The 144,179-nt window shown below is 28.1% G+C and overlaps 12 protein-coding genes across 20 annotated transcripts in view; 5 read left to right on the top strand and 7 right to left on the bottom strand.

The window, feature by feature from the left end:
• LOC126894720 (protein angel homolog 2) overlaps nt 1-44 on the top strand; it is a 4,655-nt gene extending 4,611 nt beyond the window's left edge. For both annotated transcript variants that reach the window (XM_050665928.1, XM_050665929.1), the window contains exon 9: nt 1-44. This exon is cut by the window's left edge and continues 219 nt beyond it. The gene's annotated coding sequence lies outside the window, so the exon portion shown is untranslated.
• Nucleotides 45-1,118: 1,074 nt separating this feature from the next.
• On the top strand, nt 1,119-3,114 carry LOC126894724 (eukaryotic translation initiation factor 5A). The gene is made up of 5 exons (XM_050665934.1): nt 1,119-1,286; nt 1,494-1,614; nt 2,277-2,444; nt 2,530-2,664; nt 2,732-3,114. Exons 2-5 carry the CDS (start codon nt 1,507-1,509, stop codon nt 2,801-2,803), a joined length of 483 nt encoding a protein of 160 aa, XP_050521891.1. The 5' UTR covers nt 1,119-1,286; nt 1,494-1,506; the 3' UTR covers nt 2,804-3,114.
• Nucleotides 3,115-4,955: 1,841 nt separating this feature from the next.
• Nucleotides 4,956-7,813, bottom strand: LOC126894714 (heat shock 70 kDa protein 4). Its single transcript, XM_050665916.1, has one exon. The coding sequence runs from the start codon at nt 7,582-7,584 to the stop codon at nt 5,212-5,214; it is 2,373 nt and encodes a 790-aa protein (XP_050521873.1). The 5' UTR covers nt 7,585-7,813; the 3' UTR covers nt 4,956-5,211.
• Nucleotides 7,814-7,984: 171 nt separating this feature from the next.
• On the top strand, nt 7,985-17,745 carry LOC126894721 (polyglutamine-binding protein 1). The gene is made up of 6 exons (XM_050665931.1): nt 7,985-8,248; nt 8,503-8,648; nt 8,715-8,890; nt 9,481-9,634; nt 11,848-12,029; nt 17,467-17,745. Exons 1-6 carry the CDS (start codon nt 8,185-8,187, stop codon nt 17,606-17,608), a joined length of 864 nt encoding a protein of 287 aa, XP_050521888.1. The 5' UTR covers nt 7,985-8,184; the 3' UTR covers nt 17,609-17,745.
• A 722-nt stretch (nt 17,746-18,467) lies between these two features.
• LOC126894723 (60S ribosome subunit biogenesis protein NIP7 homolog) lies at nt 18,468-20,751 on the bottom strand. Its single transcript, XM_050665933.1, has 4 exons — nt 20,553-20,751; nt 19,482-19,707; nt 19,275-19,415; nt 18,468-18,673 (listed from the first exon to the last, which is right to left on the bottom strand). Exons 1-4 carry the CDS (start codon nt 20,606-20,608, stop codon nt 18,554-18,556), a joined length of 543 nt encoding a protein of 180 aa, XP_050521890.1. The 5' UTR covers nt 20,609-20,751; the 3' UTR covers nt 18,468-18,553.
• A 6,354-nt stretch (nt 20,752-27,105) lies between these two features.
• Nucleotides 27,106-32,174, top strand: LOC126894717 (arginyl-tRNA--protein transferase 1). Of its 3 annotated transcripts, none has more exons than XM_050665924.1 (11): nt 27,106-27,617; nt 27,693-27,819; nt 27,964-28,109; nt 28,358-28,486; nt 28,589-28,672; nt 28,745-28,926; nt 29,830-29,985; nt 30,127-30,308; nt 30,392-30,632; nt 31,668-31,850; nt 32,028-32,174. In XM_050665924.1, exons 1-11 carry the CDS (start codon nt 27,521-27,523, stop codon nt 32,172-32,174), a joined length of 1,674 nt encoding a protein of 557 aa, XP_050521881.1. In that variant the 5' UTR covers nt 27,106-27,520. The 3 variants fall into 3 exon arrangements, with proteins under 3 accessions (XP_050521881.1, XP_050521882.1, XP_050521883.1); XM_050665925.1 differs by lacking the exon at nt 29,830-29,985 and adding an exon at nt 29,636-29,785; XM_050665926.1 differs by lacking the exon at nt 31,668-31,850 and having other exon boundaries at nt 27,134-27,617.
• An 18-nt stretch (nt 32,175-32,192) lies between these two features.
• Nucleotides 32,193-34,645, bottom strand: LOC126894722 (NADH dehydrogenase [ubiquinone] 1 beta subcomplex subunit 5, mitochondrial). The gene is made up of 4 exons (XM_050665932.1): nt 34,435-34,645; nt 33,992-34,209; nt 33,827-33,933; nt 32,193-32,446 (listed from the first exon to the last, which is right to left on the bottom strand). Exons 1-4 carry the CDS (start codon nt 34,517-34,519, stop codon nt 32,305-32,307), a joined length of 552 nt encoding a protein of 183 aa, XP_050521889.1. The 5' UTR covers nt 34,520-34,645; the 3' UTR covers nt 32,193-32,304.
• A 169-nt stretch (nt 34,646-34,814) lies between these two features.
• On the top strand, nt 34,815-47,094 carry LOC126894716 (fizzy-related protein homolog). 2 transcript variants are annotated; one of them, XM_050665922.1, is made up of 13 exons: nt 34,815-35,070; nt 41,645-41,828; nt 41,905-42,048; nt 42,501-42,622; nt 43,186-43,291; nt 43,585-43,932; nt 44,534-44,719; nt 44,858-44,986; nt 45,056-45,147; nt 45,877-46,048; nt 46,112-46,269; nt 46,503-46,661; nt 46,901-47,094. In XM_050665922.1, the coding sequence occupies exons 2-13, from the start codon at nt 41,661-41,663 to the stop codon at nt 46,962-46,964; spliced, it is 1,848 nt and encodes a 615-aa protein (XP_050521879.1). In that variant the 5' UTR covers nt 34,815-35,070; nt 41,645-41,660; the 3' UTR covers nt 46,965-47,094. The 2 variants fall into 2 exon arrangements, with proteins under 2 accessions (XP_050521879.1, XP_050521880.1); XM_050665923.1 differs by lacking the exons at nt 41,645-41,828; nt 41,905-42,048; nt 42,501-42,622; ... (7 more) ...; nt 46,503-46,661; nt 46,901-47,094 and adding an exon at nt 36,245-38,117 and having other exon boundaries at nt 34,816-35,070.
• A 14,740-nt stretch (nt 47,095-61,834) lies between these two features.
• On the bottom strand, nt 61,835-73,825 carry LOC126894719 (protein bowel-like). The gene is made up of 3 exons (XM_050665927.1): nt 73,452-73,825; nt 70,796-71,488; nt 61,835-62,856 (listed from the first exon to the last, which is right to left on the bottom strand). Exons 2-3 carry the CDS (start codon nt 71,473-71,475, stop codon nt 62,046-62,048), a joined length of 1,491 nt encoding a protein of 496 aa, XP_050521884.1. The 5' UTR covers nt 71,476-71,488; nt 73,452-73,825; the 3' UTR covers nt 61,835-62,045.
• A 5,441-nt stretch (nt 73,826-79,266) lies between these two features.
• LOC126894007 (cadherin-86C) lies at nt 79,267-96,085 on the bottom strand. 5 transcript variants are annotated; one of them, XM_050664629.1, is made up of 19 exons: nt 95,790-96,085; nt 92,309-92,481; nt 89,688-89,963; nt 88,506-88,750; nt 88,362-88,445; nt 87,357-87,623; nt 85,462-85,585; nt 85,194-85,389; nt 85,041-85,131; nt 84,762-84,914; nt 84,346-84,664; nt 83,963-84,138; nt 83,635-83,731; nt 83,191-83,292; nt 82,894-83,095; nt 82,734-82,836; nt 82,441-82,568; nt 81,166-81,741; nt 79,267-80,058 (listed from the first exon to the last, which is right to left on the bottom strand). In XM_050664629.1, exons 3-19 carry the CDS (start codon nt 89,893-89,895, stop codon nt 79,494-79,496), a joined length of 3,636 nt encoding a protein of 1,211 aa, XP_050520586.1. In that variant the 5' UTR covers nt 89,896-89,963; nt 92,309-92,481; nt 95,790-96,085; the 3' UTR covers nt 79,267-79,493. The 5 variants fall into 5 exon arrangements, with proteins under 5 accessions (XP_050520586.1, XP_050520583.1, XP_050520582.1 ...); XM_050664626.1 differs by lacking the exon at nt 95,790-96,085 and adding an exon at nt 95,305-95,465; XM_050664625.1 differs by lacking the exon at nt 95,790-96,085 and adding an exon at nt 94,602-94,672.
• Nucleotides 96,086-96,863: 778 nt separating this feature from the next.
• On the bottom strand, nt 96,864-102,031 carry LOC126894284 (uncharacterized). The gene is made up of 7 exons (XM_050665195.1): nt 101,687-102,031; nt 101,051-101,211; nt 99,408-99,620; nt 99,183-99,260; nt 98,240-98,357; nt 97,589-97,716; nt 96,864-97,074 (listed from the first exon to the last, which is right to left on the bottom strand). The coding sequence occupies exons 1-7, from the start codon at nt 101,807-101,809 to the stop codon at nt 96,975-96,977; spliced, it is 921 nt and encodes a 306-aa protein (XP_050521152.1). The 5' UTR covers nt 101,810-102,031; the 3' UTR covers nt 96,864-96,974.
• Nucleotides 102,032-124,877: 22,846 nt separating this feature from the next.
• LOC126899744 (uncharacterized) lies at nt 124,878-141,392 on the bottom strand. Its single transcript, XM_050674901.1, has 3 exons — nt 141,330-141,392; nt 141,210-141,264; nt 124,878-128,355 (listed from the first exon to the last, which is right to left on the bottom strand). The coding sequence occupies exons 1-3, from the start codon at nt 141,333-141,335 to the stop codon at nt 125,720-125,722; spliced, it is 2,697 nt and encodes an 898-aa protein (XP_050530858.1). The 5' UTR covers nt 141,336-141,392; the 3' UTR covers nt 124,878-125,719.
• Between the last annotated feature and the right edge of the window lie 2,787 nt (nt 141,393-144,179).

The raw sequence follows: 144,179 nt of genomic DNA, 5'->3' as shown, positions 1-144,179 counted from the left end.
AAATTTTGTGTTCTATATTAATTTAATAATAGTTTTTAATATTACTTTCTATTTGTTCTAATTTTAGTTTGAAAATATAAATATGTACATCAAATAAAAATCCCTTGTTGGTTTTAATATCATAAATATACATTATTCTAATCTCTTTAAAAGCAATCAAATATCATAAGGAGTAAATAGAATACTACAATGATCATCAGTGTATTAAAACAATTTTTGCAGGTCGCACACAAAGAGCTCAGTAGAGGGAGAGGCAATTTAGCCCCTTACCCATATTTATTTCTTACCTTCTACTAACAAAAAATATTTTTATATTAAATATTTTTTTTTAAATGGGACTAAATATGTCCTATTCACTGCCACCCATTTTTCTGTATATTTTAATAGTGTCTACATCATACTCGAGCTAAATATTTAAATTTTTCAAATTTTGCAGGTAATGCCCAATAATTACTTTTTAAAAATAATATTTTCCATTTAAAATTATGGACATATAGTCGAAGTTTATAGATAGAGTTCTTCAATAATTAATATATCTGTTGTGCCTTTAATTTTTTAGAAAAAAAGATGTCTAAAAGTTAACCCGCTTACTAATTTTATAACTTCCACGAAGGTGAAATCAAGCGTTATATATATAGTGATTAATGTAAAAAATGTCTTAATATAATTTTTCATACAGCAAATTAGATAAACACAATAATATATAGCCTACTGGAGAATCATGTCCTTCCCGATTCACGCTTGTTTCAAAAAAAGTTAACCAATTATTTGTTAATGGATGAGGTAAATATGAATTTCCAATTTTAGTATTTATATTAGCAAAACAGATTTTAATTATGAATATTGAAAAATAATTTTATAAATATTTGAAATTCAATACATTGAATTATGTTGAAAATAGTATTTTTTTTTAGAACCGTCAAATAAACATAAGTTATTCATAAGCAAGATTGACATATCTCAGATAAAATAATTTTTTATGTAATGGATTTCATATTCAAAATAACATTATAGGAAAAAAAATAAAACTCATATTTTTTACTGGGAACTTAACTTCTTTCTTCCATGAATAAAAGTCGCTTAGACCAGTACTAGGTGGTGGTAATCACACCAAAATAGCGCCGACTTATCGTCCATCTCTTTTTGTGCTGTTGTGTCGCCCTTAGACTAAAATTTCAACTCAATTAAATTTTTTGATATATTAAGAAATTTAACTTTCTTTCATTCTTTAGATTTTAAAACTTAATAATTTAAGTAGTTTGTTTTGTTATTTTTCTATTAACAAAGTAAGTAAATCTTTTTTTTCTTTATATTACACGTCAATGGCCAACACGTTGATATAAAAGCGAACTGTTGATATCCAATTTACTTAATACTCACGAGGTTTTCTAGGTTACTTTCTGTTAACGGGATTTCAGAATATTTATTCTCTATTTAAATTCTCTTTGAAAAATTTAATACCCTTGTTAATTTAATTTTCTGTTTAATTTCAGTTATTTTTTGAAAATGGGCGATATGGAAGATACTCATTTTGATGCTGTCGACTCTGGTGCTTCAACTACGTTCCCCATGCAATGTTCAGCCCTAAGAAAGAACGGTTTTGTGATGATCAAAGTATTATTATTTGTTTATTCTAATTTATAATTAATTATTGAACGAACACTTTTGGCTGTTTGATATTTATTTTTAATGTTAAATATTACTAGTTGGTTGAAACATTAATCCTTTTAATTTTGTTCTGAGTCAAGATTATAAAAAATTATACCTATTTACTTATCAAATGCTAAAATCATTGTGCTTATTGGGAATTTACATTTCATTAATCAAATTCTTAGAAATATCAATTTTCAATTATAAGTTTCTTGTTTTGACTCATAAGTCAATAAATATATAACTATATAAAAAAAAAGATAATTTCATAATTATATCAAGATATTTCTGGTTTGAAAAATTATTTAAGAGCTTTAGTAGTTTCCAATAGTATAATCATTAAAAAATGGTTTTTAATAGTTTTTATTTATATATTTGAAAAAATTGCAAAATATATAACATTATGTACCTATTTATACTTTGAATCAAAACAATCCATAATATTTTAGTCAAGTTTACTAACTAACATAGACAGGACTTACATTTTATAATATATTTGAATTTTAAGTTATATTCAATTACCTAATAATATGATTACGGACAAATTTTGTTAAGAGTAAAAGTACTATTTCATAAACTTATTTATACATTCTCTAATTGTCAACATTATTTTACATTTTTAATAGAGTCGACCATGTAAAATTGTGGATATGTCAACATCTAAAACTGGCAAACACGGGCATGCTAAGGTTCATTTAGTAGGTTTAGATATATTTTCTGGTAAGAAGTATGAAGATATTTGTCCATCAACTCATAATATGGATGTTCCATTTGTTAAACGTGAAGATTATCAGGTAATTACATTTGCAAATAATTAGTAAATCTTTTTTTTTCTTTAATAAATGTTATATAACAATAAAATTTAACTAAAATTTTTAGTTGACTGACATATCAGATGACAACTACTTATCATTGATGACAGACAATGGTGATTTACGTGAAGACCTAAAGCTTCCTGAAGGTGATCTTGGGGTACAATTAAAAACTGAATTTGATAGCGGAAAAGATATAATTGTAAATATAGATTTATAAATAATAAGTTTCAGAATTAAAAACATTCATTTTTTTTTTTTTTTTTTAGTGTACTGTATTGAAGTCATGTGGTGAAGAATGTGTTATTGCCATTAAAACAAACACAGCTTTGGACAAATAATACTCGATAACTTTACAAGTTATCAAGCTACAATTTTTTTTTTTTTTTTTTTACATACTAAGTGGCTAAATATTTTTTTAACAATTTCTGTTTAATTTCATCTAAATTTAGAAAGTGATAAATAACTTATAACTGTTAGTAACTTAAAATGATAACCATTGTTTTTTAAGTATTCTATATTATTATGATAATGATACTTATATTAAGAAATAAAATGCTGTTTAACTCTCTAGAATTATTCAAGTTGTAAGTGAAGCGCTATGGGTTCACCTAATTTTTAAAATATATGCAGCCAAAGTCACAAAGTTTAAGTTTTGGAGTTCATTTAATAAAATATTCCTTTTCCTTTCTTTAAAATATTAAATTTTACCAAAAAAATTAATTATTAAAATATAATGTTTACAGTTTAAATTCTTTTACTTAATTTATGTTTAGATTGTGTAAAAAATTTTAACATTTAACATAAATTTTGTTGATTTTGTATATAATAAATAACATAATTTTCGTGTTTCCTAGTAATTAAACTTAAGTACTTTTTTTTGGTTACTATTTAGAAATCTTCCTAAATATCCACCTTTTTCTATTTTATGATTCATTTATTTTCCTCAGTGTATTTATCCAAATAAGTATGTTTTATTTGCTAAAATTTTACCCTAAATATTTATTTAATTCTTGAATTTACAAAACTAAAGTAAATTAAATAAATTACATGTTTATAAAAAAAAAAACTATTATTTACCTAAAAGAAGATTTTTAAACATTGATTTTACTTACTTGTGTCATAGTATAATAACTTTATGATTGAAATTATAAATTATTTGCTTTAAAGTAGTATATACATTGCTGTTTTAATATTATCACTTGAAATTAAGTGGTAGCAACATACAATTTTACATAGTTTTGTTGGACAGAAAAAATTATACAATTTTCTATTTTATTTAAGTATACTTAATTTTTATCCCTAACAATCTTAAAGTTGACTTTAAATTCCCTTACTACAAAATTTTAAATACTAATTACTGGTTTTTAATAATTTAAAAATATTAATTATTTAATTAAAAACTTCCAAATTTCGAAACTATCAATATCTATAATTTCTACTTTAAAAAAGTTGAAATTTCTATTTAAATAACAATTGTTAATCTTATAACTCAGAGGTCCTTACATCCTATCATATTATTCACAAATCTTCATTCAAAAGTAAATATATAAATAGAGTAATTTAGAATCCTGTCTACAGTTTAAATAAAATGATGTCAAAATTTAATAACTTATTTTACTAAACGAATATAATTATTTTCAGAAGAGGTTTTGATTCCAAAATTAGTTTTATTGATAAAATAAAATATAATTTTTATACTTATGAAATGGTATTAACAACAAATAAACATCATTAAAAAGCTTGACGACTTATCTAATTAACAATGTAAAATGAAAACCAAGGATTTATTTAGTTAGGAAAGCAATTAATACCACATTTACTATACACACTAAATTATTTTTTCATAAATTATATTTTAAAATATGTAACTATTGAATGACAAAAAGACTTTATTAAAAAAAAGTTCAAGTATGATGACTAAACTTATTTGAGACTTTTAGTTAAATTTTGAATTCTTGTCAAATTTTAACTTTATTTGAATAGAATTTTAAAGGGCTCTACCACTTATATTTATTTGCATAGCTGAATTATTTTCGCAGAGGATTACTTCCCTATGAAATTGATCCGTCTATATTTACGGGATTAATAATTCAGTGTATTTTTTCGAACTAGATGCCATGTTTGTTAAATAATAATATAGTAAGAATACATATTTATTTTTAATAATATTCTTGTGGCTTTTAGTGTTAAGTATTTTTAATATTTTTTGATCCTAATTTGTATTTTTTAATTTTTAGATATTAACCAGTTGATTATTAAACTTTATTACGTTAAATATAATTAATTTAATATATAAATGAGTCATAAATAAAAAATCCAAAACTTGTTTTAATTGTTACATTATATTACTATGTAATAAAATTACAATTATAAATAATAGTTAACTGTTTTTCAAGTATAAAAAATAATTTATATTATTGTATTATTTTGAGCTAAATAAATTATTATTTTAATTACCATCGATGAAAATATGAAATAAACACATTTAAATAAAGATATTAATATTAAGAACAATTTGTTTTATTTATGATAGTTAGTTTATTAATAGTTAACAAAAATAGCAAGAAATTATAAAGAAGTTTATATCTTACTATTACATTGGTAAATTTGTGTTTGACTATTGAATTAGTTTTAAATTTGAAATACAAATTTTGCATAACAATTACTTTTGTGATACACAGTACACACAATATAAATACAAAGTGACAGATATACAAAACAAAAATATAAAGGAAAAAGTAAGCTCTTAAGCATCATTTCCATTTGGTACAGGTTGTTCAGTTTCCATAGGTTCAGGATCTTTTTTTGCTTCTTCTTCTTTGGGAGGTTCTACTTTAGGTACTGGTTTTGGTTTATATAAAACTTTAAATACGTTAGTTTCTAGACTATGTTTTTCCTTCATTACCTCATCTAATTTAACTGGAATGTCTTTGTATAATGGAGTTGCAGAAATTAGAGATGACTTTTCTTCTAACCATTTCTTAGCACTGATAAGATTTTCGCTCAACTTATCAACTTCAGCACTATCTAAATGATTAAATTGTTCACTTCCTTTATGATAAGCTTCAATATCACTTTCAGCTTTTGTAAATAATTGTACAACTTGATCTCTTACTGAAGGAAAAGTGGTATACTCAACTTTACGTCTTTTAATTGGTTCACCAACACACTTTAACATATCTAGTTTTTCAGTATAAACATTTCTTGCACAATCTTCTCCCTCTTCATATAACCATATTTCTAAATCTTCTAATTGTTTGGAAATACTTTCTCTATCACTGTCGACAATATAGGGTGCTAAATCTTCTTCACTTGAAATGCGACTCCGCATGTCATAAATATACTCTTCTAAACAATTTCGTACATCAATTCTTTCTTTTTCTTGTCTGTCAGCTGCAACCATTTTCCCTTCTTGTTCAATGTAATTGTTTAAATCCATGGTAGAGTAACCATGTGTAATTGCTTCAATTCGTAAGTCAATTGTTTTAGTTACTGATTTTTTTTTATCTTCCTTTTTGTCTTCAGTTTTTTCTTCATTTTCAGCTGGTTGTTGTTCTTTTTCTGATGTTTCCATAGGTTCTGGGGGTGGATTTGCAGGTTCCTCTTGGATTTCAGATTTTTCTAAAAGTGTTGCACTACTGATATTAAATATACCATGTAAATTAACTCGTGCTTTAACCTTGACTTTTTGGCAAGCTCCTTCAGAGGTAGGTTTAACATCTCTTACTGTAAACTGTCCTATATAATTATTAGCATATGGAATAGGACCTGTATAATGTGCTTTAACAGTAAACGGAGCTAGACGATAGAATGATAGCATTTTAGAGAATGGTACAGGATGATTTTTTGGGAAAACTTCAGCACGCCCATCATCAGAGTTATCAGCAGGTTCCCATTCAAGTTCAATAGGAAAATTCTGAATATCAGTCACACTAAAGTCTCGAACTCTAACAGCTGGTGATAACATAGCACATTGTAAAGCACAACCTCTTGATACAGCTTCATCTTGATTTAATGTTGTACTAGGTGATTTGCCAAAGATTTTTTCAATTAGACCTTTAATGTATGGAATACGACTAGATCCACCAACAATTTCTACGGAATATATGTCGTCTTTATTCAATTTAGATTCTTTAAGGCATTGATCCAATGTATTTTCAACTCTATTGAATAAGTGCATAGATAATTCTTCAAATTCTGATCTGTTGATACCAGCATGAACATCTTTATCATCCATGAAACATTCTATATTCATGGGTAACTTGGTAGAATTAGCAGACATTTGTTTTTTTATTTTTTCAACTTCAGCCAATAATCTCAAAAAAGCTCTTGAATTGGTTCTTGGATCAATATTATACCTAGATTTGAAATCTTTGCTAAAATGGTCAGCTAAAATATAATCAAATTCTCTACCACCTAACTGGGCATCAAAAGAACTTGCCAACATTTTAAGTTTACCTTTGTTGAATGCACAGGCAAAAACTTGTAGAGATGTATGTCCACAATCAACAAAAACTACATTACGAGGTTTCTCTTCAGGATTAGGTAAATCTTGTTTATAAATACCATAAGAGAGTGCTGTTGCTGTTGTTTCATTAAATAAGCGTAATACATTAAGACCAGCTATCGATGCTGAATCTAACAATGCTTTCCGTTCAGCATTTGTGAAAAATGATGGTACTGATATAACACAATCATTAACCTTAGTCTTAAGAGATATTTCTGAAATTTCTTTCAATTTAGTCAAAAGCATACCTGTAATTTGTTCGACACTAAATGTATGTTGTTCATTGAGATAGTTTACATTTATACCAATTTTGTTGTTTTCACATTTCACAACATTAAATGGTAAGTATTTAAGTTCTGCTTGGACAAACGGGTCGTCAATAGATCGTCCCAACAATCTCTTAAAGCCGTGAATTGTGTTTTTCATATTTGTGACCATTTGATTTTTTGCAGCTACACCTATAATACGATTCCTTGGGCTGAAGGCTACACATGACGGGGTTGCTCGCAAACTATAATCATTTGCGATAGTTTCTATACCACCAGCACGAGCCACAGCTACATAACACGATTCATTACCAAAATCTATTCCTATTACGGACATTGATGCCATTTTATTTATAAAACACAAATCAAAAACACGTGGATTTATATAAGCGAAACGAATTACTAGCAACTTTAGGTCAAAAAATAAGTAGACGAAAAATCACTAATCACTCGTGTAAATCATGCATTCAATACAGTTAACCAACTACCGGCAAAGTCGAAATTCATAAATGCATATCGATTTGAGGGAATTTTCTAGAATGTTCTACCATGTAGTGACTGGTGGATGACAAACAGTTTTACGCCTGTGGAAGGGAGAACCACTGACAGGGGGGCAAACACTAACTGTTGGTTCTTATAGTTAAAATCAAATAATCTCTTTATGATATAAAACTAAAAAAATCTTAGTAGTGCGATCAAAAATTTATATTAAAAAAAAATTATCTTGAATAATTAAATATTTATACTTTAATTAATAAGAAATAATTTTAAATTCCTTGATTTTAAGACCGGCATATCAATTTACCTTAAAAAAAAATTAAGATAACTCAAAACACATTATCTAAATGTGATAATATTATTTAAAAAACAAAATCTCCAAAATTAAGGGCCGAAAATTGAAACAATCACATTTATTATTAATTGTTAGAATAATAAATATTATATAATGCCTTTACCTCCAGCATTAGCTAAAAGATTAGCAAACCGAGGAATACTCTCAGAAAATGATGGTAATTTAATTTAAAAAGTATCACTTACAGGCTTCTGTTATTTGTCAAAAATAAAAGTTTTTGTCATTACGACACAAAATATTTAATATTACATATGTACATTGAATCATTTTTAGCTAATAATTTATATAATATATATATATAATTATATATCTAATAAGTTCTTGAATTTTAAAAACATGTATTGTCTTTTATTTAAACTGCATAACATAATTTTTTTTTAGTTAATTAATTTATTAAAACTATAATTATAGTTAAAAATAATATCAAAGAAGTAGAAGAAGAAGTAATTGCAGAATGCTATGATGATGTAGATGACAACCAAAATTCTGGTACAGATTCTGAAGATAGTGATGAAGAAAATGATAAACCTGATCCAAAAATATTGGATAAATTTAAAGTAAGTTATTTACATTTTATTTATTTAAAGGTCACATATGTTAAAATTATTAAATTTCACATTAAGGGTCATCATGGTTGTCCTAATAAGTCAAATGTATATCATGAATGTACAAAATATTGTGAACAACGATGGAAAAATGGTAAAAAAAGACCTAAAAATAGCTACCTTAAAGCCAGAAATTCATTGTTAGAAAAATATCCATTACCTAATAATTGGCATGAAGTATATGATCCAGGAACGTGAGTAAAATCCAAAACTTCGATTCAATTTCATTTGATAAAAAAAATATATCCATAAATGTTAAATGTAAATAGTAAAATGTTTTATTTTTTTTCTTATATAATTCATAATAAATGTTTTATTTATTATTTTTTTCTTCTCATTATTAAATGTATAATATCTCATTCAAAGAGTGTATATTTAATTTATCCCTTTTTCAAAAGTTTATTAAGACAAATTAAAATATTCAATTTGCAAAGAAAAATAGTGTTTTTACAAAACATTTAATATGAAAAATGGTACAATACATTCTTTCCTTAAGAAATATTGTTATACTTAATTAATATTAATTCTTAGCTTTAAATTGTTTACAATTTTGGTTACTCATATTTAATGATATATATCTGGATAACAAATGGAAAATTAAAACATTTTTCATTGAATGAATATCACTACATTATACTACTGCTAATTGACTATCAAAACAAACTATAAAATAAAAAAAAACACCAACCATTTTTTCCCCCATTACGTTTAAATCTAAAAACACATAATGTATGCGTTAAAGATAAAATAATAAAATATGATTTATTTTTATTTTTATTTGAAGTGGCCGTTTTTATTATTGGGATGTTGAAAATGATTCAGTCAGTTGGCTCCCTCCAAATCATCCTCGTTCAATAGTTACAGATTCAGTAGCACAATTTCGTTTTGAGCGACATGCTATTACACAAAATATGAAAGAAAAATTATCAAATTCTGAGGTACTTTTTACATATTTCTTTATTTCATTGTTTTTTCAAACATTTATCTTTATGTTTTTTAAATCAGTTATTTATTGAGCAATATTAATAATTGATCTTTAATTTTCAATGATTCACTCTATTTAATTAATACAACCTTCGATAATATATAGAATAAACTATCAAATACACTAAAAGTCATGATAGTAATCTAACTCAAACAAAACATAGGTATGTTGCTTTTACATACGGAACTACAACACTAAAAAAAAAGCATGTACATAGAATGGTTAGGTAATGTATTGCAGAGCATTGATTACTCTGTGTATTTAGGTGTCATCCTAGTTATGATTTTTACATTTAAAGATCATTGTGTTAAGACTAAAATGAAAGTACAAATAAGAAACAATTTACTTAGATAACTTAGAGATCCAATAAGGAGCACAGCCTCATACGTACATGTTTTTTAGCTGAAGAATATACTATCCAGTATGGTACCAACCTAAACATGCTCAATATGTATCTGTAGTACTGAATGATACTTGCAGGATTATAATAAGATGCTTTAGGCCAACGCCTACATACAAGTTGTAGCTGTTACTAGGCATAGCTCCATCCAAAATTATAAAATATGTAACCACTGATATTGTAAAAACAAAGCACAAGAAATATCCTATATTTGGACATGAAACCATAAGAAGAAGACTAAAATTCAAAAGAAATTTTATACATACAGAAAAATAACTACACAAATCCCTACAAATAGCCAGACTATAGAAATGGCAAGATGAGTTACAATTGGAAAAACCTATTCAGCTTACTTAACAACTTCCATTAGGTGGATACATACTATGACTACTGTGGAAAACCTCAAATAGACTGAAAACTGAAATAGCATGGATTAAATATAATCTGGTAAAATTGGGCTTAAGTGAAAAAGACCAAACCTGTGTCGTAACACAATAAAATGAAATGAGTATATGTAAAAGGTTATGTGCACGAAGATGAATATGAGGATGTGGTGCCTGCTGTCTAGGTAATCACGTGCGTGTTGTCGTACTGCAGTCACCGTGCTCGGCTGACACTCCAGGTTAGATGTGGTTGTCGAAAGGCTGTTGTTACAGGAAGGGAATCAGGGTAACACCTAGGTATGAGGTGCAGACGAAGTGCAAGACACAAGTACTTTAGTTATTAGGAGAGGATAATGAAGTACGAGGTGCAGACAAAGTGCAAGACACAAGTACTTCAAAGAGAGAACAGGGTAGCCGAGTATAAGGTGCAGACGAAGTGCAAGACACAAGTACTCTGAAATGTTGTGAAAGATAGTAGATAGATTTAAAAAGGAATAAACAAAGACTTTACTTTAAGCAGTAAGTCGAACAGCGACAACCGAGTACTGAGGCTGATGAATAATACAAGGCACTAGAGTCGACTGACCACGATGGTCAGGTCTTTTGGGTTTTTATAATAATTAGACGTTAAATTAGATAATTAGATGTTAAAGGGACGGTGTGGCCGAGTCGGTAACGCGGCAGCGCTTGACGCGTAGTGTCTCAGGTTCGAAACTCGGTCACGGGCGGCTTCATTTACCGAACGAGAGATCAGTTCGGTAATTTGGAGTCGCCATCCCACCTCCGGCGACGGACTAACCACCCGTCCCGGAGTATAAATGGTTAAGAAACCTCCTCCCTTGGGGAGGCCGCTGTGGCCCTTAATGGGCTAATAAAAGCGCGTAAAAAATAATAATTAGAACTATTTCCAAATTGGCAATAAATATTATTTGTTAATTCATCAGTCTCAGGCAGCGGATGTGCTGTCTGTATTTTATTAAAATAATTCTCACGATATTGGTAACGTGACACCATCACACCTGTGAATGTGGAAAACAACTGACCATTGAACACCTTTTGTCATGCGATATATGTCCAGCACAGTGCATCAAAGAAGACTTGATTTTTACAAATACAAATGCTTTAGTGGTAGTAACCTACTGATCACAGTACAACATTTAATATAATATATGTTATTTTACTAACTTTTCCTAATTTGTTACTTTATTATTATTTAGTATTTATTTTATTTTATTTTTATTATTAGGACTATTATTTGCATTTAAAGTCGAACTTAACAAGAAAAAAAGCTACTACTACTTATACTAAAAATATATTTATTCATAATATACATTTATTGAAACTAACTGATTTTATCTTATTTATTGTGTAAATTTTATGAAGAGTGATAATAGTGATGATGATAGACAAAAAAGAAAAAGGATACTGCCTCCACCTCCAGTCCAAGAAATTCGGGCCAAAGAGATAAGATATGATAGAGAACCTAAACGTAGAGAACCAAGAAAAGTAATAAAGTCAAATGATCTCGACCCTATGGATCCCGCAGCTTATTCTGATATTGCTAGGTAATAGTTAAATAATACATATGTACATGGTCATTATTTTAATGTTAGCCACTCAATTTCTCTTAAATAATTATTATGTTAAGAAAATTATTTTTGGTTTTTTTTAAATTTTATATATTTTTTTGATTTATTATGTATTAATTATCTTTATTAATTAATACCTTATAAAGGTGTCAAATTTATTTTTTTATATGTGTAGCGAGGTGTAATATATAGAAGTAATAAACACTTTTACGATTTAATAACAACTATACTATATTACAACGAACTAACAAATAACAGCGAGAGACGAACTGTATTACAACGAACTAATAAATAACAGCGAGAAACGAAGCGCGTGTAAGACAGAATGCGTAAGTGATTGACTGATCGACTGAGAAATACGTGTGAACAGTCCTTAAGGTCCGCAAAAACAAATGATCGTGGATTTGAGTGGCGAGATGCAGGTACTGGACGAATTTTATTCATAACACTGCGAAGACGATCTAGTAAGCTAGTAGGGTCGTTCGTACTGCTATTATCTTGCTTGTCTGTGAAGAAATCACCAGGAAGATTAAGAGGCTCACCATAAACAAGTTCCGCAGACGTGGCTTTTAAGTCTTCCTTAAACGCAGAACGTATTCCGAGAAGCACGATAGGCAGTGACTCAGTCCACGAGTCTTTTGCGTGGGCCATGATGGCTGCCTTTAGTTGTCGGTGCATTCGTTCGACGAATCCGTTTGCAGCAGGATGCCAACTGGTAGTGGGGCGAAGCGTAAAACCAAAACGTTTTGCTAAAGTTTTTAAAGTAGCTGAAACAAACTGAGTACCACGGTCAGTCGTAACGTATTGAGGTACTCCGAAGCGTGAAATCCAGCAATTGAGGAAACCCTTAGTGACATCATCTGCTGTTATACGTTCGAGTGGATACACCTCCGGCCAACGGGTGAAACGGTCGATTACCGTCAGACAGTACCTAAAGGACTGTGATGGCGGCAATGGACCGATGATGTCGATATGAACATGTTTGAATCGGCGTGAAGGTGTTTCAAAGTTTCCCAGTGGGGCTGAGACGTGTCGGCTTATTTTCGATCGCTGACAGTGGACGCAGGCACGTGCCCAGGAACGGCAATCCTTTTTCATTGCTGGCCACACAAATCGTTCTGAAACTAAGTGAGCTGTTGCGCGTGCACCGGGGTGACTAAGGTTGTGTAACTGATCAAATGCGTGACGCCGGAATCGTTGTGGCAAAAATGGTCGTGGGCGTCCCGTTGACGTGTCGCAATAAATATAGGTTGAAGATCCTGGCACTAGTACCTTCTCCAAATGAAGAGATGAATTGTTGTCAGTAAAATGTTTGAGTTCATCATCCGTGTCTTGAGATGCAGCAAGAGCTCGGTAGTCCAGCGGGAGAGACACAACTTCAATGCGTGACATTGTATCCGCGACGATATTTTCATCACCTTTAATGTGTTGAATGTCGGTGGTGAATTCGGATATGAATGTCAACTGGTTGAGTTGCGTAGGAGGTATCTTTTCTCTCCGTTGGGTGAAAGCATATACGAGTGGCTTATGATCGGTGAAAATGGTACATGGTTGTGCTTCGACAATGTGCCTGAAATACTTCACCGATTCATAGATGGCAAGCAACTCACGATAATACGCAGGCCACGCACTTTGTTTCACCGACATTTTCTTTGAAAAAAATGCTATGGGTTGCCAGATGTTATTGACTCGCTGCTGCAGACATGCGCCGATAGATTGGCTAGATGCGTCTGTGAATAGTCCAAGTCGTGCGGCTGGATGAGGATGTGCTAAAAGAGTAGCGGTCGCAAGACTTTCTTTGCATGTGGTGAACGCTTTTTCTAACTCGGGAGTCCATTCTATCGGTTGGGAACCTTTTGTCTTCGGGCCTTTGAGAATACCGTGAAGTGGTGCTTGCAGGTCGGCAGCTTTGGGAATAAACCGGCGATAAAAATTTACCATTCCCAAAAACCGGCGTAATCCTTGCATAGATTTTGGCAATGGATACTGTCGTAGGGCTTCGACGCGTTCCGGTGGCGGGCGGGTGCCTTCAGAAGATACTAGGTAACCTAGAAATTTCACCTCAGCCGAACCTAATACACATTTTTGCGGGTTAACGACAACACCGTAGTCAGAAAGTCTCCCGAAAAGAGTGCGTAAATGCTGTTTGTGGTCCTCTTCCGATTTAGAGAATACCAAAATGTCATCAATATATGCATAACAGAAGTCCAACCCATTGGTAACTTCGTCTATGAAGCGTTGAAAAGTTTGTCCAGCATTTCGCAATCCGAATGTCATAAAAGGAAATTCGTAAAGTCCGAATGGAGTGGTAATGGCTGTTTTGCATATATCGTCCGGATTAACAGGTATTTGATGGTAAGCCTTTACCAGATCGATTGTGGAAAATAGCGTGCAATTAGCCAGGTTGTGCGAGAAATCATGTATGTGTCTGACTGGATAGGAGTCTGGTATAGTTCGGGCGTTCAGCGCGCGGTAATCACCGCAAGGACGCCAGCTGTTCTCCCCTTTCGGTGCTAAATGTAATGGTGAAGACCACGGACTGCTTGAAGGTCTAGCGGTACCTGCCTTGACCATTTCCGCGAATTCCTGTTTGGCGATTTTTAGTCTACCTGGAGCTAAGCGGCGTGGGCGGCAGGCTATTGGCTGACCAGGTGTCGTAAGAATGTGGTGCACTGTTTGATGTTTTATTGTCCTGGGCAATCCGGTGGGACGTGTGATGTCCGGAAATTCTGCGAGAAGTGCAGTCCAAGGGGAAGTGTTGGCAACTGATTTTATGCTGCATTAATTTACAGAAGCTGTTGGATATTGCTGTGCCTGTAGTGCTGCAAGGCGAGCGTTTTCTTGTCGTAACTCCTCCAATTGATTGCGTAGTTCTTCGGCGTTCATACTTATCACATCGAGGTCACCAATGTAGCGAGGTGTAATATATAGAAGTAATAAACACTTTTACGATTTAATAACAACTATACTATATTACAACGAACTAACAAATAACAAATAACAGCTAACAGCGAGAGACGAACTGTATTACAACGAACTAATAAATAACAGCGAGAAACGAAGCGCGTGTAAGACAGAATGCGTAAGTGATTGACTGATCGACTGACTGACTGGAGCGACGATCTTGCCCTTAAATAGTCAGAGGAATCTTCTAGAGGCGGCGTCGGAACTCTCTAGACATTCGACCGCCACACGCTTATGTAGAGCGACGAATCTTCTAGAGGCGGCGGCGGCCGGACATTCTAGAATATTCGACCGCCACATATGTTAACATATATATATTTAACTAACTTATAGAACAAAAAATGATCTACTTAAGAAATTAACTGGTCAATAACAATTTTTGGACCAGCAACACTATTTTTATAACAAGGCAGGAGCAGAAGTGTGGCCGATAAATGTCTAATGATAAATATTGTCATACTTGTGTCTCATCTCCAGACTATATTTTGAAATAGTAATAAATACGAAAATAATTGGTTAAAAGTTGTTATTTATCAGTCATTTTCTTAATTAGATCATTTTTATTTCTTCACCTATAAACTTTAATCAGCTGTCACTTGTTAAAATTAAATTTTTTATTTCAATTGAATTAATCTCATATTAAAAGAACTGTGAGTGTCGTGTGCAACTGTCAGGATATGTGAATATATATATGAGCCTAGCAACATAAACACATTCTTTTAATACTTTTAAGAATTATATTTAAAAAATATAGATTATATTATAAAGATGATTTGCTTATCACGGGCCACTTCATTGATTGAAAAATCAATGAAATAAATAAGAGTAATACTCATTATTTTTTTATTAGTTTCTTTCAATTGTTTAATGTTACTCTTAATTTATCAATCATGAAGTTTTTTTTTTGTTTATCACTTATACCTTATAAGGGTGTCAACTTCAATTTCCCAAATGATAACATACATAATTGACTAGCTTATATTATATAAAATGATCTAAGTAAGAAAATGACTATATAAGGGATGAGCATAAAAAATACTTTATGATTGGTAAATTGAAAGATGTTTCTTTCTTTTTATTCAACTGAACCATAAGAAACTAATGAAAAAGTCATGAATATTTTTCTTATTTTTGATAATCATAATTATATGAATTAAATTATATTTATAGGGTAGTATAATTATTATTATTATAACATAATTGTATTATATATACTTATATGAATAGTAATTTTTGGGGTTGGCACAATATCAATTGATAAAAATAAAAAATTAAAACCTGTAATAAAATTTTTTAATTTTATCATACAAAATAGTTATTTTACGCATTTAGTCGTTATTTTCTGAAAGTTTTATTTTATTTTTTCCAAAGCTATACCTCACACATTAAAAAATTGAAAGTTAAGTTAGTTTAATATATTAATTTAACCGGATACCTTTGAAAAGAACTTTAGTTTTATTTTTTAATAAGTTAAATTTGTGTTCAGTAGTTGTGGTTTATGGACTATTTAGTACTGAAATTTTCCTAAGAAATAATAAAATATTGAAAAAAAAAATATGAATTGTACTGTGAGTGAAGTTATTATACTGTCTGTCATGAACAGTAATAACAGAAATATGTTGTATGCAAGTTTTTTAGTAATATTATGAAATATTAAAAATAGATTCCTTGTTGGAATTTATTCTTCCTTTCAAATAAAAAAAATTACTTTTTATATGATCACCAAAATTTTTTATTAGCTAACTTAACTCATTATTAATTTTTAAAACTCATTAACTCATAAATCATAACTCAGCCCTATTCTTTTAAATCTAACTTAACACAAGTTGGAAATAAACTTGTCTAGCCTTAATTTTCATTAAAAGAAGACTCACTGTTTGATCAATAATTAAGTTTTTGACAAAGTTTGACTCGTCAAAATCTAGTTAATTGACCATAAATATTTTTGACTAGTCAAAACCTAGTATTTTTAACAATTTTATGAGAAAACCGAACCGGTAGTAAATAGTGTTAAAATAATTTTTAATAATTAAAAATGTAAAATTAATATAATAAATTGCCTTACACAGATGTTAAATTTAGTAAGTTCTGTTACAATGGTGATGAAAACCTATTGGATTATATCAGTGTTACACAAAAAAAGATAACGCTCACATAAGATGTTTTCACATAAAAAATTTGATGTTGTTGTTTGAAAATTTATATTAATACAAGTTTTGGGTATTATGGGTAGAAACAAAAAAAATACATTTTTCGTTTAAGGCAGCTCAATAAAGAAATATTATTGTTAAGAAAATAAATTAATGATTAGCTCAAATATTTTCAAAAGTAAATCATTAAGGAACCATCCCATATAATGTTTTAAAATCCTCACTAGGTTTTATACCTCAATATATTGTAATGGATCATAAATTTATTTAAAGTTTTTAATTTATATTTTATTTATTAGGGGTTCTTGGAATGATGGATTAGCTGTTGAAACAAAAACAGGTGTAGATACTACAGCCTCGGGGCCTTTATTTCAAATGCGTCCTTATCCAAGTCCAGGAGCTGTTTTGCGTGCCACATCTAACCAAAGCAAACGTAAATAGAAAATTTTGGCCATGAAATTATAACCAGAATGTAATACTATTAAGCTATTGTATTATAATCTCATTGCTTTTGTAATTTTGATTTAATGACATTCAATTTATAAATATAATTTTTCTTAAAACTACAAGTTAACAAATTGGATCACTTAATTTTGAATTATTTACCAGTCATAGTCATGATGAATTACATTATCATGATTATTTTTTATTTTAAGAATTTTACACATTATGTAATGCGTAAAATAGTAAAACAAAACATATTAATATGCACTCTTCATTAGTAAATTTTAAATACTGATAACTAATGTTTGAGACTATGTATTTATAAAATTTGTTTGGATTTCTTCCGAGACACCATACTCTATGAATTTATTATAGGTATATAAAATAACACGGGGACTTTTTGATCTAAAAAGAGTATTTCCCCCTGCACCAAAATTGAAATCTTCATTAATATACATTGATTAGGATTTAGAAAAATAATTGATATTTTATTGATAACCTACCAATACAAAAAATAACATAATATTTCAGGGACTTTCTTGATGTACTTACGTTATCTAGTTTTTGATAATTTTTAAGTAGAATATAGATATAATTTAAGTTTTAATTAATTAAATAATTGAAATGATAAAAAAAAAAAAAAAAACATTAAATTAAATTAAAAAAATTTTAATTATAAAAAAATTTTAATTATAAAAAAATTTTGAATATACAAGTTCACAAATTACTATTTATAAATATTATTTTTAAGTAAGTACATCAAGTATATGTTATCATTATTATCAACAAAATTAATGAAATGGTACTTAAAAATACAGCTGATATATAGTAAAAATAATTCCAGATCCATTTGGAATATTTTCTTTATACAAAACATTTATTATTAATAGAAGTATCATTCAATAATTAAAATAATTAAAAAAAATATTAATTTAGTATTTTTTAAATTAAATCATCTTCACATCGAATAAATTCTCCAATATCCGCTTGATTAAAACATACAACTGACAAAGGATCTGTATGCTTACATTCTGTAGTACTTTTGGCAGCAACACCAAAACCCTGAAAAAAATTATATTTATAAGTAAAACAATTTTAAGGTAATCTTTTAGTAAATAACCCTATTGTAAAGTATTAATTGTTGCAAAATACATTATGTTACTATTATTTACTATTTTCTTTTAATATTTTAAAAAATAATAAAAGCAATTAATATTAAAATCCAGTAACCAAGTATTGCTAATATACTTCTTATAATAAGTATATTAATTAGATATGCTAGCCTAAATGATATTATATTACTCAAAGAACTAAGGGACTTAGCTTTTCCCTAAAAGTTTTAAAAATATATTAATGGTTGTATGATAATTTTTGTGTAGAGGAAAATAAACTTAGCATTCCTATAAATGTTATTCTTTTAGTATCTAAGAAACCAATTTATAATCTAATTTGTTTAGTAGTGAACTAAAACAGAATCTCTTAAACTATTTTTAAGACGTTAAATATTATAAAAATTAACTATTTTATTTCATTTAGATAGTGAATACTATTAAGTAGGGGAAAAAATTATTATAAAATTAAAAAGAATTAAAATTTTTATTTTATCAAAAGAATTATTAATTATCATTTAAGGCATCATAATAACTCATTCATAAATACTTACTAAAGGAACATCACTCATGGAAAAAACAATAACACCTTGGTATTGAGTTGTACTTTCAGTTATTCGCCCTAAACCAGATTTTAAAACATTATGTCCATATAAATACTGTTGTTCAGCTGCTGGTTTTATCCACATTTTGTGCTATACAGTACCATTAAATAAATTAAAATATTAATCTTTAAAATAGTTATGTATACAAATATATACCTGAGCATACGGGGCTAAATAATCTAAAGAAGTAATGTGAAGTCTAAATTTACCAGATTTGGTAAACTTTCCAAAACATGTGCCTATACTTATAACGTTATCAGGTTTCATCATAGATCCCATATTCAACACTCTCTCTGATACATAATACACACGATCTTTTTTTTCACGAAAACAATACTTACCATCTGAACGATCTATAAGTAACTTAATGTTTGCTCCAATGCTAAAAATAATATAACTTGATATTACATAAATAAATTTAAACTATTATACAAATTACTTTTGGTTTTCTAGATAGTAAATTTATGTATAAACCAATTGTCATGTACTAGTACATGACAATTGGTTTATACATAAACAATTGGACATGGACATTTGCAAACCAAATATCATTAAATTTGTATTACCAAACAAATGCATAATGGTATTAAAATAATAACACCCGAATTAAGAAAAGACTAACACCTGGGTCCATATTAAATTTCTTTAGCCTGTTAGAATAATTACTGGGTTTTTTTTTTTTTGTCACTTTTAATGGTAGCAATATTTTTAAAATGGGTGCCTATCTCAAGGTAATGTACCAGTCTAAGGTCTTAATTCCTATAAAAATAGGTTAATGAATTTTAATATTGGTAAAATAATCAAATATACCAATAATTTATTTTAATCTATATAAAAATATTATAATGTGGATTTACATAAATGCTGTTAAGAATATTTCTTTAATTTAAGCTTACTTAAATAACTATTTGTTCATATTTTATCATTATTTAAGTTTTATTATATATTAAGTTCTAAGATACTTCAGAATACATCATATATTTTTATTTAAGTAATTAAAAAATAATTGGGTAAAGTGCTATTTTCAATATTTATTAGTAAAATGCAACATTAAAATGTACATAATTGATATTTTCTTATGCAACAACGATGTATTTTATTATTACACTTAATTTATAAATTTTATAACATAAAACATTCATTAAATTTCGTTAGTTTGATAAATATTTTGGTTTTACAAATGTATCCAAGTGAAAATAAATAAACTCTGATTAAAAATTAACTTACTATTTGGATAATTTTTCAAAAAAAATTTTCATTCGATCATCAGCTAGTTGTTTCATTTTAAATAGGATTATATAAGATAATTATTAAATAGCAATGTAGCAACTAATTGTACAGAAATATCAATCAAATTAATTATTTAAATAATTTAGTAAATAAAAAACAAAAAAATTAACGAATAAAATACTTTAATGGAATACAAATATTAATTTTAAGTTATCAATTTACCACATGGGAATATAATTCAGAATAACCATAGTTTAGTTATATAACCTTAAATATTGAATTTTCTCTAAGTTTTATCACAGACCATGGTTATACGATAGAATAGATAAACCTTTTACCTATTCAATGGTTATACGAACAAATTTGATATCTGAAATGTTTTCAACATGGGGCAAAGATTAAATGAAGAGTGAATGTGTCAAACGTTCTATGTGCCTAAAACATGTTTGTTCAGAAAACACAAAAAACGATGGTAACATTGGCATGTCTCACATAACGAACACCATCTATGAATGCAATTTTGTACAAATAATAAAATTTAATTGACATTCGAAACACATACAAGATTGTGGCCTTTTTGGCACATAGAACATAAATCAGAAATAAAACAATTTTTCACTTTTTTAGCACATAGAACGTTTGACACATTCACACTTCAAATACTAAAAATTTAGACATATCAATTGGCTAATAGGCCAGTCAACGAAGGAGTAATTTTGACGAATGGCGGAAAAAATTTCCAACCAATTTTTTTTTTTTTAAAGTTGAATTAAGATATTTAGAATGACATACTAAAAGTCCTCATCGATTGGACTTGAGCTTTTTTTTTACAGCCTCGCAAAAGTTCAAAAATATGAGCTTTCTTAATTTTCTCAAAAAACATTTAACTTACAAAAAAAAGTTTCGTACAAAAGTTGTTTAAAAGACAATTTTAAACAAAAAAGCGTCGGGCGCTCAATATACGAAAAATATGACACAAAGCACCCACGCTTTTATCACAATAATACTAGTATTTTTTGTTCATAATTATTTTAAACTTATTTTAAAAATTATTTTTAACTTTTTAGTTCGATGTGCTTTAAAAGCGTGTTTTTTTAGTTTTTTTAAACTATATTTATTTTTGTTTATCGTTACCCGTACACGCGTGCGTGTCATCAATATTACATATATATAAACAAATTTTTATAAATAAATTACCTACTCTATCGGTTGTATATTAATATACACTGCACTTTTATGATACAATAAATAAATAAACTCACACATACACACATATGCATTTATAACATTGTGTCTAATGTAAGTATAACATGATAAAAAGTAACCGTAAAATGAAAAAAATGGAATATAAATTTTAGTACTCATATTAAATGTAATGTAACTCGAAAAATATTTGTTTAAATGAAAAAATATAAGATAATTTTTTTATTTATAATTGTCTTTTAAACAACTTTTGTACGAAACTTTTTTTTGTAAGTTAAATATTTTTTGAGAAAATTAAAAAAGCTCATATTTTTGAACTTTTGCGAGGCTGTAAAAAAAAAGCTCAAGTCCAATCGATGAGGACTTTTAGTATGTCATTCTAAATATCTTAATTCAACTTTAAAAAAAAAAAAATTGGTTGGAAATTTTTTCCGCCATTCGTCAAAATTACTCCTTCGTTGACTGGCCTATATAATAATTGGTAAAAACCAACTCATTGCAGGCTTCAATTAGCAAGTAAAATTATAATTTTGTAGACAGGATGAAATTTAAAGCTTCCACAGGGTAAATAAACAGGCCACTCTTCTTCCTTTTGTTTTTATTATAATTATTTTAGTGAAGGTGCTTCAAGTCAATACAAAAAGAAAAAATAGTTTTATTAATCTGTGTTTTAATATTAATAATGACGACTTTGGTTTTAATGCAGAATGACATTTTTTGCTTCGTGACATCATAAAAACGCTATCTATGGAGTTAATTGAACTCCAATTGAAAAAAGAAAAGTAACAAAATGTAGCTTGACTCGAAGGACCGTCACTAAAATAATTAATTTGTTTTGCAAAAGGAACTGTTAATTTGATGTCTTTTATAAGGTAATTTTAAAATATAAGAACTAAAACGTTATTATGTTCTATGTGATGACTAAATATATTTCAATTTTACGATGAAAAAATTAAAGGGATAATATACATAAATAATACCCACCTCAGAAGGACAACAAAACGAAAAATACCTAATATGAGATTTAAATTGTGTAAAACTATTCTCGGGAATAGGGATAAACACAAAATTTTACAAATTCATAACACTACCATAGAAGCTTCAAGATATTATTAACTGATATTTATGAAGACAGAATATTCTGACTACTAGAATAAAACAATGATTATTAAAATATTTTACAATATAATCATAGTAATTTAATTAATTAATTTTTTATTTTGAAACTAAAATAATGAATTGAATAATTATAACATATATAATAATTATATTGAATCGTAATATATTACATATACGATAATATATAAAACAATTACAAAAATGTGGTTTGAAAATAATAAATAACTATCATTAAATTATTTGATTTTGAGCAAACTGATTTTCTAGTGCTAAATTTTACATGTTAAACTTTTTTCTCAAACTTCAAATTTTTATGGTGTATTAAGCCGATATATAAATAAAAAAAAATGTTTTCCCCTCTGTTGGGTTTTAAATGAGCTCAAAAACGCCACTTTTCATAAAAAAAAGCGCCATTTTTAAATAGTCATTAAAACTTAGAATTTCACATTATTATTTTTTTTATTAAGTAAACTTCAATTTATAATAATTTTAAGTCTAAAATTTTAATTCGATTATGTCAATATTGAATAATCTATGTGTTTTTTTAACGTTCTGGCTATTTTTAACATTTTTTAAATTGAAATAGCCATAAAAGTGGGAGGGTCATAAAAAAAAATTGTTTTAATCTAATTATAGCATAAAGAATAAACTCTGAAAATTTAAGAAAAAAATGAGGTGGTCGTGCAACTACTTCTGGATGATTTGGCATGTATTGACCCTAATTAGAGATTAAACAAGATAGGTACGAGAACTGACCCTTAGGGTAACCCATCGTTTAGCCGTCTTGATTTGCTATGTGTCTCCCCCAAATGAATTGTAAACGTACTATTACTGAGCATTTCGTTCATTAATGTGTATAGTGTGAGAAAAGGAAATAGTTCCAAAAGTTTTATATATGTCGTATTCGGCTGTAAGGTCAGCTGTAGTTTTCAGAATCTTTTGGAGTCCATTTTCGATAAATGTAGTTAAAACCGCTACCTGGTGTGTGCAACTTCGATACGGTATAAATCCAGCTTGTTCATTGGGGACCATTTGATCGATAATTGGGCTAATGCGATTGTAAATCAATCTTTCGAGAAGTTTGTAACTTACGCTTAGTAATGCGATAGGTCGGTAGTTCTAAGGGAGGTCGTTAGGTTTCCCCGGTTTGCATACCGCTATTATTTTTGTGTCCTTGAATATCGCTGGAATCTTCCCATTCTCCAGTATGTTGTTGAAGAAAGCTGCGAGCCATGATCTAGTACGCACTCCGCAATGTTTAAAGAATTCGGAGAATATCCCGTCTTTATTTCCCAGTTTTTATTTTTGTTATCGCAGAATTTATTTCATCTTTGTAAAGGGGACATGTTATGGGTTGATTGGTGGATGGCTTGGTTTGGGCTCTTTAAAATTCTCATCGTTAAATCGCAGTCTTCGAAGGAGTGACCAAGCTTTTCGTCTTGAGTGGCCTTATTTTTTTTATGAAGTAAAAATTATATATTATAGTACATTACAGTCACGGTAAAATAAAATTTTTTTTTTATAAGATTAAGTCTTCAGATGTGTTTTTAATATTTGACAGTAGTATTAAAATATTATGGGTTTTTATGAATACACTTGGGATAGTTTATTTTATACCTACTTATTTTAATGATATAATTGTAAATTTAATACTAACATCAAAAAATTAAAACCACCCCAAAAACAAAATTCTAGGTACGGCCCTGTCGCGAGGGATGCACTTTTTTGCGGTATTGATGATGAGCTTTGTACAACTTTTATAGTTTTTAGAAAGCGTATGATAGAGTACCGAGAGAAGTTTTAAAGTGGGCATTAATGAGAAAAGGAGTCCCGTAAAAGGTACATTATTATAATAAAGGATATGTATGATGGCACTTGTGCCAGGGTAAAAAGTGTGGGAGGAGTATCAGAAGGTTTTCGGGTAAGAGTAGAAGCGCACCAAGATTACTTATTTTCTATAGTGATGGATGAAATTACTAGAGAAATACAAGCAGAGGTGTCGTGGTGCATGTTGTTTGCTGACGATATAGTATTAATAGGAGAAAATAGGGAGGAAATTAATCAAAGGCTAGAGGCGTGGAAATCAGCTCTTGAAGAAAAGGGTTTAAGAATAAATAGGAGTAAAATAGAGTATATAGAGTTTGAGTTTGACAAAGGAGAACACGAGGTAGGTGAAATGAGGAGATCAGTAACAATAGGCAAGGACTTGATAAGAGAGATGGAATGTTTTAAGTATTTAGGATAAGTTGTGCAAAAGAGTGGTGATATTGACGAGGATGTAAAACGAGGATGAAAATGCGGGTAGTTGAAGTGGAAAAAAGCGTTTGGTTTCTTATGCGATGAAAGATTTCCAATGATGATTAAAATTAAATTTTACAAGACTGTAGTGAGACCAGCTATGATGTATGGTTTAGAGTATTGGTCGGTTGAAAAGAAAGTAGAGCAGAGAATGGGTGTGGCAAAAATGAGGGTGCTTAGATGAATGAGTGGTGTGACTAGAGAAGTAGGATAAGGAACAAACATATAAGAGGGAGTATAGGTGTAGCGTCAATCGTAGATAAGATGAGAGAAAATAAACTTAGATGGTATGGTCATGTTATGAGGAGAGAGGAATCGGAAGCTGTGTAATAAACCAAAAATAAAATAAAAAGAAAAAGAATAGAAAAGAAAAGAAAAGAAATTAATTATGGCTAGAAATTGGTAGATTATTATTATAGTTATTATTTTTATAAGTTTTTTTGTAGATTTAATGTCTTCAATTTTATTTTAATTAATTTTTTTATTAATTATTAATGGTTTATCACGCAATAGATTGTTGGAGGTTCGAAAGCATAGGTTAAATTGTACTTGCCTTACGTCCTATGTAATAGAATAATATTTCAAGTAATCCAGTGTTGATTTCCGCGTTAAACGTACTACGCTATACGATTTAAATTATACGTCAAATAGTCTATATAATTACTTACAAAAAACAATTCAAGACTTTAAATAATATGATTTAATTACACAAAGTCTACAACTGGTCTTACTTGTGAATGATTCCAAACACTCTGTATTTTATTATAAATACAATTTTAATTTTTTTTACGTCTGTTGAATAAGTATTTTTTAGAGAGTATATTTTATTGAGAGATCGACACCAATATTTCTTAAATTTTCCTCTGGCCTGGCCAAAACAAGATTCAGAAATATCTATATCTATGTAAAAAATTTATCAAGGCGGAATTGTGGTGGCCCAATGTATCCCGGTGCTAAAATAAAGCACCTTGAAAGGATGCGGCACAATAATCACCAAGACAAAAATTAAACACTACAAATATATTCGTAAGTTTCTATGCGTTGTCTGCCGGCGCGATGTTTGTTAAAACAAAGACATTAGCAACGAGACTAGCTACCCAGTAAGTATAGAGTTGCAATACACTTAGTCAAATAAATTTAAATCTCAATTTAAATTGAGAATATTGTGACCTTTAGCTCTGTCTGCCGGCGCGATGTTTGTTAAAACAAAGACATTAGTAACGAGACTAGCTACCCAATAAGAAAAGCTCACAATAAATTTTTATTATTAAATAAAAATAATTTTAAAAAGATGTAATGTTTAAAATATTATTTGGTGTTTATTTCCACAACAAGAAAAATAAAATATTATTAATGATTGAACAAATTAAATTAAATTAAAAGATTCACCAAAACAAAATTCACTTTAAAATTTCTAAGTGTCATTTAGTTTTAAAGAAAAATATTCTAAGTCCAAATTAATTAAAAAATCGACTAAGTCCCGGAGAGTGAAATCTTGAGTAGAGTGTCGTAGATTTTGTGTATTTTAAAATCGTCAAAAGAACTGGTTTAGATGGGGAAAAATGGCTTTTTATAGTGTGAAGGGGGTAGCCCAGCGATCTCTACCGTGATCCTAGAAGCTGAGGCTTTGTATTCTAATTGGTTAATTAAAATGGGGTCCCTGCGTGTAGGCGTTACTTAATAATTTCTACAAGAGGGAGATTTTATCGTATAATTAAAGGGTTATTTTGTATTTTAAATAAGAGAACCCTGTTTTGGTGATCTTGTATAATCATGATATGTGACATACATGTACAAATGATAACATCATATTATATGTTAATATTATATGTAATAATATAATATTACAGCTGTAAGAACAGTTATAGAACAGTTCTTTAAAAGTAAAAATAATTATATTAAACACTAGATAGCGAAATATAGCCTGATCACAAATATTATATCAATAACAATTTATCAATATTCTACCTAATAGGGCGATCCTCTAGATTATGTGTTTATATATATACATATATTTATGCTATTATACCTTTATAACTTTCAATTTCCTTAAAAACGTCGATTTTGTGAATGACATCTGAAATGTTTTCGACTTAATAAGCAAAACATTGATAAGAATGAATTCGCTGACCTTATCTTGTAAGGCATAGTTCTGATAAAATATTAAAAAATACTACAATGAAAATCTATTCCATTGAAAAGTATATTGTAATATATGTTTTGATCAATACATCATGATTTAGAATAATATTTTTGATACTTATTCAGAATTTTTCAAATTAAAACCTGCTTAATCATTCATTGGAAATAACTTGAATTTTTATAACATATAAATAATAGTTATTATGTCTAATAATAATAGAAGTGTTATATTTTATAATGGTAATCGCGAGAAGTCAAATTGTGGTTACTGCAAAAAGGATAAATCAAGCTATAGTAATGGTAATACTCTAAAATTAGAATCAAATAATATTGAATTATAAAAAATATAACATTTCTGTGTATTGTGTTTTATAGGAATGTGGGCTTCTAGTTTAACAGTTCAAGCCTATCAAGAACTAGCAGACCGTGGGTGGCGCCGTAGTGGAAAATATTGTTATAAGCCTACTATGGAAAAAACTTGCTGTCCATTGTATACTATAAGGTAGTCATTTAAAATACCAATTTGATTTATTGTTCATTATATAACTAAAAGTTTTTTAAATTATAAAACTAATAAATTAAATATTTAATTTAAATTAACTGCAAATTATATATTTTAATCAATTAATTAAATATTTTATAATAGTTGTAATGCGCTTAAATTTGAACTTTCGAAATCACAAAAAAAAATTATCAAGAGAGTAACTAAATTTCTAAAAAGTGGGAAGCAAGGAAAACATAGTGAATACTTAAATGAAACAAGAGAACCTCAAATAAAATTTGATATGTTAGGTAATTTTTGTAAAAATTATTATAAAAATTAAATATTCTTAATAAAAATTATTTTATGAATATTTTTTGCTTTTCTTTTTTCATTTGACTAGTTAATTATGAAATATTCTTAGTTAATTTTTAATTAACTAAATAATATTTATACCAATATTGAAATATAATGAACTTAGTTATTGTATACTATTTTATTTTAAAATTTATAGAAATAAATGCATTTTTTTTTTATAACATATTTTCTTCAATTTTAGGTATTCATAGACTAGATGAGAAAATGGAAGTTATAAAAACTGACAGAGATAATATTGAATCAATTACATCAGCTAATGATTTAATAAATAATCAATCTGCTACAACTTCTCGCACCTTGTTAAAATCAGGTAATTTTGAAATTATTGAAATAAAAATTTACTACTCTTTAATTGATAACCATCATTGGAACTATCAATATGTTAAATAAATAAATATTTATTATATCACAGAGAATAACAAATTAAGTTCAATAAATGAATTAAATAACTCTAAAAATCTTAAAATATCTTCAGAAAACAAAATTGTTAAACCAGGTATGAATATTTAAATTAAAAATGTAATAATATAATTAGAAAACTTAAAGAAGTAGCAAATATGTATTTAAGGTGTAGGAGCTAATCCCAAATTGCCTAAATGTAAAAAAAAAAAGTTAATCCGTATGGAGAAGAAACTTGCTAAAAATCCTAATGCTGATATTAAAAAAACATTACTATCTCGTGAGAAAAATCTTGAAGATTTAATTTCTGAAAATGATGTTATAATTGATAATAGAGTACATAAATTGAAAGTGAGTTTTTATAATATAATTTGTATTTTGACTATGTTTAGAATTGATATGTTAATAGTTAAATATTTTTTACAATGTAATCTAGGCACTGGCTCAAAGCATGAACAAGCTAAGTGTCTTTTCAGGGACATCAATTTTTATTTTTTTATTTTGAGGTTATTTATAATTAATAAATAGCTTATCATTTGATGTCCGATTATAGAAAGTGTACCAGAAGTCGTATGAATATTAGTCACGATACGAGATTATAGCCTGCGACCCACGGCGTTGTGGAGACGAACCTTATCACTAGGCCACCGTGCATTTATAATTCAAATTTCGATACACTTTCATTTAGGTCGATAACGTGATGTGCCGCTAAGGGAAACATGGTGCCATGTCACATTATAAAAAGAAAAATTCCTAGGCCCACTGGAATAGGGACTTGTAATGAAAAAAAACCTAGTCTTGTATTTTGCCTAATTGATAAAGTAACTTAAAAATTATGTTATTATTATTGTTGATTTTATCTCCACAGCTTTTATTTGTAATGTAATAAAGACATCGTAAATAGTTTTTTATAATAAAACTATTCTTGGGGCCCATTAAAAAATCTAATTCTAAGGTCCCAAACAGATATAAACCAAGCCTATCAAACTGTTAAAAATATTAGAGTAAAAATTACTAATTTAATGAAAGAAAAAAATAATTTCTTAAGTATCAATTATAGGTAAATCTTTTAAGATTAACATCATCAAGTAAATCATTTGAATCTGAGTATGCTATTTACAGTCATTATCAGATTTGTATTCATGGTGATTCAGAAGATAGATGTACTAGAGAGCAATTTATTCGCTTTCTTGTTGATACCCCACTTAGTGTAAGTATTAAAAACTAATTTAATTTATATTTTTTTTATGTAAGGTGTCTTTGATTAAGACCGGCACATTGGAGTTTGCGCAAACTTTTTCAGCTGGGGCTTCCCTTTTTGCCAAATATCAAATGGCTGTACATAGTGACCAACCAAATGATTGTGATACGGAACAATATATAGAATTTCTTGTTGATTCGCCTTTACAGGTATCATTGGTCGTAATACTCTAAGACTAATTATACTTAATTTTCAAAAAAATTTGTCGGTTCTGATCTTATCACCATTTTAAAAATAGTTCACTAAAAACTTACTTTATTTATTGATTTTTAAATAAAATAATTTTTCAGTTTGAGAAAGCAGATAACCCTAATCATCCTGGTTATGGATCATTTCATCAGCAATATTGGCTTGATGATAAATTAATAGCTGTTGGTGTTTTAGATATTTTACCAAAATGCATTTCTTCTGTTTATTTATTTTACGATCCAGATTATTCACAGTTAGTTTTAGGAACCTACAGTTCCTTAAGGTAAATAATTAAAAGATAAATTATTAAACAATAATAATAAATAAATAATATCACATTGTTTTTATAATAAGTTTTATTTTTAGGGAGATAAATTTAGTAAGACAATTACACCATTTATCACCTGAATTAAAGTATTACTATATGGGCTTTTATATTCATTCATGCCCAAAAATGCGTTATAAATCTAAAATAAGACCATCTTACTTATTGTGTCCAGTTCGATATACTTGGCATAAAATTGATTCTTGTTTACCTAAACTTGATCAAGCAAAATATGTTGTATTTGATGAATCGAAAGATGAAAACTCTACCAATACAGAGGATGTAAGAAACTTTTTATCTTATTAAAATTAGTTTCATTTGTTTTTACTTAAAACTAGAAATAATCAGGCAGGAGTCCATTTCTTCCCATTGGCTAATTTAATACCTTAAAATTGACTTTATCGTTAAAACGGTCCTATTTATAGTAACCCTTTTCTTTAGTTACTGAACACCCTTTAAATACAGTTTTTTTATCTCAGGTTAAAGGATGTGCTTATGCATATTTATTGAATTTATCAAATAGCAAAAAAAAAAAACAATTTATTTTTTTAATAATCAAAGTAATTTAGAAATGTATAAAAATTTTATATGATTTTGGACTTAACTTTTAAATGGATTATTATTTTTAATATCTTACAATATCAAAATGTAAAAATATTTTTTTGAAATCTATTATCAAGTTTAATAACTGATATGAATCTTCGTTTGATATAAAGGGTGCTAATTTGATTCAAGAGCTTTAAAAACTATATTCAATATTAAAATATCTTGATTATAAAATATAGTTATTAATAAAAACGTATGTGACAATTTATTCAATGTTATTTAAATGAGATGCATGATTACATCCTTAGACTTGGGATAAAAAATTGAAACTGAAGGAATATTTCAATCAATACGTACTGACAATTAGTATTATTTAGAGAACAAACGAAAATAACACCATAATATGGTGTGTGTGTACAGCAGTTTAGTCATGATTAGTTATATTTCATGTATGTAACTTACCATAACTTATGATTCAGTAAATATTTTTTATTAATTTTATTAAGATTATAATAATATCATAACTATTTTAGATTATAAAAAAATAAAAAAAAATTTGTTTTTCAAAGAAACTATAATCTAAACGGTAACCCTACCATAATCTAATTATATATATTTTTCAAATATTTTTATCTCTCACAAAGTGGACAATTTGATGGTAAAAGTTTTTAATATCAAGTTTTTAACATATCAATGATGTATTCTGAGTAGGTTTAAGAAGAATTTTTGGTTGAAAAATCTCTTTACTACATATTGTAATTGAATTTCTAGAGTATTTTTATTACATGGTATCAAATGTTGATAGATGATAATCAGAACTATCTCGACAGATGTTTGGTTAGCATATCCTATTCAACTATATTTAATAGTTTTAATCAGCAATTTTCAATATTAGAGGATGGTATTAAAAAAAGTAATAATTTAAAAATGGTCAAAATTATTCAGTTGGCAAAAGTAATTTATTCTTTCTCTCATAATTTTAGCTTTAAAACCGCTCTGATGTTAATGAGTAAAGGATATTAGTATTCTTTTACACTAATTTTAGTTGTTGTAAGAAATTTTTTACAGCTTGAATTATATATCAAAATAACAATATTCAATTCATAACATTTTAATAATTTTATGTTACAGGTTCTAATACTATATTGTGGAAAATTAATGAAATATTCTGTTTTTAAGAGAAAATATGATACTGACATTGAAAATAATATAAAAGAATATATAAAATTGGTTGGATCAAATCTTGCAAGGTTGTTGATATATTGCGTTATAGATTAAACAAAATTCATACATAACTAAGTTTAACTAATGATCTATTTAATGTTAATATTGTATTATAGAAGTTTATAACAACTAATTTAAGCTAAAATCTACTGTTTAAAACATATTTATGTTAAAAAAATTAATTTTAATTATAACCAGCAGCTTCTTCAGAACGATCCATACTTTCTTTACTAACTCTGTGTAAATTGGCAGAAATTGGTCTATAGTAAAAAGATTTGTAGTCTGAACGTTCTTTCATTTTTTTTTCTATTTCTTTAGTTAACATTCTGAAAAAAATATAGAATTTATCTCAATGTAACATCTTAAAACTAATATTAAGAAAACTTTAAGCATTTAAGATTTGAACTAAAAAATTTTTGGCTTCTAAAAAATAAGACTACAGTATAGTTTTTAAAACTAATTTTTTGGTTTTGAAAGCAAATATTTATTTGTACATTTTTTTATTTTGCAAAAAGACCCACAATTTTTACAGACTACTAATAAGTTAGAGCAGACAACCTTATATTTTTTTATTATGCCCCTGAAATAAACCAAAAAAATTATTTTCACTATTCATTATGTATTGAATGTGTTAAATTAAAATTTTATAAAGTTATATCAATGTTTAGCGTCTTGTAATGATATTTTAAACAAATTTCATAGCTCCTCTTCAGAGCTACACTTATTGTATTTAGTTTATAATTGTACTATGTAACATACATGGTCTGATATTAACAATTGATGAAATAAGTTTAAAACTTCAGCACATGTATATAACTAAAAATATTTTCAATGTTTTATAATATATTATAATTATTTTAATGTTCTTTAGCAAATGGTTCATTTATTAATTATTTCATAATAACTGTTAAGTAAACATTGCAAAAATTAAAAAATATTGGCATTTATTGAAGTTTAATCATTTTAATTAATTCTAGGATCAACTTTTAGATTAATTTATTAGTATTGAACTACAAAAAAATGATATATATTTAAAAATATGGATTAATACCGATTTCAAAAATTGCAATAATAAATGATAGACTGTCTATCAATCACTAAAGTAGATCTTTAATATTTTTACAGAGAACCTACTATACAATTTAATCAAATGTTGTTTGTGAATGTAATCTAAAAGATATTAAAATTAAAAAAATTATGATAAAGTGATAACAAGGAAAACATTTCTCCAACAGTTGAAATAATTTACTTCAAAAATTTTAGGTTCAAGTACTTAAAATTATTTTTATATTATATTAATAGATTTCAGTTTTGTAAGAGTTAATATATTGAAGCAGTTTCAAAAAGAATTAACAGATATTATTCAATCAGTGACATCTTCTCACATTTAAAAATAACACATTAATAAAACTTTATTTTTCCCTTTTAGTATATTTTGTAAAATACATAAAATAAATTATTAATTAATGTCTATTGAACTATTTAAAATATATTGTACAAATAATTTTTTGGTAAACAATTATTATGAATTCCAATTCAAAATTCATAAATAGGATTGAAATGACTTGAAAATACTAAAACATTTTCTAGTGAATTAAACAAATTTTTATGACATAGAGTAATGTATTTTGAGTATTACCATAACTTTGAAAGCTTTTTTTAAAGATATTACTTTTAGCCCCCTTCATGTCATAAGTATTTTATACCTGATTTTGAATTTTTCATCTTCTTCATACAATGTATGTAAATATTTTTCATACTGTTGTTGTGGACTTGGATATATATATCGAGCAAACCAACGAGTAATAGGATGCTAAAAATAAAATTGAAAATCAAAAAAAAATCTTTTTTTAAAAATTATCACTTTATACTCTATGATATTCCCAATGTTTTGGCCTATATCCTTCAGGAATTGGAGCGAGTTGAGCTGGTCCAATGAATATGTTGGTGTAAGCTATGACAATGGTTAAAGGAATAACACCTACAAGAACATAAAAATGTATCAAATCTTTAAATTTAGTCCATTGCCATTTTGTTTCTTTTATTATCATCATGTGATGTCCACCCATATTACGAACAGGTACCAAATCTAGAACATTAAAACATGGGTTAATAAGAAATAACTAAAAAAGTTATTGGTTCATTTATCTAGTTATTAACATGTTAAATAATAGGTATACTTCAATATGTCGAATTCATTAAAATGAATCTAACTATCCTTAATATTTTTATAATTATACATATGACAAACTAAAAATGCACAGCGTTAAAATATTAATTATTAAAAATTATTCAAGATGTTTTTAATAGTTACCCAAAGATTTTAATACTCGTCCATATTTTAAATTTAAACATCTTTTGTAAGGTGAAATGAGCATTAATGAGCTCCAAATCGTCATTTTAAAAAATAATATTTAAAATTGATGTTATTATTTAGAAATAATAATAATTAACAAGATTTATATCATCACGCATATTAGAAATAATGGGATAAAATTTTTTATGAAATTACTGTAGTTACACACTTATCCTAATAAATTCTTATCAAAATGACCTTTTCAGCTGCTTGAAAAATCACAGCATAACTAATGATCATGACAGAGTTCAAATGTAAACGTCAATTGGTCACACTGTAAAAAACGTCTGTTTGTCAAAATGAAACGTGTGAACAGTATAAGGAATCGATAATCGCTTATGATTTCTTCCTTTTACTGTTATTGTTCCAATAATTGTTTTACCAATTTTACATTTAAAAATTTTAAATAAATTACTGTAGTTTTTTATAACATTTTGAGTGTTTGTATGTTAATAATTAAATCAATTATCTTTTCTAACTCAAAATATAAAAAAGAAAGATATTAAATGATGATACTCGAATAATTATCAACATACATTAAATTTTAACGACCGTCGAAGAAGTAAAATTGTTTTCGTATCGTCAAAAACTACAGTAAGTTTCAAAATAATGTCAAATTAGAATATTTTTATTATTGACAAATATTAAAGCATATGTATATAATAATTATTTTCAAATTTAGTTGATATTTATTCATAAAGTTGAATATTATGTTATTAATTAGGTGGGGGCATTTAATCACAATCTTATAATTTTTAATATGTTTTTTTTAAGATCAATTTATTTGTTTGTTTTATTTTAATTTCATACATTCAATTTGATGGCTAGAGTTTTTTTGTTCTAACTAAATAATATATATAATATTTACCAAATTTATTATGAGTATTAAAGTAATAACTATAGTATATAATAATAATAGTTAATTTAATTAAATTTTCAAGAACTTTAATTAATTTCACAATTTATATAAAATTAAAATTAATGAAAATATTTTTAAATTCAATAAAGATATGTGAATTTATCAATTATACTATAAAAATAGATTCTATAATTGATATTTTTACATTTTAATCTTGATTTTAATATTTTGTAAAAAAAAAATATATATGAAGATTTCCTCATATATTTATTAGATAGAAATGCATTTTAAACACTTGTTTTTTACTGGTAGCATATTTTGATAATAAATATTTGCTTTTTTACTGGATTAGTTTTTTTAATGTAATTTTAATTGATGCATTGACCCAATATTATTATTTAAATTTTAAACTTTTGAAAAGTGTAATTAATTATGATATTAGTCTAATTTATAACTAACCTAACAAACATGGAACAAGGAATGTATGCATTTCTGTTTGACGTACTTTAAAGAAATGTAAGTTCATGGAAATTTGTTGCTGGTCAACATGTTAACCTTTTACTGGTACAAAATTAAACCTTGTTTTACTTTTGTAATCTGTAAGTAAGATGTCAATTACTAGTTAATGAACATAAAAACAAACTAAAAATATATTTTGTAAATAATAAATTATCATGATATTAATTAATCTAAAATTTTTAAAAGAGTTGATTGTTTTTTAATGAAATATGAATTTAAATTTGCTAATTTCTCTCAAAATGAAATTTTTAAAATTAAATGAATAATTCTTTGAAGGATTGTCTTTGAGATAAATACCAATTAGGAAAATAGATAATAAACGAAAAATATGACTAATTTTTTTATTGTAATTAATTGGGAATTAAAATGGCATTGGAATTTATTTATTAGGCTTAAACAAAGTTACAAACATGGATGAAGGAATGGATCCAACATTTGCAATGAGACTGAGAGTGCAGCTATCTAGAAGTCCTGATTATGTTGTTTTAAAAAATCGTCAAATGCAGCAAGCTGCAGTTGACGTTAAGCCTCAAACTGTAGAAAAAGAAAATACTTTAATGGGTTTTAAAAGACTTGAAGAAATGGAAGTAGATAATGACCCTGGCGAGTCAAAATCTTATAAAAAGTTTAAAACTGGACAAGCTAATATTTCAATGCGACATGAGCAAATGGCTTTTAACAATTTTAGAGCTGATCGATTTATACCATATCGAGAAGCAAACAATCTCACTGCAAGATTTAATATCATATCTGACTTTAGAAATGGTTTAGAATATGGAAAAAAAGATTTCCAAAGTGAGTCTGCCAATAAAGATGGAGCTTACAAAGCTATTCTTCATAATGAACTTTTGGGGTCCAGTGTAGGAGAAATAGGATTATTAGATAAAAATCGAGATCGATTAGCCATAAAAAGAAATTTATTCCAATTTTATTCATCAAGCCCAGAACAAGTTGATAATATACAATCATGTGCTCCTTATTCATTATCACCCTTAGGTGCTAAAAGCCAAGAAATTTTACGATCACCTAGAAAAATTCCTCGCAAAATATCAAGAGTTCCTTATAAAGTTCTAGATGCTCCAGAGTTACAAGATGATTTTTATTTGAATTTAGTTGATTGGTCATCATCAAATTTATTAGCTGTAGGGCTTGGAAGTTGTGTGTATCTTTGGTCAGCTACAACTAGTAAAGTAACAAGAATTAGTGATTTATCTTCTGATGGAAATGTAGTAACTTCAGTTGCCTGGAATGACAAAGGTAATTATTTAGCATTTGGTACTCAAGAAGGATCTGTAGAAGTTTGGGATATTGCAGCAGAAAAACAAGTTAATAGTTTAACTGGTCATGCTGGAAGAGTTGGAGCTATTGCTTGGAATGGTGATGTTGTATCTTCTGGAAGTCGTGATCGTAATATATTTTTAAGAGATATGAGAGGTCCAAGTTTATCTACTTGTAGAAGATATGCTGGACATAGACAAGAAGTATGTGGTTTAAAATGGTCTCCAGATAACCGTTACCTAGCTTCCGGAGGTAATGACAACAGATTATATGTGTGGAATACTCATGCTTATACTCCACAATTAACCTATAATCAACATACAGCAGCAGTTAAAGCAATAGCATGGTCTCCACATCAAAGAGGTCTTTTGACTAGTGGTGGAGGTACAGCAGATAAATGTATTCGATTCTGGAATACTTTAACAGGTCAACCAATGCAGTGTATTGATACTGGGTCTCAAGTGTGTAATCTTGCTTGGTCTAGAAATACTCAAGAACTTGTCAGCACTCATGGATATTCACAAAATCAAATTGTTGTATGGAAATATCCATCAATGAGTCAAATTGCTAAACTTACAGGTCATACATTTAGGGTTTTATATTTATCAATGTCACCAGATGGAGAGTCTATTGTAACAGGAGCTGGAGATGAAACATTAAGATTTTGGAATATATTTTCTAAAGCACGATCACAGAAGGAACCTAAGAGTAAACTTAATCTTTTTACAAACATTAGATAAAAGTTGGTTATTAAAAGTGGGCTTAAAATTTTTAATATCTCTTGATCTCTCTTTCTTATGAGTTTTATATTTTGTTTGCCTTTGAACCATTTTACATTTTGTTGTCTATTGAACAAACCTAACTTTATTTTTTGTGAACCATTAGCGACATTTTATAATTAGTAAATAAACAATTAGGAGAACTTAATTTTGGTATTATAGTATTGTATTGTATTTCTTTTTTTTATTTTTTCGAAAGTATTATGTACATTTTTAATACATAGCAATTAATTGGTGAGTTATTCTTTTAAAATTAAGTAGATCAAGTACCTATTAAAAGTACTTGATCATTAATTTTATTGATGACAAAAAATATATTAATCTGTGGTTTTTTTTTTATATTTGTTTGATATAACATGCTATTAAGGATGCCAAAAAATGTTATTATATTTTTTATAGTTTATAATGATAAAATAAAGTAAATTTTTATTTATAAAAAATATGATTGTAATTATTTATAAATATTATATCCTGAATGTTGATAGTTTAAAAAATATCTACAATAACTCTAAAAGATGACAAAATTTTAAGAGCTGGAAATTAATAAACATTAAAAATAAATATACAGGCTTGATTTCAACAAAATTTATGAAGAGGCTAAGTTCCCCCAATTTGTGACTAACAAAATACATTAAAAAATAATTCATTGTTTTATTTGTACAATAATTAACAAGTAGAACAAAAAATATTTTTAATCTAAACGAGTTAGTGTAATCAATAATATATTAATGATAAAATTTTTCAAAGTGCTTTCAATAGTTTATTATACTCCCACTTCTTTTTTTTAATAAAATATTTGAAAAATATTACAATCATTGTAGATTTTTGTAATTAAAATTAGATAATATTAATATATTTATAAACATATTTTACCAATTGTTAATTTTATTGCAACATAGAAATCAACGCCTATCAAATTTCATTATAACTGTTATGTACAGTATTAACTTAGTTAAACTAGTTTTTTAACTTATAATTCAAACAAAGTTGCCAAAAATTTATTTGTAAAAGAAAATTTAAGTAAAATAATATTTATGAAACTAGTTTAATAAAAGGATATTTTTAATGTTAGTAATTTAAAATTCTTTTTAAATGGTTGTTTATTTGACAAAAATGAAAATAATTGTTTAAAGGTCAAAATAATATTACATGTTTTCATAAAATTTTGTTTATATAATAATTATTTTTTACATTTTATTATTTTTATTTAAATAAAACATTAAATCCTGATTAAACTGTGGGTATAATTATAATAAAAGTTAATTATAAATAACATTGCATACATTTTTACCAGAGCTTTATCGAGATCATCAGCTCATACGGCCCAAAATTCTAATAAGTGCCCTTTTCATTGCATTCTTGGGTAGTTGCCCAAGGTAGCCTTTTATATAGACACACTTGGACTATTTTAATAAATAAGTTATTAAAATTTAATAAGAATTGATTATTTATGATTAATATTAAATAAATTACTAAAACCAAATTTTTCTTCTTTTTTATAACAAAAAGTCCAACTGCTGAGGCATTAGTCTAAAATATCAAATTAATAAATTATTGAAGAGTATAGGAGAATACAAGTAATTTTCTATGTCTTTAAATTTTTCAGAAGGACAAAAAAAAATTATAAACTCCTATCCTTATAGTGATAAAATAAAAATTAACACTTAAATATTAGAAAAATTTTAATATTTTAAATAGAATGAACTTCATTACTTAATACTATTGCTAAGTGGCAAATCAAATTAAAATTGACTTCTACTGTTTTTCTTCTGTACCCTTCATTTATAATGGTTATATTAAATTTTCTCTTTAATTTGTATTGATTTAATAAATTTTACATTTTTCACTATATCATGAGCTTGATTTCCTAATGATTCTTGTAGAATAAGGAGTAGTATGAAGTTCTTCCTTTCAGTATCGTCCTTGCGGCATTTCAGTATAATATGTGATTACTTTAAAATTATCATAACGAACCAGTAAAAACATATGGAAATTTTTTTATATTTATTTTTAATTCTACATAATAGAAATTTTATTTTTAAAATAATTAATATTTGAGTTATAAAGTATATGGTTTAGTTGACTTTAAAATTTTAATGTTTCGATGTTTTAAGTATCATAAAAATAGTGGCTATTTTTGATTTGATGTAACATTATTATTTAATGTTATTTTCTTTAAATAATTAACTGCAGAACCCAGGCTCTTAAAACTAGCAACCTGAACAAAACCACAATAAGGCAATCAATTAGAAAAATGTATTTAATATAAACAGTAATTTAACATAAAATAATATAGTTATAACATAAAAAAAAATTTGAAACATTTTTACATTATTCTGATCAAAAATGTAATTTAAATTTTACAATTATTAAATGTTATGTATTAAAAACTAAATATTGCACAATAAAATGTTTAATAATTAAAGAACAGTTAAAATGTTACAATAATTAAAACAATACAAATATTTTTTAATACTTTTTGAATACTCTTTACATTATATGAAGTTTTGGAATAATTAAGTGTTATAATAATTTAATTTGTTAGTACAGCCCATGCCATATCCAGGGGCTATTAAAAGGTTAAGCCTCCCTTTGACATGCTGAATCTACATTTTAGGTAAAAAATTACCTATTAAAAGCTGACCCAGGTCTAATACATAATTACCTAATTTGATAAACTTAGATCTCATAATATTCTGTACCTACATTAATAATTTTTTAATTATGTTTAACTGCTTTGTATGTCATGAAAATAAAAAGGTGCATTACCCAATCTTACGAATTTTTGGTAATGTATTAATTAAATGTTGCATCTTTAATTTCTTTTTTCTCATCACTATTTGAAACACAAGTTGAAATTAAATTTATTATCATAAGCATAATGAAGTATTTCACAATCTACCCTATCCCTTTAGTTCTATCTTATGAGTAATGCCTATTTATTCGGCATACACACACACACACATATATATATATATAAATTGTTTATTGGTAAAATTAATAACTTATTATTTAAAAAATACTTATATATTTATAACTCATAAAATACTGATTTTAGAAAAGAAGAAAAACAATTTGATAAATATAAGCTGTTTAATTATTAATTTAATTCTTGCGACAACTATTATAACTTATTGGGTAATGAAACTTCCCTGACTTAAAATTTGATTATTTTATTATGAATGTAAAAATTCAGAAACATTAAAAATTTTGATTTGTGTCTCTATTCTTGTTGAAAGACTATGTGTATAGTTAAAAAATAATTTTCATTAAAAGATGAATACTTTTGCAGTTTTAGCATAATAAAAATTATCGTCTATTTAAAAAATGTGACCTACATTATGCGAAAAAGTAGGTTGAAGTTCAAAACATTCTTTAAACTTAGTTGATAGTATATATACTAGAGTTTTAATTAATTAATTTACTTAATTAAAATAAAATTTTATTTCATGCGTAAATCTTGTCAAAATTATTATAACTTAAATTAGAACTAATTTTTGATGATATTATATTAACTATTAAAAATAATTAAACTAATTTGTAAAATTTAATATTTTTCAATTTGAATTAAAAACAATTGGCATTTTTAAATTTTGATTATGTATTTTGTTAAATTTTTTATCTTATTAATAAAATAAAAACTCATTCCTAATAGATTTACTTATGTTCGAGCCTCTAAGTTATAGAATAAGATTTATACATCTATTAATTTAAAAAAGATTCTATCCATTAGATTGTTTCAGTTAAATATGTCTTTGCAAGATTTAGTTGAAGGTGATTGCGGTGGTTCAAACTCATTAGTTCAATTGTCATCTCATTTTGTTCAAGACCATGGATTGAAAGATCAAGATCTTAGACAAGCAAGCCAGTCTGATCAGAATGTAACTCAAAGTTTTTTAAGTGCCACTACAGGAGAAGTAAATGAGATTTTAATTGTTAAACATACATAGGATATCTTATTAATAATAACCCTGAATATGTTTGTTATTTTAGCTTGCAGATCAATTCTTTAGCTCTGAAGAATCTGACACATTCAAAATGGATAATATACTGGCAGAAATGAGAAATGCCGAAATGAATTTTTGTATTCAAGAAGACCCTTGGCCAGAACAACTAGCTAAAGAAATCAAAAATAATGTTAGAAAATATTTTTTAGAATTTTTTTAAGGGAAGACCTTATTAAGTAGTATAATTGAGCTTAATTTTATAAGCTGTATTATAAGTTGATTTAATCTTTTTTTATAATTATTAAGTGTAATACACAATTTTTTTGTATTTTTTGAAATTTATAAAAACAGTAGAAACTTAATTAACTGTTACTATTTTAACCAAAACAAAAAAAAACTTTTGATTATTTTTTATTATATATTTTTATACCTAATTATTCATCTTTATTTTAATGCCAAAAATTTAATTTTGAAATTACAAGTCTATTAATGTTTGTTTATTATAAAATTTCTGTTTATCAGCTATCTGATTAATCTACATAGTTACAGTCCTGACATTTTAGGTTATTGAAGTCCCTACTGTATACTCTTTTATATTTAAACATAGATTTTTATTAACTCATCCAAAATATTTTACTTTAGGACTACTTGTATGATCCAAACATTTGGAGTTCAACAGAAAACAAAATGTTGGTAAAAGATGATGTTTATGAATACGGTTATGCTCCTGAATGGGTAAAAGAATTAGAATCGTCCCATAATGAGTATGTAATAAGTTTTTTACTTTTTTAATATCTGGGGCAATTTACTTAGAAAAATAATGATGCTTTTTATGATAATTTTTACTTTGGTGCTCTTTCTGTATTCATTATTGAAAACTAGATGCTGTTTTAATAAAAAACATACTTACTACTATAGATAGAAAAATGTGTTTTAGAAAAAATTAGATATATAAATTAGTAAAAGGACACTTAGAATTTTTTATAAACAATATTAGATTATACATTTTTTAGATTTAAAAAAAATTAAAAAATCTGTTTAATTTTTATACAGACACATACCACTAATTATAAAAGTAACTAAAGCTGTAAAAATTCAGAGCGGAAAGTTATATGATAAAATTATTTTTAAGAAAAGTGTATGATTTACCTTTTTATTTTAAAATGTTGTAAAAACACTACTTTTTTTGGATAATTGAATATTTTTTTTTGCTTTAATTAGGTTCTAAAAAAGGGAAGATTTGGTTACACCCTTCAAACATAACAGCTATAACTTTTATTTTAGTGTATGGTTTTGAAATTTTTTTGTTTTTAATAAAACATTTTAGGAGTAATGCTTTGAAATCACAATCTGATTTTGAAAAAAATGGTGAAAATGAAAGTAAATATGATACAAATTTTACTGATTCTGTACTACATGATGATTTAAATTTGGTAATTTAAATTTTTAATTTCATATTCTTAAGTTTTAGGTTTTTTAAATTTTGTTATAGTCATACTGAAGACAATATATTCCATTAAAATTTATAACTAAATAATGTATTTGAATATTCATATAATAAAAGGAGATAAATTACATAATTGTATTTATTCATTACTATAATATTACTGTTTCAAAATTAGGTGTCTTCAAAATGGCATAATCAAAAATTACAGAAACTTTTAAATTGACTTATATTCTGACCAATGATTTTTTTTTTAATAGTTAAAATCATCCCTAATTTTAGGATTCATACAGTGAAATGATGATGAACAGCATTAATTGTATGGCTGGCCAATACAATGAGCCACTTAGAGACTCATTATTTGCATATAGAAATTTTCAACAAAATGTATTTAATGACTTAAATCATCAAGTTTTGGAATTTAATCCATCTGATGAATTAGTTACTGGTTCATCAAGTTTGAAAAGTTCTATATCTGCTATTGGACAACCAATATTAGCTAATGAAATATTAGAAAATACAACAGAGACTACTAATAATGAAGACATTGATAGATTTTTAAATGAAACAAACAATTTTCAGTCATGGTACTCTGAGTATGAAGAAATGAAAAATGCTGAAAAAGCTCAAGTAAACTTATTCATAATTATGCAATGATTAGGACTGTGAATTAAATGCATTTGTATGTCGTTTTTGCTACGTTGTATCAAAAAATGGTTTTTATTAAAATTTGTTTTGTATTGTGTATAATTTAATTGTGAAATCTTATTTTGTGTATATCGTGGTTGCATATCAGTGCATATTTTCACAATTTTTATGTATTTATGCATTTTTTTTTACAAATAAGATACATGTAAAATTATTATATGCAAATTTTATGATAACTCAATCTAATCTAATTTTATATATGTATTCATAATAATTTTTAATGCATATTTACATACTTATTAAATGAGTTTAATATATTAAATTCACAGCCCTATTAATAATATTATTTTATATAGTGAGTAATGCATCTTGGTTTTACTTAATATGTAAATATTATCTATGATCTACTTATTAGATAATGAACTTATGTTATAACTTTTTTTACTTTTTACTGAAAACATGTAAACTATATTTTTTAACTTCTAGTATACTTTAAAATGAATCATGTATTTGAAAGAATATAAGTGATTTCAGTTGTCAAATTAAGTTAATTCGCCATATAAATATATTTTTTGAATATTAGGAATATGCCTTTAATTCTGACAATGAAATGGAGTCCATTGAAAATCCATTGGCTGAAGGCAAACGTCGTTTAGAAGCAGGTGAATTGCCTATTGCAGTTTTGTGTTTTGAAGCAGCTGTAAAACATGACATGTCTAATGCAGAAGCTTGGCAACTTTTAGGTACTACTCAAGCTGAAAATGAACAAGTATGAAGATAATTTTGTATAATCAAATATTTTGTTTATTTATTAGTTTAAAGATCTAAGAATTAAAATAATTATAATTATAAATACTATAGTTTTATTATAGATATATAATATTTATGCTTTATTTTTTATTATAAGGATAATTTGGCAATAAGTGCACTTAATAAATGTTTAGAACTGGAACCAAACAACTTAACAGCTATACTTTGTTTGGCTGCTTGTTACACAAATGAGAGCTGTAATTTACAAGCATGTAGAACCCTCAAGGTATGCAACCAAAAACAAAAATTTATTATTAATTTTACAAAGACAAAAAATTAATAATATTATGTTTAGGAATGGTTAAATCAAAACCCAAAATATACGGATATTGTCAAATCTAAACCAATACTAGATGAATCCAATGTGATGAAATATTTATTTACTACGTATGTTTTCTGTTCTATAAATCTAAGTAAAATACAAATTATTTTAATTTTTTTTGCAATATAATAAATATCAATGTAACAATAATATAAATTGTTACAATATAACTAACAAAACCAACAATTTTTATATTTGAAAATATTTGTCAAATTTATAGTACTATCTCATAATACTTATAAGTGTTAAATTTTTTTTTAAAGGTAACATACATATGTATATTTAACTAGCTTATAGAATAAGAAATAGTCTGAGAAATTAGCTGGGCAATATAAGATTTTGGACCATTATTTTGCAAGTTAATAACATTTCTAAATGTAGACTGGTGTTTAGGTGTGGGTTCTGTTCTTTTTTTTTAAATTATTTTTTTTTTCGGAAGTACTTTTCCGAATTTTTACTCTTTCATAAGTATAAAAATGTTTATAGCTTCTCAAATAATGGTTCAAAAATTGTTAACAATCAGTAATATTCTTAGTAATATTTTAACATTGAGCTTGTTAACTATGTAAGTTTTGATAAAAAAAATTAAAGTTAATACACTTATAAAAAATTAAAAATAGACCTTAAAGTACTTAACCACTTATAAATCGAGAAATATAGACTACTTAGGTAAGTTAAAAAAAAATATATTATTCTTTATATATATCTTTCTTAAATTGTGTTACTTTATGCTACTATATTTTAATTTTATTTCTGTTGATCATAATAATAATATTAAGGTTTATTTTGTTTAGACAATTGTATGAGTCAATTAAAGATATGTACATTGAAGCAGCTCAGAGAAGTGTAGAAACAGGGTACATTGATGCAGATGTTCAAAATGGATTAGGAGTATTGCTTAATCTTAACAACGAAAATGATAAAGCAGTTGATTGTTTCAAAGCTGCTCTTCAAATAAAACCTGAAGTATTTCAAATACAGTTTACAATGTAATGTCTAAATATTTTCTATAATTTAAATTTTCTTAAGGATGCTCGTTTATGGAATCGACTCGGAGCAACATTAGCTAATGGGGGTCGATGTGAAGAGGCTATTGAAGCATATCGAAATGCATTGGAATTATGTCCTGGATTTGTTAGAGCTCGTTACAATTTAGGAATTACTTGTATTCATCTTGATACATATAAGTAAATTCTTAAGTATTTCATTTTTTTTTTTTTATTTGATCTAAAGCTTTAACTACTATACCATTAGCTTAATACATATTAAGGTATTACAAATATACACAAAGTAATGTTACAATGTATGATAGATCTAAGTTTATAATAATAAGATCTGATGCATCTCATTTGTTTTATCTTAATTAAAAATTTATATTATAAAAATTATAATAACTAATTATTTTGTAATTCATAACTAGAGAAGCAATTGAACACTTACTAGAAGCTCTAAACCAACAAGCATCAGCTATAAGTACTAATTCGCAAAGTCCAGCTCTATCCGAAACAATTTGGAGTACATTACGTTTAGCTATATCTATGTCTGAACGATCTGAACTTCTTAAAGCTGTGAATGACAGGTATATAAGTTAATGATTTTATTTTTTTTTTTAAATTTTAATAAAGAATTAATAGAACCACTTTCAAAAAAAATTAATTAATTAATTAAAACTAAAAATGTTAGAAATACTTAACTACTTAACTAGTTTTTAAATAATATTAGTTATAAGTGATCAATAATTTTTATTTATTTTTATATCATAGATAAAATACTATAGTGTTATGATTTAAAAGTGTTAACTCTGTTATTTTTTTATAGAAACTTAAATTTATTAAATGAAGAATTCAATTATCAAGGATCAACAGAAAGTACAACAATTTAATCCTTTTGACATTCTTTTTAATATATAGTTTTTCTATTTTGTTTTGTTTTATCTTAGTTATGATTTATTATACTTTATTGATGGTTATGGTCAATTTGTTCATAATTCTTAATTTGTATAACTTTGATAAGTGCAATTATTATAAGTTTTTATCTAACTCAGTAAATGAGAGTTCAATTTGATCAAATATAAAATTTTAATAAATTAATGATATAAATAAAACTTTTACCAGTAAATTATACAATTTTTTCAGTTTATTAATTAATCAACTAAATCCTCCTTTACTAGAATTTTTTTTAGATTTTTTGAAAAATTAAATTGCAAGACAGTTCATTTAAAAACAGATAACTAATTGTTCATTGAACTTTTAATCATTATATATTAATAATAATGTAAGCAATGATTCTATATTACATAATACAAAATCATTGTTATTATTTATTTTTCAATGTTTTTAATTCTTAAATTTCGCACAATATTTTCGGTTTTATGATTGTGAGTAATAATTTTGTACTGAATCTATGTACAAAAGTATTTATTTTATTATCATCATCTTTAGAAAATATTTTTTTCACAATTAATGGAGATATTTCTCAATCTTTTATAAAGAGTCTTTTTGAAAAATTATTAAAAATTTAATTATTGTACCTATAATATTTGTATAGCTTCATATCAGCCAGCGCCCAAACTCACTGTAATTACACTGCAGATCTTTTTCAATATCTTTTTCTCAAAATAGAGTAAACTTCTCTCCATGTGTACTGTTATCGTCCACGCCTCGCAATCATACGTCAACGCCGGTCTAACTACAGCCAAATCATTCTTAATATTGTCCTTGTATATAATTTGATTTTGAAAAACTTTAACAATATATAATAGCCATTTTTCGCTTTGTGTATAAGGTTTACTATCCAGTCATTATTACTCTTGATGGGTGCTTCAAGGTATTTAAAATGGTCTACTTTTTCAAAAACAGCCTTTCCAATTAATGATCGTTTTCCAATAATTCCAATACTTTGGTTTTTCTTAATTTACTATTAAATAAATTTTAAATATTATTTTATTTTTTGTCCAGTTTTTTAACTCTAAACATATTTTTCCTTGAAAAAAATGACTATATTTATTGTTGATCAACAAAATACAAATGTAAATGCTTGGAATCGGATCAAGGCTAGATAAATCACAGTGGGGAAAGTTTCAAAAAGCTTTACAACATCTTCGCCTGAATGATGAAATTAAAGGATAAAGTTATTAAGTTGTATTAAAATGTGTCAACTATAGTAACTCAAATAATAAATGTAAATGTAAAATAGTAGTTTTCTATGATTAAAGTGATATAATAAAATTTTCTCTCGGGATATGAGTACGAGGGTCTTATGAGAAGATGTAAAATATAGAAAAACAAAGTAATATTTGAAAATGTATTAATATAATAATAATTTGAAATAGAAATTATTGTGATTAATTATCACACAGAAATTATCATTAACTCCACTCATACCAATAGTTATCTAAGCTTGTGCTGACTGTGAGTCGTGTCAATAAATACCTTGAATAGTAAGGAAATATAAGTGAGTTCTCTATCTTCGCAAGAGAGTCTCTTTGTATTGACTACACAGGTAACCCATTCAAAGTTTGGATTAGGCTGGTTAACTTCGTTCAAACGTTATTGATTTTTTTTATTTATTTAAGCAATATTTTGTTCTAGAAATCACTTAATTTTTTGATTCCCTACTTAATTTATGTACTAGTTATACTTAAATTATTACTACTTATTATAACTTTAAACCTTCTGTAAAATGTGAATTTACCTTAGTAATGTTGGAAGCAAGGTTAAAAATAAATATGCTTCGTTTTTTGTAAAATTATAAATATTGCCGAGACACTCTTACACTTATTGAAAGTTCATAAATTCAAGGAGCAGTGGGTCGAATTGACAGTTTTTATGTCCTTTAATATTAAATTCAATTCATCTAAATGTGCAAAGAGGTCACGACTTTTTACTATTATCTGTTTATTACTCGATTCTGTTAGTTATTATATATTATTTTACTTAAAATAGATGATTTGTCACAACTAAAGAATTTCTTATAGTTATTACATTAGATTTGTATCAATGTATTTTTAGACATATTTTTCGAAATAGTTTAAAGGATTAATATGAATAATATATATTTAATTTGATGACTAATAAACAATGATTTATAGACTACTGAATAATAAGTGTTGTATGCATTATAACACAATGGTCTTAAGGGATAAGCGGAAATATTATTGTTAAATTAATTAATTTTATTCATACGCTCAAAGATTTTTACAGTTTCTTATTAATAATACAATAATGGGAAATGGTATGATTATTTTCTTTTATTGTAACGCATCGAAAGTATTGAATGCGATATGAGGACAGTTGATAAAAATGATAAAAATATACTTTAATACGAAAAAATTTTTTTTTGTGGCTCATTTATTTTTTTAGCTCTCACTTAACCAACTTTTTTTAACGATACATTAAATGATCACAACTATTATCTAGTTAAAGATATTACCCTCAAAAATTTAAAAATTTTCCACTTAATCATTTAAAGAGTTACTTAGCCTACATTCTCCATATAGACAATTAAAATTATTCATATTTAATGTTTTTAAAGTATTTATTGTCAAATTAGGTTTGATATGATAATAGTTTTCAATTACAAAATTAAATACTTTTTTTATTTTTTAGTTTGTTAAATATATATGTTGTTATTAACAAAAANATTAAATACTTTTTTTATTTTTTAGTTTGTTAAATATATATGTTGTTATTAACAAAAACAAAGTAGGTACTCTTATAAGGGAAAAAGTAAAACTTGAAAAATATTTAACCACTTGTAGATTAAAAAATAAATACTATTCAACAAAACCGACATTTTTTTTAAACATTATAATTATTTTAGAAGAACTGTAATGGTCAATAATAATCAATCACTTTGTATATTGGAAAGGACGTATCACTTTCCTTTCTAACGCCATCGAAAGACAAAGATCTCATACGACCTTGTAAAATTTAAACTTGCATGATCGAAACTCAATTATTGTTTAGTCAATTGATTTATTTTAAATAATCTATGGATTAAAAATTATTGTTTTTTCAAATTTATACATTTTATTTAACAAAATTATCCATTTCAATTATCGTGATTTTGTTATTAGATATTTTATTAAAAGTATGCATTACTTCATTTATTTTGTCCCAAAATAAAATTATCTGTATGGAAAAAAAATTAATAAATAATTAAATTTATTGAAAAAAAATTTACCTTTTTAAAAATTAATGTTCTTAATTCTTGGAATAATCTTTTGATAAATTATTATTATAGAGTCGACACGAAATTTCTTAGAATATAAAATACTTTTTTAGTCTCTAATGAAAAAAATATTGAGAAGGCTGCAGCAAATTGATTATTTTATGTTAGAATTATTATGAACATTGTAATATAACAATGATGATATTCACCATTGATTATGTTCTTATTCATTTAATTCCCTCGAGTATAAAATTGATGGTTTAACACGGGTGTTGGTCTTAATAATACAAAAAGTAATTGTCATACCTTTATACAAATTAACATCTAAGACCCGGAGGGTTCCGGATACAACTACATCTGTTATTAAAATAATATCTAATACAAAAATATGGCTTATCAGATACTGTGAAATATAAGTACAGAAATAACTGAATGTTCTATGCAAATGAAATAAAAAAACATACAACTAGCTAACTCTCGAAAAATACACAAGCAGCTGGAGAAGCTTCAATAATCTGCAGGTGGCGCCAAAAGGTTTTAATTTAAATGATAGAAAACCAGAAGTCTTGTAGTTTCTTATTATCAGTCACCAACTGCTGTAATGGACGCTCGAATACCAAATGCGCTTTAATTAACGAAATAACAAAAGATACAATTTATAAATNATAATCTGCAGGTGGCGCCAAAAGGTTTTAATTTAAATGATAGAAAACCAGAAGTCTTGTAGTTTCTTATTATCAGTCACCAACTGCTGTAATGGACGCTCGAATACCAAATGCGCTTTAATTAACGAAATAACAAAAGATACAATTTATAAATAATGTCATATTAATGCGACTTAATTAAAAATTTTTATTAATGTTTTTGGTCCGAGAATATTTAATATCATATTTTACATATATGTAAATATTAACCGAGTAGCTACAAAAAGAAAGAAGAACTGCAAACACAAAAAGTATTTTTCATGGAGACATAGAAGATTGTTTTTCTTATGACTAACAATTGCAAGACAATTATACGATATTAATAAAAAATATTTCGTTTGATATCTGGTAAAAAATGATCTTACTTTAACACAACCCACAAGATAAAATGTAGAAAACATTTTGATTGAATAAAATTCTTTAAATTTATTAATTGAAAAATTCTCAAAATAAAATTAAATGTTATATTTTCAGTTTGCTAATATTATATATTTTTAATTGAATTCATTTTTTTTAGCTTCGATGCGAAGCTGAGAAGGTATTGGTTTTACTATGATGTGTTTTTTCGTTTTTTTTTTTTGTTTTTTGTGTCTATTACCACTTTTCCTCAGCTCTCACCGAACGAATTTCTTTCAACGATACGTCAAAAGATCACAAATTGTAACTAGTCGAAGACATTACCCTTAAAAATTGAAAAAAATTCCCCCGTTCCCGTAAATGGGGGAAATCTCCAAAAAAATTACAAATTTAAAAATCGCTAATTTTCGAAATTTTTTCAATTTTTTTTACTAAAATGTGCCGTAGCTTTTTCAAAAATAAACATATCAATATAATTCTTTTTTTTATAGATGCATGATGTCATTACCTATCATTTGGTATATTTTTTTTATAAATCTGACTTTTTACCTGCCCACAGGGGGGGATTTAAAATGACAACTTTTTTACAAAAAATTAATTTTTTCAACTTAACTTTTGAAAAGGTCTGACACTTTTATAAATATCTTAAATTAATGCTAATGTAATATACTTTAATTAAAAAAAAAAATTTGACCTCTAGACTTATCGTCACGGCGAAAATGGCTACCAAATGCTATTTTCGTGTGAAAATTCTCGATTTTATTTTTTATATTATATTTAACTTTATAATGCTATAACTTATTGAAAAGTGTATGGATCCACACAATTTTTTTATGAGAAATAATATTTTTTAATAAACCCTTTTTCATTCGACATACTTTATCTTAATCGAGATATTAATAAGGAACCAGCAGATCATGTAGCTTTTGGAATAATACACCAATTTTTTAAAATTAAACACTATCTAAAGATTTGCAAATATAAATATAAATATCACAAATCGTATCTAGCCGAAGACATTACCCTCAATAATTAAACAAATTTCCCGTGTTCCCCGTAAATGGGGAAACCTCCAAAAAAATTACAAATTTAAAAATAGCTAATTTTCGAAATTTTTTTACTTAAAATTGCCATAACTTTTTTAAAAATAACTAAATCAATATAATTTTTTTTTATATAGATGTATGATATCATTACTTTTTATTTGGTATATTTTTTTATAAATCTGACCTTTTACCTGCCCACAGGGGGGAATTCAAAATGACAACTTTTTCACAAAATATTTACCTTTTTAACTTAACTTTTGAAAGTGTTCCGGAAAGTCTGACACTTTTATATATATTTTAAATTAAAGCTAATGTAATGTACTTTATTGTGGAAAAAAAAATTTCGGACTTTATTTTGTCTTCACATTGAAAATGGCTACAGAATGCTATTTTTATGTGAAAATTCTCGATATTATTTTTTACATTTTTAACTTTATAATGCTATAACTCATTGAAAAGTGTACGGATCAACACAATTTTTTTATAAAAAATAATATTTTTTAATAATTTCTTTTTCATTTGACATACTTCATCTTTATCAGGATATTAATAAGGAACTAGCAGATCATGTAGCTTTTGGAATAATACACCAATTTTTTAAAATTAAACACTATCTAAAGATTTGCAAATATAAATATAAATATCACAAATCGTATCTAGCCGAAGACATTACCCTCAATAATTAAACAAATTTCCCGCGTTCCCCATAAATGGGGAAACCTCCAAAAAAATTACAAATTTAAAAATAGCTAATTTTCGAAATTTTTTTACTTAAAATTGCCATAACTTTTTTAAAAATAACTAAATCAATATAATTTTTTTTTATATAGATGTATGATATCATTACTTTTTATTTGGTATATTTTTTTATAAATCTGACCTTTTACCTGCCCACAGGGGGGAATTCAAAATGACAACTTTTTCACAAAATATTTACCTTTTTAACTTAACTTTTGAAAGTGTTCCGGAAAGTCTGACACTTTTATATATATTTTAAATTAAAGCTAATGTAATGTACTTTATTGTGGAAAAAAAAATTTCGGACTTTATTTTGTCTTCACATTGAAAATGGCTACAGAATGCTATTTTTATGTGAAAATTCTCGATATTATTTTTTACATTTTTAACTTTATAATGCTATAACTTATTGAAAAGTGTATGGATCAACACAATTTTTTTATAAAAAATAATATTTTTTAATAATTTCTTTTTCATTTGACATACTTCATCTTTATCAGGATATTAATAAGGAACTAGCAGATCATGTAGCTTTTGGAATAATACACCAATTTTTTTAAAATTAAACACTATCTAAAGATTTGCATCCAAGCGTTTTTTTTTTATAGTGATTTTAATCACTGTCAGATATCTTTATACTTGATCCAACTATACCACGGCACCACTGTGCCGCGACCCCCCTGTGCTGGGTTTTTTTTTTTAATTTTACTTGTGAGTAGGAACTTGTTTAAAACACCAAAAATGTCAAAATTTATATTGGTCTTATAGGATGTATAAAACGTTTTAAATTGTTTATTTATGTTTAAAACAGATTTGTTTTAAAAAACCATGTTTTTAACAACCCTACTCAAGAGAATAGTTTGTCAAAAATGGCTTTATCAACTTGATACTGAATTGACTAAGTAATTTGATCGACTTAATGTGGCACGTAGGAAGTTTATCTCTTTATTCTTGATTTTCTGGTGACCAAAACTGCACCTAAATTATTTAAGTCTCAGTCAGTGGCGTTTTCAGGGTTTCGTTTTGGGAAGAGTTATACATGAGACATTTTTTTACTACCCCCTTCAAAATACATCTTAATTAATTATATAGCATTCAGTAAATAAGGAAATGGGTTTCTGTTGTTCTCATTGTTTGTAACAACTAACCTGTTTCCTTACTTACTGAACACACTGTATATATATTTTCATTATTGGGGTAATCTTTCCCCCCAAAACGCTCATGGTCTCGTAACAAAAACATACGCTTAATAAACGAACTAAAAGTAAAATTGAGTATAATAAATCTCTTTTTACGCTTTGTCAAATTTTAATAAAAAATTGTTTTTAGTATTAAAAAAAATAACTTTTTTACTGTAAATAAAGTCAGTTACTTATAATTATTTTATAAGAAAACTTTCATAAAATGATTTTTTATTGAAATTAGAACTCAAAGCGTCGAATTGGGTCACCGGGACATCAAGAAATATCTTGGTCATTATTTATTTTGAAACAAAGTAGGCCGATTTGATCAATTTTTTTCAGGAGTAAATTTTTTTGCCAATGCACTGCTAATAACGCAATAATGTCTAATTAATATCAGTGAGATAATTAAGATTTATTTATCAATTGTTTAAGATTTTTCACTACACCTTCAAATGAAATACAAATTTTACCTTCAGTATGTAATTATTTTTGTTATGGGGAAGCATGACACCATGTGATCGAAGAGGAGTATTATGGAGGGGTGTCATTCATCTATTTTTTTAATTAAAATTTTTTAGCCCTCCACTTACTTTGTCAAAATAATATATTTCCCTTAATATTGTATAATGTGCATTATATTATGTGATTTATATTGGTGCTTTAACAGTGGCAAAGCCAATTTTAACTATTAATAACTTCCATATCACTCGTAATTACGTCAGTATTTAATAATGAACCGTAGTAGTTAAAAATATGGTTGAAATATATAATCAAACCATTTTTATGATATACTTACAACTTATCAGTATAATATAGTAAGCAAACGACAACTACGCTCTTTAAAAAACACCTAATACGTAGATGATAAACATTAATAAATCGAAAATATGCATTTGCTGTCGACGAAAAACTTGTCGTTTGGATGACATCCAATTTTTGTCGTAAATCATCATTAACATGGCCACAAACAAGTAGTTGCCTAATCCAAGTAACCGAGGTACGCATGTCAGGACTACTAAATTACTCGGTCGAAAATTCAGTTCCCACGGTAATTACGTTTTAATTATTCATGTCATGTAAATTGTACAAATGTAAACTCTAAGGCGTGTGTGTACCTTTGGAGCACATTTTTTGTAATCGTATTACTAAACTGAACAAAACGCTGACTGATGTCTTCCGTGTCTAATTTGTACTCGACCACCGAAATTCCAAGTAAATTCCTCAAATATCACAATAGCTTATGTGAATATTATGTTTTATTTTTGTAAAAGACACTGATAAAAGATTCATTTTATTATGTCAAAAAACACTTTTTACTTGACTTTACATATTTTTTGACTCAAATATAACATTTCGCTAAAATCTATTTTACCAACAATACTCTAGCATTATATTAGAAACGAGTAACTCATTAATTTAATTTGAATTAGCTTTAAAAAAATAAATTAATAGCATTAATGCATGCTACTTAAATCAGTAAACAATTTTACATCATGGTTATTGTATATTTAAGTAAATCAACGAAATCATTTGTTTATTATTACTTTATTAATATTTGTGTGTACAGATAATATATGAAGAGTGAATGTGTCAAGCGTTCTATGTGCCAAAAACATATTTGTTCAGAAAACACAAAAAACAATGGTAACATGGGCATGTCTCACATATCGAACACCATCTATGAATGCAATTTTGTACAAGTAAAAAATTTAATTGACACACATACAAGATTGTGGCCTTTGGCACATAGAACATAAATCAGAAATAAAACAATTTTTTACTTTTTTGGCACATAGAACGTTGGACACATTCACTCTTCAAATAGTTTACCATCAATATTAACCACTTACATTATAATAGTTAAAAGTAGATTTTCATGGAGAATAGATTTTGTTTAGTACCCTTGTTTAATTATTTCAATTTTGTCGTCCAAGAAGCCTAGTAATAAAAATAACTCGATTCTTAGGTGCCTACTATGAAGTCTTAGCGAACACATGAAATGTCGGCATGACGTTGGAAATAATGATGGATACTTGTATTAGACGGACAGACACTCGGAATTATAATAACACTTGTTACTATATATTAGAACCTGTTTCTGTTATGGGAGAACAAATTCTTCAGTAATCGCGTGTTAAAATAGTAAAATATGTTCATAAAATATACAAAGGTATACAAAGATTGTTCGTTGCTGACATCACATTAAATTTAGATTTTCAAAGCTATTCGTGTACACTGGAAGTTCGTTTTATTCAATAAAATGTCCACATTATTTACATTGACAATGAAAATCATTGGAACACTATTAATCATCCTATAAAAAGGTATGACTAAATGTTTTGCACAAGAAATTTCTTACCGTGTGTTTTCTTGGACAGATTATTAAATAATTTTACAATTTGCTTTAATTATAAGACTTCACGCCCTGCACTGGTGTAGTCAGGGAAACTTCCTCCGTTGACTGCTATATTTATTTCTAAAATGCAGTGATGAGTGTAAAAAAAGGTCCAAAATATGGAATTCTTTGAATAAGAACGCTAATATTGAAATTCAGTAGCATGCAAAGTGGTTGAATCCTATATAAATAGCATAAATAAAAGTATAAAAAGGTTTGTGTGAGAAAATTAATATTGCATAATAATGATATGTCCACAGAAATAATTCAGAAATCCAAAAAGTTATCTTAAGAAGATTGAATTTTACGATGAAAGTTAAATTTTAAAACAAAACTGTGTGAAGCGATTAGTAGAGGTATTCTCATGTTAGTACAGTAAATCTTTCTATAGATATAAAACTGTAACATTTAACAGGTACTGAAAGAAATACACATTACAGATATAACAGTTTATTCAAACTAGGAGGTCTCTTCTCTGCGAATTAACTTAATACAAATAACGACAAACACATTATAATGTAATAAATGCGCAGATTATTCACCAACGATAAATGATGTTGACAAACGCATTAAATGTTTAATATGAAATATTATATACTTAATGACTAGTTTTTATAATTTTCCTTAAATATGCGTTACATACCATATACATACCATGTATATAACTTGATGTAATTTATTAAATTACTAATCATGTAATAGGACAATAATGTTTTAGGTATACCAAAATTAAGTCAACCGCTTTTATATTGAACGCAGGAATTTCTATTACTAGCCCTTCGAGTGTCCGTCAAAAATTCTTTCAAAATCGAATAAAAATAATAAACATATTTTAAAAACTGAGTTCAGAACTAATAACTAAATATTTGGGTATAATAACATGTATGTGTACTTAATAATATATTCCGTTCGTCCGGGGGCCGTTCTGAGTTGAATCATTTTTTATTTTACATGGAAAATATTATTTAACGCATTCGACAGCTGAACAGATGCGTGTGAGGTTTGATTTTTACATTCATTCTAACAGGATAACGTTATATTCATTAACTATGTAATACAAGTATCAACGCGGCAGACTATTACGGCCGCGAAGCAAAAAGTTCAAATCGAGTAGTTTCGCTTAAATTTATTTCATAATTATTTAATAGAAAATAACATTTTTTTTTTTAGTAAAAGTCCTATCGATTAAAAGTTTGTTAAAATAAAGATAATAAATTAGGAAATGATTTTTAATACTTCAAAATTTATTCTAATTATTTACAGTGGCGAATTTGAAAGGGGCAGAAGTTTTTCTACACTCAATGATGATTTTTTGTTCATTTCGTCAATTTTTAATGACAAACTAATAATAATTGTAATAAATATCCAAACATCATGAGCTCAATACTGATACTATGTACTAATAATAATGCTATAACAAAAAAAAAGAGTAAATTTACAAAATATTCACATGAGTCTTTAAGGTTACATGATAGCATTTTCTTTTAAAAAAACGTGTTGCGTTAAATTTATAAAACTTTATAAAGTTTATAGTTTTGTATCTGAATGACTTTTTAATAAAGTTATTAATACAAAATGTTAGGAAGCCAAACAAATACGTAAAAATTAAGAAGCCATATAAAAAGCAAAACATTGAGAAATCATAAAAGTGCATTAAAGTTAGGAAGTCATAAAAAATGTATAAAGATTATGAAACTATAGAATACAATGCTATATACATTTAATAAAAAGAAAATACCACTTTAAATTAAATGAATGAAAATTGATTAATAAGTCATTAACACTATAGTGTAAATATTTGACATGTTTTGTGTTTGATATTTGTAGTCAATAGTATTTTTGATTTTGAAAATTATTTAGATATTCAAAATATATTATTTCGTCGTAGTTAAATATTTACTATAAATGTATGTATGAATGTTAATAATATGATAATGTATACAAGATAGGAAGTACATTTTACACAGTATATAGTATAATTAATAACCAATATGTGTGCGTACAAGTCGTGGAAGGGGTACACCGCAGAAGCCTTGGTAATTAAATACAGAGTCCACCACCGTTGTGGCGGGTCGGTCAGATTGCATCTGTCCATCAATAACAAAATATTCTTGTACGGCCGGCACGCTAGTCATCAGACTAATTGGTCGGGTTGAATAATGGTTGAGGTCTAAAAATAATAATAAAAAAATAAAATCATATTAACATACTCGATACATTTTAAAAGATATTTCGGTACCGAACAAAATATTAAAAATAATGTCTTCGACTAGATACGATTTGTGATCTTTTGACGTATCGTTGAAAGAAATCGGTTCGGTGAGAGCTGAGAAAAAGTGGTAACAAACACACACAAAAAAAAGTAAAATTAAAGTAAAAAACATCTTAGTAAAATTAATACCTTCTCAGCTTCACGTCGAAGCTAAAATACCAAAAAGAATTTTCTTAATATTTTTATTATTTTAAGAGTAATTGAGTAGCTAATATTAAAAGAATCTTTTTGTATAAAACGACTTTATAATTTCTACATAAATATTACAATACGAAATTATTCAATTTCATACCAAATTCAATTACTATAATAAATATTTATTCATGTATTATACTTAGAAATCGTAAAACTTGTTATCAGGATATAAATAAGGAATAGTTCATGTTGTTCTTACAACAATTCAATCATTTCTTCTAAAAATTAAATACTGTCTTAAGGTTTGCATCGAATCGTTTATGATAGTGATTTTAATCACTGTCAGATATTATATATACTTGTCCCAACTGTGTTCGATTTTTTTAAATTGATAAAACGCTTTTAAGGTTGCCTAAACTAAATTTGACGTTACTTTTCCATAAAAATTTAATTATGATATATTATTGTAACTGCATGATGGCTATATACTACCTACCAGAAAACTTCATAAAGATTATATTTTACAAATAATTCGTTCAGTTGCAAAAGAACGTTAACGCAAGAGAGGCAGTTACTTCCTCCCTAATTTTTAGCTAGATCATAATCGTTATAAAAATTTTTTTTTTATTGAATCACATTATGAATACCTAAGTCAAAAGAACATAGTTTTTTTATAGATTAATAATATGTAGACTTGGTTTTTAGTCATTACATTTATAGAGACCATTAATTTTATAATTAATACATAAAACTACCAACAAATCTTTTATTTATTATTTTTTTTTCTTTTTTAGGGATAATTGTATTTTCTCCATGCCCTAAAAACCCTTTAAAATGTGACCCTGAGGCAATCGAGGGGATACAGTTTGATGTTCTGTTATGGTAGTCTATATTTGTACGCTAATTAAAGTACCAGTATAGGTATACCGCAGATTGGAAAACCAGTGTTTAGCCTTAATTATAAAACAAGATACTGACATCCTATTGAATTTATAATATATTGTATACTCACCCCTTAAATATTTTTCATTGAATATACCTACTGATTTGGGCTATACAGGGTCAATACATGTAACTATTGTGTACAGTTTAATAATACTACACACAAATATATGGCATTTTACGAAAAACCGAAAATCATAGCCCGTGGCCCAGAATGTGTAGTACTTTTTATTGTCCTAATCTGGATTAAAAACATAAAAGAGAATTAAAGCGATAGACTCGAGATTCGATTATTTTTTATAGTGTGTGTATACATATAATAACACACGCATAACTGAAATACTGCACTGTGTGTGAAGATTGTGAAGGATAAAAAAAAAGAAAACAATCTTTTTATGACTCCCACCCATCTAGATCAGAAAAACTGGTTCGGTACTGTACTACAACAGGAATACTAATATATTTTCCGAGAGGGTCTTATGTCTGCCACCGATAAAAAACACAACTACCTCGTACATTAATAATAACAATAATAAAACCTGTGACCTCTATGCGGGATTTAAGGATTAATTATTTAAATACTGACACATTCTCGTAGTACTTTGCATATTTTAATGTTAACTAATACAAGAGTCGAGAAAGATTTATTAAACTCTAAAGACTATGACATTCGATTTTGTATTAATGCTAATTTAAGAATTAGGATGTACTACATTGACTGAACCGAAAGTATATGTTCAGATATCATGTATTAACTCATAAAAATGACATTATTTTGAAAATTATTTATTGTTTTACAAAATATTATATATTTTATTTAGCATAAATACGAGTAATATTAACTTTCTAATATATATAAATATCATTAATAGTAATTACAAAAAAAACTATCAAATGAAAAAACACTTGAATAAACTCCGTTAAATAGAACACGGAATTATTATGGAACACTTTTGATTGAATAAAATAAATACAAAAATATTACATTGCTTTTTCATCACATATAAAAAACATAATTTTAAATATTTTTATTAGCAAAAAAAAAAAACCTTAATATATAACAGTCTATTAACGATGTTCACAATTTCATATAGAAATAATAATAATACTTTTAATACATTTATAAAGTAGGTAAAAGTCATGAAATATTGAAAAAAAAAATTACAAATATAAATTATTATTTTACATATTACATTGTATATTACGTTAACTTATTGTAATAGTAAGTCGTTGGACACTAAAAAAAAAAGTAGCATGTATAGTGATTTGATTTTTACCATGTTAATAAATACAATATTGAGATCACTAAACAAAAATATCATGTTTATGGCTTTAGATATTACAAATTGAAAAAAGAAACTGGCAAAATGCATATTTAGATGCATGGGCTTTTGAGCAAAATTACATTTTTTTTTTAAATTTATTGATTCCTTTAAAACGTTCAAATAGTGATTAAATTAAATTTAAACATTAAGTTCAGTTCGATGAAATTTCATCAGTCAAGTAAATAATAATATAAACATTATAATAAAAAAAAAAAAAATTAATAATAATAATATATATCTTATATTATTATTAGATTTTATAAATTTACAACTATGAGTTAAAGTAAATATATTAACTGAACGAGGTCGTCTGTTTACATAATTTCATTAGAAAATATCAACAAATGATTTTATAAACAGGCACAATGGTTATAAATGATAAAAAATGTCACGAGCTTTTTAAGATCTGATACCAAAGTAGACAATTGATAAATTGTAAATGCTTTGCTGGTACTATGATGAATATTATAAAAATGTACATATTTTATATATTTACAGTTCAGTCGCTTTTCATTCGACAACTTGGCAACGGCGAACTTAAATAACGTTTCGTGGCAAAAACAATTAATGAACTATGACAAAACTATTTTTTAACACAAAAAACATATGATAATTATATTTTTATTGTGAAAAATCGACGTCCATATCAGTCAGTCGTTTGAGTGCTCGATATCCAAGTCGAACGAACGGCATTTAACTCATAAGTTCATCAATGCTGAATCCTTTGCGTTTTGGTGGCTGTGCTTTATTTTGTGGCGGCACGGCGGGTTGGACTGGTTGGTATTGCGGTTGATACGCTGGCGGTGGCACGGCCGACGGGAGCAAAGGCTCGTGTAGATCTTTCCTGACTTGCAGCAGTGCGTGACTCGACTCGAACTGGCTAGACGTGGGCCGCATTGTGTACGCCGAAGATTCATCATGACACTTCGTCTCGTGCACGCCACGGTGTTGGAACAGCGATATCAGCCCGTCTTTACTATCGATTTCTTCCTGAGTGGGTTCTGCAGTGTTGGTCGAATTGGCGACAGCCGTCTCGCCAACGTCTTCGTCTTCATCAACGTCCACTTCCTCGTCTTCGTCCTCGTCATCGCATTCTGGATTCTGCACCAACATGGAGCACAATTCGTCATCGTCTTCATCTTCATCGTCCTCGTCATCGTGAGCCCGTTGACCACCGGCAGAAGGTGTAGACGTCGTGGACGACGACGAAGGCACCGGGGTAGGAGGCGCGTCTCCAACCGCGTGGGTCAACGTGTGTCGGCGCAAGTCACAATTGCGCCGGAAAACTTTATTACACGAGTAGCATTCGTAAGGCTTGTGGTCGGTATGCGTTAGTAGGTGAGTCTTTAAGTTGCTTCGCTGATTGAAACTACGCTTACAAACGGGACATTTGTGAGGCGACTCTTCTAAATGAAGTATTTTATGTACGGCAAGAGTACGAGACTGACAGAATCCTTTGCCGCACTCTGTACATTTGAACGGCTTTTCCTTCGAATGAATGTACCTGAAAAAATATGTTTATCGGTTAGTTAACTTAATAATTCAATTTTTATTTGGGTTTGACGAAAATAATATTATTATTGTTATCGTTGTATCAGTTCATAAACATCTTTTTTACGCGTCAACCGAGATGCTCCCGCGTACCGTATCCTTTTGTATGAAAGAATTAATAGGTCATAAAAAAACCCGTAGAATAAGTCACGTTCCCTTTGCCGAAACAAAACTGATGTATATCAACAATACTGAAAGAGCCTCGCTCCTTCAGACTTATATATCTTTTTCAGTCCATAGTACAACGTGACATACCAACAGTATGGGGATATATTGTACTGAAAACACGGTTAAATTAGTGTCTCATTTAGTCACGACTTCATGGCCGTCTAGACCATAGGTTTAAGGGTAGGGGGGATCAGAGGTGTTGGTGGCGAGGTAACAAGAGGGCAACCACGACAATGGACAACAATAACAATCACTGCTGCAGCGGAGGAGGCGGCGGTCGTCGGTAGCAAATGCTAGGGCGGAATAGTGGGTGTAAAAGTAGCGTATAAGCCACCTGTCCCGACGGCAGCAGCGCGTAGGTATATATTATAATATATGTATTACAGGTAGTAGTCATTGCACGTCGAGTACAAGGGAAAACACAACGAAGCTACCCACTTCTTCAATGTCAATCAACAGTGTACGACCCCTAAAAGCCAACGGTGTTAATACTATTGTTATCACAATAACGAAGCGAAACGACTACCGGCTTTTTCTATAAATAAGCATATTATTACACGTACATAAAAATAGTTTTTCATTACTGTTCTTCATTATCAATTATAAAATTGTTTGTAATACTTTGAGTTTAAGCTATAAATTAATTTCAGAGTATACACGCACCGTTAAAATGGTGCATAAACCACAGCGCTATTTTGTTTTAATAAAAAAAAACAAGGGGCTAAGTCTAATCAACATAAATTACTAATCCTCCGTAATGTCGATTGAATTAAATATGTAAAAGAAAAGCGAAAATAATAAACGTCAGCCGACGTTATTATGTACGCGTCGGTATTCAATATAATAATGATGAACGTTTCATGGTCACTATGAGTCTATGTGTATACCCTGCCCAGTATACACTCACTGGAATCCTTTTAATCCTCAAACATAGTATATCTCTCTCTCTCTCCCCGGTGGTTCGAATATTCAATTTATCTTGTCCGGTGTCAGTATGCTGTTCTTCCACTCTACCGTTTGTTTGCGGCTACACGGGCAGCCAGCGTCGCCGCCGTACACCGTATGTGTACGTGTGTTGCACATATACACCAACCTCATTCTGTCCAACAGAGACCAGGTCCAAAAGACTCGACGCGGCGTTGCCAACTCTTTGTGCAGTCGCTTCTGGACAGACCGGTTATGTTGCGCGCTGGGCAACAACCTAGAGTCGGTCGGGTCTCTAGAATAGTAGTACCTATAATCCGTACACGCATTGACGCATATTTTATATATGATAATAGGATCACGATAATAATGATAATAATAATGCCATCATACAATCGAAAACGTACTGGAAATATTCGGTTTTCATGTGCACTACCCTTTGTCCCACGGCATGGAAATACATCATACTACACATAGAAAATAAATTCAAACCCCACGCTGCGTCAAATATATCATAAAAATGCATACGTTATTTTGTAATCCGATAAATAACACGAATTTTTTACAGTGAGACTTTAACGCGGGTAAGCGTAAGACATTATTCTTATCGGTGAAGGCGAAGCACCACAATTAATCCTGATTTTCATGTTCTATTTAGAGTCCTCACAAGGCAGGATTAGTAAAAACTTGTTCCAAATTTGTACATTGACATTTAATTTGAATAAAATATTAGAAATGATCGTTTATTATGCATTTAAAAATAACACTAGCTTCTTGAAGATAAAATCAAACGAAGAAATCCGTCGTATTTTATCATAAAAAAAACATTAATTTATAGACGCATGGTGTAATGTAATACTACCGTAAAGTTGTTGAGTGCAGAGGACTAAAGTGAATGAAAGTCAAAGAAAAATATCTAAATATAAAAAATTTAATATAAATATTAAAGTAGACTAAAAATGGGATTTTAAAGTTTTTAAATATAATGTAATCCGAAGATTTTTTTTAATTATCAGTTTGCTATTATATTCGAACAATATAAAACATTTGCATAATACATACTAAAATAAAATTATACATGGACGATTGATACTTGATTAGAATTTGAAATTTAAATAAAACGTGACTTTAAAAAACCTTTCAATGCGATTACTATTATCATATCAACACGAAGTATAAAACTAATATAAAACGATTTGCACTAAGAACTGAGCGTCAAGACGATTACTGAAAGAGTATTTTAGTTTTATGATCAATAACTATTATTTTTACGTTTAGCACCGGATGTGCAATTCATTAATAAAAATATGAAAAAAAAAAAAACTTGATAAACCGTCATTTAAATACACACCTAAGATATTTTAAGCATAAAACGCGGAAACCAGTTTGATTTTTAATCCTATCCGAATATGCTGATTATAATTAACGACTTCGCGGTTATTTTGCAACGCAAAACTGCCACACGTAAAAGTTCAATGAGTGCGTTTTGATGTGTTCATTATTCATAATTTTTTTTTTCAGCCGGTTAAATTTACTATTTGTAATGCATAAAATATTATAAAAAAAAAAAAACATCACGTCGGTGGGAGAGATCATGCGGTTGTATACACACACACGGGAACCGGTTACCGGTTGTACTCTCGGACTTACGTATAAAAGAAGACCGCAGACGGAGGTAAAAAATGTATATAAAAACTATTAGTGAAAATACATTATATTATTACGACGGAAAGGAGGCATTAAGATTTGAGGTTGGCCGTGGAATATTATATGTATAGAATATTTAATATTTGAACAATCTAAAAGCAGCGTTGAAGAGACCTTTTTATTTCGAGCAAACATACACACCGTATTCAAGATCGTGATGCGTCGGTTCCATCAGAATAGACGGACTGTTCCAACACACACTACCATTATAATTGTATTGTAACGTTAAAGTTTAACTGGGCGTATCACAACAACTTCCCATCCACAATGATTGCATTCAACTTGGTCGCGCATAGATTAAATGGCACAAAATAAAATGGCATCAAAAAGATGATGTATTCATTTTCTATCTGACATGTGCGCACGTCTCCTCTGCGTTGGCTTTTTAGCCATTCATACGTCGCCGCATCGCCAACGATACCCCGGCGTACAAACGGATACCCGAACATAATAGCATTCGGTAGCGTGAAAGGACGGACAGCAATGACTAGAGAGGTAAAATAAAAGAACGGTTCTACGAATTTATCAGAAACAATAACCCACGGTATAATTATCGACATGGACCTCTGCACGATGACGATAACGGTGCGGCGGTAGCCCGGGCGTTACCGAACAGTACCGCACCAAAACAATGGACGGTGGTACCTCCTACGCCGTAGCCCGAAGAGTTGTAACACCGTGTCCCCCACGCGCCCCACGACGACTAACCGGAAGGTCGACGGGTGAAAATTTTGCGCGAGAGCCTGCGCCGCTCGCACGTTCACGTCACTCTCTTCAACCGGCCCGCGTCTCATTATTCTAATATAAAATCTATCCAAGTCAAAAATTATTGTTATTATTAATGGGTCCGAAGCCGGTTCTTAGGGTTTGTAGGAGGCCGTGACATCCTGTTTGAATACATTATATCGTGTACGTACCACTGTAGACCAAAGCTCGTCAGTATAAATCATAATCTACACGCGCACATACACACCACATTACATAGGTAGGTGATAAAGCGTACCGCGGTACAGTACAGTTTGCTGGCGTGCCGGTCATTAATCAAATCGGACGCGTCCGTTCAAAAGGAGTTTTAATTATTGTTGTCGCACCACAGCGCACTACGAGGCAAATGTCTCGTCCGATTGTTTTGGATTTAAATAATTATAAATGATACAGACCGAATAATAGTCGGACACGAACGAATAAATACTTTATAAATTACTTTGTAAATACTTTTACAACAAAGAGTTCTACACGCGGCTATGGGGCATTTTTTAACGTACTCGATTCGCAGCGAACATTATGTCGGTGCAGTTGGTCAAAATCCTCTGGGTATTCTACGCCTCACGCGGTCTGTCCGGTCACACAGACGAGTCTTGCCGAAGTAAATTTGGGTGCTATCAAAAACCGAGTCTATCGAACGGACGGTCGTCGCCACATGCTGATAGAGACACTTCGACAAAAAGGAAGAAGGAAAAAATACGAGTGTATGCTGCCACAGAGTAACAGGGTGGAGTATTACTCTATGGTGTGTGCACGCAGCGATGTTACCAACGTTCGTGTGTGCCACAAACATGTCCTGCTGTCATTGGGAACATAAATAAATACTATTGTTATTGACGCGGGTCCGGGTCAAATGCTTCTGTCAAAACCTTTGTAGATTTTTCGTTGGAAAAAACGCCTAAAATGTCTATTGAAAAACTACTTCATCACGTCGGCGATGACCGACAGCATTGGTATTGGTGAGCGCGCACTGGCCGGACAGTATTATGTATGCCCTTTATACAATACGCCTATTTTGATAAGACTCGTTTACCCGTTGCACGTTTTCTACATAACGCGTGGGTAATTCAATAAAATGTTTTAAAATTACCAAAAACATCAGTTGTAAAATGTCATACAACTAGGTTGAGGTACACTGTTGTTTTTTAGACAGGCAATGCTGGTTTGGACACCACTGCTCGCCAATACACTGTGTCGTCGGCGATAATAACCGTTGCCAGGGTCGATAAAAAAAAAAGATTGCATTAATAGCAAAACACTTTATTATTTATTTAACTTAAAGGGGATCGGAGCAGCCGCAATAATGTTCGCCGCAGCATACATACGTCAAAAGGCATACGGACGCCGCAGCACGATCGTTGACCACAAACACGGTATCGTGTTCACCGGTTTCGCTCTTGAGAGTATTTTCATCGTTTGCGATTATTGGTTTGTAAGCATGACGGGGCACACATACGCACACTCATGTGTCACCACGTCACGACGCACGAGAACAAGCACGAGACGGGTATGCAAAGATAAAATGAACATTATAAAGAAACGTGAGCCGCTTGAAATCGTTCTACGTCTCGCTCAGGTCAGCCGTATTAAAAAGTGTAGCCGGCTCAAGTGTACGCTTGTGCGTTTTCGTGCACAAGGTCCGAAACGCACGCAACTGAGAGGAGAGCCTCACGAAATGGCTGCCGTGCGCACAGAAGTTTTATCACGTTTTCATGATTTCAGATACGGCGTAACGTAAAAGCGTCGAGTGGTAGTAGTTGAGTCGGGCCCAGAGAATAAAAAAATACCGGAGCAACGTTTCTCCAACACACAACTGATGAACAATACTACAACGTGCAAGCACGGCAACCACAAATTAGAAACGCTGATGTAATAATATCGATCGTCTAAGTAGTACTACTGTTATCGATCAATATCTATAAATAATAAGTCGTTGGAGAGATAACTACAGGAACATGGAAGCTTTGAGACGCATCGTTAGTATTTAATTCCCTGTAAAGTATCTGTTTTTGGAAACTCGTGGACATAATGATTTATGGAATAAACCAACGAGTCTCGTAAGAGGTGAATCTTCGGAATATTTCGATAAATTCTTTCTGGTCCATCGACGAGAAAAACTGGCTACGAATATTGTTTATGCAATTCCACGGGATCGAAAAAGAGCTTCTTTTTAAACTATGCACATATTTAAAAAATTCAATATATTGCTTTACTAACGGATGATAATATATCATACTCAGTCGGCGTTCACTAACGAGATAGAAACTTAATTAACGTTTTATTTAAAACGGGTGCCAATTTCGGTAGTAAGTAGATATATAAATTATGTATAAAATTGGCACATGTTAAAGGAACTACGAAAATTTATCACCGACCGGTATCTTAAAGAATGTAAGCAAAGTCGCCATCATATTAACAGAGTATTTATCAATTTTATTACGTATAAATGTACATTAACCTCGTGTCGACAATATTTTTTCAATCTTTTCTATTGAGTACCTTTAAAAGTTAATATATTACAATTATATTGCACACAACGTCCGTTACGGTGAGTTAGTGCAAAATTAATAATAAAAAAAAAAAAACCCCGTAATTTAATTAATTAAAATTCGGGTTTGCGATATATTTAAAGCACGAGCAAAAAAGTGTACAAAAATTACTATAATTTAATCTGAAGAGATTAAAAAAATAATCGCTACGGTGAACGCGTATAAAGAAATTACAAAAAAAAAAAAATCAAACGAGTAAAAATTGTGGAGATGAGGCCACGAAGGAGTGTCGCATCAGCATGGGGTCCACTCTTATAGTATACCAGTGAATCCGAGGCGAACGTGGTGCACAACAGAAATGCCGCTGCGGTTGTCGTCGTAAATTAATATTACCATAATTATGTATATTATTATAAACGGATACACCGTAAGCTCTACACAACACATAAAATATACACGACTAGTGTATTTCAGCTATATATCCGTCGGTTGGGTTAAGTTGAAAAAAATAAAACGTACAGTGAAAATAATAAAAAATCATCATAAAAATAATAATAATTCCGAAATTATTTAGACGGCGTGTCAGGTTGAACGCACCGAGACGGTAATGTGCAATCGATAATAATGAAATTAGTAACACTTTCCAAGGCGTCCGTTTCACTTTGTCTTTGAGCAACACATTGTCTACTTCCAACGACAGCACATACGGCGGAGAAAAATCGCCTCGCACAATTGGCGTCTGTTATTTTACGAACCAATGCGTCTCTCGTTTGCCTCTCGGATTATGCATTCCGTCACTTGTAAAACCAGATCATCGACTACTCTCCGCGTCACCATCACCGACCACAGTAAATGACTTAACCTCTGCGGGTCATGCTCGCCTGAAACTCATTAGACTAAAGCGTTCAAATTTACACCTGACGTCTCCGTCCGTTTTCGCATCGCGCACGTCTGGGTCATCTAATTAAAATCAGAGGAAATTGTGTGAACTCTGTCTCGTCACGGAATAACGGTCCGACGTTTGACAGGCGGCAAGCCTAACGATTAAACTCGTGTTTTTAATGCGGGTAAAAAAAAAAAAAAAAAAAAGTTTCAAAACGATAGCCATGCGATCGGTTAAAAACACGTGACAGCGACTAAAATATAATAACCGTGAGTGTAATTAGTCATTTGAAATGCACTCAACTCGGCGCGCACGACAACATCATCAGCAAGTTAATGACGGCGTAAACTCATTAACAACACTAGAACGATTTTAAAATGGCATTTTTTTTTTTATTTTTATTATCACTTATGCGACGAGCTTAGCATAAACTCGGTTAAACACATTATAATGTCCTCAGTAAAAAAAAATAACACTGTAACTCCTACAATCTACGATAATTACACTATAGGGACAGATATTTGCGTTCAACGCGCAAAAACAAAAGGAAAAAAATTTATAATTTTTTTCGCTTCGCGGTGGTCGTTGATTTTGCCCTTGGCACATACACGCGTTAAAAAACTATGGCTATGGGTATATTCTAAAACGAATCGTACAAAAGCACATCACGCTCGTTGTTTCGAGAAACCACATGCCGTCAAATTATGACTAATAACAATAACAATAAAACATCGTACGTAGGTAAGAACTTTTCTTAGACAATAAACATATTGTGTTATTAAAAAATGTTGGCCGATTGTTTTCAACGGGCCCGTTGAACCATCGTTGTCCCAGAAATTCGTTAATGAAAGTCGTACTACCATTGAATTCAAGTACACAAAAACATTAGAAAAACTCTAAATGGTAGCAGATAATTTGATAGCACCATAAATGTCAATAACAGTTGTTTTACTTACTTGTGGTCGCGTAAATGATCCTGCCGCCTAAAAGCTTTTTTGCATATGTCGCAGGAATAAGGTCTCTCGTCGGTATGCGTTCGCTCGTGAATTAGTAGATTATAGCTCTTGGTAAACTGACGATTACAAAAACGGCAAATGAATTGTTTTTTGGGTCTGGAAGCTCGACCTATGCCCGTACCCACGGCCGCCGTTCTGGGTCTCGAAGCTGGGTTCACACCACCATAAGCAGTTGGTCCTGCGCCCGGACCCGCAAATAGAGATTGTGGTTGTCCTCCGTATTGAGGATTCAACAAAAACGGATGAGGAGGATATCCACGTTGATGCATCACGGCTTGCAGGACTTTGTTCTTGTCCAGTGCCATTGCCATAAGTTCGTTTTGTTGGTGCAAAAGCGACGTTGACGGTTTGTGTTTGGGCACAAACATTCCGGGTGCAGACTGTTGTTGTTGCTGCTGTTGTTGGATTGATATATGGTGCTGCAATGCTTTATGTTTATCGGCCATCATTGATGCGGCGAAAAAATCCGAAGACGGCGACGGCAGAGCCGGTATAGATGGATGTCCATAAAACGAACCGCTGGACGGCATGACGGGCACAAACGCCGAACCCACACCAGGCTTCACGCCTTCGCCACCGACAGAGACAGACTTTCCACTAGCACCGCTTCCGCTCGACATATTGCTAAATCACCTATAAACATGATCAAATATTGAAGACAAAAAATAAAATTCGATAAGCACATCAACAAAACAGTAATTAAAATCATTTCACTTTAAGTAGGCGATGGTTTCTGTAGGAGGTAAATAATGAAGAATGTTAATAGTGGTCCAAGCTCACTTAGTAACAATATACTGTAATTATAAACTTTACACATATTTCCTCGACTATATAGTAAGATTAATATGAGAACATGAGAATTTGATTTTTTATTTTAATTTTAACAGAAATAAGGACGACTAGCACACTCCGCACTCCTCCAATCCGCCTATAATTTGATTAAATTTTAATCGATCCAATATTTTTTCCTGTTTTAGATGAAACAAAAATTGAAAATAGTTATTTTTGATGGCTAATCACGATTATTGTCTTCAAGTTACTTAGATATTTTAATTGATAGTGAAATTGTTCTATAATGATTTAACTTTAATGTGGTAACCAACTGTAGCTTGCCACATATTGAAATTAAAATTATATATGAGAAAAAAAAATGTCAGTCATTAATATTAAATATGAAAAATTAATCAGTTAAAAGTAAGTTTAAAAACATGCCAAGCACGAAAATACAATTTAACAAATGGAAATTTTAAGAGCCATAGGAACCAGACACCTGTTACTTGTTTCACAACTGTTATTATAATTGTCGGGCAGCATATCGTGTTAAAATTATTTAGTTTAAACAAAAAAACCTATAAATATATTAATAAGTTAATTGTGTAACAACACTAGCGTTTCTATCTACATTTATAATAATATATAATGCAATTATAATGATTGAAAATTATTTAGATGTAACAAAATAAGTGCAATGTCAGTGATAAATTTATACCAAAGAAAGTTAGTAATACTCCCAATTAAAATGATATCTATGATGTTGAACATGTATGAATACAATGAATAGAAGATGACAAAGTAAAATGAAATGCATTATATGAGCCTATAATAGAATAATGTAGTCAATGCAAAGGCATATATCGTTACGGATAATGCTTAGTATATTTGTCACGTTAGAGAAACTAGAGGGGCTAAAAGGATAAAAAGGGCACAACAGGGAAACGATGCACTTGTGTACACACAACTACAGAAGGGATATGACTATACACAATTGGCCATTGTCAAGCTTAAGACAGCATTGGGCTATTGCACGTAAAGGATTTTCAACGTTTTGTACTCCGATAATATGTAAGGTGTATTATTGTAATGTCGTTATTGAATGTCATAAACAGTTACATCATTCTCAAACGAAAAGTTTCCAAAACAGAAATAAAGTCAGCTACCAATATAACTACCTGAAACTAAATGGTAGTTAATGGGAATTTTACATAAAAGGTTTATCCAGCACATAATTATTGACAACCGTTGCTGATAAAAACGCGACGTCTGTTTACTGCGTTCTCGAAATGATATCACCACAATAACAATAATTTACAAGAAACAGTCATATAAGCCTAGTTATTACTGTCTTAACATAACAACACGACCGATTACAATATAACAGTAAACCGAACATATTGCATTACAATAAAGACATAATAATACGCATAAAGATTTTTTTGATTTTTTCCTTCAAGGTCTCCGACCGACTCGTTCCAATACCTGACAACTGTTACGCATGTTTGGCCATAAATTAATAACTTAGATTTACACACTAATAAATTAATAAACGGAAAATGATGATTCAGATAATACGAGTTATTTAAAAAGTGGTATCAAAACAGGTAGCGATGCAGCGTGTTGGCAGGCAAAGAACAAAGACATAGCACTTTGCTACTACCTTACTTTAACTTTCTTAAACCAACGCACAATGCTCAAACTTATATAACAGACAATAGAATTTGTTTTACATAATAATAAAATTGTACTCTACATTAGTTTCACTATTTTTAGTTCACATAAAAACTTAATATAATCAACCAAATATTTAATGACAGCTTACCAAGGGATTCAACCACGACGCTTAGCAGTTCTGCCGGTGAAAATTTGCACAAACAGATAGTAATAGCACTTATGGTTCACACTTAAGTCATATTAGGTATTCGACGCGATTCCGACCGCATACACGCGATTAAACGTACACGCCGAACTCGATGGGTACGTTAGAGAATTCCTGGACAAGAATGTTGACACTGCACAATAATATTCATACGCACACAACAAAACCGAGCGCGCTCTCAACGGTCAGACAACTCGAACAGTAAAAACAGGTATCACTCAGCCTCTGAATCTGGTCGACCGGCCGGCCAACCGTTTGGCATACGGGGGTGGGTGGGGATGACGACGATCGGCCGAGTGGGAGTCATCGGTGTCGGTGCCCTTCGTCGGTAGATGGTAGCGCGGTCTATTGCCGGTTTCGGGTACTAGTACTACCGTACCTGACTCGAGCTACCTGTACGTGCCACCTGCGGCCACGGACGACAGAGATGAAAAAAAAAACACTGAGAAAAATACATGTACAATAATAGTGTGTTATACGGAAACCCGTGCACCGTCGGCCATAACTCGATAGACGTGGTCGGGTAGTGTTTCAAGTATTAAGTGGTAGGAGATGTTTAGCCGACGGAGGCACGATGCCTATGTTGTATATATGCACAGCCTGTGCGTGCGTGTAACAATAACAAACCGTGTGACGCCGCCGCCGCCAATGAGTTCGTAAAAATAACTACTAGGTAGACGAGTAATATCTAACCAGTGCAGTAAATCTCGACTATTTTATTGGTTTCCATTTACTGTGACATTACTTGAGGGTCGTTAGCAAAAAGGTCGATAACATTGACCACAACAACTACAATATTCGCAAATCTTCCACTGAATATTGTGTTAAAACAAAATACACGATACTGTCCATGGAAAAAACCAGACTGACATTTTGTTCTCTGATCAAGTTATGTCACTTATTGCACTATTATTATGACTTGTACACAATTGCCGAGAGAAGAAGAGTTATATGATATATCACAAATTAAGGATATGAGGCGGGTACGAAAAAAGAGACCCCACAATATACCTGCTGCTTTTAATTGGGCAATTCTATTATTTCAATTTGATCCTTACCAGTAGTTATATTTGGTTAATGATACCCAAATTATTAAATATAATTACTATTAGTACACATTTATCATGCGTCACCGCCTGATAATGTGAAGGTTGTAATCAGTAGTTTTATTAATTTCATTGCTTTTTTTTTTCTCAACAGATCCAAACACGTTTGATATTGTAACGAGGTCTTCATTTATTAAATAGATCCGTTTCTAATGTGTACATTCATTATTTACTGTACAATATATTTTTAATTAAATTTATAATTTTCTGTATCAGTATAAAAAAGACACATCTAGCAGAACATGAATTTCGATTTTAATTAATGGTAGACAATTTCAAGACGAAAAATGTCAATAGTTCATAGTTATTTCGATTAATTTTTATGTAATGATAATATTATGAATTCAATCATCAATTAGTAATCTATCTAATTTGACATTAATGTCAACTACCAGAGTCTCGTGATCATTCATACGAGTATTACTAATTTATTGATACTAATAAGTTCTAAAAATAAATTGGTTTATAACTAAACGAAATGAAATGAAATCTAAATGAATTTTAAAACAGTTAAGAGTGTTTAAGACTATACTAAAATTCATTAACGGCAACCACCTAATAAATTTTTTTTACATTAAAAATTGAAGAAAAGTACCAACATTGTTTCTTGTTTTATTGTTTTTACTGAGTATTGCTTTCCGTAATCATTTTGCTATTAACATGCTGTGTTAATAGCTGTGTTTTGAGTTCGATACCGTTTCAAATTTATGAGAAGAACTGTTAAGTTTTTGTACACAAATATTTATAGTTTTGCTAATATTTACCTAAAAATAAAACTATGACACGATAGACACAAAAGGTCTTATGCCATAAAACTCTTGTGCGGTTACCTCAAAGAGATAACTGTTCACACCATAAATCATTATTGCGTAAAACTCCTCTATTTGATGGGTAGAACGTATTTTTTCTTTATGTGTACGGTATTTGTATTTTTTTCCTCGTCGTACATGACAATTTTCCGTGAGACCCGTTGACGAGGCTACCGTTATGTGATACGCCTTTGTACGCGTATTTTGTAAACGAAATGTGCGCAACATAATTTACCTGCCATGTTTTATATTGATATTGCGTGTAAAATTTTACACTGTCGGTTGTCGACCATTGATTGATAATAAACACTACACGAATAAAAATATGGAAAATAAGCAGCGTTAAATATTTTACATAGGTTCATAAAAGCAATGGCTATAATGTTTTACATCATTTCAGAATTTTATATTAATACTGAATTTGAAACCCAACAAACCATACAACACAATTTTGCAGTGAATATGTAATGTATACCCCCTACACTATAGTATAGTGTATTTTTACAGTAATCATGCATTACACGCTAATTTAAAATGTTGATAGTAAACTTTATTGTTGTGATTTTAATAAATATTTATTAGTAATACTTAATTTGTAAGGATATCAACAGTGTATAGGGAAAAGAAGGCCCACAGTGATTTTTACTTGAAGTGCCCTCGATAGCCTATTTTTTTTGCTTATCAAAACATTTTTACTCAGCATCGCTAATCGCCAAAATATTGACGAGCAAAAAAAAAAAGGTCATTAAACAAATTTTTCACTCTGCGTCGATATTTAGGCAAATTAAAAAATAGAATTATATGCACGACTAAAAATTCATACGTCGCTATCATTTACGGAAAGGATCTAAATTAGAATTATCTATAAAATTAATAAAACGGCTATGTTTAGATAAAACATTTAATTTTAAACATTAAATAATAACGTTAAATATCAAAATAGTTTATTTAACCTGCACATTAAACAAACTAATACCTTAATATTAAAAACATAACATGTGTTGTAATTAGTTATGGCCTTTTGTCCGGTTAAAATTTTTGACAATCGTCTCAAATTGTCATATGCTAAACCTAAGGGTTTTGACTATAAATAAACTGTTAATTGTCTATTAACAGTTCATAATATTAATTAAAATTTTAAACTGAAATCTTTTAAATAAACAAGTAATACAATATTTTATACTCTACAAAAAACATAAGCAGTTTCCTTAATACATTTATTTCTCTGATAAGATGTTCAATATACTTTCATACTTATAAGCTGTAATTGTTGAACAAATTCAACATATTAATATTATATTCCGACTCGACTTATTTGAGGAGGTATCATGTGAAATATTTTCTATGTTACAAACTAACGTGAGTATTGTCAATATTTATTAATCTTGAAAGAAAAATGTCCAAAAACATTTAAAATCAATAAAGAAACTTTTTTGTATATTTAATCACTATTCAAATTATATTATTTTTATTAAATAAAGGTTTGGGTTAAACTAAAATTAAACTTATGACTATTGAATTCTAAAAAAAATTTCCTTTTGAATAAGTAGTACTGATTTCTTGACACTATTTAAACATAAAAACAATTTAGGACAGCAAATAATTTTGTAAATTATAATTTCAACCTAAATAGGTTACTGAAAAGCGTATTCTTAAAACTTCTATCTGCTTTGAGGCATATGTTTAGTTGCTATATCAGATAATTAGCCGATAAGTGCATTTTGCATAGCTTATTTTATTTTTTAATTGAACTTATGTAGTTATTATTTCCATTAAGTGTCTGTAAAGACCGGGAAAAGCTTAGTGAACATTAATTTATAGAAGTTTGCATTATAAAACTAAATGATTATGCATTGTTCAACTAATGTTAAACAATAAATAATTTAATTAAAACGTAAAATGGTAGCAAAAAGTCAACCAGCCGTAACTTTACACACGAAGCGAATCGCATTCTACACGTTTTAATTATTTTAACTACTCATGTACAATTAGATATTTGCGATCTTAGGAAGCTATTTTCTTTATGAGAATTCAGTATTTACACTATAGGTATTATTCGCTGGCAAAACAAGTAGGACTTTTTCATTGATGTTTCCATGTACTTCTCTTGTTCGCTGTCGTCACACTTTGATTTATAACTCCAAATCAAGTTGTTTATATTCTTCTTCTACAGACCACCGTTTTTTCTTTCTTTAATTGAATATGAAGACGAGACAATGGACTACGCCCGTGTTTTCCTTTGGCTATCGATGCACAGTCACTGAATATTATTATAACTATCATTATTGTTAGTCTTGAGTCTTTTGTTTTGATATTTTTTATAATTTTTTCTCTTTGGCTCAGCAGGAGATTATTTTTTCGGTATTCCCTGTCGCTGGGACAAATACGTCTCTCTCTTAACTTTGTCTCTGGCCCGAGACTTGAAAAAAAAAAATGTGCACATAGACACAAATCGCATTGTGTGCAAAATCTCTCCGAGTAAAAAAAATTGTTTTTCTTTAGAACAATCGAGTTTTGGTTTACGCGAAACCTACATAGTCGGTGTCTTAACTATGCACAAATACGGTAAAACCGGTCTCCCTATTGGGCGAGATGTAATATTATAATAATGCAAACCGTGTACATAATATATTGTACTTGCCAAGCCGGACGTTTTCAACAGCTACCCGGTAGCTCGGCCGTGTATATTTTTTGTATGGACATTACTCACACTGACCGACGAAGCGTTTCAAGCGATTGCCGACAATAATGACTTAAACGGTGGCGTTGTGTTAGTACTTGACATGATGTTAAACTTTAAAATTTTTGCTTTTACAAATCGAAAATCGTTTATTTTTGTATTAATTCGGAAGTGGTTCTTTTATGTCGATTTAAAATATTAACATACTTGTATTATTATTTTTCACTTATATTCACAGAGTGACTGAATGGAATTGTTAACTATAGGTAATTTATATTCTGTAGATCACAATGAGGAATTTGTTGAAAATCAGTTGGCATATAGTTCTCTTCGAAAAATCAAACATGATAATACTTAATAAATACTGTTCTTTTCCTTGAATATTAAGTAGGATTTTCAAATACTTTCAAAGGCTACGCGACTCATTACTAATTTTAAGCTTAAATACATTATGTAATCATCATTATAATAATAATGTAAATACATATACAGGGTGATTATTTTAATGCTAGCCACTCAATACCACTTAAAATAATAATTTTTTTGAACAATTTTTTTTCGATTTTCAAATTACATGTGTATTTCTTGTATCTTATAAGGGCGTCAACTTTATTTTTTTTAATAGAAACATATATATATATATATATTAAATTTTTTTATAAAATAGAAAAAGATCTAGTAAAGAAAATGACTGGTTGATAACAACTTTTGGACTAATTCTTTGAAAGTTATTATCATTTTAAAATATAGACTAGAAATGAAGTACTATTTTTATCATCATGTAGAAATATAGAAATATTTGAGCTAGATTTAAAGTTACTTGTCAATCTTATCATATTTCAAGTATTTTAGTTTTTTTTATGAGGGTCGACTTGTAATAAACATGATTTAAAAAATAATAATTTTTTAAGGATAAAATTTTGCATTCTACAAAGTTAATCAAATGTTTGTATAATAAATATTTTATTTTTCTATACACTAAAATAATAATTTAATGTGTTTCGTTATTGGTTTAAACAAAAAACATAAAAACTTAATAAATACATAAAAAAACAAAAAAACATAAGCTTCATTATTTACATTATAAATATAAAATATTGCTTCAATTAAGTAAATATAATTTTTACAATTATATATAAATAATAGTAAATAAAATAGATGCTTAGAAACAATATAAATAATTGTATCACATTGATATAATACTGTAGTTTTAAAAGTAACAGTAACTTTGTAGAACTTACACAATAACAAAAACAAAAAGTATTTTATTAAAAAAAAGCTGTTGGTAATATTTATATACATTATTTTGGTAATAAAAGTTTATGATTGAGCGACATTGTTTTTTCAAAACTGAAACCTAGAGTGACAAAATGTTAAAATGTATTTAATATTAATCCCAGTTGTTTGAAGAATCAGCACTACAGTTGATCTTTTGCGTTGCCACATCTCCATAAGCTATAGAAAAGACACTTTTCTTTTCCAACATTTGCATTGTTCTAGGTAACCTTACACCACCGGGTGGTAAAGATGTAGATAATCTTCTCCGGGCAATTGCTCTAGACCTTAATGATGGTGTCATGTATTGTAATTGTTTGTCCAGCTCTAAATCTCTAAGACTACAATAAGACCTAGACTTGCGTTTTTCATGATGATGCTCTCCAGCGCTTGGTATTTGCAAAGATTGCAAACTAGTACCTGACCCACTCCCTGTTTCCTCTATAATCGGACTAATAAATTTCCTATGTGGCATACTCGAAGATCTTCTTGGATATTGAGCAGACTTAGAACATGTGCAATCCGTCTGTCCGTTATTTCGACATCTACTTCTACTCTTTAAACACGAATTTATTGTTTGTGTAGCAGTATGTACTTCTGTTTGAGTCGCAATATCAGCACCAGGCAGGCTTCTAGTCTCTAATTTTGTCATGAACTTTTGTTGTTCTTCAGCCAGAAATCTAAATTTATGATAAATAAAAAAATTATTTTTAAATAAAGTGTCTTTATACACTCATAACATTAGGTCGAAATTTTGTTGAAGCACAAAGATATGTTTTATGAATAAAAAATAATTTTAGTTGGTCGATTTAAATATAATTAAAAGATATTTAATTGAGCCAGTTACTTAACTTTTATCTTCGATGCGAAGCTGAGAAGGTATTGGTTTTACTATAATGTGTTTTTTTTTGTCTATTACCACTTTTCTCAGTTCTCACCGAACCGATATCTTTCAATGATACGTCAAAATATCACAAATCGTATCTAGCCGAAGACATTACCCTCAATAATTAAACAAATTTCCCGTGTTCCCCGTAAATGGGGAAACCTCCAAAAAAATTACAAATTTAAAAATAGCTAATTTTCGAAATTTTCGAAATTTTTTTACTTAAAATTGCCATAACTTTTTTAAAAATAACTAAATCAATATAATTTTTTTTTTTATAGATGTATGATATCATTACTTTTTATTTGGTATATTTTTTTATAAATCTGACCTTTTACCTGCCCACAGGAGGGAATTCAAAATGACAACTTTTTCACAAAATATTTACTTTTTAAACTTTTGAAAGTGTTCCGGAAAGTCTGACACTTTTATATATATTTTAAATTAAAGCTAATTTAATGTACTTTATTGTAGAAAAAAAAAATTTCGGACTTTATTTTGTCTTCACGTTGAAAATGGCTACAGAATGCTATTTTTATGTGAAAATTCTCGATATTATTTTTTACATTTTTAACTTTATAATGCTATAACTTATTGAAAAGTGTATGGATCAACACAATTTTTTTATAACAAATAATATTTATGTTCCTCTTTCATTTGACATACTTCATCTTTATCAGGATATTAATAAGGAACTAGCAGATCATGTAGCTTTTGGAATAATACACCAATTTTTTAAAATTAAACACTATCTAAAGATTTGCATCGAAGCGTTTTTTTGTTTGATAGTGATTTTAATCACTGTTAGATATCATTATACTTGATCCAACTATGCTTCGTCACCACTGTGCCGCGATCCCCCTGTGCTGGTTTTTTTTATACAGATGATTAACATTTTTACCTGGTAAGTAAAACATCCCTTTGAAATGCCATCATTTTTTTTTGTTCTTCTTCAAGATCGTCTTTCTTTTTTTCTTCCACGTGTTGTTGTTTTTGTATTGATACGTTTTCTCTTCGATCTTCTTCGATGATTTCTGGTTGACTACTCAAAAATTTGTTCATTATCACTTTTTTACCAGCAGCTTCGTCGTGTACATTAACCGCACCCAAATTTGATGCCGAATCCATAACTTCCAGTGAATCATTGGACATGATACGAAGAATTTCAGCATTTCCTTGTTTGAAAAACATTTCTTGTCTTGTCGTAACTGTTTCATCTGACCAAGATTTCTGTTTATCTAATATACGATACTCATTACCTTCGACGTCTTCGAGAAGAAGAGATTCATCGCTTAATCTTTTTTTAACTTTATTATGTGGTATGACCGTTTTTGTTTTTTTAGCTAATCGAAAAGGTGAATCACGTTTTTCGCTCAAAATATATATCATATTTTTCTGAGTGTCGTTTGGCTGAATACTAGGATTAGACACTTGTGTACCTTTGTTTTCGGCAAGAAATTCTTGGTCAAATTTTTTTCTGTAAGCAAATAAAACCCATCTATATAACATAAAAATCTACTTCTACTAAACAAATATTGCTTGATATTATTAAAAGAAAAAAAACCTAATTAATTCTAGTTAAACTAGTAAAACAGCAAGCAACTTTCTTGATGTACGTACTAAATATAATACTTTTTTTAACGCCTTTTAAGTCCATTAAAGGAAGGCGGTTTCTTAGCCATTGATTTCCTGGGACGGATAGTTAGTCCGTCACCGAAGAGAAGAATGGCTACTCCAATCACCGAACTGATCTCTCGTACGATGAATGAAGCCGCCCGTGATCGAATTTAGAAGAGGCATACCACACACAGATATTTTATTTCTTAAAAGTAATAATATTCTCTATCATAAAATATTAAATTAATAAAATGTTTAAAAAAAGAAGAAAATCAGCGTCTAAAATTGAATATTTGTTGCAAATGATACTGAGTAATGCGTACTTGAGTAACAAGAAACAGCTGCAATTAAAATGAAAAATATCTGGCAGGTTATTAATAAAGCTTTTAACCTATCAGAAAATTAACATAAATTATTATTTTGTAATATGAATTTGGTAATATGAGTACTTAGTAGTTCATAGAGTAGTTAGAGTTAAAATGATAATGGCAAATTATTAATCTATTAAAAAACCTGTTTTATAAAAATTGCAATTCATACTTAACATAATATATCTCACTTTTGTATAAGCCGAAAATATTGCTGGTAACAACAGCAACATAATAATGACAATGCCGCTAGTAAAATTGCTATTAATAATAATAAATTCAACCAAAATGATAAGTCTTTATAGCTATTGTGAACTGCCTGAAACAATATTACTGGTTCATTATTTTGAAAAATGAATAAAAAAAGTTTATTTCAGTTAACATATTAAGAGGGATCTTGACTTTAAAATTTAAAAAAAAATTAAAAGTGATGTCAGACGATTAAATAAAAATATTATATTAGCAATAAAAGAATAGATCATACTTTTTGTTTAGTATCTTCATGGTAATTATAAAAATATCTTCGAAATTCATCAGTATCAATAACAGTGTTAGTGTTGTAAACGACAGTAGCAACCACAATATTTCTAGTGAAATAAGTTTAAATATAAATCAAAACATAAAAATGTATTTATTTTACATACTTGTCAGTTTTAGAATCTTGGGAAAAGTATCCATAGTATGGCTTAATAGAATTTATGGTTATTTTTCCTCCAGTTAGTTGTTCTAATAAAATATGAACGGTCGCCAAATCCATAGAAGAAGGCACTAAAAATGACATCTGCCTGACTCCAGAAGATGGTGGATAAATTCTTACCTGAGTAGTAGTCCATCTATTCGGAATACCTATACACAAATATGGTGATAACCGTCTTTGAAACAATAATGAAAAAATCATATTTCACAGAATATGTGATAAGGGTATAAATAAAATATGTTACCCAAATCATAAGCACGAACTGTAAGCACAACAAACACGGTGTTTATCGATTCCCTTCTAGTTCTGCTAGTATCGTACAAAATATCAGATATAGATAGTTCACCTGTTGAAAATCGAAAAATTATACAGGGTTTCAGTAAGTAAGGAAACAGGTTAATTGTTACAAGAAATGAGAACAATAGAAACCCGTTTCCTTATTTACTGGACATTCTATATACTTTCGATTAGCTAATTGAGATAAAAACGAGTACGCAACATTTTCACATATTTAATCACTAGGGCAAAATACCAGTTGATGACTGTCGGACATAACAATATATTTAGACACAAAGAAGTCGTAAATTAAGCGTAACACACACTCATACATAATAAGACAATATTTCATAAGAAAACAAAATGTACTCGCTCGTATACAATATTTTATATGAATATCTATGAACCTTACCGGTTTCTGAATTCAGGATGAAGCGATTGTTGTAGTTACCGTTAATAATTTCATAACGAACAATATTGTTTGGAGCTTCTGCATCTTTATCGATTGCCTAAAAAATAAGAATAAGTAATAATATTTATAAAAAAAAAAAACATTTGATTTATATGCCCACTAAAAGTCTACTATATTTTATGGAATTAGGAAAAATATGTAGGCTACGTGATTTTACATTTTAAAACATTTGTTTAATCAATGACATTTAAAATATATTTCAAATTTTTTTTTGTGACTAGTAAAATTTTTAAATTATTTATGAATAAAATATTTATAAAAAACACACCCTAATAAAAGCTTTTTCTGTAAAGTTGCGCATGTCTTGAGTTAAAACGAATTGAATAGGAATGTTTTGAAACGTTGGGGTTTCATCATTGATATCTAATATTTGAATAATAAGTGGTACAGTCGTTACTAATCCATTACCATCCATATCTCTAGCTTCAACAGCCATTCTATACTCTATAAAAAATACTAACCTCAAACGTCCATATTTAATTTCATATAATAAACATTTTAAAATAAATAAGAAAATGCATTTCAATAGAAACATTAATTTGATACATGCTATATTTTCATGAAAGATATAAATTTATAATTTTATAAATAAGTTAAATTTGTATATAATGAGAGAATGGAAAAACTTAAATTGTACAATTTACAACAAACCTGCTGATTTTTCTCGATCAAATCCATGATTATCATTTGATAAAACAATAGTACCCACTTGAGGGTCGAGTATCAACGACGAATTTTGAAACCCCAATATTGCAGTGTATCTAACACTGCCCGATGTACCAGTGTCGGGATCTACGGCTTCGACAGTAGTGATTCGTGAACCTGCAGTAGCATTTTCGGGCAGTTGTAGTGTATATAAGGGACTAGTAAAACGAGGAGGATTATCATTAATATCATTGAGATAAACCACTACGGGGGCTCTGGTTTTTTTTGAGTTTCCGGATACAGCAGATAACTCGGTCGCTACCACCTAAAACAAAAATCATAAATTCGGTTTTCATAAAGATTACATACGTGTAAACGTATGTAATTTTTAGGGATTTATCAAGTGCAAAAGAGTACTTGACCTCGAAATAGACGGACTGTCGACTCTCAAAATCCAGCAACCTGTTGTTGCGCACCACAATAGTGAATCGTCCGCGTCTGTCAATCACTCCGGGTGAGACTTCAAACGTGCCGTTATTGTTTTCCAAAGTCAGAGCGTACACCGAATCTTTGCCCTGTTAAGTACACACACGCACTGAGTAAGAATAACACGTAAAACAAACAATGCCAGCGGTAGGTAGGTATTGGAGGTATATACAGTATTTTATGGTTTCAAAAATTAAATAATAATACTAAAATACCGTATTATCGTCATGTACTTGCGTCACGTATCCGTCTCCAAACGCCAACACAGTGCCCTGGGCACTGTTCTCATTTAAATGGCAAACATAACTAGAAAAAAAAACACACACTCATAAACCATGTTACAATAAAAATCAACAAAATGTGCGAACTTTGAATTGTGGAAATATGGTGGACTATCGACAATGTTATCTAGTATCAAAGCAATGTCTACTTCCGTGGACATTGCAGGCTTTTCATCAGCGATCCCAGAAACTTCTTCATCTGCAATCACAGTCAATATCGCCGGTTGCATTGCTTTGGAAATAGCGATCAATTCTGACATTGGTCTTTTTAATTTGATTTCACCTTAGTCATATATATGAAAGCGTTAATCTCTCAAATTCAATGTATTAAAAAAATTAATCGTCAGAAATTCACCAGAAAATAAGCCAATTTCAAATAATACTGTGAAAGGCCGATTTTCAGATACTAATCCGTATTTTATCTTTCTAGGTTTTCCTTTATCCCCATCGATAGCTTCTACTTTGGTAACCACGTCTCCCTGAAATTGTTTAAAAATTATGACTAATAAAATATTTAAATAATTATACAAAAATATATAAATTATTCAGATATAAGATAAACATTTTCGTTTATACTGCCAATAGTGCGTAACTCAGTTTTTGAACGTTTTTAGGACGATTGAAAAATTAATTTTTAACTATATCTTGATGTTTTAATGTGATTTGTGGTTTATTTTCATAAAACACATTGAAACTATAGTCTGACAAAAAAAATTTATAGAATTAAAAATATTCTGATAAACTCATTGAGATAAATTATATAGTTAAAAATCTCATTTTGTCAAATTTTAAGATATACACTGTTCCTGTAAACGACAATATTCACTCTTAATACAATTATTTAAATGTGTTTGTAGCAAGATAATGCCTAGTATAACAGACAATAATACTGTTCAAAAACAATGTAATTATTTATTTGTATATTTGTAAACATATAATGTTACGTAAAATTATAAAAATAGTAAAATTGTATTAGGAGAGACTGGGAGAATGTCAGACAACTAGCGCGAATTGATGTAGCTCAATAGATTTTCGTTCAAATATTTTGAAACAACATGGAAAATAAGCATGAAACATGAAAAACGTTGACCAAATTGTGTCAGATTTTAAAGATCATTAAATCAATATTAAGAACAAAATATTTATTTAAAAAAAAAGAAATCGAATTTAACCGGTACTACCCCAATATAAGAATAAAACCAGCCATGTTAAATGTACATTGAAATATATATGTAATTCAAAATTTAGTATGATATTATTATGAACATTTAAAACAATAATATAACTATATTAGTTATTATTATTAATGATAGAAATGGTAAAGTCACTATGCAATCAGTGTCTTACGCAGTATTTTAGTTTAGAAGAAATTCAGGTGACTGGTATAACACTGTGTCTGGCATTCCCCCAGGCTTCTCTAGCAAATTAAAATTTTTTCAAATTTTTCCTTATAGTAAATTAGAATAAAATTTAATAATGCGGTGTAAACTTTTATTCGCGTATGTAAGTTAACTCAAAAATTCAACTAGTACGCATGGAAATGTTGACAACAGGTAGTCTTGAAAATATATCATATATTTAACAACATATAATGTATAATGGTTATAATTTTTAGACTTCGACACTTTGATTTTCATATCAAAACAAATGTCTTAAATTATTAACACCATCTTTTGTACATGGAAAATGTATACTTTACTAAACAAAAGAAAAATATCTACATAAAATTATTTCATTGATTATTCTACGAATTATCTAACTATTCTAAAATACTCTTTGTAGTTCCTCCTGTTCATTATATTGGTTAAAACAAAATACATATATTTTGTTTGATGCATATACTAGAATTAATTATAGATTTCAACGAACTCTGGTCTATCACAACACCATAATTAAAAATAATGATTTCACAATATCTATTATTAAAAGTAATAATTATTTTCTATCAATTGTTCATATTAATTGACTCAATTTCTTATTTTATGTTACTTGATATAATGCAAGCCATTTTTCTTTTTAAATTAAATTATTTGATTGTTAAATTATTTTTATTCGAAAATTTAGTACGATTTATATATAAATGAAGAAATATTGTTTTATCACTATTACTATCTTATCTACTAATTGTTTATAATATTTTTTATTGGAAATTTTTTTGGATTCTAGAAATTAATCTTAAGGTAATATATCGATTTTCTTTTTAAAAGGCTCTTTCGTTAATTATCGGAAAATGTAAAATATTAATCTTACAACGGACATGTTGTTATGCAGATACACTATTGTTTCCAGTCGTACAAATATCGGCGGCGTGTCTTGTACATCTTCCACAACCACTATGACCTCGAACGCAGCAGCGTTTCTAGAATCTTTGTTTGGATCCACATACATATCGAGCGCTACTACTTGTAGCCTATACATGTTTCTAGTTTCAAAGTCAAGAGGCTGAACAACAGATATCGTGCCGGTAGTCGTATCCTTATTCATGCGAAGTTTCGCCATGGTCAACGCAGTAGTACCCTAAAATATGTTCAATTTTAAAGCTTTTATATTTTAATAATGCTGTTTATATCAAATATTTTGTGTCCTTACTATTAACAAACAGTACTATCGGTAATATTTTTTTTCTTTTTTGGTTCTCATTAATAAATAAGGGCCCAATGTTTTAATTTTTCTAATCTGAGGTGTAATTAAGATGATTAGAGAGATAGATCGACCAGAACAAAGATAATTGTATTGTAAAAATACACTATTATTATTCGGTACAAGTAGTGAACTTTTATACGAGGTGATACGATAATTATGTCTCACATAATCATATTATCTTGAAAAGTATAAGATAAAATAAAATTTTTTTTTTTCAAAAATTATGAATATCCTGTACACTTATATTAACAGAAAAATATATATATCCTCTTTTGTCCTCTTAAAATTTTATCTTTAGCTTTTTTAATGAAAACATGCATGTTTAACTAGCTTACGAATAAAAAATTGACCCGTCGGAAACAACTTTTGAACCATTACATTATATACCTTTTGTATTAATTTAAGTGTGTAGGATACTAATACTTTCTAAAAGAAAATTCATTTTATACTTTTGATGATATTGCGTGAGTCATAGTGGATCACTTATGTATATATATATATATATCCCGCAAGAAAAATTCCCTAGTTCCGTTACTATATTAAAGAGTTAAAAAATAACTATTGAATTTATCGGAAATTATTATCAAAAACGCAAAATTTAGTCAGTCTTACTCTCAATTCAAGCCCAGCTGATTTTCGTACTTCTATATTCTTTCGAACTATCACGTACTCTAGTTCAGATCCGACCTTGATATCCTACAAAAGAATTAATGCAATAAAAAATAATACATAACATTAAATAGCTCATTTTTCTACTTCTGGCACGATTATTATGGCAGGAATATGAGGGAATATTGTATCAATATCATTTCGTGCTTCCGTAGCTATCAGTGTCACTGGTACTGTAGTGGTATCTCCTCTTGTATCTCGAACTGTAATTCGAAACTGAAAAGTTTGCCCCGGAATAAGTACTCGATCTAAATACATGTCAGCCTGACAACTTGATGTGGTATTTGATGGGCATGGAAGGTTTTCTATTCTAACTACGTAACTGCCAAAATCTAAAAATAATATGGCGATTTTATGATATTGCTATTTTTTAATACATCTGAACTAACATTTCAATAATGTTTTTTCCCGATGAAAATTAATAAGTATTAATACAAATGATCATTGGCGTAGTTATGGAGGATATGGGTGTCATATCACTCTCATGATAAAAATAATTATACACAGTAATCGGATTATCATAAACCACTCGATTACCCGCAAAATAAATTTTTTTTTACTAGCTACATAAAGGTACAGTAACTTATAGGTGTATCAACTTTAGTTTTTCAAATGGCAACATATCATTAATTAGCTTATAAAATAAATGATGATCTAATTAAGAAAATGACTGGTCGATAACAACTTTTGAATTAGTATTTCGGAAGTTATTAACATTTTATAATGTTGACTAGAGGTGAGACACGGGAGTTGTTATTTGAATCACTATTAATTTCTGGGCTCTTCTTTATCTCCCGCCAAGATATAAAAATGAGAATAACATTCGAAGGACTAGTCCAAAAGTTGTTATCAATCAGTCATGCCCTTAGTTGGATAATTTTCTATTATATGAACTAGTTAAATATACATGTTTCCATTAAATAAAATAAATCTGGCAACCCTATAAGTTTTGGGAAATAGTTCTAAAAAGTAATTAGTAGCTGATAAATCAGGAAATATATGCAATTTTATGTAAGTGAGGTGAAAATTAAACTAATTTACAACAGTAATTAATCTAGCGCTAAAATAGTGAAATGGCCCTGGAATAAATATCGGTACATTTTCTGGGTATGTATTTCTATTTTAATTTTATTTACTATAAAGGTTTAAAGTGCAAAAAATTTTAAAACATAATAGTTTTTGACCAAATTTATTCAGCTATTTGGCACGCGAGGTATAAATATTTTATTTCAAGGCTTTATTTAAGTACTATACAAAGGATTCTCATACCGGTGGCTTGAAAATATAATGGATAGTTTTTGTCGTGATCGGAAGCTCTTAACCGGTAAATTAATGACCCAATGTGCACTCCGGATGGAATCAGCAATTCCCTGAGCTCAGTGGCACCTTCGAATACTGGATAGTTACTGACGGCGATCTTACAAAGCATCATGGTCACCAATAGACCGATGACCACAATATATTGATGAGTAATCATCTAGAATTAGGTCAAGTACCCATCTATTTTTTCGACGCTTGACAGATACTTGTTATACATAATTTCATCTAAAAATCAACAATGCAGTATAACATTCTATAACATGATTATTTTGTTTTAAATTTTTAGTGTACCAAAACTCCTATTTCTATACATAATTAAATTGAATATTAGTAAGAAGTAAAACGTATAGCAGCAAATTAATTTTGATACCCGGTAAAGAGACTGGTGGAGCTACTAATAATTTTAGTTTATTTAACCCACAACTTCTTAATAGTTGTATTGTAGGCGGGTAAATGAATATTTCAAGTACAGTATGGTTGAGTGAAGAAACATTTTTGGTTCGATAAATGCAAATGTGACAGTTATTTGAAAATGAGGTCACGGAGTGGTCGAAGCCTTTGACCCTTGTCCATTCAAAAATACCACTTTCACGTGACTATGGGTCGTTAGCCCTCCACCTCCCTCTCTATTTACCCGGTGAGCTCTTTTTATTTTTTTCGTTAAAACACACTTAGACTATTGTCATTAAAGCCAGCGCCGTAATGAATAACTTCCTACCTATTTACACACCTTAAGGAAAAATTATAATACAAACATTTTTCTTTATATTATTTCTTTTTTATTGTGTTGCTTTAAATTCGTGCAAAATGCATTTTTTAGTTGTCAGTCGACAAAAGTTTGTTCATTATAAATTAGTAAAAACATGTGTAACATGATCAGTTATCTTTTTATTTCAATATTTTTTCAATAATTTACCTAAAAAATCTTCTAAGTATATTAATTAATAAGTAATCATGTGTTTAAATTTTTCAAAAAGTATAGTTTTGTGCAGTTTAGTATAAATTAGTAAAAATAGAGTAATTGTTAAACATACATCTGTTAACTCATATCAAAAAAAAAGAATCGGAATACTGGGGACCAGAATATTAAAAATTAAAACGAGTAAATGTAATTAATTTGCATATATTTTTAATGAATAATAAAATTTCAATCTTAGTTAAATCTATAGTGATTTTTTCACATTTGGAATAGTATCTTTAACTAGATATGATAAAGAATATTTTAACGAACCTATTATTGATCGATAATACTGGTCAGTTAGAGTGTTTTCAATAAAATGTCTAATCAAATAGTTATTAATTTTCTAATTATATTTTAAAACATATAACTTCTCAATTACACAATACAACTAAAATAATTTTAAGTGCCTACTTTATATCTTAGTTTTAAGAGGTACAATAAAATATGTGGCACGTAATTCGTGTTAGATTTTTATGTTAATAATTTTCTTAGAAGGCATTTATAAAAAAAATAGATTTTTTACTGTTACCACATACAACATTAAGCGTTATTTAAATTTTATCTTATTATGAATTAGATATTCATCATAAGTATTCAATACTTCTTAAATTAGGACATAAAATACTTTATATAATAAAGTTTATTTCTTTATATAAAGCTGTAATAAAATAAAAGATAAAAAAATTATAATTATTTATTATTTTTAGAATCATTTGTTGAATAATTATAAAACACATTATGTAATTATATTGAACATTAAGATTATCTGCTATTTAATTTATAAATATAAAATCCAATGCTAAGCTTTATAATATTGCGTGTATACTTAAATGAAGAACTATTTGATAAAACAATATTTAAAAAAATAGTAGACCGTTCGATTACAAAATATTGATAGTTCATAATATTTTTTTTATTGAATTAATAAATTTAATTATAAATTCAAACTACAAATATAAAAAGATAAATTTTGTGTTACGCAATATATTAATAAGAAAATCTAAACCTACAATTCGCGTTTTATTAATTTTATTAAGAAAAATGATTTTTTTTTAAAGTTGATGTATAATTTAGGTCATTTTAATCTAAAAAGTTGAATTAAACTAAATAAAACTTTGTGAAAAAACCTCGCTCTTCTTTTATTTTGAACTCAAGTTATTATAAAACTAGGACATTTATCTATTTAAACTTATTATCAACGTTCTATTTTAAATAATATCGTACAATTTACTATTTTGTAAACTATAAAGTTCATCTACGATAGTTAATCAATGTTACTCGCCTATTAGTTACCTAAACCTAACAATTTATAATTCGTTGAAAAATTCTCACGTGCTAAGTTTTAATTTAAAATTATAATTTATTGACTACCTGTCCATCAAGAGATACCTCATTATTCGTGTTTAACTGTAAGGAGTAATAATAAAACATAAATTTTTGATTTTATCAAAAAGTATGAACTTATATTATAAAAGTTTACTATAGTTTTATGTAATGCTTGAGAACACAAACAACTGTCTCCTAACTTTTTCAGATAAAAATATATTTTAATAAAAATACTACAATGGCAGAAATAAACACACAAAACTTAACTATGGTTAGTACGTACCTATACGATATAAGAACGTTGTTGAAGAATCAGAGTCCTTTTTGAAATGAAAAGACCTAAACGCCGTTACTGACCATTAAATGACTTGCATGCTAATTTTGTTGCCTTAGAAACGCCGGCCAACCAAACATTGCGGCATGCAACTCGGTCCAAAATATCATCCAATACCGCTTCTTAACAATATTTGTTTTGAATTAATAAAAAATAATATATGTTGAAGAATTATTAGTTTATATTATCTTTTTTATTGATATAATAAATTTAATTCATCTAAATTAAAAAAACATGTATTATTCATAGTACTTGATGCAATACTTAAAAAAAAAAAAAATTGTTTGTTATTTATAAATAAATTTAGTAGTTTACAAAGAATTTTCATCAGAGACCAAAATATACTATTCCATACCTATTTTTGCGACTATTTTAAAGTTTCGCATTAAAACTAAATAATAACAAAATCCTTCTAATTAATATAATAAATATTTATGTTTGATTATTATGTTACGTATGAATAAACAATAAATATATTTTAATTAAAAAAATTCGTAACAAGCAGAACGTATTATGTGCAGTATATCAATATAAATAATTATTTAAACACTAAGAGTTGCATTGAAATGCATAGTAAGACTTCTATTTAAATGATTTATTATAATAAAACGTTTTTATCAAAATTTTGAGTTTTCATTATAAATTTACTGTTCATAGTATTTATATGTTTCTGATCACATATCAATTTAATAAATCGAATATTTTATTCCATATAAAAATTTTCTAATTAATGATATAAATTCTAAACTTGCGAGCTAAGCTAAAATTGTGTTTAAAATTTCAATATTTTTAAATTATAAACTTTCATAAAAATAAGTTAAAAATTATATTTTGCGTTTAAATTATGCATGGATTATTTTTAACATATTAAATATCAATAATAACTTGATAAAAATTTTTTTTCTAAATTAATTTTTTTATGTGTTTTTTATAATAATAATCTCAAAAAAGAGACGAGAGAAAAAATCTAATTTTAGACTTGAAATCAGCATAAAAATTTGGTATAGTAAAATGTATATTGGTCTATTAACATTAAAAAATATTATTTTATTTTACTGATTTGATTTTACTCTGTAATTCAGTATAACAAATTTTATACTCCTATTAATTTTGAGATATTTGTCAGCATTTCTAAAATTAATAGATTGTTTCCAATATTTGGGGATTATAAGTTCAACAAGATTAAAATCATGTTCTTCTAACGTATTGGTCATTAAAAATGAGAGTTGAGAAAAATTAACAACAAACACAAAAATAAACCATATAGTAATATATTTTAACATGAATTAGAATTTTCTCCTCACAAGAGGAGAATATAAAGATAAGTACTTGATTGAAGTTATTTAATCTAAATAAGATAAAAATTAAAACTACTTTGAATTTTTTTTCCCACCTCAAAAAAAAATTAAGAAAAAAATGCACTGAAATTTATTTTGACTGGCGGGGTTCAAAATTCGTACCCAGATCGTACAAGACTGTAAAATATACAAAACAGCCACCGTACACTATGTGTTTGCTTAGATGAAAAAAACTATTTAAACTACATAAAACCTTCAAAGTTATTTATTTTAATTTTGAGATAGAAAAATAATAAAAATATGTTTAAATTTATATTTTATGTAAGTTAGATTCATGTAATAATTATAAAAATTAGTGGACTCATTACTATGGCTAATCCTTGTAAGGTATTTTAAAATAAACAAACAAAAAAACAAAGTTGGGAAAAGTATAGATGATATCTGACAGTGATTAAATTCACTATCATAAGAAACGCTTCGATGCAATTTTAAAGAATTGGTGGATTATACCAAAAGCAAAACTAATTCCTATTTCCTTTATTATTCCTGATTAGTAGTTTTTTTAATTAAATGTATAATATATTATTTTATATCAATATATTTTATAATAAATATATTTTTTATTTTAATATATTAAATATCTTAATAGATATTAATTAATTAATTAATTAGCAATTAAATATAGTTTGAAATTGATATTTAATAACTTAGTATTGTAATTTTTACAGAAAAATTATAAAGTAGTTGTTACTTTTGATACAAAAATTTTCAAAAGACAATTTGTGCTTAATTATGAATAAATGGTCTACAAATCATTTTTATCAGAGTCAAAAATATACTTTTATTATTCAATTTTTCGTGCTAATATCAAATCAACAATTAGATTTTTTCTATCACCATTAATTTTTAAAATTATTAATAATTAAATCAAAACAAGTACTAACATATAAAAAAAAATTACTATAAAAATATTAGTTAAAATGAAATTCAATAACACAACAGTAAACGAAATAATATGTGAAACTAGGCACGGAATATTTTTGAATATCAGTATATTATAGAATTATAATATGGTTCTAAATATTTGAATTGTAACACCTATTTAAATAGCAAAAGTTACATAGAAATGATTACTAGGACTTCTATTTAAATAATTTATTACAATAAAAGTTTTAAAAAATAGTGATTTTAACGAAATGTTTAGTTTTCCTTATAAATTTACTGTTAATAGTAATTATATAAATTCCTAATCAATCTAAAAAATATAATTTTTTATTCCTCATAAAATTTTAGACTTTAAATATAGATCACAGCCACTGTGATCTACATGGATAAGTAGATAAAAAAAATATTTAAGCTCGTTTAAAAATTCAAAGTCGCTTATATTACATAACATAAGCTTTAATTTTATATATGTTTAATGGACGCAGTATTTATGAAATATTTTCAAAAATTAAATTGAAAAAAAATTACTATTTTAAATCCCTCATATGAGCAGAATAAGTGTTAGATTTTCAAAAAAATGATATCAAATGAAAGGAAAATATCTAAGGTTTTAGTATAAAAAAAAATTATGTTGATTTGTTTATTTTTGAAAAAGTTATGGAAGTTTTAAGAAAAAAAAGTAAAAAAAATGACAAAATTTACCAATTTTTAAATTTGTAATTTTTTTGGATATTTCCCCCATTTGCGGGGAACGAGGGAAAAATTTTCAATGTTTAAGGGTAATGTCTTCAACTAGATACGATTTGTGATCTTTTGATGTATTGTTGAAAGAAATCGGTCCAGTGAGAGCTGAGAAAAAGTGGCAACAGACATAAAAAAAAAAAAAAAAACTCATCATAGTAAAATTAATACCTTCTCAGCTTCGCATCGAAGCTAAAAACATTAAAAAAAAACAAACATTTAAACAAAATATAAAATAAATGTTTAAATGAAATTGAAAGAGAGGTTTTCATTTTACATTTTCATTAAACGTTTAATTGACTCATTATAAATATAATTAGAACAGATAGGTATGATGAAGGGAGCATGATTTCTGGATTTTCTCTGGGGAACTTTAAAATTAATTAGTGCTAAAAGAGATGGAGAGTCTACTTTATCATCAAGCAAATTTTTTAAGAATTTAGTACCTAGGGCCTTTCGGCGATCAGCAAGTGAGAGAAGATTAAGGTATTCGGCAATAGGTGAGTATTCATGTTGGGGATGAGGAATATCTTATACAATACCAGCAAACCGCAATGACTTACGTTGTACTCTTTTAACCAAATAAGCGTCGTTGGCTATGTGGATTACAGATGATAACACCATACTCTAAAATAGGACGAACAAACGTACAAAATAGTGTTTTTATTACTAATTTAAGTTTAAAGTCAGAAGCTATCCTCATTATAAAACCGAGAACCTTAAGCGCTTTACAACAAATCATATCAATATGGGGCCAAGGATCTAAAGAACCATTAAATTTAACGCCAAGATCTATGACAGTGTCATAAACACGAGTAAGGTTAGAATCGCCGATAAAATAATAATGCATTATGGGAGATTTAGAGCCAGTGAAAGACATAACTTGATATTTAGAAATATTTAGCAACAAGCCCAGCGCCTAAAAACCAAGTTGTAAATCGGTTTAAGTCATGCTGAAGCTTAATAAAATGTTCCCGCATATTAATTTGCAAAAAAAGCTTCATGTCATCAATTTATAAAAAGAGAGAATAAAAGGGGAGACAGATGCCCCCTTGAGGAACTCCCGATGAGGTCAAAAATAAGTCAGACTTAATACTATGTACTCATTGGTATCTTAAGAAGATTAAGAAGATAGGAGCGAAACAATTATAAAAGTAATTTAATAATTAACTGAGAACAGTTTTTGTATTTAGAACCTATTATTTTTAATTTCGATAAAAAGCTTAGAAAGTATTCATTTTTCCATGGTAATAAACAATATAATTAATAATATATTTTATTATGATATTATTAATAATAAAAATCTGTTTACTAACATAAATTGATTTATAATTATTGATTAAAATATATCATATTTTATGATTCATAAATATTGAATGTGTACTGTGCCTTTCATAGCATAAGTGTCCAAAAACAATTATATGTAAAGAAAGAATCATATATGTACAGTACAATAAGAGCTAAACAACTATTAGAGAATAATTTTAAAAGAAAGGACTTAATATTTTTCGTTCAAAGTTATAATAATTTATAACAATTTAATAATTTATTATAAATAATTTTTATTACAGGAACATTTATTACTTTTATAACAAAATATCATAAACAAAAAAAAGTAAGATAAATAAATACTAAGAACTTTCGGAATCTGATATTATTTCATCAATTCGGCATTCATTCATTAAGTTTTTTTTTAGTTTTTTTTCCTTTTCATCACAATTAATACTTAATCTGAAAATAATTTTTAGACAACTTTAATACACTTTTTCATAAAATATAATAAAAATTTAATAAGATTTATTTTTTAGCCAAACTTAAAGCATGATAGCACAATTTTAATATAATACTTTATATTTTATTTATACTAAATGTTTAAACATAATATTAACTTGATTACTCTTATTCATATTAAAATTGCAAAAGAGCAGATACAGTTTAATGGAAAAAAAAGTTTTACTTTAAAGTATAATTATTTTAATCTTAAATAAGATTAACAATAATTGACGACTTTAATTTGAAGGTAAGTTTTCAAAAAAAAAAATTTCAATGACATTTTATTTTTTTTTCCTCATGAATATTATTTAAAAGAGAAATCTGAAAAAAATCATGTCGCTACCCCCTGTTAGTTTTAAATATGGCCCTGAATGATGATACTATTCAGGGCTGTATTTAAGAATAATATTGATTAATGAACATAATGTATATTACTCAATATATTAAATATTAATTTAATGATTTTACTTACCCCTGCCTTAATAGTGTAAAATCTGAATCTGATAAAAATGGGTATTTATGCTTTCCTATTTTAAGTTGGTGGGAAATATGTTTAAGATAGCGTTCCCTCATTGATTGCCACGTTCTTATTTTGCAAATCTTAATATATTTACAATGAATTTAATTATTTTATTATCAAATTAACAGTTAAAAAGTATAAATAATCAGCTTGGGTATAAAAATTGTTTGTTTCAAAAATTTCATTCCTAATAATTTTTTATTATAATACAATTTTTTATTAAATATATTTGTTACACATATCATTTCTAAATAAACAATATTTAAAATATGACTAACTTATTTGAGATATGATATTTAAATTTTTTATTGACATCTAAAAATATACAAATATTTATCATACTATACAGTTAGCATAGTTTATAATATAGGTATAGATACATTCTTAGCATCCAAAAATTAAGAGATTTTTTGGGGGAAAGAGTGGAGAAGAAAAAGCAATGTAGTAGGAAATTACCCACAAGACCTCAAGTATACTAAACTTGTAGTATATTAGTATTAGTATTTTTTTTTTTATTATAGGTTATAGTACATATCTAAAATCTAATAATTGATTATACATAAACTATTATTGTGTAACCATTATATAACTATAGCCTCTAACCTCCGCTCTTTCCATTCTTTGCCACATTTCTCTTCCCGAAACATTAAAAGCATCTTTATTTTTAACAATGTATTCTACTATATTCAAGTCTTCCTTGTGTGTATATGCCATTCTTGTTCTAAAAGAAAAATGTATAAATACAACATACTATTAAAGAAATAAAGTACAATTTTCATTATATTTATTCAAATATATATAAAAAAATAATTAATAATAGGCTCTTTATTTATTTTATGACTTTAAAGGAATAAATATTTTTCTTAGTTATTAATAATTCAGAAACTAAATATTTTTAAATTATANAATTATACTACAAATGTAAAAAATCAGTTTTAGATACTAAAACCAACAGCTACCTATATTTAATGATTATTTAAACAATTTAGAGAATAGAAATATAAATATAAATAAAAAAAAAAACTATCAAATAAAAATAATATTTATATTTTATTATTATACGATGAAATAGTTCTAAAATAATTAGTTAAACTTATTTTGTACAAGATCTAACTGTTCTACAATTTTATTTAAATGTTTTCATTAAAAGTAATGTTAAAAAGCTTTCTTTAAATAAAATATTTTCACAATAGAAATATAGATCTTGTTTTTTTACTGAATTACACAAACAAACATATATATTCGAAATGAACAAAATATTATTTTCTGAAAAAATGAGACTTATCTGGTTGTTGCATTAAGCCCTTAAATTTTAAGAATTCAAACATTTTAAACTCAGGAAAGATGGTACACAATGAAGCACAGTGAAGAAAGTAAATTTCTTTTTTTTTACTTAAGCAAACAATAATAATAATTATATTATGCATATTGAAATTTTTTCATACATACGTCATTTAATAAGTATTTATTTATGATGATTTTTGGGTTAACAAAATTTAGAAGATATAAAATATTTAATTTAAAAAATTTATAAATATGTTTATACCTTTTTTTGCTATCAGATTTAGCATTATCTTTGAAAGGTTTATCAAAATCGCTTGTATCTTCAATATGTTTTTTAGAGCTAAATCAAACATGAAAACTTGATTGACTAAATATCAAAGTGAAATGATGAATTTTAAACTTAATATTTTTCAACATTATAAAAAAAAAATAAAAAATTGTAATTAGGTGCAATACATAAGTAAAATTAAATTTATTATTAACTTACGTAGAAGTCGTTGCTCTATTATTAGAAGAAATATGATCACTACCCAGTTTTCTTTTTAGTGAAATCGATGTAAAAACACTTGTAGTCATTGTATTGCTATTACTTTGTTTTAATCCATAATTTGGTAGCTCATCATACCAAGTAAATTTATGATGGAACCAACAAGAATATATATCTTTCTGTGTATAATCAATAGGACATGATTTTTTTATCCTATATTTGAATAGATTAAAATAAAAATTAAAAAAACATTACTTATTTAATACATACATATGTTATTAATTTTTATTTCATAAATATATATTTTTAGAGATATAACAAGCATTTTTTCTTTCATAAAAAACGAAGAAAAAATTATATTCTTGAAAAGCTCAATAATAATCATATAGTATTAACCAAATAATAATTAGAAGTATTGTATAACCATTGCAATTATTTATTAATGTCTATTAATTAATTAATATGTAATCTAAATACATGTCAATTTCAATTACTTTATTAAAAATATTATAATTAATAAGATATATTAAACAAAATATATAATGAAATACAAGGAGAGGTGCCTTAGTGCATGTTGTTTCGCTGATGATATAGTGTTAATAGGAGAAAATTAATCATAGGCTAGAGGTATGGGGATCATTTCTTGAAAAAAAGGGTTCAAGAATAAGCAGGAGTAAAACAGAGTATATATAGTACGAGTTTGACAAAAGAGAACACGAGGTAAGTGAAATGTGGAGTTCAGTGACAATAGGTGAGGACGTGATAAGAGATGTGGAAAGTTTTAAGTATTTAGGATTAATTATGCAAAAGAGCAGTGGTTTTGACAAAAGTATAAGACACAGGATTAAGTGCGGGTGGTTAAAGTAGAGAGAAGCGTTTGGTGTGTTATGCGTTAAAATAATTCCAACGAGTCTGAAAGGTAAATTATATAAGAGTGTAGTGAGACCAGTTATGATGTATGGTTCAGAGTGTTGGACAGTTGACAAGAAAGTAGAGCAGAGATGAGAATACTTAGATGGATAAGTGGAGTGACTAGAGAAGATAGGATAAGGAATAAACATATATGAGACAGTATAGGTGTAGCTTCAATCGTAGATAAGATGAGAGAAAATAGACCTAAATGGTTTGGTCATGTTATGAGGAGAGATGAATCGGAAGCGGTAAGAACAATTATAGAAATGAATGTTGAAGGAAGAAGAGGTAGAGGAAGATCAAAAAAGAGTTGGACAGATGTAATTGAATGTGATATGAGGACGGCTGATTGTGTTAAGTGGAAGTTTAGGATAAGTATGGTCGAACCCAATTAGTTGGAATTAAGGTGAGGAAAATGAAGAAAATATATTAAACAAAAAATTTTATTTATAAACATAGCAAAGTGATATTTTTAATAAAATAAAATAAAACATATAATATCTAATAATAATTCAAATTTACATTTAAAACAAATAAGTTCTTAGGTCAACTAAGTTATTCTAAGTAGCATCCTACAACTCTTGTTCATTCAATCACTTATATATAAATGTATAAAGTAAATTAATTTACTCTTTAATTACTCTTTCAAGTTTCTCTTATAGAATTTTTAAAAATTTTCATTGAAAATACAGTAAATAGTTTCATTATATATTAATATTTCATTGACTCACAAATATTTTCTAGGATCCAAAAACTGTTGTGCTATTAAACAATCTTTAACATATTTTACATCAAATGCAGGAATATTTAAATGATAATAATCACATTTCTTTGGATTTGATAAAACCATGGTATGTCCATCTGCTTTCTCCAACACTACTCCTATACCATGCTGCAATTAAAATTTGTATTTTTTACCAATCATATATGATCTACTCAAACATTATGGCAAGTCAATATAAAAAATATACTTTAAATGATAACTATAGCACTATCATTTTCCTCTGATATTTAAACAAATTTAATAATTAATAATAATTAATTAATTTAATTTAGAATTCATTTTTTGACACATACCAAACACTTAATATTTTGACTGACATAGTTAATTTTAAGAATTATTTAACTATACAAAGGCTATGGTAAAAATCAAATTTTAATATGCTAAGAAAATCTGTTTACAAAATAACATATACAGTAATATACGTAAATGAAATTTACTAAAACATTATCCTAAAGTTATCTTATTTAAAAACTTTTAAAATTCAGATGATGATACCCAAGTTTAAAATCATAATATGATTTTAGGCGTATTATACTAAAACAATGTTCTTTTATACTAAGTTATTCATAAAAATTATACTTACATCGACGATGTTGAAATAAAATTTATCATCTTTATCCCAGTTAAACAAGAATTTCAAGGGTTGTAGTTCATTATTAAAAAAATAAAAATAATCTAATGAATCACTTTCGTCTGAACTTTCCATTGTTGAGATAATTCCAGATGGATTTTGGTTTAAAAAAAATATGAATTTTATTTCTTTTAAATTTTGAACTACTTTTTAAGATGTTAAATAAAACCAAATTCAATTTGGACAAACATTTTATTTGGCGGGAGATTACAGGTATATAAACACTTATATAAATAATAAACTAAATTGTACGTAAAGTGTAAGAACTGATAATGTTTGGCCAAAAAATGGCTTCATTCAATAATATCACAGAATAAACAGAATGGACACTGATAAAATATTACATGGTCAATATAGGTGATTAGAATCAGTCCACTTTTTTTATGTAGGTATTACAATGTGACCACTTTTCAACACTAAAATTGTGTATACCTTTTTCAAATTGTGAAGTAACAATTTTAATGACGGTATTTTTAGTTTTTTTTATAAATTTTTGAACGTGTATAACACTACATAAATATTTAATATATTTAAATAATATAATAATATAATAATACGATAATTCAAATTAATGCAATAAAAACACTAAAAATAATTATTTGTGTTCAATTGAATTATACATATTTTAAATATTTCATACAATTTTTTCTAAAATTTTTCATTAATTTTGAGTAAATTATCTTATAAAATACATTATGGTTAAATGAATACCTTCTCAGCTTTGCATCGAAGCTAAAAACAAAAAATAATCAATTAACATACTAATACTGTTTCAAAATACACATTCATCACATAAATTATACAATCATCAATGGTTAAAGTAAAGGGGGACGGAAGGGGACGGAGTCCCTCTTCTTATTAGGAGTGTAATTTTGCGTCCCCTTTAAGTGAAATCCCAAAAACGCCGGGGGGACGCTTTAATTTTGAGCACTGAAGAGTGTAAAACGTTAACATAAGAAATTTATTCAAATGATCAAAATTTCAAAATTGTTAAAAAAACAAATAATTGTAAAAGAACTTAAATTATGAAATTATAAGAATTTTATGATACGACCGTGGTAATTTAAATACTTAGAGCACGGTCGACCGTGACGTCTTAGAGTATAAACCATAGTCAACAATCTTCAACCGTGATGATAAACTGTTAAGTTAATAACTTTAGTTATCAGTTTTATACATAGACCTAATAAATATTTAATATTATATGTAATAACTTGTGTTATAAGATCTATATATAGATTTTATAATTATTACAACTATGGCTGGTCTTTTTAAGTATAACTTTACAAAAATTAAAAAGACTGATGTCGATTTATCTAGTCCAAATGTTTAAAACAGCTGTTTGGCTAAAATAAAATTACCAGAGACTAAATTAGACGTTCCTGAATGTTAGGATTAAATTTACATTATTTTGTCTAGTCAAAATGTGGCATTTTACTTTAAAGTGTACATTACTATTATTGTCAGTTAAAAAATGCATAATGGTTCATGACATTTTGTATTAATAATTAACGTCTGCTTTCATGTTAGTGAACAAATTATAAATTAGTGATATAGATATAATTATTGTGACATAAGTCATGTGTGTCAAAAGGTAATTTTTAATACCAACTTAAATGTTGTTCTGGTTCAAGCATGTGAAACCAATCATAAGGTTATAAAAAATATGTTTGTTATGTTGGGACAAATAATTATCGTTATTTAATCAGGTGGGGATTATTATAATTTTGATAATGACTTTGTGATGTGTTTGCGTAAAATTCATTTCTAATTGATTTCTAATGAAATAACAAAAATTGTAGGTAGGTACTAATCTATTCTTTTATTGAGATAATTTTTTTTTACCAATTAAGTATATTTTCATATTATGAAAAATATTCTTTTTAGCCTTTAAAGGGGGTAGACTATTCGGCGTGGCTCGGGAACGCTCCTCAATTTTTAGGAACTATAGTCCCCCTTGTAGTTTTTCCCTCTTTAACCACTGACAATCCATAAACAATTAAAAAATTAAAACATAATAAAAACTTTTTTAAATAATCTAAAACATGTAAATGTATTTTTTAATATTTTAGTGTATCAAGTTTCCTATATTTTCTTGGTTTTAATAAAATATTTTTGTTTAAAAATTTTAAAGAACTAAATATTCCCAGTCTTATTTAAAGGTTATTTAAAAACTCATAATCAAGGTTTGAACATGAATTTTTAAAGGGAAGATTACTTATTAAATTTCTTATTTCTTTTCCTACATTATTGTTTACAGAAATTATTGGAAATACTTCTATAAAAATATTATCTAACTCACTAATATAATTTTCAAACACATCGGGCAGAGTAATTAAGTTTCCATGAGTAGATAAATTTTCATTATGGTAAGCCTTAAAATATGTAAAAAAAAAAGATTCATCTAACTGATTTTTTTTTTTGAGATTTAACATCACTAATACGTATACCACAATTTTGTTTCTCTAGTTATTTCTTAACTAGATAGTCACATACATAAATAAGAGCATTTATAGCAGGAAAGGGGGCAGAGTAAAAACCTCCGTGTGGTGCCCCTGGAAACGACGAGATAAAATGAAGACGCTCAAGAAAGACTCAATGTCTTTCTACAAAGATTTTAACCTTATCTCGTCGACTAATTCTACTAAACCCGGTCGTAAGTGCAGTTCTAAAAGGCCTTTTTCAGGGCCAGCTATTACAACGATCTTAATAAACATTGAGGGATTAACGAGACAAAAGGAGACAATTCTAGCACACCTATGTAAGGAAAATAAATGTGACATACTATGCATACAAGAAACACACAGAGATAGACACCATACACCAGACCGAGAATAGAAGATATGTGTCTTGTAGCGGAAAGATCACACAATAAACACGGGAGCGCAGTATTTGCAAGACCCGAAATAGCAATAAAATCAACATCGTACACTGAAAATTGGCATTGAAAGAATAAGTATAAAACTATGTAGATGCACGGTAACATCGATCTATAAACCCCCAAACCAGATATTCAAATTTAAAAAAACCAAAAAACTTTAGTTCAGAGGCGACCAATATAGTAGTAGGGGATTTTAATAGCAGGAGCATAAACTGGGGCTAAATAAACACAGATGAAAGTGAGGAGAGTGTTGAGAGATGGCTAGTGCTACCAATTTAATGCTTCTGCATGATCTAATGTTACCGTCTTCATTTCAAAGTGGGAGGTGGAGAAGAGGGTACAACCCCGATAACATTTTCATTTCGGAAAAGATTAGTAACATGAGTCAAAAGAGTGTGCTAGAACACATCCCAAAATCACAACACAGGCCGATTATGATACAAGTACAGCAGCGGTGAAACCCTTGGAAGTACCCTTTAAAAGAAGATACAATTTCAAAAAAGCGAACTGGAGTGAATTCAAGATTTTTTTGGATGAAGAAATAATAGGAATAGAACCGGACCCAAAAAATTATGTATGCTTTATAAATTTAGTCAAAACAATTTCAAGAAAATGTATACCTAGAGGATGCAGAAAGAACTACATTCCTGGTTTTAGTCAAGCCACCGTAAATTAGCTGCGGAACTACAATGATATGTATGAATCCCATCCATTTGCAGAAGAAACTATTGCTTTGGGTGAGGAAGTTATGCAAGATATCTCAGGAGCAAAAAGAGAAAAATGGAAAAATGTAGTAGTTGAAGGAATAGATATGAATAGTAATAGTTATAAAGCATGGCAATTACTCAGAAAACTAAATAATGAAAAGGTAAAGCAACACGAACATATAAATGTGAAACCAAATGAAATAGCCAGACAGCTAGTTTTGAATGGCAAGACAAACAACAAAAGTGCGAAAATTAAAACACAAAGATCGAAAGAAAGTGAAGTAAATGATTTCCAGGAACCTTTTAGAACTGAAGAATTAGATGAAGCTATAAGTATGTTAAAATCTAGGAAAGCAGCTGGTGTCGATGACATATTATCGGAACAGATAAAACAATTCGGGCCGAAGACGAAAGAATAGCTTTTGGAAATGTTCAACAAAGTAGTAAGATCAAAAATAATACCCAAGGAATGGGGGAAAGCACATGTGTGTGCCTTATTGAGATCTGGGAAGCAGCCAAACGAGGCAAAGAATTTCAGACCGGTGTCCCTGTTTTCCACTTATTTAAACTATTTGAAAGATTAGTACTAAAGCGCATATCACAAAAATAGAGACAAAGCTGATAAAACAACAGGCAGGGTTTCGAGGAGGGAAATCATGTACAGGGCAGGTATTAAACGTTACACAGTATATAGAGGATGGTTTCGAAAAGAGCAAGATTACGGGGGCAGCTTTCGTAGGTCTAAGCGCGGCGTACGATACCGTAAACCACCGGTTACTGCCGAAGAAAATTTATGACATAACTAAAGACTTTGGATTTGTAGAGCTACTTAGGTCAATGCTGAAGGACCGTAGGTTCTATGTAACGCTCCAGGGTAGAAATAGTAAATGGAGAATCCAAAAAGAAGGATTACCCCAAGGTAGTGTGATGGCACCAACATTTTTCAATGTATATACAAATGATCAGCCGATCGGAGAAGAGACTCATCATTTTGTATATGCCGATGATCTGGCTGTAATGGTACAAGGCGACAATTTTGAGATGGTTGAAAATAAGCTGGAGGGAATGTTGGAAACACTAGGACAATATTATCATAGGAATCTTCTGAAGCAAAACCCGTCCAAAACTCAAGTGTGCGTATTCCATCTGCGTAACAAGCAGGCGAAGAGAAAAATAAAAGTAAAATGGCAAGGAGGATTTCTTGAACAATGTAACACACCAACATACTTAGGTGTGACATTAGATAGAACATTTACCTACAAGAATCACTGTGAAAAAACGCAGAAAAAGTAAACACAAGGAATGGAATAATACGAAAATTAGTAGGATCCAAATGGGGAGCGGACCCGGATACATTACGAATATCAGCCTTGGCACTATGTTTCCCTACGGCAAAATATGCTTGTCCAGTGTGGAAGAACTCTGTACATACTAAAAAAGTGGATGTAGCCACAAATGAAACATGCCGAACAATGACAGAATGTTTGAAACCTACCAAAATAGAAAACTTATATATGCTCAGTGGTATAGCACCACCACAAATTAGACGTGATGTAAAACAAGTACGGTAATTAAAGGAGAAGCAGACCAGGAAAGAATAAAGCGATGGAGACAAAACATAAGGGAAAGTAGCGAGCATGACACGGTGACAATAAAACCAAAAGAAGAACTACATAGAGGGAAAACTCTTCCCTGGAACCTTTGGAAAACAATAAACCGGATTAAAGTGAAATGTGGACGGACGAGAAAGAATTTGTTCAAATGGAGTTTGTCAGAGGATGACAAGTGCGAATGTGGAAGAGTACAAGACGATAAACATATATATATGAATGTCCTAACTTTGAAGGGACGTGTAGCAAAGAAGATATGAACGAGATTAATGACAACGCCATACAATTGGCAGCTTACTGGACGGATAAAATATAACTGCATAACGACTGGACACGAAAAGAAGAAGAAGAAGAATAGCAGGAAAACTTAAATCATGGTAATTAACCATACCAACTTTAAAGTTTTCAAAATTATAAGAGTTTTCTCAGGAATAAATGCAATAAGACTGTTTAATGGAGGAACAACGTCACTTAACTTAGTTAAAATTTCATCTAAATCATTCAGACAGTTTAAGCCCTCAGATTGTTTGAAAAAATTTTCTGGGTTAGAAAACATATTATGTTTGAAATGAACATTACAAACCATATAATACTTATTTAATGTATCAATTTATTTGTGTAACAAAACGATTCTGTTGCAATTTTGTAACAATTTTTTATAACAATTGAATAAATTTAAGATTTTTTAAGATACAAATAATATTTTTATTAATTTATAATAAAAAAAATAACCGAGGAAAATCCTTTGGTATTTTAAACATTTTAAAATCATCATTTTTGGTAGTAATTCTCGAGTTAATGCAGTTTTTTACAATGTAAACATAAACCATTCTATTAATTATTATATAAAAGATGGAAAATTAATGAAATAAAATTATTAAAAGTAAAATTCTTACAATATATATTTTCACTCAACCGGTATTAATTCTTATTATGACAACAAAATGATAATACCAATACCTACAATAAAATGGCTGCTACTTTTTGTTTACATATCGAAGTGTCCATAGCCTATTATGAAAATATTTTTCATTATGTCAGCGAACTTCGATCTTATCAGTGTATCGCTTGGGTTATGGGGATTATACCAATTGTATCAAGTTGAAGACGTTGCCCTTAAAAATAACATCATTAATAGGGCGTCCAAGTACTTTTTTTCGGCGTATCAAAAAATCCTATCATATATATTGAAGTATTGAGTAGTCGTAGAGACATTATCAATGTGTCAAATTGAACATTATACAATTATAAAGTATTAATTTATTAAATAGGTCTTTTGCGTTAAAAGTTAACTTTCCACGTATTCTTTTTGCTATGAAGTGCTTTTTGTAACATGTTTGTGAAAATTATCTACTTTCCCTTGACTGATTTTGTTAATCTACATGTCAAAAGAATCCAATTTTAATTTAACTGACCCTACAGTTTCCAAAATTTTAATAAACCTCTTCATTTAATATATTTAGAGGAATATCTTAAAATTAGTCTATTATCCAAAATTACAAATTCTGTTTTTCTTTTATTTTAAATTTAATATAATTTTCCTCTAAATTTAACGATCTGTAAAAACTTTTAACATTTTTACTTGAGATAAATAATCTTTCTTTTAATATAGTATAAAATGAAAATTTAATTAAAAAACTAAGTACAGAAAGAGTATGAAAGAAATCAACTAACCATATAAAATTTTAATTTTTATTTCAAATTTTAAAAATGGGGAAAACTATAAAACTTTAAATATATCTTAAATTAAAATTTATAAGATAGGGTAAAGTGGGTTGATATAAATAAATAGACTAATTTTATTTCTCATAGAATATTTAGCGAGTTTTATTTTAGATTGAAAAGTTATGGTCTTTATATGTTGATATCATACTAAATTTTAATTAGAATAAAAATATATGAATTATCTAAAAAATGCATTATAACAAATACCTCATTTCACCCTACTTAATTCAGAAAAAAAAATTAAATAATTGACTTTGACTTGTTATGTTTGTACTAATGGTCGTTAAAGTTTTGTTAAACTCGCATAATTCAGAAAAGTTATAGAAGTTTTGGAAGGGTTTTTAATAAAATTGTATTAATGACTGTGATGTTAATCATTGTTGAAGTTCAATCTATACTGATCCTCATTATGCTTATCCTCTGTTTTAGAAATGTCAAAAAAATAACTATCCTAATGAAATTTATATAAACAATACTTATATTAATTTATTTTTTCAACTTATTTTTTAATAAAATGTAATGAAAATCTACACTGAAAAAAAATTCTGGTTGAGAGAACTAGAACTTGGTAATTTTAAGAAAAAAATTCTGTAGACTCAGTGACAGTAATAATTTTTGATATCGATACAAGACGAATTTTATTGTCTGCATTTTGTTACGGGAACAAAAATGTATAAAAATAACACAAATATTTAATACTATCTACTAAATTTTGGTGCTCACAAAAAAATCATTGTTTGTTGCCAACAAAACACGATTTGTTAAAAAAATTTTAAACTTACAAAACGTTATTAATTATTGTAGTTATTGAATCTAAATAAGATAAAAATCAAATTATTTGAACATTTTTCTTCTAACACAAAAAAAATGCAAAATGTAAGTTATGACAACTTCATAGGCGGATTCGAATCTTGTACCATAACCGTGGAAGATACAAGTGTTACCGCCGATTCGACAACTGATAGGATACGATAGGTGAAAAAATTAGCAATAAAGCTAATTCAAATTTTAAAGCTACTTTTTCATAATAAAGTTTATAATATAACCTTTAATTTAAGTTTAAATATAAGTGTCAATATTCTGGAATATTTTCAAAAATTTAATTGAAAAAGCTTTACTTGTGTACAAAAATTATTTTTTGAATCCCCCCTGTAAGCAAGTTAAGTGTTAGATTTTCAAAAAAATGACATCATTAAAAGGGAAACATCTACGATTTTAATATAAAAAAAAATTATCATAATTTCTACATTTTTCAAAAAGTTATAGAATTTTTAAGTATTAAATTTAATATTGAAAACTGTCATAACTTTTGAAATTTTTTAACATTAAATATTTAAATATTACATGTTAAACAGTGATTTTTACATCAAATTTACATTTTTGTTAAATTCCACGGCCATTTTGTCATAGAAGAAAAGATAGCGGGACAAATTTTTTTTTTTTAACTTGTAGGATTTATTGTAAGCTTTAATTTGACATATGTTTAAAGAACGCAATATTTCCGGAACATTTTCAAAAGTTAAGCTGAAAAAATTCTACTTTTTATACATGTTTCAAGTTTTAAATCCCCCTGTAAAAATGAAAATGGTCCAAATTAAAAAAAAAAGTATGTCAAATAAAAGAAATATGTATAATGTATTTAGAAAAAAAAAAATTGTGTTGATACAAACATAATTCAAAAAGTTATAGCAATTTAAAGTTAAAAATTTTAAATCGAAAATTTTAACACAAATATAGCATTTTTTTAACTACGGCAGCCGATTACACGTAGAAGATAAGGTGTCGGGACAAATTTCTTTTTTTCATTTTATAGTACATAATATAAGCTTTCATTTGATATATGTGTTAAAGGATGCAGTATTTACGGAACATTTTCAAAAGTTATGTTGAAAAAGCTTGTTTTTGTAAAAAAGTTGATATTTTAAATATTATTTTTTTAAAAAAATCTCATTAAATAAAAGGGAAATATTTAAGGTTTCAATTAAAAAAATTAGGTTGTTTTGTTAATTTTTAAAAAAGTTATGGTAGTTTTATGTTTTAAAATGACGAAATTTACCGATTTGAAAAATTGTAATTTTTTTGGAAATTTTCCCTATTTACGGGGAACGAGGTAATTTTTTTCAATTTTTAAGGGTAATGTCTTCAACTAGATATGATTTGTGATCTTTTGACATATTGTTCATCAAAATCGATCCAGTGAGAGCTAAGAAAAAGTGGCAACAGACTCAAAAAAAAAACACATCATGGTAAAATTAATACCTTCTCAGCTTCGGATCGAAGCTAAAATATGTTCATCAAAATCTAATGTTTTTTAAACCTTACACTCAAATATCACACGATAAGTTCCAAACATAAATATATCATTTATAGTAACAAATTTGGCAAATTATCATCCAAGATATCTAGTTTCAGTATACTATTAATTTAATTCAGTAAACTATTAATTTTATAGCGAGTTCCTTTAACTTCAGTCCATCTCACTCGCATTAGATTCTGCTTAAATTAAGAGTTTCAATTTATTTTGAATTTGATAACAATTTTTAGGATCCAAATATTTTAGAGTCCACCAAAATTTTATATGATATTTACCCTTGATAAAAATTTCATTAAAAGAAAGTTAGTGTCTATTTACTAATGTTTTACAAATATTTCGTCTATTAAATGATACTCTAGCTGTAATTTTAGAAATTCTATGCTTTCCTCAAATCGCATAGACCGTAAGTGAATAAGTCAAATACACTTTTTCAGTATTAAAGGGCACTAATGGGTAAGAAAATGGAATTTTTGTTTTAATGAACTATGACTGTATTTTAAAAAAAGTTCGTTAATTTCTTCAACTAAAGTTTGAAGTAAATTAATAAAAGCTAATTGATGTAGACAATAAAATATCTAACACTTTTCTCAATGATATATAGAGTTGCTATACGGGTTTTTATGGATTTTTATGTAGGTGTACTCAATCATTTGACGATATAAACTGTTTAAAAGTCCTTTTTTGTGCCTTAGTACGTCCTATTTTAGAATATGGATCCATAATATGGAATCCTAGAGCGACCTCACACATACAAAAGCTTGAAAGAGTGCAAAGAAAATTTATTCGTTTTACAGATTTTAGTACAGAGTCTAGAATTTAACCTAAAACTTGATCTATTTTTAGCTCGTCGCAATATGTCAGACATATCCTTCTTATTTAAAATAATTAATGATATCATCCCTGCCCTTCTCTTCTGGATCGTATATCATTTCATGTAACGAAATACAATACACGGTCATGTCATACTATGGTAAAAATAATCCACTTAATAGAATCTTAACATTAGGTAATACATCAAACATTGATTTCTTTTTTAATAATCTATTAAATCTAAAACGTCATTATTTAAATCATTAATCTGCCCGATTAATTATAATTATACTCATTTATTTTTGTATTATTGATCTTATGTACCCCACCTTTACCTTTATGTTTATACCTCAATTATATTGTGTATTACGTTATTATGTAAATTGTGTTATTAACATGTACTTGAGCCTAATAGGCGTTTATTCAAATAAATAAATAAATAAATATGTTAAAAATAATCAGTGAAAAATGACATTTTAATAGAGGTCGCGATTACACGTGTAATGAACTACACGGTTACCCGTGTTTTTACCTATGACGGGCTTAAAGCCCGTGTAGTAAAAATATCCGTGTATACCCGGGAATTTAAATACCCGTGACCTTAAATACTCATATATTTAAGTAAAATCGTATTTCATATACAATATATATTGTATATTGTATAAATATACAATGTATGTATGGGTATTAAATACACGGGCTTTAATATACAGGGTGTTCAGTAAGTCAGGAAACGGGTTTCTATTGTTCTGATTGTTACAAACAATGAGTTTCCTGACTTACTGAACACCTGTATGTTTTGCCCGTGTACCCGGGCTCCGTGTGTCCGTGTATTCTATACTCGTTCACAATCGCGACCTTTACATTTTAAACTATTTTTTTGATCCTTTAAAATTGTATTTGTAAAAGTTTATAATAAAAAAAGTTGAATTTGTTACCATAACTTTTAGCTCAACTTGCAAGTTTGAAATTATCATTAAATAGAAAATTTTATGAAATAAAAAAAATGTTATTATTAAGATTATTATGCAGTCAGTATATTTTATAATTACTATTAAGTAAATTATACAGTAAATTTATCAGAAAATCTCTATATTTGTTTGCCTGTTTAAAATAATTTTAATATAAATAAGAAATTTCTTCTCGCGAGGGGAGACTACAGTGATGGGATCTTCGATCTTTATTGAAGTTATTAAATCTAAATGAGATAAAAATCAAATTAGCTGAAAAATTTTTTCTAACTCAAAAATAATTATGGAAAAAATCATAGCCATAGGTGAGTTTGAACTTCGTAACCTAAGCTTTAAAGACATAATTCTTACCGACTTGGTAACTGTACGTCGCACTCAAAAAAATGGTAATTTAAGCTAGTTCAAAGATCAAAGTTTTTTTTTCTAGACTTATAATATAGAAGCAAAAAAATTTAAATGAGTTTAACTTTCTATGAGATGTGAATTAGATTTATATAATATTATAGTATAAAATCTGTGTACTCCCCTTGTAAGGTATGTAATAATAAAATAAAATACAAAACTAAGAATTTTAACACAAAAATAGCATATTTTTTAATACGATGACTATTTATATTATGAAGACATCTCCAGAAGTCAACATTTGTTATTTAAAATTAAAGTATATTATATAAACATCAATTTAAGACATATATAAAAGTGTCAGTATTTCTGGAACACTTTCCAAAAAGTTATCATTTTGAATCGCCTTCTGTGGGCAGGTAAAGGGCTAAATTTATAAAAAAAATATACAAAATGATAGGTAATTATCTTATTTATCTATCAAAATCCAACACATCATAGTAAAATTAATACTTTCTTATCTTCGCATCGAAGCTTAAATAAACACATCATGGAAAATTAATACCTTTTGCGGCTTTGCAACGATGCTAAAAAATTGACTCGGTAAAAAAACCGATTAAAACTAATGTAATCGAAATACCTTGTGACATCATAATACAACTACTAAACTGTACTTTGTTAAAAACATACAAATAATATTAATAAAAAATATATTATGATATAATTATAAAATTATAATAGTTTTTTATATAAAACACTTGGAATTATATTTGTTCATATTAAATTGTTTTATGTAGTTTGTATATTTGGTTTTTTATGCCAAACGTAAGTATAATAACAATACTTTTATTTACACTTTTATAGAGTTAGTTTTGTAATTTTTATCCTACGTACTATTTTCATTATTTAAGATGTGTTATAATAGTTCTATTAAGATACTAATTACGCTTTTATTGTGTTCGCCTTCACAAAATGTATGTAATACAGTTGATAGTTTATCAACTGCTATTGAAAAACAAATATATTATCTCAATAAAATATTGGCGAAAGTAACCACATGGAGTTATTTTTTAAACATTACAGTTAAAACATACAAAGGAAATCATACCATTTTAGATTTGTTCGACAATATTGAATATAAAAAATTTGATTTGGAAAAAGAAAAAATACCAACTGAACTTTTGTCAACAAAATACCTTGCTGTGAACGAAAGCAACTTCAAAATAAAATTATTAATTGTTTATCTAATGATTAGATGCAAGTATTTTGAAATAATAAGAGAATTCTATGTTCTCATTTTACATTTGGCGGATGAATATAAAAAAGAGTATGTTACTTTGGATTTAAATGTAGACTATAAAAATTACGATGACAATACAATGAATGTTCAGTTTAAGGAATCTGAAACCGATACTGCTAACTATTCCAATACATTTGATCTTTGCTTTAAGGAGAATGAAAATATACAGAATATTGATTTAAGCATTATTGACATTAAAAATTTACTCATCAATAAAATTAAAGCTTTTAAAAAAATGTTATCTGATATGATAAACATTGTTCAGTCTTTAATATTATTATTTAAAGGTGATTATTTTTCGGAAAAATTGTCACAATGTTTTCTGGATGAGCTATTAAGGCAATATAACACGGAACTAATTGATGATGAACATATTAGAATATTTAAGTTTATAAAAACGATTAGTTCATTGAGTAGGTATACATATAATAATAGTGGTATAAGTTGTACTTATGAAATACATAAAACACATTACAAATCCCATTTTAAAAAAAAAAAATATTTTTGTCCTAATTTAAACTATGTTTCATTTATTTGTTCGAAAATTGACGCATTATTTGAGAACACACAGTTGTATTTTATAACTCCTTTTTATAAGGTTTTGTAATATTGTGTTATCATTTATAATATTAGCATATAATATATAAAATTGTCCATATATTATGAATATACAAGATCACTAAAACAAGATTCTCCTATTTAAAATATAAAATAACCCGCTAATTATGGGATAAAATCTACTTATTATATAGCTTTTTAAGTAATCCCTACGTGCAGGTCTCCTATTATAATTAATCAATTAAAACAAGAAGGTTTCAGCTTCCAAGATCACGTTAGGGATCGCTAGACTACCCTCTTATGACTTCAGTGACTTCAAAATACACAAAATCTGCGTCACTTTGCTCAAGATTCTCACTCTTTTAAAACTTAGTCATTTTTTAATTAATTTACACTTAGAATATTTTTCAAATTAAATGGAACTTAGAATAAATTTAAAGTAAATTTTGTTTTGGTGAATCTTTTAATTTCAGTGGTTGGTTCATTAAATAATAATGTTTAATTTTTTTTCTTATTATGGAAATAAATGTCAATTAACATTTTAAATATTAAATTTTTTTTTAAATTATTTTATTTTAATAATAAATCCAACTTATTCAACAATTCAACTTATAATAGTTATTTAATAGTAAAAATTTATTGTGAACTTTTATTGAGTAGCTAGTCCTGGAGCTTACTATTATTTCATTAATGAGCATCATGATGGCGGACAGCCACAAAGAACCTTAAGAACATATTTTTAGTATATAATTTTTGTTTTGTTTGATTATTGTGTCGCATTCTTTCAAAGTATCAGCGTCCGGACACATTCGTACACCACAATACCACCATGATAATATTTTTAAAGAGATATAAATATTTTTGAATCTAATTTTAGCCATGCCAGAGAAAGCTTTAAAATATATTGTCTATCTCTCAATAAAATATACTTTCTCAAAAAATTATATTCAACATACATAATATCAGGGTACATTATAAAAATTATATTGCTAATAAAAATGTAGAGTGTTTAGAATATACTACATATAAAAATGAGTCATAAATTTTTGTAACGAAGTCGTATTGTTTAAAATTTATCGTTTTCGTAAATAGTGCATTCAATACACGAAATCAACGTTGGATTACATAGAATATTACGTGACATAGTATATAAGATAAGTGCAATTTGGTCTGTGTTTTTGAACCACAAACAATCTATTGCGTTATAAACCAATGAGATTAATTATAATACTTTAAGGGATATTTAACATAATTTATTTAATGTTTTTAAACCCCCAAAATCAAAACAAATGTATCCCTTCTATAACATTTATCCCATTTACAGGGTATCAATGTTGGATTACTTATAATTTTAACATTTTTTTTAAATAGTTATTTTTAAAATATACTTAATAATGAATGTAAAATTTATCAAAAATTAAAAAAAAAACCAAAGAACATATGTTTCCTCACCTAAATTAAATTTTACTGAATAAACTCAAATTAAAATATTAAAAACTTCTTTTACCATCAAATGTGTGTATCAACATTAGTAGGTCTAATATTCGCAATTTATCTCTCGTTATTAGCTTCAATGCAAAGCTGAGAAGCTGTTACTATGATGTATTTTTTTTTCGTGCCTGTTACCATTTTTTCTCAGCTCTCCTCGAACCGCTTTTTTTCAACGACATGTCAAAAAATCACAAATCGTATCTAGTCGAAAACATTACCCTCAAAAATTGAAAGAATTTCCCTCGTTCCCCGTAAATGAGGAAAATCTCCAAAATAATAACAAATGTTAAAATTTTTTTTACATAAAATTGCCATAACTTTTTTAAAAATAATCAAATCAAAAACTCTGACACTTTTATATATATCTTAAATTAAAGATAATGTAATATGCTTTATTATAGGAAAAAAGAATTTCGGACTTTATTTTATCTTCACGGTGAAAATAGTTGCTATTATTGTGTGAAAATTCTCGATTTTATATTTTACATTTTTAACTTTATAATGCTATAACTTATTGAAAAGTGTATGGATCAATACAATTTTTTTAAAGGAAATAATATTTATATTCCTCTTTCATTCGACATACTTTTTTTTAAAATAACACCATTTCCCTTTATATATTCATATATTATAAATAATATAAAATTAGTTTTTAAATTAGGGGCCCCTAAATTTGCTCTTAAAGTTCAAGATCCGGCACTACTCAAACCGTTAGCGTTTAAATAACACATAAGCAGAAAATTTTAAGACAAAAATATAAGAAAAAAATTTTTAAAAAAATGTTAAATATCTCATGGTACCAGTATTCAGCAATTGTTTTTAAAACGTCAACTAGTTTTAAACCTATCACAGTGTTAAAAGAAAAGCTAAATCATCATTATGTAATTATTTGCAAGAAGTGAAAAATATTCAAGAGGGTCATACTAGTTTGATGTCCTCGCAACTACTTAAAACTGATAAGTTTTTATATATATTAAATGTAGGATAAAATAGAGAGTTCTACGCCCTCCACCTCACGCTACCACGCCAAACAACTGGACTTCTCAGCTATACTACCGAGGCGACAAGTTGATTTGTCTATGAGCACATTTATTTATATGGTAAAACCCAAGTTTCTTTTTTGTACACCGTTTGTTTTCATAAAATAAAACGATGAGTCAACATGCCGTCAACTTTTGTCAACCAGGCTGTTCTGTTTTTTTTTTAGAACAAAAACGTCGAGATATGATGAGCTGAGTAGTTAGTCATCGCCTGCGATGGGCCGTTAAACTTGTTACCGTGTTTCAAGAAATCAACCAATCAACTACAAGTATCCATAAAACCCCCGTTTATGTGCTCCCTTCATTAATATTGTATAAGCACGTTTTCCAGTTTTCTTTCTTTTTTATCTTTATATATATATATATATATATATAGATATATATATTAATATCTATTCAAATGACATATAAATATTAAATACATGGGCCTTTGTTTTTCTCTTTTTTCTCTTTTTTCTCTCCCTTCATTTTATTAATATTTGTTTTTTTTTTAATCAAAACCTAGTAGCTCCGTCAACAAGTACTATCTTTCTTAGCTCGACTATTAGATCACTGTCCAGTTTTCCCCTGGGCAGTGGGTAAATAGTAGGCCATCTGGTTTGGTTGAAACCTTGATCATATATTAAGTTTAATATTAAACGTACGCATTACATTGCATAGTGTACGTTAAGTAGCGGCAGCCGCTACCACACGTGTCCTTGACTATTCCTAGAACATATTTACTTAATATTAATGCTATAACGATCTCCTTCTCCTTCAACGAGTCCTAAAGAGGTAATGAAAACATAACATAAACTAATCTGTAATGGGTGGGGTGGGGATAAAACCCGACGTAAACTAACACAACTTATCGCACACCCATAGATTGTATATAATAAATAATTTTCTAAGAACTTTATTATAGTCTACCAGACGCTTAGGTAAGAATATTTCAAACATCAAAGATGTCACCATACTATAACGCTCATAATCGTCTACATTTTATGAGAATAATTGTGACGTTGTCTATTTATTATTAACTTTAAAAATACAGCTATCATTTTATTATCGGCTACAAGACGCTTATGTTAGCATATTTCCAACATGAAAGGTGTCACCGTACAGTAATGATTACTGTCGTATTCAATTTATAAGAAATAAATATAGTTTAAAAAAAAAAAAAAAACACACTTTTAAAGCACATTGAACTAAAAAGTTAAAAATAATTTTTAAAATAAGCTTAAAACAATAATGAACGAAAAATACTAGTATTATTGTGATAAAAGCGTCGGGCGCTCAATATACGAAAAATATGACACAAAGCACCCACGCTTTTATCTTAATAATACTAGTATTTTTTATTCATAATTATTTAAAAAAAATTTTTTAACTTTTTAGTTCGATGTGCTTTAAAAGCGTGTTTTTTTAGTTTTTTAAAACTATATTTATTTTTTACTTTTTAGTTTCATGTTATGATAGTAGTTACTATCAATATCATGGTTGTAATGGGTAACGGGATATCAGGGTTCGATTCCGGGGAGGGAGTCTGAGAAACGGCTACCACATCCAAGGAATGCAGCAGACGCGTAAATTACCCACTCCCGGAACATGGAGGTAATGACGAAAAATGACGATACTGGATTCATCCTTTGTAATCGGAATGAATGAGTTCTATATTTTTAAATAAGAATAAAGTGTGTTAATATATATTTTTAATAGTAATTGGAATATATATATACATGTAAAGCGACTTAAGTACGTTGCATCATGCATTAGGTATAGTCGTGTTTTGTGGGCGGGCGGGTCGGACTAACGTTAAACCTGAGGTATAAACGGCGGTAGGAATATATACGTAAGCCGTATGTACGCGGATGATAATGGTCAGTCAAAATAAAAATTTGTTTATATACAGGGTGGCCCACCACTCACTGACAACTTAAATAACTTTTGATCCAGTTAATATTTTTAGCTGATTTTTTTTTTAAATATTAGTTATACGTTAGGTCTATAGCTATATCTCAATAATTAATTTTTTTACATTTTATTAAAAATATTAATTATTTTTAAATTTTAAATAAAAAGTAAAAAAAAAATCTAAGATAGCTATTTTGTAGAGTAGAATTTAAGAAAAATTTTAGTAAAAAAATATCTTATTAATATTCAGTAGTAAATATTCTGTAGCGTTTTGAAGTTTGTGAAAATTTGAATTTTCATGTATTATTTTACGGTATTAAACATTGAAATACGTATTGAGAAAAGGACAGAAGAAAACGCTATCTTTTCAATATACTTTTGAATGAGAGTGATAAGTAATAATTGCCTTATCTAATTTCTTATCATGGTATTTATGCCAAGTTTGTAATGTATACACACTATCATCATATGTATACACAGTAATCATGAAAAGATAGCGTTTTCTTCTGTCCTTTTCTCAATACGTATTTCAATGTTTATAACCGTAAAATAGTACATGAAAATTCAAATTTTTACAAACTTCAAAACGCTACAGAATATTTACTACTGAATATTAATAAGATATTTTTTTACTAAAATTTTTCTTAAATTCTACTCTACAAAATAGCTATCTTAGATTTTTTTTTTACATTTTATTTAAAATTTAAAAATAATTAATATTTTTAATAAAATGTAAAAAAATTAATTATTGAGATATAGCTATAGACCTAACGTATAACTATTATTTAAAAAAAAAATCAACTAAAAATATTAACTGGATCAAAAGTTATTTAAGTTGTCAGTGAGTGGTGGGCCACCCTGTATATATATAATATTGATGACAAGCACGCGTGTACGGGTACGATAACCCAAAATAAATTTATACAGGAATAGTATTGCCGGCGTGTAATGAGCGAGGCGTGGGGTGGGGTGAATGCGTTATGACAGTCTAGTCTAGACGACGGAATATGCGATAACGCGTAGCGTTTGGAGAGTTACAAACATACATACATACTTACATACAGGTGAAACTAATATAAGCGTGTTAAAAAGGCAACGTTGTCGTTTTTCCCGCCTTTGCATTGTATTATTTTACTATATAACTGGTTAAACGCTCTTTATCCTATCACATACGCGTTTCATTGACGTTAACGTAACAGTTGTCTTTTTAAAAACTAAAAATTTATTATTTTAATAAATTTTAATATTTTACACACGCAAATAAAAAACCATGAACCAGCAAACGTCTTCTGTGCCAAATATATAGATTTTTACAATTATTAACTTTTTAATATACTTTTATATCTCTTAAATTTTAAAATAATATAATAATTCCAATACCTTATTGTATTGGGTCAATTATTACTCTACTTTTTTTTAAAATCATTTATACAGTAACCTTAAGATGGCTTATAGACGAAACTAACTGCTACTATTTATTCAGTTTATATTTTTTTTTATTATTTCAATAAATAAATCATTTATATTTCTTTTTATTAGAGCTACCTTGTATATATCTGTTTCGTCACGTCAGGCAGCTAAACGTAATAGGGATAACAACAGCGCGGTTAGATCAAAAAGGTTATGCATGTAATTGACGGATACCCGCGATTTCACTGTGATTGGTTCCGCGTTGGAGCGGGGGGCGTTTGGTTTTATCGCAAGAACGTGGAAAAGTTCGCGAGCTATCGGGATTTTTTGCGCACTGTTAAAACCGAGTTGGTCGACAAACTCGCTTAATTCGCTGATAACCGCCCGATCAAGTACAATCTCAAATTGGAGGCCTCATACTATATACCGCGATCGGAAGTACCGCCCGAGGACCGTACCTTCAAGACATGGGCTAGGGCATTGCTATCTGATACGGATATCGAGTGTGCAGTTGATGTAAATTTTGAAGTTATGGTCGACGATAACGTGTACTCGGTAACTGATGACGTGTACACGGGAAGGGGTAGCGGCTTTATTCTATCGCATATCGACGGTCATATGATCAGCGTATACAAGTATACGCCCCTCGACGGCTCATCATATATTCCAAAAAACCAGATACCAAGGCCGCATATACACTTGCAAATGTTGCTTCACCAGCTTTGATGATCAGCCTAAAAAGCATATTCTTCGAGATAGTCAATGTTGGAGCAACACAAGTTGATATAAGGCAACAATAAACCAATTTTACCCGTTATTCAGGCAGAGGGTAGTAAGGTCGAATTTGATGCGTGGATAAAGACGCAACGGTTACCGTTCTAGTAGTTAGAATATTGCAGAGATATTGCACTTAGAATACACTATTTTTATAAAATTTCTAACTTTGTAGGCCTCTAAATCGCAAGATAATTGTTTTAAATATTTGAAATTTAGTTGAAACATATATTATACACTATACAATACCACATGTAAAAATCACAATAAAATAATAACTTTTTAATGGTTTTCAGTGAGCTCAAAAACGCCAATTTTCACAAAAAAAGCGCCATTTTTTGAAAGTCATTAAAGTTTAGAATTTCACATTAATTTTTTAGCTTCGATGCGAAGCTGAGAAGGTATTGGTTTTACTATGATGTGTTTATTTTTAGCTTCGATGCGAAGCTGAGAAGGTATTAATTTTACTATGATGTGTTTTTTTTTTTGTGTCTGTATACGCTCAATCTCAGCTCTCACTGAACCGATTTTGATGAAAAATATGTCAAAAGATCACAAATCGTATCTAGTTGAAGACATTACCCTCAAAAATTGAAAAAATTTTCCTCGTTCCCCGTAAATGGGGGAAATCCCCCAAAAAATTACAAATTTAAAAATCGCTAATTTTCGATATTTTTTCAATTTTTTTTACTTAAAATTGCCATAACTTTTTTAAAAATGACCGAATCAATATAATTTTTTTTTCTAGATACCTTAAGTATTCACCTATCATTTTATATATTTTTGTTAACATTTGACACTTAACAAGCCCAAAGGAAGGGGTTTCAAAATGGTAACTTTTTTACAAAAAATTAACTTTTTCAACTTAACTTTTGAAAATGTTCCGGAAAGACTGACAATTTTATATATACCTTAAATTAAAGCTAATGTAATATACTTTAATTTGAAAAAAAAAAATTTGACCTCTGGACTTGTCTTCATGGTGAAAATGACTACCGTATGCAAAAATNATTTTTGAGATCTTCATCAATAATTCTCTCTAAATCTTCTCGATTGATTATATATCTAGCGGGTAGATAAACTTGAAATGAATTTCCATCATCAAGTTTCACCTCAGCTACAGGTTTTTCATCAGAGTATTTTGATTTTATCAAATATAATCCCAAAGCTTTATACGGAACGCGCTACCTTAAGATCACATATACATTTTCGTTGTTTACGTTTCATCTCATTTAACCATTTGTTTTGTACGAGGCAGCTAGACTGTAGGGTGGCTAGTTGTGCACCGCACTAAAATTCCGTTTTACCTTAAGCCTGTTTAAATCGTTATTATTGAAGTGGTAATGGGTCACCTGAGGGATGTTGGCTAACTATACATCCAATAAGTAAACTAGAGTAGACAAAAAATAACAAATAACCACATATATTAGAAATTCATTACAGAGTATCTTAAATTTAAGGGGTAACGGGGGGCCCTTAAATACTAGTGGCCATCGAAGCGGCATAAAACAAAATAGTTAATCTGAATTAAAACAAACAATAAAGAACATTAAAAATAATATAAACTCAGCTGAATAGATAAAGTTGTTGATAATGATGAGTGGATTGTATGAGATCTTGTGGTAATGGTGTCAAACATTTGAGTATGACGAGTTAGAGTGTAAATCCAGGTACGTATTTGAGGTACAATTGACTAACTGACTTGCTACAATAAACTGTACACAGATGACAATTGACACGGAGGTCATCGATTTGTCGTTCTGGGTGGTGAAGCAAGACGCTATAGATCAGCTGTTACACGATATAATATAATTAACGATGTTTATAAAAACTGGTCTACTAAATCTTTGCTAAAGGTATTCTGTACCAAACACCATTCTTTATTTATAACACTCATTAAAAAAAAACATTTTTGTAAAAACGATGTAGATTTTGAGAATGATAATATTTAAAAAAATGTATTAAATAATAATTTCTTTTTATGCTAATGAAACCAATTAAATAAAATCGATGATGATTCTACACAACCCATACTCTATTCAATTGTAAAAAACAATAACCTACCACAAGCTTTTGTACCTGTACACTTCATTTATATAATCTACTCTCCTTAAATTTAAGTTACTTATTGAAGTACTTTTAATATATTTGCTTTGTTATCTATGTACCTATGTATCTATGTATCTATCTAAGGTAATTATTGTCTTCACGTCATCTATTGGATGTGTGGTTAGCCGGTATTTAACCAGGTTACCCTTCTTACCCGCTCTTCTATTCTGGCTTAAGACAAGACGGCAATATAATGCGGTGCACAACTAACGTCCTATGATCTCATACAAAATAAATAGTTTAACCATGTGTTTTTTTTTTATGTCTATCTTTGAAAATTCTTGGCCCTCGCCGGACCGATTTTGTTGATCTAAACGTTCATCAAAAGAACTCAAATTTTATCTAGTTGGACTTATAAATATCAAAAAATTGAAATAACTCCCTCAATTTTAGAAATTTAAAAAAATTATGTTACCGTAAAAAATAGCATTTAAAATTTTTTTTTTTCTACATTTTAATACTGATATAACGTTTTTTTAAAAATTAATAATTTAAATAAAAGTTTATTAAAAAATAAAAGAGATAGAAGATTTTCTTTTAGTATCCCTACTTAGGCACGTAGACATGAGTGGGCCTAGCCCCCCTTATATTTAATGTTACCCAGGGCCGGCCGCCCCAAATTTAAAATTCAATTATTTTTATGAATTATCAAAAACGTGCTAGGCCTTATATACATTGAAATTATTATTAATTTGTGATTACTATTGGGTAATACAGTTATTTTTATGGCTGTATTTACAATTTTATATTCATAGAAAACGTTATTTGAAAAAGATAACGTTCTAGACGTAATAATAAATGGAATAGCAGTTACTGCAAACGTGGTGCAGGTAAATTTTTTTTAACTCTGGTCCAACAAATGATAACAAACTACCAAGTATCTGCATTGATTAGAATCTAGTTGATTACAAAATTCGATAGAGTAATACTCTATGAAAAATTGTTTGATAAATCTTATCTTTAATCTGTTTCTTTTTTTATAATTTAGTAGTTACAATATGTAATTTATTTGTTTTTGTTAATTTGTTATTTGCGTGCTCTAAATAATAGTAATAAAAATATGACTAAAAAAAGGCAGGAATTGTTTTTAATTTTAAATAAAATAAATTTTACATTGTTTATAATTTATATTTATTTAAAAAAATATTTATAACTTATTTGTTACTAGTATTTAGATATAAATTATTTTTTCTTAATAGCTTAAAAGTTGAAAAATTAAACCAGCCTATGTTTACATCATTATTTTATTTATTTTTCACAATATGAAAAATTCTTCCCGATAGTGAAGATGAAAGTATTTTTTTTTTTTTAATTATAGGTACTATCCATTTTTCATAATACTGTAATACTGTAATAATTAATATACTTTATACGAAAACAAATTGTTTTTAACCAACCAATGGTAAAATGTTGAACTTGTAAGATTCATAGTATGGGATACTGTCTAATGAGAAGTGGAGGAAGCCCCCCCACAAGCTTTTCATGGGAAACAAATTATGGAAAATGATACAAGGGCCCAAAATTGTTGGCCTTCAATAAACATTTTCTGGCTACGTGCCTGTCCTTACCATATTATAATGTAAGGCTAAAGAAGAACCTAAGTAAAGAAAGTTCTTAAAAAAGACCACCCATGCATGTAAAAATTTTATTTCAACTTGATTTTTGAAAATGTTACAGAACAACTGCTTTATTTTAGCTTATACCAAATTAAAGCTCTTAAAGTGTACTACAATATTAAAAAAAAAAACTATCCCATGATTTCTCTACTTTAAGGAATAAACCATCAAAGTAAAAAAATGTGCAAATTCAATTAGGTCTTATCTAGCCATGTTTTATTTCATGTAGAAGTCAGGATAACAAGTTTATTGTAACATTAAAAAAATATATTAATATAAGATATTAGATTTTGATATTTTTAAAAAAATGGATTGCATAAAAAAGTAAAATGTCTAATTGCAGTCTTTAAATTACATACCATCAAAACTTAAGACAATTTAATTAAAAAATTGTAAAAAATTATAGCCAACATAAATTTATATAAAATAGTAAACTAAATAGGACAGCCATTTTCGATGGCATAGTTTACTATATCAGTATGACTATTTCGAATATTTTCATTTATGGTATCTCTACTCCATGGACAATTATTTTCATGAGCATATTTTAAGCAATAAAATTGACCATTTGCTGCAGCAAGTCTTGTTGTATTTTCGTCCCACATACATCCATTTTCATGAACATATTTTAGACAGTCTAAATGACCATTTGCAGCGGCTGCACTTTTCGTTCCTTCATCCCAATTACAGCCATTTTCATATGCAAATATCAAACAGTTAATATAACCACTCGCAGCAGCTTCTCTTGTTGTGCCTTCGTCCCATTCACAACCATTTTCTTTGGCAAATTTTAGGCAGTTTAAATGTCCATTTGCAGCAGCCACTCTCATGATACCTTCAACCCAACCATATCCCTGTTTATAAGCATATTTTAAGCAATCTAAATTACCATGCATAGCAGCTGCAATTATTGTACCTTCATCCCAATTGCTTCCATTTTTATGAGCATAAATTAAACAGTCGACACAACCACAGGCAGCAGCATATCTAGTTGTGCTTTCATTCCATGGACATCCGTTTTCATGTGCATATATTAAACATTCCAAGTGTCCCATTGCAGCAGCCCTTGTTGTTTTTTCATCCCATTTACATCCATTTTCTTTAACATATTTCAAGTTTACTAAATTACCATAATTTGCAGCTGCTTCTGTTGTCCTTTCATCCCATGGACATCCATTATCATGTGCATATCTTAAGCATTCTAAATGCCCATTTTCAGCGGCAGCCCATGTTGTTTTTTCATCCCATGGACATTCATTTTCGTGTGCGTATTGTAAACATTCCAAACTATTAGTTTCAGCAGCAACCATGGTTGTCATCTCATTCCATTTACATCCATTTTCATGAGCATATTTTAAGATTTCTAAATTACCATCATTTGCAGCTGCTTCTGTTGTCCTTTCATCCCATGGACATTTATTTTCATGTGCATATATTAAGCATTCTAAATGCCCATTTGCAGCAGCAACTCTTGTTGTATTTTCATCCCATGGACATCCGTTTTCGTGTGCATATTTTAAACAAACTAAAGAACCTTTAAAAGTAGCTCTCCTTGGTGTATATTCATCCCATGGACATCCGTTTTCGTGTGCATATTTTAAACACTCTAAATGCCCAAATGCAGCAGCCGCCCTTGTTGTTTTATCATCCCACGGACATCCATTTTTATGTGCATATATTAAACATTCTAAATGCCCTTTTCCAGCAGCAGCTCTTGTTGTTTTCTCATCCCATTTACATCCATTTTCTTTAATATATTTTAAATTTTCTAAATTACCATATTTTGCAGCTGCTTCTGTTGTCCTTTCATCCCATGGACATTTATTTTCATGTGCATATATTAAGCATTCTAAATGTCCATTTACAGCAGCAGCCCTTGTTGTCCTTTCATCCCATTTACATCCATTTTCTTTAATATATTTTAAGTTTTCTAAATTACCATATTTTGAAGCTGCTTCTGTTGTCCTTTCATCCCATGGACATCCGTTTTTATGTGCATATATTAAGCATTCTAAATGTCCATTTGCAGCAGCAGCCCTTATTGTCCTTTCATCCCATGGACATTTATTTTCATGTGCATATATTAAGCATTCTAAATGTCCATTTACAGCAGCAGCCCTTGTTGTCCTTTCATCCCATTTACATCCATTTTCTTTAATATATTTTAAGTTTTCTAAATTACCATATTTTGAAGCTGCTTCTGTTGTCCTTTCATCCCATGGACATCCGTTTTTATGTGCATATATTAAGCATTCTAAATGTCCATTTGCAGCAGCAGCCCTTATTGTCCTTTCATCCCATGGACATTTATTTTCATGTGCATATATTAAGCATTCTAAATGTCCATTTACAGCAGCAGCCCTTGTTGTCCTTTCATCCCATTTACATCCATTTTCTTTAATATATTTTAAGTTTTCTAAATTACCATATTTTGAAGCTGCTTCTGTTGTCCTTTCATCCCATGGACATCCGTTTTTATGTGCATATATTAAGCATTCTAAATGTCCATTTGCAGCAGCAGCCCTTATTGTCCTTTCATCCCATGGACATTTATTTTCATGTGCATATATTAAGCATTCTAAATGTCCATTTACAGCAGCAGCCCTTGTTGTCCTTTCATCCCATTTACATCCATTTACTTTGATATATTTTAAGTTTTCTAAATTACCATAATTTGCAGCTGCTTCTGTTGTCGTTTCATCCCATGGACACTCATTTTCATGTGCATATATTAAGCATTCTAAATGCCCATTTGCAGCAGCAACTCTTGTTGTATTTTCATCCCATAGACATCCGTTTTCGTGTGCATATTTTAAACACTCTAAATGCCCATTTTCAGCAGCAGCCTTTGTTGTATGTTTATCCCATTTACAGCCATTTTTATGTGCATATATTAAGCATTCTAATTGCCCATTCACAGCAGCTCCAGTAAGTGTATATTCATCCCAATCACATCCACTCTCATGTGCCAATTTTAATGTATCTAAATCACCATTTGCAGCAGCATATCTCGTCGTACCTTTTTCAAATGGGCATATATTTTGGTCATCTGAATATCTATTTTCATTTGCTAAATAAGAGTAATTATTAATTAATTTTTGTTGTTTTATAATTTTATCTAGATTACTAAAATATATCTATTAAAGAAAGTACCAGTTCAATAACAATGTTCGTTTGCTCAATTTCATTAATTTAATTAAAAATTACAATATGACTAAACGAATTGCTCAGTTATTATTTTTTTTTATCATTAAACATATCTTACTTATGACTCTATAACTATATCATCATCCCTTTTTTAAATACCAAAACTATTAGACTCCTAAAAAATTAGGGAATAATTTAATTCAAAATTGCATAGACTTATTGTTTTCCTATGAGGAAATAGGAATACTTAGATTACATCTTAAAAATCGTTTTGTTAAAAAAAAAATATCCCATGGAGAATCTCATATTAGTATGAGAGAGTATTAATAGTGTTGATGTTAACAAGCAAAATTTAACAAGAAGTTGGCGTTTAGATTTTTTTCAAAAAAATTCGGTTGTAAGAATAGGATGTTTAGGAAAAAAATAAATATATTGACGTTCTTACAATAATAAAAAATAAAAGCTATTCTTATTCAAAACTAATTGCAATAACTGTAATACTGAAGAAATAAAATTCTTTTAATAGAGTTTCTAAAATGTTTGAAGCGGGTTGCTATTGAAACATTTAAAAAAATCAATTTCTCAACACAATTCCTCTAACCTAGATTTAAAATGTAAATAACTTCCGAAGTGCTGGTCCAAAAGTCGTTAACGACTAGTCATTTTCTTTATTAGATTATTTTTTATTTTATAAGCTAGTTAAATATGTAAAATTTATATATTATAAGAAAAAGTATCTAGATTTTATGGATATGATAAAAACATAGCAATTGACAATTGAAAGATTTGCAACGAAATAGCGATGGGCCAGAGAACAACACGAAAAATGAACCACCGTTATATTACTGGACACGAGTCAGCAAAAATTCCATGGAACAACTCATCAATCGTACACAAAACGTGCGTACTACTACCAACACCATCTGATCATTATCGTCAGTCCATAGCAATTTCGTCCAATACGTCAGGCAGCTAGACACACAGACCGGTTTACCCCCGTCGTAAACTTTAAAGTGTTCTAAATATTTGTCCCAGGTGGATTGATAAGCCGTCAATCAGCTGATTGCGTGTTGGTATGCAACTTGTTCAAACATGGGGTTAACTTAAAAATAAAGTAAAAGAAAGGGGAAAATTGGTGATTTATAAAATACAATATGACATTTTTAACAATTAAGTTAGTGTATGTGTATACCGTGTAGTGGCATGTAAGAGCTCCAACGAATATGGATGTGTTTTCTTTTATATTAATTTTTATTAAAAATACTATTGAGTTAAGTTTAATTTCTGTTTTATTATTATTATTACACCTGCAAGGGCAAGAGTAAATATACAAACAAAGAAACTTTACAGGAATTTAAAATAAGTAAACATTTAACAAATAAAATTGTAGTAAATTTATAATATACATGTTTGAGTTATTAATAGAATCAAAGTTAAAATAAAAATTTAACAAATTATAACACATTTTTAATGTGAGATAAATTGAGCTATTTAAAACAAAATTAGATTTATTGATTTATATGGATCATACAAAAAACATCATGATTTCATGTATTTAAATTCGGTATTTTAAATTTAAATTTTTTTAAAATTTCTGGACATAAACCAGACCATTAATAATTTAAAAAATAAATGCAATATCAATATATTTACGTCGAGCTTAAGGAAATCAAATGTTTTTTATTATCAGTTATTTGACTACCTGACATATTAAGATTGAAAGCTAAAAACAAAACACTTTGAATTTTTTCTATTTTATCGTTCAGACCTATGTGGATTCATACTGCACCAAATTCCAAGTCAGATCGAACTAAAGCAGAATATGGTGTTATTATGCAGTTAATATTCTAAAAGTAAATGTAATTTCATTTAATAAAGCCTAAATTTTTAAGAGCTTTAGAGCAAATAATCAATATGATTATTAAAAGCAAAATCAGAAGAGAGAATAACTCCTAAATCTCTTATTATTCACTATTAACAGCTTAACGATAAACAACTGGGTTACGATTATAATAAAATGATATAAGTTTACATTTGCCAACATTAACCGACAGTCTATCTTTATCACACCAATCAACAAAACTATTTAAATCATATTGTAACTTATAACAATCATTTAGCTTTTTAATTAGACGAACTAACGGTAATAGGTTTTGATATTTCATTACCTACTATAACCAATTGAGTTCTTTTAGTTAAATACGATAATATTCATTTTTTAAATTTTCCACTTGCTGCTATTTTACTTAAATTATATAGTAATAGTTTATGATTTACCGTATCAACTGTTTTTATCTTCGATGCGAAGCTGAGAAGATATTAATTTTACTATGATATGTTTTTTTTTGTGTGTGTCTGTGAACGCTTAATCTCAGCTTATTAGATATAATCATTTAAAGTTTCAAATTTTTGAGTTAATATACATGTATAATACACAAGGGTTTACAAATACAGGTAGCTAATTGGTTTTTTATGACATCGATATTAGCAGGTACAGAGCATTGTTATTATCAATGATAGTAAGGTACATTGTTGTAAGTTTATAAATACACTAACTTACAATACAAAAAGTATATCTATTGGTAGTCATAATTGATAATAAACAATTCGTGAATGTGACAGCAATGACATAAAAAACCAATTAGCTACCTATATTTGTTATCCCTTGTGTATTATACCTATATATTAACTCAAAAATTTGAAACTTTAAATGATTATATCTAACAAACGAATTAAGTTATATTAAAAATTCAAATGCCATTTACTATTAAATTAAAAACTCAAACATTTTATTAAATTAAAAATATGTGTTACCATTTAAAAAAACAAAGTTGACCCCCTTACAAGGCATAAGGGATGAACTTAAAAAGTATTACATAGTTAAAAATTCAAGAATAATGTGTAACTAAAGATAATGAAAAAAAAAAAATGTTTAAATTATTATTATTCTGCAAGTAATTGAGTGGGTTAGGATAAAAAAATCACCCTGTATTACCATAACTTTTAGCTTAATTACAAGTTTAAAATTGACATCTAGGCAAGTCAACAAAGGAAAAATTGCGGAAAAAATTTCCAAACAAATTTTGTTTTTTAAAAGTTGAATTAAAATATGTATAATGGCATACTAATAGTCCTCAAGATTGGAATTGAGCTTTTTTTTTACAGCCTCGCAAAAGTTCAAAATATGAGCTTTTTTAATTTTCTCAAAAAATATTTAACTTACAAAAAAAAGTTTCGTACAAAAGTTGTTTAAACGACAATTATAAACAAAAAAATTATCTTATATTCTTTCATTTAAACAAATATTTTTCGAGTTACATTACATTTAATATGAGTACTAAAATTTATATTCCATTTTTTTTTCATTTTACGGTTACTTTTTATCATTACACTTTACACTTACATTAGACACAATGTTATAAATGCATATGTGTGTATGTGTGAGTTTATTTATTTATTGTATCATTAAAGTGTAGTGTATATTAATATACAAGCGATAGAGTAGGTAATTGATTTGACGCTATATTATTTAAACCCAACTAAACGCTAAATTGTACATTCCGAAACAACAATCATATTATGTCAATTGCCACCGGAATTTCTGGTAATATTTTTCTTTTTCTTTGCCTTAATCCCAACTACTTGGGGTCGGCCACCCTTATCCTAAGCTTCCACTTGACACGATCTCCCACATCTTCTACGCTCACATCAGCTGTCNAGCTCGATCTCCCACATCTTCTACACTCACATCAGCTGTCCTCAAATCGCATTCAATAGCATCCCTCCATCTCTTTTTTGGATCTCTTCTTCCTTCAACATTCATTTCTATAACTGTTCTTACAGCTTCCCATTCTTTTCTCTTCATAACATGACTAAACAATCTAAGTCTTTTTTCTGTCATCATATCCACGATTGACGCAACACCTATACTTCCTTTTAAATGCTCGTTCCTTATCCTATCTTCTCTAGTCACTCCACTCATCAACTAAGCATTCTCATCTCTGCTACACTTATTCTCTGCTCTACTTTCTTATCAATCGCCCAACACTATGAACCATACATCATAGCTGGCCTCACAATTTCATACTAAATTTAAAAACTATAATTAGTATTTATTCATATATTATATTTTAAAATCAAAGAACTACTAATCAGGATATAATTAAAGAAATAAGAGTTCATGTTGCTTTTAAAATATTTCACCAATTTCTCTAAAGGAAACACTATCTACAGATTTGCATCGAAGCGTTTCTTATGATAGTGATTTTAATCACTGTCAGATATCATCTATACTTGTCCCATCTATGCCTCGTCCACACTGTGCCTGGACCTCACTGTGCTACCGTTTTTTTTATATTTAAAACTGCCATAACTTTTTTTAAAAATGAGCAAATCATTATAAATTTTTTTTTATAAATACCTTAGGTATTTACCTATCATTTGATATATTTTTATGAACGTTTGACCCCTTACCAGCCCACAGAAAAGGGTTTCAAAATGGCAACTTTTTCAACTTAACTTTTGAATCAGGAAATTTTATAATAACAAGTAAATATATATATATATATATATACATGTAAAGTGATTTGAGTACGTAAACGTATCATACACTAGTTATAGCCGTGTTTTGTTGGCGGGCGGGACGAAGAAACATTATACCTTAGGTATAAACGGCAGCAGCGGTGGTAGGAATATATATATAAATATATATATATATACGTAAGGCGTATGGCACGCGGGAGGTATTGGTCAGTCAAAATAAAAATTTGTTTATATATATATAATATTGATGACACGCACGTGTATATGGGTACGAAAACCAAAAATAAAATTATACAGTAAAACAGCGTTGATGGTGAGTGGTGAGAGGGGTGGGGTGAATGCGTTACGACAGTCTAGTCTCAAGGCCATAGACGATTGGATACGCGACATAATAACACGTGCCGCGTGTAGTAACAAACTTAAAACAAACAACAAACAACATACATTTGAAACTAATATAAGCGTGTTAAAAATCAAATTAGTTGAAAATTTATTTTAACATAAAAAAAATTAAGAAAAAAATGCAAAATATTCCTTTCCACTCACGGTTTAGAACCTTGCACCCAAAGTGCGCAAAGTACAAGTGTTACCAACTCAGCAATCGTACATCGATTCTATAGATTGCAAGAAATAACAATTTAAACTAATTTGAATTTCAATGTTATTTTTCTCTACTTAAAAAAAACAAAAAAATTTAAATAAGATTAACTTTCTATGCTTTATCAATTTAAGTAAAATTAAAACTATATTAAAAATATTATTAATTTAAAAAACTAAAAAATATTAAACTCAAACCCACAAAAAAAATTAATGAAAAGTCGCGGATACGTATTTCGGAAACAATGTTACCATTATCAACGCTAAACACATACTGACACCCCGACTAGAAAAAACTCCCTTATATACCCCAGTGACTTTATCACCTAGTGACGTCATCACTAAGTAATATTATCACATTTTGTCAGTTTACACAAGTTTAATAATGAATTTTTCAGTGGGCCAAGATCCCTATTAATTAAATTGTTTTTATTTTTAAACATTTCTATTGCATCTCTGATATTAAGTTCTTTATAATTATTTACGTTTTTAATTAGTTTTATGGTTTTAATGGAGTGATTATGTGTCAATAAATGTTCATTTATCATTGGAGCTACACTAAAAAGTCTTGGAGAGAATATTGATACGTTTGCAAGTAGTCGAAATACGATAAAACTACATCGTAAGAAATTAAGGCAAGCAATGGCTAATTTTATTAAAGAATCATTTACAATAAACAGCAAATTAACAGTTCACTGGGATGGAAAACTTATGTTGGACCTCACTCATTTACAATATGTGGACCGTCTCCCAGTATTTGCGTCAGGTGGAGATGAAACTAAATTACTGAGTATTAAAAAATTATCCTCTTCAACAGGAGAAATACAGGCACAAACCGTTTTCGATTGTTTGAGTGAAAAAGAATGGAATTTATACAAAAATATCGTTGCAATGTGTTTTGATACAACATTTTCGAATACTGGTAAAAACAATGGGTCATGTGTACTATTAGAACGTAAACTTGGAAAAAACTTATTTTGGCTTGCATGCAGACATCATATTTTTGAATTAGTCATTGGAGCAGCATTTCAAGCAGTGTTACCTTCAGCGACAACAGGCCCTGATAACCGAATGTTTGTACGATTTCGATCTTCTTGGTCTAAAATTGATCATTCTGCATACATTATAGCAAACTCGGCTATTATTCTAAGAATTACAGAGAATAAACGACATGAACTAGTTAATTTTTGCCAAGAAATGCTTAAAATAAAACAAGTAAGAGATGATTATCGTGAGCTGCTGGAATTATCAGTAATATTTCTTGGTGAAGAACCCACCAGAGGAATTAAATTTATGACTCCAGGTGCTACTAGTCATTCACGTTGGATGTCAAAAGTAATTTACTGTTTAAAAATATTTATGTTTAGTGGACAATTTCATCTAAGTACCAAAGAAAAAAGGGACCTCGAGGAAATATGTGTTTTCATTGTAACCGTCCATTTAAAAAATTGGTTCACTGTAACTTTGGCGGCATGTGCTCCAAATAATGACTTGAAACTGATAAAGACCTTAATAAAATATGATAATCCACATATTTCAAAAGCCACTGTAAAAAAAATGATGGATCATTTATGGTATTTGTCAGATGAGTTAGTTAGTCTTTGTCTGTTCGACAAAAATGTCCCAGTTGAAACCAAATGTAAGATAATTTACGCCATAAATAATAACCCCTCTCGCAATGTAAGACCGAAAATTGACCAACACGATGTAGAAAATTTGCAGCTTTATGATTTAGCTAACAAAAATACAATAAAAATTTTCACAGAATTTGATGTCGATGAATTTTTGAAAAATGACGTGGTAAACTGGACTAAGTCTAAAAGCTACTTAAAAGCAGAGGAAGTTTTTACGAATCTTCGAGTTACCAATGACGTGGCAGAAAGAGGAGTTTCATTGATCCAAGACCTTAATCGCAAAATTACCCATTATAAGGACCAACTGCAGTTTCTCTTACAAGTAGTTTCTGAGTAGCGGAAGATTTACCCTGATTGCAGCAAACACACTTTAAAAAAACTTTTATATAATTTTTTAATTCTTTAGTAAGTAAAATTAGAAATGTTAAAAATGATTTATATAATATAGCTTGACTTATTGATAAAAAAATATAAGAACGTATACATAAAATAGTTTTCATTATTATTTTATTTTTTTTTTAAGTTAAAAATTTTCAAATAGCTTGGGATGGCTCAANATTATTATTTTATTTTTTTTTTTAGTTAAAAATTTTCAAATAGCTTGGGATGGCTCAAAAATTAATTTTAAATGTTTCTTTTTCTTAAGAATTGTATATGAAACCAGGTAGAACAATTTTCAAGTGTATAACTTAAAAAAAAAAATGTTTTTTTTGTCACTTTTAGACCACCCTAATATACATGTATATAAATTAATATTTATATATACGTATATGTTAATAATCATTTATATATCCGCCATCGTATTACCTCGTGTATAACATTCCCCCGCCACGCCCGCCCACAAAACACGGCTATACCTAATGCATGATACGTTTACGTACTTAAGTCGCTTTACATGTATATATATATTCTAATTACTATTAAAAATATATATTAACACACTTTATTCTTATTTAGAGATATAGAACTCATTCATTCCGATTACAAAGGATGAATCCAGTATCGTCATTTTTCGTCATTACCTCCATGTTCCGGGAGTGGGTAATTTACGCGTCTGCTGCATTCCTTGGATGTGGTAGCCGTTTCTCAGACTCCCTCCCCGGAATCGAACCCTGATTTCCCGTTACCCATTACAACCATGATATTGATAGTAACTACTATGTCGTAACACAGGAAAGAGTAAAACTAAGTGTAAGTGTGAATGTGTAACTGTGTGTACGAATATGAATATGAGGAGGTGGTGCCTGCTGTCTAGGTATTCACGTGCGTGTTGTCGTACAGCAGTCACCGTGCTCGGCTGACACTCCGGGTTAGCTGTGGGTGTCGAAAGGCTGTTGTTATAGGAAGGGAGAATAAGAATAACACCTAGGTATGAGGTGCAGACGAAGTGCAAGACACAAATACTAGGCGTACCAGGTGAGGAAGGATAACAAAGTACGAGGTGCAGACGAAGTGCAAGACACAAGTACTCTGAAATGTCGAGGAAAAGAGTATATAGGTTAGAAAAGGAATAAACAAAGACTTTACTTTAAACAGTAAGCCGGACAGCGACAACCGAGTACTGAGACTGATGAATGACACAAGGCACTGGAGTCGACTGACAACGATGGTCAGGTCTATTGGGTTTTTATAATAATTACACTTATTGCCGATTTGGCAATAAATATTATTTGTTAATTCATCAGTCTCAGGCAGCGGATGTGCTGTCTGTATTTTATTAAAATAATTCTCACGATTATGAAAACGTGACACCATCACAACTATCATAACATGAAACTAAAAAGTAAAAAATAAATATAGTTTAAAAAAACTAAAAAACACGCTTTTAAAGCACATCGAACTAAAAAGTTAAAAATAATTTTTAAAATAATTATGAATAAAAAATACTAGTATTATTAAGATAAAAGCGTGGGTGCTTTGTGTCATATTTTTCGTATATTGAGCGCCCGACGCTTTTATCACAATAATACTAGTATTTTTTGTTCATAATTATTTTAAACTTATTTTAAAAATTATTTTTAACTTTTTAGTTCGATGTGCTTTAAAAGCGTGTTTTTTTAGTTTTTTTAAACTATATTTATTAACACGATTATATTAGTTTCACCTGTATGTATGTTTGTTTGTAACTCTCCACACGCCACGTGTATTCTCGCGTATCCCGTCGTCTATGTCCTTGAGACTAGACTGTTTTAACGCATCACCCCACCCCACGCCAAGCTCAACACACGCCTACAACATTATTCCGGTATAAATTTATTTTTGGTTATCGTATCCGTACACACGTGCGTGTCATCAATATTATATATATATAAACAAATTTTTATTTTGACTGACCATTATTATCCGAGTGCATACGGCTTACGTATATATATATATATATTTATTTATATATTCCTACCACCGCTGCTGCCGTTTATACCTCAGGTATAATGTTTCTCCGTCCCGCCCGCCAACAAAACACGGCTATAACTAGTGTATGATACGTTTACGTACTCAAGTCACTTTACATGTATATATATATATATATATTTACTTGTTATTATAAAATTTCCTGATTGCATATTAATCTTAACAATACAATTTTTTTAATTCTCATAAAATTTTCCATTTAATGATGTAAATTTCAAACTTGCAAATTGAGCTCAAGTTATGGTTATAAATTAATTTTTCATTTTTTAAATTTCACAAAAATCAACATTAAAGGATTAAAAAAATAGGTTAAATATGTCATTTTCCTTATTTTTAACATATTAATAACTAAGATCAGTATTAATTAAAAAAAAATTTTTTTTGTCCTAGATTATTTTTTTATATGTAAATACTTATTGTTTTTTAATAATATTATAAATATTAAAATTTAAAAGTGATAGAAAAAGTCTAATTTCACATTTGAAAACATCGCAAAAAGTTGATTTAGAAAAGTATGTTTTTGTTTCTTATTAAAGTTCCTTGTAGTCCAGTGTATAAAACTTATAACTTTGTTATAAATAACAAACATTTTTTATTGAAAAGTATTGCATCAAACTCTTTAAATTTTTATACGCGTAAAAAGTAAAGAAATAGACAACTACTTTATTACTTTTATAGAGATATTATCTCTATAAAAATTGCAATATTAAATTATTGAATATTAATTTTATAATAAATTTAATTAATATAATTATTATTTATTCATATATTATAATTATAAATCAAATAACTAATCGGGATAAAATTAAGGGAATAAAAGTTATTTATGAAATAATCTACCAATTTCTTAAAATTAAATACTATCTACAGATTTGCATCGAAGCGTTTCTTACGATAGTGATTTTAATCACCGACAGATATTATCTATATTTGTCCCAACTTTGCCATTTCCATAATGAGTCGCGACCCCACTGTGCTACCGTTTTTTTTTTATGTTTGTTGCCACTTGTTCTCAGCTCATTTATTTAATGTTTTTCAACCATCCATATCCATACAATTATATTCTATCTATAATATTTATCCCATTTACACGGTATCAATGTTGGATTACTTATAATGTTTACATTCTTTTTAAATATTTATTTTTAAAAAATACTTAATAGTACATATAAAATTTACCAAAAAATTAAAAAAAAAACCAAAGAAAACTTTTTCTCACTTAAACTAAAATTTATTGAATAAACTCAAATTAAAATAATAAAAACTTCTTTTACCCTAAAAAGTTTGTATCAACATTAGTAGGTCTAATCTTCTCAATTTATCTCTCGTTATTAGCTTCAATGCGAAGCTAAGAAGTTATTAATGTTACTACGATGTGTTTTTTTTTTGTGTCCGTTACCACTTTTTTTTAATTTCACCGAACCGATTTTTTTCAACGATACGTAAAAAGATCACAAATCGTATCTAGTCGAAAACATTACCCTCAAAAATTGAAAAAAAATTCCCTTGTTCCCCATAAATGGAAGAAATCTCCAAAAAAATTACAAATTTAAAAATCGATAATTTTTTCAATTTTTTCAATTTTTTACTTAAAACTGCCATAACTTTTTCAAAAATGAAAAAATCAATATAAATTTTTTTTTATAGATGCTTTATAAATTTGACCCTTTACCTACCCACGGGAAGGGAATCAAAATGACAACTTTTTCACAAAATATTAACTTTTTAAATTTAACTTTTGAAAGTGTTTCGGAAATACTAACACTTATATATATATATATTAAATTAAAGCTAATGTAATATGCTTTATTATAAAAAAAAAAAATTTCGGATTTTATTTTGTTTTCACGGTGGAAATATTTAGATACATTATCAATTAAATATTGATATAATATTAATATTATAAATATATATATGCAATATATAATATACAATTTTAATTGACTTCTTTTGTCTAAAACCATAAATAACATGTCTAAATAACATAAGAAGTGAGCTTAGTTTAAAAACAGGTCTTTATAAAAGTTTTTATGAGCTTTTTTTTTTTTGTTTTATATTATTTCTAAGTTCAGCACTAAAACATCATGGAAATTTATTTTACCCGATATAATACTTAAATATATATTTAAAAATTCAAAACATTATTAAACATTAAAAGCACTAAAGACATATCACTTAACTTAACTACTGTATTAATTTCATTAGAAAATACTTCATCTATTTGTGAGCTATGTGAAGTATAAAAACTATGAAGTGTACAAACCCAATCTTTTAATATTTGTAGTCTGAATTTCTATATTCATTGCTTGAAAAATATTATCCGTGAAATTAATTATATTAGATTGTGTTTCATCAAGAGTATCAGAGACATGAAATAAAATAATGTATTTAGATTTAGGAACTCTCCCTTGGGCCTTATTGCTTCTAAAATTAGCTCATTAGGAATTTCACGATTTTTGAGTGACTTAATTTTATCTGTTAATTATTATATATTAGCTTCTAATTTAACATAAGTTTTTTTAACTTAAGCTAAATCTGATGTTTAAAGGTCAACGGTATTTTTAAAGCTAGCTAAATTTGGCTCTAAATTAACCAACCTTAGATTAAGTTCTTTGAATGCTGAATTAATAGCTCACTTGTTTGAACTAAAAAGGTTACATGCATCAGATAAAGTAATTTCTTTTTTTGAAACAATTTTCATTGACGGTATTGGTGTGTTAGATTTACTCTCTTGCTCCGTAATTAATTAATAAATATTAACTTAAAATAATTAAAAAATACTCAAAACTGAACAACGAAATTCCTTGTGTTTACTGAACAACAGTCAGTTGTATACTAGCTGTTATATATCCTTTTTTGTTCTGTTCTTTTTATTTTAGTATTAAAAACTAATAAAAAATGTATAAATTAAAATATTGAATATAATTAATATTTCATGTATATAAATATATGTATTTTATATTGCCATATGTCAATGTTCAGAGTTATGAACAACACAACTTACTGTGTAATGGAAAGATGGAAAATTCATAAAATATATTTATATATAATACATTACATCATTAAGTATAAAAATAATAAGCCAACTTTGATTTTAAATTATCGTCAGATTAAAAGATGGAATTTTTAATTATTTAAAATTATTTAATTTTAATAAAATACCAACGATATAATTGTCGTTCTCAAATATGAAATCATCTAGAGTAAATCAAAGGTCGTGCTTTGACTTCTGATAAGTAAATACCAAAGAGATCTTCTATTTACTTAAATAAAATTATTATTTAAATATTTAAGTTGATCTACAGGTGTTTATTCAAGCGTAGATATCTTTTATGGAAAATTTTTTTTTAATAAATTGAATAGGTAGTATTTATTATAAAATTTTAATAGATTTAATGCATAACAATTATTTTAAAAAATTAACACAAAATATTAACTAGATTAAAAGTTATTAGTGTGTCAGAATATGTTGGACCACTCTGTGTATCTAAAAGGATAGCTAATCTTGAGCATTTTCTGTATGTATTTATTTAAAAAAGTGCATGAACTAATATGAATATTTAATTAACTTATAGACATAAATAATAGAATTTACCTTCGTTAAATATTAAACAGAAAATTATCAACAAAAAAGTAATCAATTTCCAATTCTAGAATAAAATTTAAAAATCTTTTAGAATTCAATCAAACACTGCAAGTAAAGTATATTACTAACCTCCATTTTTACTCTAAATATTATATTAACAATATCATGTTATTACTATTCTGAATAACTAATGACAATTTTTTTATTAAATTGGTTATATATATATAAATATGTAATCATCGACCTAATTTATTATCATTTTTTTTTTAATTTTAAAATGGGTATCTTAAGTAAATAATACGTAATAATAAGTACTATTTTTAATCAATCTATTAATACACTTGTACAAAAATCTAGCCAAATCGGGATGGCATAAATACTTTCATGATTTAAAGAGACAAATTATTAATACAAGTACAGTTTTATATTTGTATGTTATCAAGATAAAATAAAATAAATCTGTACTTTAAGGTTATATTAATAATAAAAACGGTAGCACAGTGAGATAGCGGCTCAGTATGAACGTGGCATAGTTGGGTCAAATATAATTGAAAATTATATCTTATTATAATTAACAAAAATTGAAAAAATACGCTCGTTCCCCGTTAACGGGAGAAATGCCCCAAAAAATTACAAATTTAAAAATTGCTAATTTTCGACATTTTTTCATTTTTTTTATTTAAAATTGCCATAATTTTTTTTAAAAATGAACAAATCTATATAATTTTTTTTTTTATATATGCTTGATGTATTTACCTATTATTTAGTATAATTTTTTTGTAAATCTAACACTTAACCTGCCCACAGAAGGGATTTAAAATGACAACTTTTTCAACTTAACTTTTGAAAATGTTCCGGAAGGTCTGACACTTTTATATATATCTTAAATTAAAGCTAATGTAATTTACTTTATTACGGAAAATAAAAATTTCGGACTTTATTTTGTCTTCACGATAAAAATGGCTACCGAATGCTATTGCTCTATTGTGAGCTTTTCTTATTGGGTAGCTAGTCTCGTTGCTAATGTCTTTGTTTTAACAAACATCGCGCCGACAGACAACGCAAAGAAATTTACAAGTATATTTGCAATGTTTAATTTTTGTCTTGGTGATTATTGTGCCGCATCCTTTCAAGGTGCTATCTAGCGCCGGGACACATTGGGCCACCACAATTCCGCCTTGATAAATTTTTTACACAGATATAAATATTTCTGAATTTTGTTTAGGCCAGGACAGAGGAAAATTTAAGAAATATTGGTGTCGATCTCTTAATAAAATATACTCTCTAAAAAAATACTTATTCAACAGACGTAAAAAAAATTAAAATTATATTTATAATAAAATATACAGTGTTTAGAATCATTTACAAGTAAGATCGGTCGTAGACTTTGTGTAATTAAATTTATTATTTAAAATTTTGAATAGTTTTTGTAAGTAATTATATGAACTATATGACGTATAGTGTAAATCGTATATATAGTGCGTTTAATAACAAAATCAACATTGGATTATTTGAAATATTATTGCATTACACAGGACGTAAGGTAAGTACAATTTAATCTATACTTTTAAATATCCATCAATCTATTGAGTAATAAACCATTAATATTAATTAAATAGGAAAATTAATAACTAATAAGAGAAACAATTAATGTGTAAATCATATAATAAATATTATAGACCAGACATTTTATTTTAATTATAATTTAATAATAAAAACCACATAATTAATATTATATAACCAATCATTCATTTATATTTTATTTAATTATTTACCTTTACCCCTACCATCTATCTAATTTTAATTTCTTTTCTTTCTTTTTTATTTTTGGTTTATTACAAAATAATTAATATAATTAATTAAAACGTGTAAACCAAAAAGAATATGGTTTGCTAACAGTCCTCTACAATTTTTATTACAAATAAGATATGCAAATATCTAATATAATCAATCAAAAATGAAAAACATGATATATATTTTTTCGGCCATGGGGGGGAAGTTTGAATCTTCCCCCCCCCCTGTGCACGGGCCTGTATAAGTATGTATGGGTGCTAGGGTGGTCCTCAAAAATCGAATGTCTTTTATTTTTTAAGCTACCTATTAATTTTCTTTTAATAGTCAAAAAAATGAGCTCTGCAAAATTTGGGACCGATCATTAAAGGTTAACCCGTTAACCGAGTGAGGCCCCCGGGCCTATTAAGTTAAGTTGAAGAGTGAAATTTAATAGAAATAACCGATCTATGTCTCATAACTTTTTTTTTTGCTTAACTTAGAACTATGAAAGTAAAACTCAAATAAAGGAAATTTTACAAAAAATTAAAAAATAATAACTTCAATGTAGTTTCCTTAATAAATAGCCCACAAAAACACTACATATAGTAAATAACATGTAAAAGTCTTAAAAATATGTTATAACGGATTTTGTTGATTTTTACTTATTTATTTTTATATTATTCTTTGGAAAACGCATATTCGTTTACAAAAAGGTTCTAAAAGTTTAATTTTTATTCCTCAAGTCAACATTAATTTTTTTCGGTGTAAAAAGTCATAATAGTCAATTTTTTCATAAGCCAGGTGCTATTCATCACAGTGAAATATCCCCCCAAGTTGCGCTTTCTAAATTTATAAATCACATATGGTACTTAAGTCAACAATCCATTGGCCTGGCATTTTTTTATAATAAAATAAATGTTAATATTAACAGAATAATTCAACGTCAAGTCAGACATCGAAACATCTGAAATTAAACGAATCCGATATAACCGTTTCTTTTGATACAAAATATTCAATATCTTTTTTTACAAAATCGTTTAATTAAAATAAAATGTCTTGTCTATAATATTTATTATATTATATATTATATAGAAAGAACTGGTTTAAATGAGGAAAAATAGCTTTTTATAGTCTGAAGGGAGTAGCCCAGCGATCTCTACCGTGATCCTGGAAGCTGAGGCTTTTTATTCTAATAGGTTAATTATA

The sequence above is a fragment of the Daktulosphaira vitifoliae genome, unplaced genomic scaffold, assembly GCF_025091365.1.
Source record: "Daktulosphaira vitifoliae isolate Bord-2020 unplaced genomic scaffold, ASM2509136v1 Scaffold_1, whole genome shotgun sequence".
Classification (NCBI taxonomy): Eukaryota; Metazoa; Arthropoda; class Insecta; order Hemiptera; family Phylloxeridae; genus Daktulosphaira; species Daktulosphaira vitifoliae.
Note: the sequence above shows the minus strand (reverse complement) of the source record. Positions and strands in the feature narration are given on the sequence as shown.

Bases quoted from the DNA above. Each gene is read 5' to 3' on its own strand.
- LOC126894724 (XM_050665934.1), top strand. From the start codon at position 1,507: ATGGGCGATATGGAAGATACTCATTTTGATGCTGTCGACTCTGGTGCT. The intron at 1,615-2,276 runs GTATTATTATTT...CATTTTTAATAG, and splicing joins ACGGTTTTGTGATGATCAAA to AGTCGACCATGTAAAATTGT. The intron at 2,665-2,731 runs GTAAATATAGAT...TTTTTTTTTTAG, and splicing joins ATAGCGGAAAAGATATAATT to TGTACTGTATTGAAGTCATG.
- LOC126894714 (XM_050665916.1), bottom strand. From the start codon at position 7,584: ATGGCATCAATGTCCGTAATAGGAATAGATTTTGGTAATGAATCGTGT.
- LOC126894721 (XM_050665931.1), top strand. From the start codon at position 8,185: ATGCCTTTACCTCCAGCATTAGCTAAAAGATTAGCAAACCGAGGAATA. The intron at 8,891-9,480 runs GTGAGTAAAATC...TTTTATTTGAAG, and splicing joins GAAGTATATGATCCAGGAAC to TGGCCGTTTTTATTATTGGG. The intron at 9,635-11,847 runs GTACTTTTTACA...AATTTTATGAAG, and splicing joins AAAAATTATCAAATTCTGAG to AGTGATAATAGTGATGATGA.
- LOC126894723 (XM_050665933.1), bottom strand. From the start codon at position 20,608: ATGAAACAACTAGCTGATGATCGAATGAAAATTTTTTTTGAAAAATTA. The intron at 19,416-19,481 runs GTATATATTTGT...GGTACTGTATAG, and splicing joins ATTTAGCCCCGTATGCTCAG to CACAAAATGTGGATAAAACC. The intron at 18,674-19,274 runs GTAAGTATTTAT...AATTTTTTTCAG, and splicing joins CCATGAGTGATGTTCCTTTA to GGTTTTGGTGTTGCTGCCAA.
- LOC126894717 (XM_050665924.1), top strand. From the start codon at position 27,521: ATGTCTAATAATAATAGAAGTGTTATATTTTATAATGGTAATCGCGAG. The intron at 28,487-28,588 runs GTAATTTTGAAA...ATTATATCACAG, and splicing joins TCGCACCTTGTTAAAATCAG to AGAATAACAAATTAAGTTCA. The intron at 28,927-29,829 runs GTGAGTTTTTAT...TTTTTATGTAAG, and splicing joins ATAGAGTACATAAATTGAAA to GTGTCTTTGATTAAGACCGG.
- LOC126894722 (XM_050665932.1), bottom strand. From the start codon at position 34,519: ATGACGATTTGGAGCTCATTAATGCTCATTTCACCTTACAAAAGATGT. The intron at 33,934-33,991 runs GTATAAAGTGAT...TTTTATTTTTAG, and splicing joins AACATTGGGAATATCATAGA to CATCCTATTACTCGTTGGTT. The intron at 32,447-33,826 runs GTATAAAATACT...TATTTTTTTCAG, and splicing joins GATGAAAAATTCAAAATCAG to AATGTTAACTAAAGAAATAG.
- LOC126894716 (XM_050665922.1), top strand. From the start codon at position 41,661: ATGTCTTTGCAAGATTTAGTTGAAGGTGATTGCGGTGGTTCAAACTCA. The intron at 43,292-43,584 runs GTAATTTAAATT...CCCTAATTTTAG, and splicing joins TACATGATGATTTAAATTTG to GATTCATACAGTGAAATGAT. The intron at 45,148-45,876 runs GTATGTTTTCTG...TATTTTGTTTAG, and splicing joins ATGAAATATTTATTTACTAC to ACAATTGTATGAGTCAATTA.
- LOC126894719 (XM_050665927.1), bottom strand. From the start codon at position 71,475: ATGTCGAGCGGAAGCGGTGCTAGTGGAAAGTCTGTCTCTGTCGGTGGC. The intron at 62,857-70,795 runs GTAAGTAAAACA...ATATTTTTTCAG, and splicing joins GATCATTTACGCGACCACAA to GTACATTCATTCGAAGGAAA.
- LOC126894007 (XM_050664629.1), bottom strand. From the start codon at position 89,895: ATGATTACTCATCAATATATTGTGGTCATCGGTCTATTGGTGACCATG. The intron at 83,293-83,634 runs GTAAGGTTCATA...GATTTTCAACAG, and splicing joins CATCCTGAATTCAGAAACCG to GTGAACTATCTATATCTGAT. The intron at 82,837-82,893 runs GTATGTAAAATA...TTATTTCACTAG, and splicing joins CAAGATTCTAAAACTGACAA to AAATATTGTGGTTGCTACTG.
- LOC126894284 (XM_050665195.1), bottom strand. From the start codon at position 101,809: ATGGAAAGTTCAGACGAAAGTGATTCATTAGATTATTTTTATTTTTTT. The intron at 101,212-101,686 runs GTAAGTATAATT...TTTTAATTGCAG, and splicing joins TTTATTTCAACATCGTCGAT to CATGGTATAGGAGTAGTGTT. The intron at 98,358-99,182 runs GTATAAACATAT...TTTTTCTTTTAG, and splicing joins AAATCTGATAGCAAAAAAAG to AACAAGAATGGCATATACAC.
- LOC126899744 (XM_050674901.1), bottom strand. The intron at 128,356-141,209 runs GTAAATTCTATT...ACTCTTATTTAG, and splicing joins CTGTTTAATATTTAACGAAG to CAAATGAAAATAGATATTCA.